At 48.5% G+C, this 141,732-nt stretch overlaps 1 protein-coding gene and 1 pseudogene across 1 annotated transcript; both read left to right on the forward strand.

The window, feature by feature from the left end:
* The first annotated feature begins 11,650 nt into the window (after nucleotides 1-11,650).
* On the forward strand, nucleotides 11,651-93,975 carry LOC147413155 (axonemal central pair apparatus protein HYDIN-like). Its single transcript, XM_086480599.1, has 18 exons — nucleotides 11,651-11,761; nucleotides 14,360-14,389; nucleotides 32,144-32,383; nucleotides 32,922-32,983; nucleotides 34,239-34,282; nucleotides 34,420-34,470; nucleotides 46,076-46,212; nucleotides 47,589-47,700; nucleotides 75,900-76,135; nucleotides 77,007-77,107; nucleotides 78,381-78,516; nucleotides 79,002-79,166; nucleotides 79,861-80,013; nucleotides 85,979-86,217; nucleotides 88,575-88,830; nucleotides 90,703-90,846; nucleotides 92,569-92,712; nucleotides 93,568-93,975. The coding sequence occupies exons 1-18, from the start codon at nucleotides 11,651-11,653 to the stop codon at nucleotides 93,973-93,975; spliced, it is 2,769 nt and encodes a 922-aa protein (XP_086336725.1).
* A 46,985-nt stretch (nucleotides 93,976-140,960) lies between these two features.
* The window catches only part of LOC147413156 (syncytin-A-like), a 1,177-nt pseudogene continuing 405 nt past the window's right edge, over nucleotides 140,961-141,732 (forward strand).

Below are 141,732 nucleotides of genomic sequence, written 5' to 3' on the forward strand. Positions count from 1 at the left end.
TGGGGTCGTCGGGGGCGTTGGGGTGTACATCTGGATGTGACGGTTTACCTGGCGTTGGGGTCGTCGAGGGCGTTGGGGTGTACATCTGGATGTGACGGTTTACCGGGTGTTGGGGTCGTCGAGGGCGTTGGGGTGTACATCTGGATGTGATGGTTTACCTGGCGTTGGGGTCGTCGAGGGCGTTGGGGTCGTCGAGGGCGTTGGGGTCGTCGAGGGCGTTGGGGCGTACATCTGGATGTGCCGGTTTACCGGGCGTTGGGGTCGTCGAGGGCGTTGGGGCGTACATGTGGATGTGCCGGTTTACCGGGCGTTGGGGTCGTCGAGGGCGTTGGGGCGTACATGTGGATGTGACGGTTTACCGGGCGTTGGGGTCGTCGAGGGCGTTGGGGCGTACATGTGGATGTGACGGTTTACCGGGCGTTGGGGTCGTCGAGGGCGTTGGGGTCGTCGAGGGCGTTGGGGCGTACATCTGGATGTGCCGGTTTACCGGGCGTTGGGGTCGTCGAGGGCGTTGGGGCGTACATGTGGATGTGACGGTTTACCTGGCTTTGGGGTCGTCGAGGGCTTTGGCGTCGTCGAGGGCTTTGGCGTCGTCGAGGGCTTTGGCGTGTACATCTGGATGTGACGGTTTACCTGGCTTTGGGGTCGTCGAGGGCTTTGGGGTCGTCGAGGGCTTTGGGGTCGTCCAGGGCTTTGGGGTGTACATCTGGATGTGACGGTTTACCTGGCTTTGGCGTCGTCGAGGGCTTTGGGGTCGTCGAGGGCTTTGGGGTGTACATCTGGATGTGACGGTTTACCTGGCTTTAGCGTCGTCGAGGGCTTTGGCGTCGTCGAGGGCTTTGGCGTGTACATCTGGATGTGACGGTTTACCGGGCGTTGGGGTCGTCGAGGGCGTTGGGGTCGTCGAGGGCGTTGGGGTCGTCGAGGGCGTTGGGGTCGTCGAGGGCGTTGGGGCGTACATGTGGATGTGACGGTTTACCGGGCGTTGGGGTCGTCGAGGGCGTTGGGGTCGTCGAGGTCTTTGGGGCGTACATCTGGATGTGACGGTTTACCTGGCTTTGGGGTCGTCGAGGGCTTTGGGGTCGTCGAGGGCTTTGGGGTCGTCGAGGGCGTTGGGGTCGTCGAGGGCGTTGGGGTCGTCGAGGGCGTTGGGGTCGTCGAGGTCTTTGGGGCGTACATCTGGATGTGACGGTTTACCTGGCTTTGGGGTCGTCGAGGGCTTTGGGGTCGTCGAGGGCTTTGGGGTCGTCGAGGGCTTTGGCGTCGTCGAGGGCTTTGGCGTCGTCGAGGGCTTTGGCGTCGTCGAGGGCTTTGGCGTGTACATCTGGATGTGACGGTTTACCTGGCGTTGGGGTCGTCGAGGGCGTTGGGGTGTACATCTGGATGTGACGGTTTACCTGGCGTTGGGGTCGTCGAGGGCGTTGGGGTGTACATCTGGATGTGATGGTTTACCTGGCGTTGGGTTCGTAGAGGGCTTTGGGGTCGTAGAGGGCTTTGGGGTCGTAGATCGTTTTGGCGTCTATGTGTGAATGTCACGGTTTACCTGGCTTTACGGTCTACATCTGCATATTACTCTTTACCTCGCTTTAGGGCCTTCCCTCGCTTTGGGGTCTACATCTTGATGTTAGGGTCTGCATCGGTTTAATGTTTCCATATGGATGTTGGGGTTTGCCTCGGTTTAGGGGTTTGCCTCGGTTTAGGGGTTCCACCTGGGTGTTATGGTTTACGTTGGTTTAGGGTTCCACATCGGTTTAGGGTTTACATCTGGATGTTAGGGTTTCACACCGGTTTAGGGTTTACATGTGGATGTTACGGTTCACCTTGGTTTCGGGTTTCACCTCGGTTTTGCGTTTACATCTGGATGTTACGGTTTACGTCGGTTTAGGGGTTTACGTTGGTTTAGGGGTTACACCTGGATATTACCGTTTGCATCGGTTTAGGGGTTTGCATCGGTTTAGGAGTTACATCTGGATGTTCCCTTTTACATCGGTTTAGGGATTCACGTCGGTTTAGGGGTTCACGTCGGTTTAGGGGTTACATCTGGATGTTCCCTTTTACCTCGGTTTAGGGGTTTACCTCGGTTTAGGGGTTTACATCTGGATGTTACGGTTTAGATCGGTTTAGGGTTTACATCTGGATGTTACGGTTCACATCGGCTTAGGGGTTCACATCGGCTTAGGCTTTACGTTTAGATGTTAGAATTTACATCGGCTTAGGCTTTACGTTTAGATGTTAGCGTTTACGTCCAGATGTTATTGTCTACCTTACTTTAGGCTCTACATTGCTTTAGGCTTTTTATCTAGATGTTGGGGTTTGCATCCCCTTAGGTTTTTCATTGCCTTGGATTTTAGATCTAGATTGTAGGTTTCATGTCATTTTTCTGTATATGTTGCCAGTCCGATGCTCCTGAGCACTGGCACAACGCCCATGTGTCACCAGGAGCAGGCTGATGCGCTCTTCAGTTCAGCTTGAAAAGACATCCCTTGCAGCCTGGTGGTCCAGAAAGGAGCAGCGGGGGGTTATGTCATTTCACGTTTGGGTTCTGTTTAGAGTTTAGGTTTGGATTTTAACTTCCTATTTCAGGGTGAGCTTTTCGGTTCATGTTCTAGCCCACGTTGAGGGTTTGGGTTTGCACCTGAGCTGCCTGTTTCAGAGTGAGATTTTTGGTTTCACTTTTAGTTTCAAATTTAGAGTTTGGGTTTGCATCAGACCTTCCTGTTTCAGGTGATGTGCAGAAAACGCACTCCCCAATCTGTGAGACTGTAAAGTAGGTATGTGTATTCAGCGCTGGGCAGCACGGGGAGCAGCCCCACCAAAATCGTGCGCGCCCCAACGCGGCAACTTGTCTCTGATTTAAACGGTCAGATGCTACATATACCCAAGGTTTCCCAATACACCTATACATAGGCATAACCTGTCCCTGCTTTGTATTAAAATTAGTTCCAAAAGGTCGTTTCCATAAACTCCTCCTAACTGCGCTTGCGCAGTGCCTCCTTGTGGTGGTCGTCGGGGGGGGGGGGGGGGGGGCAGGTAGGGGGGTCGTGGAGATGAAGGCTGATGGCTCCTCTTCGTCACCGCTAGTAACCCCTTGTTCTTGCGCAGACTCAGTTGCTCCTTGGCTCTTGCTCAAACCGTAGGGTTGGTTTCAGTAGGTCCTTGAGGCATCCCCTAGGTTCTTATCAGGAACTATCCTTGTGTGGAGCCATAAATCTTCGTGATTCTGTGAGTTTATCAGGAATTGTCTTTTGTAAGGGGCCACAACATTCCTTGCTTCAACTAGTTTGTACAATAGTCAGCAAAATATTAAGCGGTATCCATTAGCCTAATTCTTTGGGTTACACAGTATTCTAGATCATCATTAAGCAATAATATTTTCACCAAGATTTCCTTAGCCCCTTCCCTCACAGGAGGAGTTTTTTGGTTCGGGTTTTAGCTTCAAATTTAGAGTTTGGGTTTGCATCTGACCTGCCTGTTTCAGGGTCAGCTTTTTGCTTCGGCTTTTAGCTTCAAATTTAAAGTTCAGGTTTGTGTCTGATCTGCGTGTTTCAGGGTGAGCTTTTTGTTTCAGGCTTTAGCTCACCTTTAGACTTGGGGTTTGCATCTGAGATGCCAGTTTCAGGGTGAGCTTTTTAGTTCTGGTTTTTATTTCACTTTTAGAGTTGGAGTTTGCATCTGACCTACCTGTCTCAGTGACCTTTCTGGTTTGGGCTTTAGCTCACCTTTAGGCTTGGGGTTTGCATCTGAGCTGCCTGTTTCGGGGTGGGCTTTTTGGTTCGGCTTTTATCTCAGAAGAAGCAAACAGGTTTGGGTTCAGCCTGATGCTGAGTCAGCTGAGTGCACCGCAGCTGGCAGGGTGGCAGTAGGCCTGTGTCCCTGGTTTACAGGCTGAAAATTCCCAGCTTCCTTAACCTCAACTGTTGATTAGGGCTCCTCGAGAAGCCTCAGGTCAACTGTGAGGCAGGGAACTGGATTTTTTCTCTCTGATCAAATTCACATTCAGCCATTCCTGCCCTTGCCCAGATTATTTGAGATGCTCTTTTTCTTCATACATGCCTCGTCTGCTGCGGGAGTTGAGATCAGCACTTGGAGCTTCAAGGCATCTTCAGGTGTCTGAGTCAACCTGCAGGAGGTTAAAATCAGTCACCTGGAGTTGGTCCCGTCTGTGTTCACTCCTGGAGTCTTGGGCAGAGGCTGTTGCCCCTGAGCTGGGAACAGTGAACAGCTTGTGGTGGATCACCTGAAGTTTCCCAGTTCCCAGCTGGTTTTATGAAGGTGAATCATCCCCAGCAGGGACAGGATCCCTCTGCTGTTGTGTGTGGAATCACAGGGTGCAGTGAGAGCTCTCAGCTGCATCCAGACAGGAGAGCTGATAAGCAAGGCCTGTGTTTGCAGGTCAGGTTTTTAGCTGATGGCACACAGTAGCTGTTGAGTTTAATAGTCACATTTAGACCCCATCCAGGGAGTTCTGCGAAGCCTGGAAACCAAAGGATGTTCTTTCACATTTTCGTGAATGCTTTTTTTAACAGTGCAAGGCACGCAGCAGCTTCCGTTCCTGATAGGAGTTGAAATACCTAAACGTACTCTAAGGGCATTAAAGGATCGTTGATCATAGAGTTTACACCAGTCTGAATGTAGATATGATTCTCGTTTTCCACATGTGGAGCAAATGCATCCCCTGTTGCTCACGTTCTTTCCAGCCGATGCAGAACTCACAGGAATGAACCATTTTCCAGCCAAGAGTGGCCTGGATATTTCTGTGACGGTGTTTGTTTTCTCTCACTGTGATTTCCTTCCACCAGGCGTATGCCTGGGGCCTGAGGGACAAATACTGGTGCGATAAATATCCTTTGAAATGCTGGTTAGACCTGCCCAGTTCCAGTTTTAAGAAAACCCAACAAACCAAATCCCAGGCATTTCTGTTTGCTTTTGCATTTATTAACCACTCTGCATCAATTTTCTTCAAAACTGTAGCCATTTTCCAAATGCTGCGAATCTTTTACAGTCTCCGGCTTCTAAATCATCCATATGTTGTTCTGTCATGTATCTGGGTGCCCCGGATGACTTTAGGGTCTCATTTTCACAGACTGCAGCTGTATGCCAAATCCCTTCTTGTTTCTGGGTACGTTAAAGAAATCCATGAGCTTGTTGCCCCTTTGCAGCTACTGCAAACACTTCTTTCCTTTGTACTGTCCTTGTTTTTCTCTGCCAGCTGGATCACAGGAAAGCAAAAGAGACACGGCAAGAAGGTGCTTCAGCTTCCCCTAGATCTTTTTCTGTGGTCGTAGAACTGTTTAAAAGGTGCAGTACCCAGCTACAGATGACTCTGCTGATTGGAGTTCTGTGAAGAAAGGAGCAGCTGAAAGAGCTCCCTTTGTCCTGGCACTCCTGTTTCACAGCCAGGTGAATGGAGCCGGAATAAAATTCCCAAGGCTGACATGGGTGCTGTGTTCCTTTACCGCAGGAGAAGGGACGTCCCTGGGGCAGCACCATTTAACCGCAGTGAGGACAGGCCCTCCGGCTCACCGCTGTGCCTGGTGCCTGAGGGCAGCTGCAGAGGGACGGGACAGGACTGATTTTGTGACACTTCTGTTGTGGGAAAAGTAGAGAAACTTCCTTTTATTGTTTTTCCTCTAGGATAGTTCATTTGCCTTTTTAGGCCTGGAATTTTTCCTCTGTGTTTAAGAGGATAAGAGCAAAGTCCCTTTGGCCACCGTGTCTTTAAACGCCAGTAGCGCAGAGCTGTTCTTGTCATGGCAGACGTTTTTATGGAAGACTCCTAGATCTATTTCTGTTATTATTGCTGTATATTTGAGACATATATTGGAAGTTTAGGTGCAAACGGTTCAAAATGTTTGTCTTGCGTTTCTAAAGAACGTCTTGCAGAAGCAGAATGAACTCATCTGTCCAGCTTCTCAGCATGTGAGACCTTGGTTCCAAGTGAACTGCCCTGGATAATGCTCGCTCCATGTTTTGCAAAATTCTGTTCTAATTCCTTGGCCTGAGGTCTGTCAGGAAGACTTGCTGATCTGGAATTTGGAGACTGCTGAAAGACATAGTTGCGGTGGCTCCTGTCTGCCCAGTGATGCTTTTTCTTCGTAGTATATTTGTGTACGCAGCTTACATGTCTGTGTAGAAAATGAGATTCCAAATGTTTCTGTTTATCCAAGGAATAAGCTGATGGATCTACTTTTTTTTTTCATCTGGTTACCATTTTTATCTAGAACAGGGCAAAAATCTGGACTAGGTTTGTTTTAAGGAAGCTGTACTTTAGGGAGCAGTGAGCACTGCAGGGATGCATTTTATGTAATCATCCTTTGAAATAATACAGCTGGCCCGAATTCACTCTTTAAAATAGCCAGTAAAGTTGGTGTCGATGCATGGAGAAACAAAATGTGCTTTTGCTGATGGAGTTCATACTGAGTCAGCCACTGCAATCAGCTGTCAAGGCAAGATCATGTTGATGTTGGAGTAGCTGTGGCTGCATCAGGTGTTTTTTTTTGTAGGTATAGAAAAATCATCTCTAACCCTCTGCCAGGGAAGAAACTGGCACCGAAGACTGGACCTTAAAAAATGGGCTCTCTGTGAGCAGTTCTGGGTAAGAAAGAAACAGGTGGAGTCTCGTGTTTCTGTTCTCTCTAGGTGACGTATCTGGTAGCGACCAACGCGACACCGGAGCTGCAGAACCCCGAGCAACTGTGCACTGAGTTTCAGGCCTTTTTGAGCTGCTGCCTGGAGGTGGACGTGGGCAGGCGAGGGTCTGCCCAGGACCTTCTGCAGGTAAAACGCGAAGCGGCTGCAGGTGAAAGAGCTGCGCTGTGTCCTGGTTTTGTCATCAGCTGAACTCGAAGGCATCAGATGGAGCCCCCTCATACAGCCTGGTCTGTACTTGCAGGCCGGTAACGGGCTTTGGCACCGAATGGAAGAGGCCTCAACAGCCCTTCCTGACACCAAACCGGTGCTCAGTCAAGGCGCTTACGTGCTGTTTGTTATCACCTGATACAAACTACCGGTCGCTGGGCAGGGCGGGACCTGCACCTCTGAGCACACTGACGTATCTGGTGCCCACGTGGAGGGGACAGCAGAAGTGACCCTGGACTGCTCTTCCGGACCCACCTGGGTATAGCCCGCGGGCATCTGGAGAACCAGCGTGCCTGTGAGGTCAGACATAGTGCATTTGGCTCCCGAGGAAAGGCACAAAAGATTTCAGCCACGTATTTCAGCCATTAACTTTGAAGTGCACTGCAGTTAGACAGGTCGCTGTCCTCAGAGGCTCACCATCTGCTCCAGCCTTGCAGGCTCTTTCACCAGTGGGTTCCTGAAGCCACACTTGAGAAGACAGGCCTTGTTTTCCTAGATTTCTTAACCCAGAAAGCAAACAGGGTATATAACTCTCCCTCTCATCTCAAAGACAGAGAAAGGTGTTTTGAAATGTATTCACACAAGAGCTCTATCCTAGAGGCACGACAGGTGAGGTACTAGAGACACGACACCTCCCAAAACAGGTCCATCCACCCTTCTCCACTTCGGCTTCTTCCCTGCGCACGGAGAACGAGGAAACACAAGAGTGTGCAGACTCGGTAACTCAATGGCACCAGGGGTACGCTGAGGGGGCCTGGTGGGGCGTGGGGTCTGGCAGGTCTCTGAGGTGACAGAGCCCTGCCCTGCTGTGCTGTGCCCCGCCAGCTGTGGGCAACACTCCGGCAGCGGCGGCGGCAGCAGCAGCAGCCGGTAGCAGCATGGTGCGAGCGTGTGGGGCCCGGGTCCTTACCCGCCTCCTTCTCCTCCTCCTGGTGGTCCTGCAAGCCCGCAGGCTGCTCCAAGACGAGCACAGGGAGCAGGTAGGCAGGCAGAGGGCCAGCACCCAGCCCCGAGGAGTGCAGTGTGGCATCCAGTGCGCCTCAGTGGGGCGGCGGCGGGGCCAAGGCTAAGGCTGGGTCTGGGAGAGCAGCTGGGCCGGGCCGGGCAAGCCAGGCAGGCACCACGGTGCAGGCAGAGGGGGCAGACACCCTGCGGGGAGCTGTAGAGGGGCTGTGGCTGCTTTGGGGGCATTTTCTGGTGGGAGCGGCCGTGCAGGGTAAGAAACCCAGCACTAAGTCCCTGTGGGGACACCCGGCTCTGTGCCACAGTGCCCTGCCCCAGGGCAGCCTGCCCCCGCTGTGTGCCAGGGCGAGTGAGCGCGTGGCACCACGGGAGCCAGACAACAGCCCACGGCAGCGTTTCTCCCCGGGCTGGCTGCAGTCGTGCCCAGGGCCATGGCTCTGCCACTCCCTGGCTGGATCCCAGCTGTCAGCCTTGTGGCCACCCCAGAGGGGCACGCTCAGGAGAGGTCTGCTTGGGAAAACAGGAGCATTTCTGCTCCAGTCCTGCAGTCCTGCTCCCCTCGGATGAACCACAGGTCCCCAGCCTGCAGGAACAGGCAGGGGTAGCGCTGCTGCCGCCTGGAACAGCCTGTTGTCGCTTTTTCCTCCGGTTCCCAGGGGTGGGCTTCCTCTGTGTGCATGGAAACTTCTCTGAGCTCTGCTGGATTGCAGGCAATGGCCTTGGCCTGGCTTATCAAGCTTCTCAGCTAGAGCCTGATTAGGAGCCTTGGGAGTTCCAGGGAGCTGACAGCTCCACACCACTGCAGGCAGCCGGTAACTATCTGCAAGAGGCACCTGAGCAGAAGGCGAGAGGAGTGCTCTGGAGCAGTCCTGTGTCTGAGCTGCGTTCGCTGGCATTCAGACCTGAAGCAGCACATTGAAATGTTTCACAGGAGCTGCTCTGTCCTGTGTTCATTCACGGACACGGTTGCAGGCGAGGGCTGTCCAGCTTCCCGGCTGGGTTCCAGGGCTGGCCTGCAGAGAGGTCGCGCGGGTGCGTCATGGCCTTGTCCTTAAACCTTCTGGAGCTGCCAGCTCAAAGCCCAAAGTCAGCCAGGCGCCTCTGCGGGGGTGAGAACGCAGCCCTGCGCGCCTGTGCTGTGTCATGATGTGGCCCCTTTCTGTGTTCTGCTGTTCAGTTATGGCCCCGTGGGTCAGAACACATGACGGTAACTTCTTGTGGGTGTTTGGTTGCAGATGCGGCCACCGGGAGGGCTTTTCCAACTCCTCGGCTGGATCCCAGGCTGATTCCTAGCTGGCATCCCAGGGGTGAGTAGTCCAGCTTTGCTGACTTTACAGAGTAAGAACTCATTTTCAGTATTTTATTCGCGTGACATTTACCTTCATACTTTCTGTTAATGTTGTTAAAGAGGGAAGTAGAAAGCTAGAATAGGGAGCTATTCCCAAAAAACCTCCCAAGTTCCAAAGGAAATCCCGACAGCCTTGGAGAAAGCAGCACCCGGTCAGTGTATTTCCCTCTGGTAACCGTCCGACTTTGGAAGCTGAGGTTCAGATCCATGCGTGGACGTGCTGTAGCCTGCAGAGCAGGAAGGGATCAGTCAGAGCCTCGCTGCAGCGACGCTCAATTTCATGCCTTGCGTGGGCTGGTGAGGCACAGAGATGGCCCAGCACAGCGTCTGCTACCAGTTGTGGTTCCAGCTGAGTCCCAGGGGCAGCTGCTGCGCCAGTTGCACTGGTCAGAGGTGCTTTGTGCAGATGCTGGTATCCAGATGTCGGGAACCAGATGGTTTGGCCATCACAATGATGTCATCGATGTATTGCAGGTGTTGTGGAGCTTCACCTGTTGCAGTGTAGTCTGAATCAGTCCATGGCAAATGGTGGGACTGTGTTTCCACCCCTGGGGCAGTCAATTCCAGGGGTACTGGACACCCCTTCAAGTGAAAGCAGACGGTGCCCTGCACTCTGCTGCCAAAGGGATTGAGAAAAATGCATGAACGATACCAGTTGTGGCGTACCCCTTGGCTGCCTTTGACTCCAGTTGGGATTGAAGTTCTAGCGTGGCTGGCACGGCAGCACTCAGGGGTGGCGTGACTTCATTCAGGCCACCGTAGTCTACTGTTAGTCTCCACTCTCCATTAGATTTTCACACTGGCCACGTGGGGCTGTTAAAGGGTGAGCGAGTTGTGCCGATCACCCCTTGACTCTCCGGTTGACGAATCAGCTCATGGGTGGGAATCGGAGAGTCTCGGTCGGTGCAATATTGCCGCCGATGTACTGTTGTGGTAGCGATTGGCACCTGTTATTCTTCAGCCTTCAGCAGCCCCACCACAGAAGGGTCCTCTGAGAGACCGGGCAAGGTGGACAACTATTCAACATCCTCCGTCTCCAAGGTAGCTATACCAAAGGCCCACAGGTACCCTCTTGGGTTCTTGAAATACCCCCTCCTGAGGTAGTCTGTGCCAAGGATGCATGGAGCCTCTGGGCCAGTCACAATGGGGTGTTTATGCCAGTCATTCCCAGTTAGACTCAGGTCAGCTTCCAGTACAGTTAGCTGTTGGGATGCGCCTGTCACTCCAGAAAGACGAAAGGGTTCTGCCCCTCTATAGCTCGATGGCATTAGGGTACAGTGTGCACCAGCGTCTCCTGGAGCCTTAGACTCCTGTGGGTCTGACGTTCCAGGTCATCGGGCCCACGCAGTCCAGTAAAGCCGGTTGTCCCTTTCCTCCCCCTGGCTGGAGGCAGGGCCCCTCTAATCCTCATCAGAGTCGCTCCTTGTGAAAATTACTCAGAAGGTCCAGAGACCTTCTCTTCCCCTTGAGGGCACTGACCAGTGCTGAGAAGGGCTCGGTAGGCATGGGCCAGGCCCCAGCATATTGCAGTGATTTGTGTCTCTCTGGAATTGCCAGGGTGACAGCATACCTTTTCCAAGTATTTTACTAGTTTTTCAGGATTCTGTATTTGTTCAGGGGTGAAATTCCAAAACAGTGGGGGTGACCACTGTCCCAGGCACTTGCCCGTACTCTCCCACACACCCTGCCACTCATAATTATCCATCCTCAGGGCAGATCTCTGGGTGGTGTTCTTAGCAAAAGTTTGTTTAACCGTGAACGATACCCTGGGACACATTCAGGAGATAGAGCAAGAACATGCTGGCTTGGGCATCCCAGGGATATTTGGAATTCTCAAAAGCTGCTATAATGAGCCTGAATGTGGAAGGAGAGGTGGAAGAGTGGGAGAAAGTGACCTCCTTTGTCCCTTCTGTGGGCTGGGTGCGATGAGTAACAAATGCCGTGAGAAGGTGCCTGGGGGCTGGGCATGACAGCAATGCCACATACAAATACCAGCTTAACCTCGTGACCAGTGATGCAGTGGCCAGGGATGCAATCAGACCCTAAGTCGACATCAGCCGGTGCAGCAAGATGCTAGTCCTGATCCCCCTCCCAGAGGTCCCGACCATCAGCGCAGGGAGCACACAGTGCCTGTACGAGTTGACACAGCACCGCCGCGTGAGCAGCCGAACCAGCGTGACCAGCGGTGATTTAACTGCTGTCACAGAGGGGTGTGACAGACCTTTCAACGCGCTCTGGCCAGATCTGCCGTTGTCTCAACCCCTCGTGCCCCATGTTGGGCACCAAAAAGGACCGTCGTGGTTTGGGCCCGGCTGGGAGCAGGCACCACGCGGCCGCTCAGTCACCCCTCGCCCTGTGGCGGGGTGGGGAGGAGAATGGGGAGAAAAGGGTGAAACCCCACGGGTTGAGATAAGAACAGTTTTAATGGAACAGCACGAAGAGAGAAGAAACAACGGTAACAACAGCAATACTAATGAGGTAATGAGTGACGTGGGACGCAACGGCTCACCGCCCGGATCTTGTCAGGGCTGCGTGTACTTGAAGGGTTCAGACCTCTGGTGTCTTGCCCTGACAGCTGGACTGAAGAAGCGGGTGAGGCTGCGGGAATTATCTGTGGGCACTAGATGACTCCTTCAGCCTGCTGGTAGGTAAAGGTGAGGAAAGCTGTGGAAGTGAAGAGCTGGTGTGGGAAGGAGAGGGCTGTTCTTGGTCTGTACTGAATGAGAGGCACCAAAATACATGGTTGATGTGTCTCGCAACTGAAGGAAGTGTTAACGTGGTTTGTAGTTTGAGTTGAAGAAGCTACAGGGGAATATACCTCTGCAGATCACAAGTTGGTGAGGTTTGTTAATATGTCCTTTGAAAGCATTTGCAAAACAAAGGTCTAGACCTCCCTAAGGTCAGGGTGGATTTACTGAGGCAATGAACATGTGAAGAAGCTAATTTTACAGGTTGTCCTGATGGGTGACTAGATTGCAAATGATGCCTGGTTTTATGTCAAGCTCTGCTGTTAGAACTCTTCTTTTGCGAGCTTACAAAGCAAGAAGACTCACAAAAGACCCCACCCAAATCAGCAGCAACATAACACTATCTTTGCCACTGCTTTGCGTCTTGGAGGTGGATGGATGGATGAATCTTGTTAGGCTGGAAAAAATTTCAACAGACTCTGTTGAAATTAAGGCCCAGGCAGAATTTCCACAAACTCCCTACAGATTTCCCTGCGTACTCAGAGGGTCCACTCACCCTGAGATGCTCGGGAGTAAATAGTCTTCCTGTTGTTTAGAGACAGCGTAAATGATGCTTCAGTTTCATAAACATGTGTTTGCCAGTGTCTGTACTAAGCATGTGGTCACTTTATCAAGGTAATTAAACAATGAGATGGTCCCGCTGTTGCTCCATGTGTTTCTCTGACATCCATTTTTATTTCTGAGATGTAATAATGAATCCTTAGTTGCCATTAAATGTGACCACTTCCTGGTGCAAAGTATGTGCTGGGTAAAATGGCGGTGCCCGAGGCTGATGGTATTTCTTTTTCATAATTGTTTTCATCAGCCAAGAATCCCATAGAGATTTGGCCCTCAACTGTGGCTTGACCTGTGAAGATTTTATGGTACTCTTGGAAGCATTCAAACATTACAGCTTCAGTGTTCACAGTGAGCATAGTGCTAGTCCTGGTTTTGAACTTAGTATACATTAAGAGTGTCTATCTTTTAAGTAAGGGTCAGGTGTATCAGCCTTTCTGCTTCTATCATGTTGTGGCCCAGAGAAGTTGTGAGTGCCCTCCGTGGCAGTGTTCAAGACCAGGTTGGACAGGACTTTGAGCAGCCTGGTCTAGTGGAAGGTGCCCCTGCCCATGGCAGTGGGGTTGGAACTAGATGATCTTTAAGGTCCTTCCAACCCAAACCATTTTATGTTTGGAAGTTTTCTTCAGCTGTAGTTTTGCTTTTTCTCTCTTAGATACTTAAGACCTGTTGATAGGTGCAAAACCCCTTCTGAGTTAGCTCCCAAAAATGCAATTCTGGATTAAGTTGAGTCTTTGCAAACCAGGACTAGAATTTTCTTGACCCAAACCTATGTCCCTGAAGAGGAAGGAAAAGACTGAAAATGTAGCTGAAGGCACACTTGGACAAAAATTATCAAAGATCACAGAGCACTGCACATCTATACATTCACAGCAAGTTTATGTAATCTGTGTGTAAAACTTGGTACCATGATATAGTTTTAATGTTGTGTTCTTGAGATGAAACAGCAAGAGCAACTAGGATTAATTTTTGCCTTTTAAAACCCAGCTTTGTTCTAGCACTCTTGTAAGTCTGTTTTTAAATATGTCTTTGTGGACTTGTAATCATACTTAGAGTATCTTTATTTCCTTAAGTTAAATGCAGTGCCTCCCATTTTGAGACAAAATGGGACTGGAGAGGGGTTGTTGAGAAGGCAGCCTCTCTGTGAGAGTCCCTGCTTGCACAGGGCCAATTCGAGCCACTGAAAAAACCCCACATAACACAGGCATCCAAGAGCAGTGGTTGCTTACTGATGTGTCCCTCTTTTTAATGAAGCTGGACAAGGAGGCTTTTTCAGCTTTGTGGGTTTTTGTCCCCATGCATGCGACTTAGGTTTTTAAACATTCCTCTGCACTTAGGAGTTTTGTCATCTTTTGCTCTGAAGGAAAGCAGAAACCACTGGATTCCAAGAATTTGCAACATGCTAATGGAATAATCATACCGTGTAACTTTCCGTGTCTGTGTGCCTGAGATGAACATAGAATATAATTTGGAGGTGTGAAAGGCTGCTTCCCCAAGTACCATGCAGCGAGCTAGAAAGCTGTCTGACCTGACAGTGTGGTGGAGGTGATTCTCTTTCCATTCCCCGGGGGGCTTTTCAGCCTTGCAAGTGTATTCCATGGCCTGAGGAGGATCGTTAAGAGGATCAGCGTTGGGGACCCATTTCCTCAGTCATCTGCAGGGCACCTGAAGAAATGGCTCATCCAATAGTGCTTTAACGTTCTTGGCCCTAACTTGTAACTGCGGGGTGCCAAATGTTCGCTTTTGCAATACACTTTGTTACACTTTGTGAAGAGAGGGATTCCTTTTCCCCAGTTGATTCAACCTCAGATTGAACACACACTCCCTTTGAAAATCCAGTTCCTCCGATCTCCTTTTTTGCTGTTTAAATTTCCGTGTTTCCTTTCAGATCCTAAGAAAGAGCAAGTCCCGCTTGCAGGTTGGTGGGGTTTATTTATGGGTTTCCTGTGTGTGTATGTTTGGGGTTTTTTGTTTGGTTGGCTTTTTGTTTGGGTGGTTGTTGTTGTTGTCATTTACTGTCTCTGTCTTACCTAGAGCAGTTTGCCTGTCTTCAGCATTCCATGCAGCCCTGTAAGATGCAGGGGTTTTTGTTTGTTTGCTTTCCTCTAGCAAACCATGTGGCTTCCACGGTACCAAAGAAAACCAAATTGGAGTGGCTTGAGTTTGTTCTTGGTGAGAACCCCTTTAATAAACTCCAGTGATCAACTTCTCTTTATGGTATGAATCCAGCCTTCTTACATGATTTTTGTCTGTCCCATCTTATCTTGCAAGCAGGAATCATCAGGATTCAAATATTTCATTGGTCAAAAGGGGGGGGGGGGGCGGCGAAATTACGGCGTTAATCCCACTCAATCTGCATATTGCGGTCACTAGAGGTCAGACTTGTACTTCACTGGATAAAGTAGTAACTGCAAGCTAGTAATTAGAGCTGAAGAAGCAGAAATAGTTGCTAAATGAAAACAAGCATTTTTGATGCTTTTTTGAAATAAAGCAAATGGAAACATTACCATTTTCATTTTACTTAAAGATGCTTCATTGTGGATTTCATTGTTGCTGTGTTTTCTGAATTGCTTCACTGCTCTGAAATTTGCTTGCTCTCGTTTATTTGAAATAACATTGACAGGATTGGTGGGCAAGCTTGATTCCCTTCCATCTCCCACTTTGTATGCACATTGCCTCATAGAAACTGTGTGTTTGCATATGTTCTGTGCTCAAAGTCTACTGAGTCCACTGTATTTTCCATTCAGTGAACTAACAAAAGAATATTGAGATAGAAATGAGTTGCCTGATATTTGAGGCCAAAATCACCGTTATTGCACTACATCTCTGTAATTCTTTTCCCAGTGTGAAGCTTGAAGACTGTTCTGCCATGCAGGTGGGAAGCATTTTGCACTGGTATGAAGAGTTGACATGCACCAACAGAGGTATGACACTGGAAATACCTTACAATTAATGGCTTTAGTCATTTTCTTTTAAATGACATTGAGATTAATGCAAAGCAACCCTCTCTGTCTTAGAATTTCATGCCTACTTACTTGTCTTGGCTGTGCTTTCCCCTTTAAATCCCCCAAATGCAGGTATGTTAATGAAATACAGTAACGGAATTGATTTGCTCAACATTGTCTTGTGGATCATAAACATAACTCTGTTTTATTGCTTGTTATCTCAGATTTCAAAACCAGCGAGAGAACATCTGGGATGTCCCTACATTGTAGTAAAAGGCTCATTTAGTAGTGGTGTTAGCAGTTTGATTAGTTGATAGAGACATTAAGTGTGCTGAGGCCTAGCATAAGAGTGCTGGGGGGGTGTGGATTATCAGCTATTTGTAATAAAATTCACAAGAGTTTATAAAAATAGCCTTCAAAGAGGTGTTGCTATTAACAGCTCCTCTTTTCTTGGGTTTCATGCTATCTAATGACTGATTTAAAGATTCAGCTCTTCAAATTATGTTCATTTAAATTCTTGATTTTAAAATTCTTGACTTTAATTAAAGTAACTGCCCGATGGTTCTATTATTTGAAACCCAAAAAATAACTTGCAAGTCCTTGAAGCTTCAGAGTTAGACGCCAAACTGTGGAGTTCATAATGACTGTTATTTGAAACCATACAATTGTTGACTCAGTCCTGGAATCTCCTCTGGTCTTAAGAAGTTCTCTCTGTAAGATTCTGTCTTCTACCTACCCTATAAATAGTGCAAGTATCTCGATAGATGAACAACACCGAAAGGGCCTTTCTTTATCTTTCTTTTTCCCTGAGCTCCCTCTGTATTGGTGCCTCTTCATTGCCAGCTGTTCTGGGGTGAAGGCTCGTAAACATCCCCCTGTGCAGGCCCTGGGCAAAGAGCAGTGAACTCGGTTATGCACAGCCGTACCCCTCCATTTGGCAAAGACCTGTTGGGAGATGCAATGTTCAGCAGAGCCGAAGTGAAGGCCATGTATGCTGCTTACACATGAGATTTAAAATGCAGTAGGATTTCCTCCTTTTCGTACAAAGAACTCTTTCAACATCCTCTGTTTTCTGCCTTTGTTTCTTAGCTGAATCGTTCCTGCAGCTCGGGTGGTTGGACACTAAATTGGTGTGGCTCTTCGATAAGGGCTAAGGTGTGAGATGAGTAACAGTTAAGAAGAATATATGCAAACAGAAGATATTTTCTCACCTCCTCTCACTTAGGAGCATGTTACCAGCTGCCTGTAACAACAGCAGGTACAGCACACTCAGATCAAAATTATGATACGTGAAGGTGATACTGGACTGCAGCGCTGTGCTTGGCTGAGCAGAGCTGCCGCAGCAGCCTTCAGGAGGTGTTTGCTGGAGAGGTTGATTGCTGCAAGACATATCATGAAGACACCTTCCTTTGAATAAACACTTGAGAAGTCACAAAGGCTTTTGAAGACTAGTTGACACTTGTATTTCAAGTTGTCTTTTCTGGGTCTCCTTGTCTCTCTTTCTAGCTCGGCCCCCCTGCCTTCCCTTTTTGCTCTGCTTTGTGGTTCCTGGGCTGCTCAGCTCTTGCTTTTCTGATGGTTGTGTTCACTCGCCTTGCTCTGACTGCCCTCTCTCTAGCCACAAGAAGCTGGATGTACGCTTCTCTCCTCCTTATTGAAGACTTTGCTTTAATGTTTTTGCTTAATTTTTTTTTTCTAGTTTCATGAATATTTCTAAGGAATGATGAAACTTGGGTGAATCAGGGCTGAAAATAAAAGAACAGTGTCTTACCCATTTAATGCACTATTAAGAAATGATGTTCAGGAAAACAAGCAATATCGCTACATTCAGGTATTCTGATATTATCAGATGATTAACTTTCATTTGCACTAAACATTTCATGCTCTAGGTTAACATTTTTTCAGTGCAAAATGTGTTGGACTATGGATTGTGCTGATGATCTACAGCTGCTTGCAATGGAGGCCTTTTTGAGAACGCTTGGAGAACTAAAGAGAACTGGCTAAGTGGAATTAAAATTGGCCTTATTCTGGTGGACAGTTATCTGTTTATAGTGCCCAGAAGCTTTTCATTGAACAGCGATATATTGTATATGTAGTACTAAATAAATATCAGGTACTGCAGCAAGATTACAGAGCTATTTTAGGCTGGGGAGGACATTAAAATGAACAGATTTGGAATTTGATGTACACACCTTCAGGACCTGTCTTCCCAAGCTTCAGGCGTGCGTGCACAGGTGTCTTCCTGGTCTCAGTAAGTTCATGGCCACTGTGCAGGTCCTTGTTTGATGGTTCCTGTGTTCCCACACGGGTAACCAGGAGCTCTTGCTGTTCTCTCTCAGCAGTTGTTGCGTAGCAGTAGCAGCACGTACAGCAATGCTGTGGCTCTGCTGTGCCCACTCTACAGACAAGCATGTGCACTGTCAACCACCTCTTTCCTCTGCAGAACAGTTCCTCACTTGTGGGAGCAGGTCCCATATAATGGCTTGGAAGAGCTTGGCAAGGCAAAGAGGCTGGTCCCCAGTAGTTCAGAGTGGTCTGAAAGGGCCCAGGAGCACACCTAAGGGAGGAGATAACCGCTGTGTTTTCAACTCTCTTTTCACAGCCAAGTTTCCAGACTTGTGCAAGCTGTGTAAACGTCCAAGTGAAAGCAACTTCTGCTCATATGGAAACACTATGCCTTATGCCAAGCTTTGTCGTAATGAGAAATTCAGTTGCATGACTTTATTTGAGGGCATAAGCTGAATTAACCTATGAAAGTTAGGTTTTTCCTTTTGAAATGCGTTATCAGTTGGGTATCGCCAGATCAGCCCTTTCAGCGCTCACCCTGTTCCACCCAAAGGGAAAGCTGTGTAGAAAGAAGGAGGAAAATTTCTTTTGAAACTCAGGATAAACCCATTCTCTTCTCAGCCCTATCTCCCCCTCTCTCTCCATCTAGCATGGAGCAGGTGGCAGAAACCTGTCCTAATCCTGGTGGATGCATGGGCATGTCAGGTGTTCAGATGAGATGCCTCTATGTTATTTTCTCCCCCCTGTCCGGCCCTGCCCCCCCCCCCCCCCCCAGCCTCTTAGAATTAAAGTCTCTTAGGATTTAGGAGGCAAGACTTGGGATCCATCAGGAGGTGATAGTGAAAAGCACTTCCCATACTTGTATCACCCTCTGATTTTCAGACAAAGTCCATGTGGATAAGCCCCTGACAAGTTGGAAGGGGATTGCATTTTCTGTTTGTGTGATTCTGAACTATAGCCAGGATCATAACATCTAATGTGATTAGCTGGGATAGTTCTCAGCTCTCTAGCACCTTTAGGAGCCTTTTCCAATTTGGAAGCTGGTTACTGTTTTGTGTAGCTTTGTGTATCAGATACTCTTTAAGCTGTGAGGTCCTTAGGCAAAGGGTTATGTTGCTGGAGTGTTTGGAATACTTTGGTATCGTACAGCTCCTGAAAAAGCTTTTTACTAGGGGATGAAGTTTGTTGCATCAGTGGCTCTGAGTGAGCTGGTAAATGAAAGCGAAGCTGGTTGCTGTGAGCTGTAGGGATACACAGGCAGGTTTGCTTGCAGTTCCCACTTGCTTGACAGCACTTCTTAAACTTGGTCCCTTCAAAAGGACATTTGAAGTGTTGGCAGGTCCTAAGCAAACGGGGAATCAGCATCCTGACGAGCACTGGGAGCGGCCATTCTGTTTTCATTTACTTGGGTCTCTGTGGCGCTTCTGTTTTCCACGGAGACGGTGGCCTCCTGGGTCCTGGGGGTTCCTGAGCCCATGTCCTCAGGCTCGGGCGGGCACCTCCAGCCTGCAGCTCTTCCAGACTGTAACATCTTCACCAGGAATAATCTCTGTGCTAGAGGTTAGGTGAACACTTCAAAATCTTGAAGTATTTCATCTCTAGCATTGGTTTGAGCAGCAGTTGCCATTTATCAAGGAGTCCTGGTAGGAAGAAGGTGGGTAGATTTTACTGCTGTCAAGCCAGAGGTAATAGTTTATAGAGCTCCGGGGGTGCAAGTTGTTTATTGATAACATGGGGCAGATCGTCTACGTACTGTGAATCGGTGTAGTCAGCTGAAGAAAGGGCCTTGCTGAGGTTGTGACCTGTGACTTAAATTTGACTAAATTTGACTAAAATTTGAATTGGTCCATAATGGCATTGGTCTCTGCTATTGAATTTCAACCCTGTTACATTACTGAGGTGCTCAGCATCATGCTTGTGATATTCTGGTGCTCCTCTAAGTGATGGCTTAGTGTCATCAGCAGATCTCACTGCCTGACTTCTCTTTCTGTCTGGGTCATCAACTAAAATTATTTAATCACATGATGAATTCCATTGTTACTGCTTTCTCCTCATTTGTTAGATCCTCTCCTGTCAGCACAACTATGGCATAAAAGTTCTGGCTTCTATGCATGTTCCTTTCAGGGGCTAACATCACTGAAGTTACTTTTACACATGAGATGTATGTATAAACAACCTCTTCACAAAAATACACAAAATCTATGTACAATGTTTTTGGGTGAAAGAAAGAACCTGCCTGGGAATGAGTGAGTGGGTGGTAGCCTGCTCCGTAAGCAACATTCAAATCTCCGATTGTTTGACTTGCATAAGCCAAAAATGTGCTTGACCTGGCTTTGCTGTAGGCTGAAGTGCTGTACAGCTCAGCTACTCAAATTGCAGTAACTTAGTCCTGTTTCTAAGCTCATAAATCTGTTTAACCTAAATCGAAGTAGTCAATTATTTGCCTTGTAAGGCTTCAGCTTTGTGGTTTCTTTCATCTGAAATCAGTCTGGGTTTTGTGACACACTGGCAGCCACATATGTCATGGATGTAAATTCCAACATTAGAATCATAGAATCACTCAGGTTGGAAAAGACCTTTGAGATCGAGTCCAACCATCAACCCTACTGTACCAAGGACACCCCTAAACCATCAACCACTAAGCACCACATCTAAATGACCTTTAAACACATTGAGGGATGGTGACTCCACCACCTCCCTGGGGAGCCTATTCCAGTGCCTGACACCCTTTCAGTGAAAAATTTTTTCCTAATGTCAAGCCTAAACCTACCCTGGTGCAGCTTGAGCCCGTTCCCTCTTGTCCTGTCATTAATTACCTGTGAGAAGAGACCAGCACCTGCCCCTCTACAATGTCCTCTCAGGCAGTTGTAGAGAGCAGTAAGGTCTCCCCTCAGCCTCCTTTGCTTAAGACTAAACAGCCCCAGTTCCCTCAGCCGCTCTCCATAAGACTTGTTCTCTAGGCCCTTCACCAGCTTTGTGCCCTTCTCTGCGCTCTCTCCAGCACCTCAATGACCTTCTTGTATTGAGGTGCCCAGAACTGGACACAGTACTTGAGGTGTGGCCTCACCAGTGCTGAGTAGACAGGGACAATCACCTCCCTACTCTTGCTGGCCGCACTATTCCTAATACAAGCCAGGATGCTGTTGGCTTTTTTGGCCACCTGGGCACACTGCTGACTCATATTCAGCTGCCTGTCAACCACTATCAACATTCAGTACAGCTTTATTCCCCTGACATCCTCTGAGCTTTGTGGTGTTGAGGAAGCAGCCTAAGGTAACTGAGAATCAACAGCTCTGAGACTGAAATAAGAATTGGAGGCAGCTGAGTTGGTTTGGATTTACTAATGTGAGCTCCTGTGTAAAGAAGGGCTTGTTCTTGTATATGTAGTGTAACTTCCATGGCCTAAACAAGCAGGAAATTTTAGAAGCCTGCAGAGTTGAATTTCTGTAACAGCCTGTGAAAAGTTACACGACAGAGGTGATCTGGGGAAAGAAAAATGTCAAATATCAAACACTCACTGAGGAATGTAACTGGCTTCTAATTTGGTGTAGGGCTTACGTACAGCGCGTCTTGTCACCGAGCTCTAGCAGGCTGCAGCATAAATGGACTTGCATGTCTTTGTGACACATGGGATTCAGGATTTGATGTGCTTTGCATGTTTCACGCCATGTCTGCCTGGCATGCAGTGCAGGTCTGATGCCTGTTTGGGCACGCTGCATTGCATGTGCAGGTTTAGCCATTTTTCCGGCTACCTAGTCAGCTCCATTCCTTATTCTTGGCGAATAAGAGGCTATTTGAGGTAGGAGACAGAAAACTTGAACTAATTGTTCCCATTATGAGAGTGATATGATAAATCACCAACTTGAGCTGAGTATCAAAGTTTTGGGCCTGTGTGAGATCACCAGTTGGGTTAGTGTAAAACACAAACCTCCTGACATGGCACTGTGGATTTTTGGCTTTATCTGATGTGAGGAATGCTTAGAATACGCTTTATTACGGACTTTAACGTGTCAGAATTTTCTCATTGTAAGAAGTGATTAAGGTGTACTGAAAAAGCTCTAAATCATGAACTGACATTTGTGCCTTGTTTTGTTTCTATAGACAAGATGGATATGATTTTTTTTCTCTTTTTCTTTTAATTCTTTAGTCCTGAAATCAGCTGTCTTATGGCTCAGATTCAGTCCATCTGAATGCTTAAACTTAGGCATCTACTTACCATTGCAGGAGCCAGAGTCGCATAATAAAATAACAGTAATGATAGAAATAACAAGCTTTTTAAAATTTAAGAAGGGGGAAAGTTATTTTTAAATGCCAAATTGAAATAAAAGTGAAAATAGCCGCTAGATGACACTTGAAACTTGTGTAATGAGATGGTACATCTGTTTTCAGAATCATTACAAATTTTGATAGACCCAAAAGGATTTTAAGTGGATCTGCATAGTTCTGCGAGATGGTGGTGTTTCCAAAAACAGAGTCAAAGTTCCTTCAGCTGTATCTCCTTCTTCTGTGATCAAATTAAACCACTGCACTAAGGAATCTAGTCCGCATTAAAAGCTCATTCCTGATGCTTAAAATGCTGCCTTCAGAAAAAAGAGAAATACAGGTATTACTGATCTATGTGGACAATGTTTCAGGGTCTGTATGTGAGTGCTTCCTCGGTTCTGGACCCCTGTTTTCATTGTCATGCAACTATTCAGTCTGTCAAAATTTCTCCCCTACTTTAACCTGCTAAAAGTCAGTGGGTTTTGGGTTGTGCTGCTGCTGTGCTCTGTACTGCTCTGCAGACAAGCACTCGTCCCCTGTCTGAGAGGTGGAGGCATTTCACAGCCTGCTCTGTGTTCTGGAGGAGAAGTGTGCTATTGAGAAACGGCTCTGGGGGGAAGCCCTGCAAAGCACTGACTCTGCCTCCTCTGCATTTGGGATTTCGGACGTTTGTTCTGCTCACCCTCCCGGGGTTCTTGGCACTCTCTCCTGTTGTGGCAGCAGACGTAGGAGCAAAAAGAACTGCTGCTTTGGAGCAAAAGGACGACAAAGCTTTCTGGCTGGGTGGGTCCTGCCTCCTTCACCTAGGAGCAGGGCCAGGTTTAGGAGCGCAGGTGTCCCAGTGTATCCATCCCCGGGGTGACTGACCTCATGGGGGGGGCTTGGCGCTGCTCTCCGGTGCCCATCTCCTTGGCGTCAGCGCTGCACAGAGCACGCAGCGAGGGCACCTCCTGCCTGCTCTCCAGGAGCTCCAGGCAAAGGAAAGCACTGGGCTGATCTGGGTGGATTTTCCCAGGGGATGTGCGTGGCTGCGGGCAGACCTGCTGTGGCCGTTGGTTGGCGCCTGGGGAGGTTAGTGCCTGGTGTCCGGAAAGGCAGCTCTCACTCCAAGAAGTGGCTGTCTTCTGTGCTTTATGACCCGGAATTTTGGCTGGAGGGGTGTGTCACTGGAGTCTCGTTAACGTTTCAGTGCAGTAAGTGTAGCTGTGGCCTGTGACTTGCCGGGTTTCTTGTTCCTGCCTCTGCAGCTGCTGAAGGCTGCAATGAGCCCTGCAATAGCAGGTGGCCTGTTTTGCCTAAGACATGAGTCTTCAGCCAACTGCTTTTTTTCAAGTGACTATGGAAGAAAGCCACACAATCTGAAAAAAAAAAGTCAATGCAAAAGGGTTCTGGCTGGCTACTTCAGACTCTTTAGTTGGCGTCCTTCTGTGGTGAGCAGTGTTCCCCTCAGCTGCACCAGTGAGCCGCTCTGCAGACAGTTGCAGGCCATCATTTGGGCAGGTTGGCTGGTGGTTTATTTCCACGGTGCATGCTGCTTGTGGTTGGGGTTTTGTTTTAAGTTTAGTTTTAAAAGGGTGAGCCTTCGGTGTAAGCTTCCCTTTGCCTCCCTGCCTGCCCCACCCTTGCCTGCTCCCCCTGGGCTGGCACCTGGAACCCCCAGGGCTGGGTTCCAAAGCCACTTTAGAAGTAAGCACCTCCAACCCCTTCCCCTGCTGCCCAGGCTTGGCCCCTGCTCTGTGTCCTCCCTCTCCTCCAACCCTGAGCTCACGGGGAGCCTGCTTCGAGTAAGCCTCGAGCACCTCGTTGGCTTTCCTCTGGGCCTGCGAAGGTCTCCAGTGAGGGCATGGCTCAGCAGAGCTGCTGAACGCCAGCCTGGCTTCTCCTCTTCCCTGTCATTTCCCTCTTCCCAAAACACTGGGTGGGGGCTCGATATGGCTGAAGAGGTGACCCAGGGGTGCAGGAGCCCCAAAGCAGCCAACGTGCCCAGCCCCTCACTCGGGGGCTGGGGACAGCAGGAGCAGTGCCTGGCTGGCCGATGGGACCTGTCCCCCCGCACCCCAGCAGCTGCATCAGCTGGCGCCCAGCCGTGCCCCTCGCTGTGCCCGGGAGCACTGCCAGCCTGGGGGGCAGCCAGCCGGTGGGGTGCCCTGCCCTGGGCTGCCCTGCAGCCCTTGCCTGCCTGCTCCTCCCTGCCTGCCTGCCTGGGGCCAGCACCCCAGCTGCTCCCTTTTGGCCCCGCTGTATCCAGTGCGGGCACCAGTGCCGTGATGCGGTTACTGGCCATTTCATCGCAGCCCCGGCACGGGTCACCTTTGGCACTGGGTAGCGGCCGCATTTCTGCTGCGTCCTCCTCCTTTTCCCCGACCCATCGCCCACGGCGTGCCAATCCCTCCTGCTCCCACACTGCTGTGCCATTTGGGCAGGCTTGTTTCCCTTGCCACCTCCTTCCCTTCCGCACTTAATGCTCACCTACTGCGGAGCTGCTGGGCTGGGGGACGTGTACCGTGTTGGAGTGGCGTCGGTGTTTTGTTTTGGTGTGGAAGCGATGTGTTTCTGCCAAGCAGCAGCTGCATTGCCCGGGCAGAGCGAGCGTTTCCTGCAGGGTGGGTGGCTTGCCATTTCATCCGCGAGAGGTTCCTTAAAGCTTGGTTCAAAATAGAGCCAAACCTGCTGTGCCCAGCCTCAGCAACTCCATTGGGAAAGTGCTGGGTACTTTGTTATTTTTACAAAATGAATAATTAGTGTTTGAGGTCCTGACTTTTTTCAGGGATTAGGTGTATTTAGGATAAAGCATAGTAGAAAATAAAGGCTTAACCATATCCTAAACCATATCTCACTTTATAAAGGTTATTTTTGTAGGTCTAGGGGCCGACTCCCACAAGCCTGGGAGCTGGTACCTTCCAGCACTGACAAGTTTAAGATAAATGTACTGATTTGTTTTACCTAATAAGTGGCTGTTGGCATTCAGCCTGGGGAACGACCATTCAAATGGAGGGAAAAAGACAGCAAACAGCAGCATAATGAAAGACTTCAGAGAACTGGGGCGGTGGTTGTATTTATAAAGATTGTCCGAAGTCCTGTCCTACTTGTGTTCAGGACATTTTGAGTCCTTTTAAAAAATACTTTTTTAGTTACATATTTGCAATGTCATGCACCACTTAGTTTTCTTAATGAGATGATTTTTTTCTATGTTCAGCCTATGGAGTAGGGACAATGACCCACGATGACCTGGCGCTGGGTGACCCCTGGCAGACACTTCCCTTCTGCTGCTCCTGTGCCGCTGCCTGTAAGCGAGTGCTCCCACGGGCTCGGCCTCCAGTTTCCTTCCCCTCAGCAGAGCCACCCACTTGTGCTCTGCATTAAGGATGTGGAAAATAAGGCTAATTGCTGATGTCTTTTTTTGTATTCAAAGCCCGTTATTTTGTCTCTCTCAAGCTAAACAATGAGCTTTCACAGAGCTTTTCCTTTATTTTTCTTTGCCCTATTTCTTCATTCTTTTTTTTTTCCTTTGCCCTTTTTTCACTCTTTTTGCTTCCCTCGTCTTTCCCTGACTTTTTACTGTTTTCTCTTTCCTTTCTTTTCTTTTTTTATTTTTTTGAGTGTATTTTCTAGATTACAGCTGCCAAGTAGTTTGCCCTACTGACAACAAGCACTTGCTGGCAGCCTGATGATGGTACACTCTTACCTTGGTTTTCCGGTACCATACCTAATGTGGCACTCACAAATTTGGGTTAAATGCGGAATTCAGGTCCAGTCATCTGTGTTTGTTCTCTGACAGGGGTGTAAGGAAGACCCGATAATCGAGATCTATGCTAAGTTTTGTCTTTTTAATTTCCTGATCGGTGTGCTCATGCACTGTAACGATAGGATCCGGTTCCTAAGTGTGTCTTTTGAGGGCAATTTTGTAGCAGGCAGGATTTGCCTGTCTCCCACTTATTTCAATGAGGACATTCCTGAAGGCTGAAGAAATCCCTACAAGGTAAAATATTGTTTTATTGTATTTCTTCATGTTGTCTTCTGTAAAAGAAGAGAACTAGAAAGAAAAACAAAAAAGAAATCTTTGTTTAAAATTAGCTATCATTAAAAGACTTTGCAGTAGATTACGTATCTTCTCCTGACTTTTCAAGCTTTATTTTTTATATTATGGTTAAGTCTGATGGAAAGGTTCATGTTCATTTAGTACAGTTGCCTGAAATGGTGACACGAGCACACCTGGGCAGAGTATTCCTTGCACAGAATAAGCAAGCTTTTTCTATGCGTTGAATGGATGAGGTGTTCTTGTTCGGTTCTTGTGCCATCCTGTGCACTCGCTGTCTGTGTGGTTTCCATTTTAAAAGCAGATTTGGAGAGAGCCAGCACTTGAAACGCCCTTTAGATTATTAGGTACGAAAGATTCACTTAAAAAAAAATAATTTAAAAAGTGCTGTTGACATCCTCTTGATCTTGGGGCTTGATTTTATATGTTAGAGAACAAAACAAGTAACTCAGATCTGAGTTTTAAGTCAGTTTAAAAAAATTTCTGAAGATGGAAGAGTATGTCGTTAAAAATTAAGTGAGACCTGTTGCTGTGTTGCCAAGAATTTCATGGCGTGACAGTCTGTCCCAAACCTCTGCTAGCAAACAGGGCTCCACTGAGTCTCAGCACATCCTCCATTAAACCATCACATCGCTGAAAATTAGAAAGCTCGCTCATGTTTTTCGGCTGTGCAACAATAAAGAATATATTCACTGACTAGTCAGTAATTAGCGTCAACCAGTTCTTGTTCTTCATTATAGAAATATTCTGGTCCAGTTATTCCAGAGTGAAAAGAAATTTATTTTAAAAAAAAAAAAGTTGTTGCATGATGTAGGTGTATTTTACTGCCAGCAATCTCCTTTTGCATTTATTTGAAAGTTCAAATACCTCTTCAGCCCACTAGACCTGTGAGAACATGAACTCATGTCCCAGTCGCCTGCTTCTTTGTTGGAACAGCTCAGGTCTCTGCCTCGGTCACCCCCAGTACACCAAGCCATTAGTGCCATAGTTTGGTCCCCTTTTCTCTCTTTGGTATTTGTTTTTACAAGGTAGTAGAGAATTAGATCGTGTAAAACGGAGCAGAAGGTGTGGGAAATCCACTTGAAACTTTCCCTTTGTTCCTTTGTACCAGTTATCTGCATGGAGTCAGCTGAGGGCCCAGCTGGACTCCAGGAAATGGGGTTTTAAGGTAACAGGAAACCAGAAATTCATTTCCACTGTCCTCATGGAGGTGAGATGAGCGTTGCTGAAGTTCAGACATTCTTCCACAGAGAACCTTCCCACAGGGAAGTCAAAACCACCGTAGTCAAAATTCACATCTCCAGGGTTCTGCTTCTGCAGGTCTTGGATTTCTTTCTAGCCTGTATCACTGTGTGCCTTACAGCGCCTGGTTGCTTTTGAAGAGCTTTGTAAGGATTTCTGTGTCTGTAGACGTAGTTTGGGCAATGCCTGGTGAGTGCAGCTGGTTCAGCACAACCACTAGCAGCATTCTTGGTGACAGGTCAACTGTGGGGTGAGCTTGTCCCAAAACGAGGACCGCAGAAGTCAGTCTGCTGTCTGTTATCAGGTTTTGTAAATAACAGAGGATGATAGGAGGAAAACAAAACTTAATGTTCATGAAGGTAATCAAACACTTGTTTTTAATGAACACTCAAAGAAAAAGAAGACCTGCATACAGTTGTCTCATTGAAATAGAAACATATGCTGTAAAAAACCTGAACAATTATTCTTCTCCCCTGCTCCACCCCACCATCCAGCTCTTTTCTTAAGGAATCTATTTTTTTCTCTCTGAAGCCCTATTAGGTATACGTATTTCTGAGTCATCCAATAAAACTGTCATTCTTTGGTTAATGTTTCAAGGACTAGAAAGGAAATAATACAGCCAGCACACACACACACACACACAAAAAAAGAAATGGAATTGTTAATTTTTTTTACTGGTGTAATATCTCTCTTCTATTTGATCTGTATCTGCACCAAAGGGAGGTGTAGAACATCACCCTGAAGGTATCTCTTGCTGTCAGTGGATCATGAATGTCAGCCTTGACAAGCATCCTCTGGTGATGTTATAAAGCATCTATGGCTTCCTGTAAGCAAAGCTGTCCGTACTTTTGTCTTGTCTTGTTGGAGTATTCCTACTTTTTCCATAGCATCTCTCGCTTGTCATCCTTACGCTGAGAAATGTCTTGTAAAATCTCATTAGCTTGTTTTAATTGTCTGCCCTCCTGCTAACTTTTAAAAGCCATTGCGTCTGCCTTAAAAGATACATGGTATTTTTACTTGTACTTTAGAAGAAAAGACTTTTTTTGTGATATGGTTCATAAATTCCAGTTATTGCAGACTTTGCACTGTGGGTGTCGTGTATCCTTGTCTACATTGAGCCTGTACCCGGGGCTAAGCTGTAACAGTTACTCTGTCACCTGGTGAACCCTCACCAGCCAGGGAGGGGAATTGGGGAAAAGGAGAGCAGACCTGGGGTAGAAGTGCAGCAGATTTAGTGAAAACACCACCAATACCACCAGAGACGTGCTTAGCCAAGGGAATATGCAGCTGTCCCCATTGGCCAGAGGGCAGTCCTGAGGAGAAGCCAGAGGAACCCCACAGGAGCTCCCTCTCCTCAGCAAACCTTCCCCCTTTAGAATGACCATGCCATCATGGTGTGGGCTACCCCTGGAGCTAACTCAGGTCGGCTGCCCTGGAACTGCCTAGCGTGGCTGGGCTGTGATTCTGTCCCAGCCAAACCGGGACAAGCTTCTATACTTTTAAGCCCCAAATCCTGCAAAGACTCTGACTTTCCAGGGAACTATTTAACGGCCAAGCTTAAACCCATGCTTCGGTTCTGGTACAGTCCAGGTCCAGCTCTCTTTCCAAAAGCCTGCTGCTAGGGATGCTTGCCAGCACTCAGGGATCCCTGAGAGGGAGAGCAGGAGTCGGTATTTTGGCTTGCTTCTGTCTGCCAGCTTCCCATCTCCCGTACAAAACAAGCAACTAACATGGTACTGATGATGTGTTGAGGGGAAAAAAAATCGGGTAAATAAATAGAATCTGAAAAGTCCTCTAAATGGATTCCACTGATGTTTTGCCATTCAAAAAGTAAATAATGCCAGTAAAACTTGTGCTGTCATATAATCATATGTGCATTCACGTGACCATGGAGTGCCTTGTCTAAGTAGTTACGCTGTGTCTTGCCAAAATCTTCCATACAAAAAAAATGAATGAAAGTGTCCATGTTAGCTGTGTTTTGCATTTGATTGGATTTATTTTCTTTTGATGGGACAGCTTCTCTCTCTCATAATTATATTAATAGTATGTGAATATATCAACAATTATGACAGAAGTGCCCATGAAGTGTGGTAGCAATATGGTAGATGAAGCAATCCAAAGGAAAACAAGTTCATCACACTATGTCAGCATCCCTTTTTTAAGAGGAAAAGTCCTATGCGATGTACTAGAGAATTAGAACATTTTTCATTATGCCAATCCTACATTTGACTGAGAGAGGCATCAGCAACAAGTGAATCCCAAAAAAGTCTCTGAAATGCAGGTCAAAACTTAGGAGAACTTGAATAAGCAAAAATGGGGGGGAAAAGATTTGGAAACACAGATTTATTAAAATACAGGGGCTGAAATATTTTACCTGTTCATGCTATGAACGACCCCCTATTTTATAGGAGAGAAGAGAGGGCACAGAGGATAGATTATGTAGCTCGACATACTTAAGGGGCTGGGGGCTTCCAGGCCATGCTGCAAAGGTAAAGTTTGAAGTCAGTCTGTGGCCTCAGTCCTTCCATCAGTGGGGCTAAATCCTGAGGATTTTTGTGGTTGATGATTGCAGAGATTCACTCCAAAGTTGAAGCAAAGAGCGACCGTGTGTCTTCCTGTAGTAAGTGGTGCCTGTGTAACAGCCAGGATCTGACTTACTCTGTGTCTCGGATCTCCTAAATGTGTGTTCAGCCTAGAGGATGATGACCCATCTTGCTCAAAAGCCTCTTTAGAGTAGAACTGCTGCTTCAGGGTGATGACTCGGGTTAAATGGTTCACAATTTAAGAAAACAACCTTCTGAACACCACTTGAATTCTTGGAGCTGAGCATACATTTTTATTTCCGCACTAATGTGCAGTAAGCTTTGGTTCATTTATTTTAGGGGAGAGAGCGGCTTTGCAATGGCATCCGCCAGCTCTCTCAACACTTGTGGGTGCATCCCCTCAGGGCCCATGGATTTGTGGGTGTCTAGTTTACCTAGAAGATCCCTAACCCAATCCTTCTCGACCAAGGGGTAGTCTTCCTTTCTTCTGACTTCTTTCCCTAGTGCCAGGGTCAGGGACTCCTGAGGGTCAGCTTTAGTAGTAAAGACTGAGGCAAAGGCAACACTTAACAACTCCACCTTCTCCATATCCTCTGTCACCAGGGCACCCACCTCATTCAGCAATGGGCCCACAGTTTCCTTCGTCTTTCTTTTACTGCCAGTGTGTTTGAAGAAGCCCTTCTTGTTGTTTTTGACATCCTTGGCTAGCTTTAATTCCAAGTGGGCCTTAGCTTTCCTGGTTGCATCCCTGCGTTCTCTGGCAGTGTTTCTATATCCCTCCCAAGTGACTAGCCCCTTTTTCCACCTGCTGTACATTTCTTTCTTCCCTTTGAGTTTTACTAGAAGCTCCTTGCCCATCCAAGCAGGCCTCCTGCCTCCTTTGCTCCACTTCTTCCTCATAGGAATGCACCCATCTTGAGCTTGGAGGAAGTGCTGCTTGAATAGCAACCAGCTCTCTTGGGCCCCTCTGCTTTCTAGAGCCCCAGCCCACGGGATTCCTCCAGGTAGGTTTTTGAGGAGGCTGAAGTTGGCTCTCCAAGTCCAGGGTTGCCATCCTACTTAGTGCCCTGCTTCTCCCATGCAGGACCCTGAACTCCACCATCTCGTGGTCACTACAGCAAGGGTGCCCCCAACCTTCACATCTCCAACCAATCCTTCTTTGTTTGTCAGTATGAGGTCAAGCAGCGCCCCTCTCCTCATTGGTTCCTCCACCACCTGTGTCAGAAAGTGTCCTCAGTGCTCTGTAGGAACCTCTTGGACTGTGGCTGCTTGGCTGGGTTGCTTTTCCAGCAAATGTCAGGGTAGTTGAAGTCCCCCATGAGACCCAGAGCCTGTGATTGTGAGGCCACTTTCAGCTGGCTGTAGAAGGCCTCATTGACTTCCTCCTCCTGGTCAGGTGGCCTGTAGTAAACACCCACAATAGTGTCACCCACATTAGCCTGCCCCTTAAGTCTCACCCGTAAGCTCTCAACTTGTCCCTCCCCTAGGCAAAGCTCGATACATTCCAGATCCTTTTTCACAGAGGGCAACTCCCCCACCTCGCCTGGCTGGCCTGTCTTTCCTGAAGAGCCCGTAGCCATCCATGACAGTGTTCCCGTCATTGAGCTGTCCCACCGTGTCTCCGTTGGTGCTATGAGATCACGGCCCTGCAGCCGCACACAGATCTCTAACTCCTCCTGTTTGCTCCCCGTGCTGTGTGCATTGGTGTACAGGCATTTTGGGGAGGTAACTGAGCACGCAGGTTTCCCTGGAGGGACGGAGGAGGATCTACCATAGCTAGACATGCCCTGGAGGGAGCTGGCCTTCTGGTTTTCTTCTGGAGAGGCAGCTGTGGGACACTTGTTGTTGCTCTGCTTCGCCTGGTCTATTCCCCAGTCAAATGAAACGGCAGGGGCATTGCCACCCTGGACCCCATGCCTGGGCACATTCAGTTTGAAGCCCTCCTTACCAAGCTGGCTGGCCTTTTACCAAAGATACCCTTGCCTCTGCCAGACAGGTGAACTCCATCCCTCCCCAATAGGTTAATGTCAAAGGATGCCCCACTGTCATACACCCCAAAGCCCTCACAACGGCACCAGCCGCACAACCAAGAGTTGATGTGCATTATCTGTTGATTTGCGGCTGCCTCTTTCCCCCTAACTGGTAAAATGCAGGAAAAGGTAACTCGGGCACCTGAATTTTGCACTGTTGACCCCAGGACTTTGTAGTCTTCTTTGATTCCACACAGGTTGTGACTTGTTAGGTCATTCATGCCCACATGAAAGAGGAACAGTGGGTAGCAGTCCATGCTCTTGACAAGCTGTGCTACCTTCTCAGCTCCGTCTCGGATCTCACCCCTTCCCTTTTGTTGTTGCTAGGTGTCACTCCTTGGCGCAGATGGTTTAGAGCGGGATGCTGATGGAACCGAAGAGAAGTCCTCAGAGCAACGAGCTCGCCGACCAGTGAATGCGTTTTTCTTGTTCTGCAAACACCATCGCGCTCTCGTGCATAAAGACCACCCTTGGCTCAATAGCCGTGATGCAACCAAGGTCCTGGCGGGTCGGTGGGCTGTTGTAGAGACAGAAGAAGAGCAGAAATACACTAACATGGCCAAGGAGGTGTGTTCTGCCGGGATGTAAAGGGAGTTCATTACCTATTTGCCTGTTTTCTGTTTCTCTGTGTATTCAATGTTTTCTGTGAGGTCTTCCTCTTCCCTGAGTTCCTCAGCTTCCCCAGTGGGATTCTGGTGCCCAGAGCAGCTGCTGTTCTTGCTTTGAATCACGTGGTCCTTCGGACCAGAATGAAAAGAAATTGGTCTGTGTACACAAACTAACCTGGCTCTAGTAGTCATTGGCACAAATCTACGTATTTTGTGGTAGATATCACCTGGTAATCCCTGCGGTACGAGCATTAACAGGGGGACAGTGCATGGGCAGGGGCCACTGAACACAGTAACATACAGTTCAGTGTCAGCTGACCAGTGATCCTTCGCTCAGGCTGTGCATTTGCTATTGGTAATACAGGTTGCTGTTATAATACAGGTGGACAAAAGAAAAAGCGTAGTCAACAAATGTAGTTGCTTTTTACTTTTGATGCTAAAGAATTTAAAAATTCTTAGTGTTTCATGAAGTACTCTCCCTATGTATTGTTCCCCAGTTTCCGACAGAGCAGCGTTTCGTGAGGCAGAGTCCGGTGTCTGAATCAGAGAGCAACCCATCGTCAGAGTCCTTTAACTGGGAGCAAGGAAAAGAGATTTATCCCCATATTTCACAAAGTATCTTTAGGTCAACTTCAAATTTAAATGAGGTCTTTTAAGAAATAGCTTGCTTGGTAAGCTGGCCCCAGGAAGGCTGCAGATCTCAATAGCAGAGTGAGGGGGACACAGCCAGGCACTCAGGCTGATAACATCACCCCAGAACAGATCCCTGTAGTTACCCACGTGATGTAGGTTGTGGGTAACCACTGAACTCGATCTTAGGAAAAATGATGGAGGGCCAGTCAGAAGGAAGGACATCTCTCATTTGTCCAGCAACGGTGGAGCGCTACAAGAAGCACAGAGAGCTGTGAAATGATGGAGAAACCATTCTCTGTACCTGTACCTGTCACCCGAAGTTGTCTGTTACTGTTAACACACGGGTACAAGGTTTGGCGGTTCAGTACTTTGTGTGAGCATGGAAGAGCCCACAGGGAAATTGAAGTGTTCTGCATGGCAGGTCATTTTTGAAGCGGGGTCTGGAATGCCTCTGTAGTTCCCTGTCTGTGACAGTGTAGAAATACCTGAGTATCAGCTTTGTCCAGCTGTTCCTGGTTTGTTCTGCATTCCCACTCACAAATTGGTGAAGCTTCCTGAAAGGTGTGGGAAAAGGGCAGTTAGGAGATCCATCACTATTTTTCTTAGCCTTTTGTCTTGAATGAAGGAAACTCATTCATTAACAAGGAAAATAATTGCAGGAGTTCTGCATGGAGTGACAGATTTGAAACTATTAATGATACTGCTGTAGAAATCATTGCTCCCGTAGCGATTTATTTCTTTTTCTTGTCATGAAGAACAAATTGCATACTCACAGTCAAAGCAAAACAATAAATCTAAGTAGTTTGCATCATTACAACTGGTTCCAAGAATGTGTAGAAGAGAGATAGCATATAATTTTTATTCTTTAAACACCTGCCCTGGAGAGCTCGTGCTGTGCCTGTAGAACTCAGTGTTGGCTTCTGTTGGTGGTTTCCTTAGCAGCAGGCTGTCTATTTGTATCCTGCAGACTCCCTTGATCAACTTAACTTTTAAAGTTCCACGATCTAGGATATAAGCCCATTAGCTGAGAGGATTTATCAAGTGGAACCACAAGCGTTCCTGCCGTTCGTTAGCGTTTCCCTTCACCGAGGGGAAAATGAAATCTGGCCACTCATAAACGTGCTCCAGCGTTTTTAGTTACTCCCATAACAGGGGTAGTGTTCTTCTGTTAACTCTCACAGGCCTTACTGGGAATATCCAGCTGCCTTGGAAAATCGCCAGCCAGGTTACGGTTGCTCAAGCCCCGTTTCCCTTGCGAGAAAGCCCGTTGTTTTTAAACACGGCCGTGCGTCAGCAAGACCCCGGCAGTGGGGATTGTTCCTGCAGGGAGCAGCCTGATGAATCCCGGCTGCTGCTGCTCAGTGACGGAGCTGGACGGGTCTGCCCATGAGTGCTCGGCCAGCGGTTCCGCAGGTACAGGCAGCCCAACTGGGAGCTCCTGTCCTTGCTGTGCTGCTGCTTTGGCAGCCGCCTGCGGTAGGAGGGGACAAGTGTTGCCCTCCCGCAGTTTGCTCCCTCCCCTTTGGGGAGGTCGGTTAATGTTCAGCCCTGGCTTTGCAGAGCAAATCCATTCATACAGCAGCTCACGTGAACTGCTCCTGTTGGGAACCGATGGAAAGCTGATCGCTGCCTTGTCTGGTGAATGGCAGGCGTTCCGGTTCTCCTGTGATGGACAGCCTGTCAGCTCGTCGGATTTCTCCGTGGAACAGTTTGGTTACTCGAAGCAGCAAGGCTGATACAAAGAGCTCACACACCTCATTGCTAGCGGTTCTGTGCTTTCCACTCTGCAGGCTGGAAACGTGATTCCTGCGTGGGCTGTGGCTTTAACGAGGGGAGGCAAAGCTGCTTCACTGTGTATTTCCCTCCCATCTCTTCCCTTACCCCCTCCTCTTCCCTTCCCTCCACCAGGCTATTTTTGTGGCCTACTGAGCTCCCAAACCGAACTGGGGGAAAGGGGCGAGGTGAGAAGTGTTGCAGTCCTCAGGCTGCAGATTAAAGACACGGGCCCTATTCAGAAAAGGCGGGGGGTGTGGGGGGGTCAGCGAGCCCTGCAGGGTTTTGTTGTTTACAGCCGTTCCTGTAAATCCAGGCTTTCACACGGCGGGTTCACTTGGCGCTGAGCTGCTTGGCCACTGAATAGTTTTCCCCCTTGCTACAGCCTGCAGGCAGCAAGTGCCGGCTGGCAGGTTCAGATGGAAATGGAAGCAAGCGACGCACGTGCGATGGTGATCCTGCCGCAAGGCGTGTGGGGTGTTGGGCTGGGAACCACTGCAGGGACTCCATCAGAGGGCCAGGTTCCCGGAGCTGTTTCTGTGTGGGACACCCAAGGGGTTTTCTTCCTTCTGCGCGTGTTTCTGTGCAGGCACACGCGTGAAACGTAGGTGCTTCTCTGTGCCGTGGTGGGGCCTGGCGGCAGCTGGTGGGTGGGAACATGTGCAAGCCCAGGAGAACTTCCTGCAGCTGCCCTGCCGTGTGCTTCAGGGTAAAACAGCTCTTCTGGTCCTTTGCTGCCATCGAGAGCTGCTGAGTGCCCGGGAAGGTGGTGGGTGTCGGGTTCCTCCTCCCTGGGGTCAGCACTGGTCCTTGCTGGGTGGCCTCCCACAGCAGCCAGTGCTGTACACCCCTGTCAGCCGTCAGGCAGACATCTACAGCAAGATCAGCAAGATACTTGGAAAACATCACTGTTGCATTTTGTGAACGAAATAGGTCCCCATCCTTTCCCTACTCCCCAAACTGTTGAGAATCCAGAGCTTTTCCCCCACCCTGCTACGTGTAGCCTGGCTTTGTTTGTTTTGGTGCCTGCTACCAAGAATATAGCAAACAAGTGAGATGTGTGCGGTGTGCTCTGGGCCAAAGAAAGTTTTAAATGGTCCCAGTTTATTGTATGCAGCCATGCAGCACGGTACATTTGGAAGGAACGCTGGGATCATGTATCAGAAATTACTGAAAACAAAATGATACTGGTAGTGGTTTACATTTGGTGCCTGGTTTGGGAAAGCGTATACTCAACTATTCTAAAATACAGATCTCCTAGAGAACAATGAGTGCAAGTTAGGGAGCATCATGCTGCATTTATTGCTAAATGTATGTTTTAATTGCATTCAAACTAGAAAGTAAACCAAGATTGTACCTGCAAAATTACTCAAATGGTGTCTGTTTCCCAGAGTGAGTGTACAAGCACTGGAGAGCAGCTTGCAGGACCAGAACTTCAGCCTGCTCTGGGTGATAGAGCCTCAGGAGAGGGAAGAGAAAACCCACTTTTTTAAATACAGCTCTACTGACCTTATTATTTCTTCCTATTAAATTGTGTTGTCAGTGAGACTCTCGGCATGTGATTGAACTGTTAAAAATCAAGATATTTAAGGATTATTTACTGTATTAAATCCTCTTACAAGGGGTGCGCTCTGTTGCCCTGTGAATAGTATAGTGCCATGACTGGCGTAACGGGTCCTTTTCCTTTTCTTTTCTAGCACAAGGATGAATTTATGAAGGCAAATCCCGGGTACAAGTGGTGCCCAACAACAAACCAACCTGTGAAAACCAAGACATCCGCTGTTAGAAACAGGAAAAAGCTGCGGGCCTTGGCATCATACTCTGCAAAAGATTTACCAAGCCAGAGGGAAGTGACAGAAAGTGAAGAAATGCCCCAGTTTAACTTGGGGATGGCGGGTGAGATTTCCACCCATGTTACTCAGACGCAGTGTCCTTGTTTTGTTGGAGGGTGGGTGCGGCATTGAAACGGAACTGTGACACCGCTTTGCCTTACTGCACATGGGACTGCCGTGCAAATACCTTTCCTGTCCCTAATTAAGCTGCCAGGCTCTAGTTAAACCTCTGCATAACAACTTTCTAAAATTTTCCTTCGTGCATGATTGCTGTCGGGTGTCGAGTCCAGATCTATGGCGGCATATCATAACCCACACTGCCTTTGGGGTCCAGATTTGGTTGATTTTTAATCCCAGCTTATCTGTTAGAGATGTTCATTTTCTCATCAAAAAGGGAAATGCTGGTTGTGTGCATTCTGTTTCACTGTCACAGAGCGGTGTTCTGTCGTTAGGAATTTGCGTTTACGAAAAGAGCTTATGGGTGTCTGTGAAGTTGGAGGTGTTGACATTCTTGTGGATGAATGTACAGGTGGAGCTAACCTTTATTTAACCTGTATTTAAATCAAGAGAAGTGTAATTTAATTTCACTTACAATATGCTTTTTTCCCCATTATACCTTGAAGGGGCAGATTCAAACCTTTGAAACATTTAAAAATAATAATAATCTGTGAATAAGTGTAGGTGAAGTGCCTGAACTGGTGAAAGGCAGATCATCTCTCACTGATACCCACAAATAGAACTGTTCAACCGTGACCTGGAAATACAGAGACATTAATGTTAAATACTGTCAGCTTAAGAACATAACAGTCAAGGTAGAATATCATTTTTCCCCCACCATCCTTTTTTCTTTTTTTTTCCTTTTTGTGCTTTAAAGTTTCTAATTTTATAAATACTGATGTATTTGAAACATTGACATATCCTGCCTGGTTTATGACAGCTTATGTGGCAGATAGGACTTTTCTGCTTAGAGAGGTCATGGGCTGGAGGGTGGAAAATGCTTTTCTGGAACAGGTGTAAAAGGATAAAAAGGCTTGTAAGCCTTTTTGCTAGTATAGTGGTTGTGAAAATGCCAGTCATGAAATTCCTTCTGGCTATGAAGGAACTGGGAAATGTGATCAAAATAATGTTTTTCATGATACCTAGTTATGATATATGGGAGACCCATTCTAAAAATCGCAGTCCCCTTCATCAGGCCTGCTTTTGCTCTCAGAGAGTAACATCTATGGTCCTTAAGGTTTATTGGCGTAACACAAAGAACAAGGAATAGGTCCTGATCCGCCGGTCTGCCGTTCCCCACTGCTCCTGCTGGGCTATCCCAGTGTAGAGTTTCTGAGTACAGAGAGGTCTTGAATCAAAGTAGAGGACAGAGAACGTCAGAATTAATTAGAAACTAATCTTCTCCATTGTTTTATCTACAGAGCCATTCACTTCTGAAGACAGCCCTTTTGTGCTACATGTGATTTAATTGATTGATTGATTGATTGACTGATTTACTGCAGGCTGAGTCAGTGAGCGTAGTAATTGCCACGGTCTCACCCCAGCCCTAATGCCAATGAGTGCTGGCTACTGCTTAGGGATAACAACAGCTCCTGAAGTCACAGCAGCTCCTGACAGAGATGTTGGCACATCCAAATCACGACCAGCCTGCCACGCCAAAGGGATGAGCGTTTTGTCAGCTGTGTGCCAGTTCATGCTGAATCTGGTTTGTGGTGTTCTGCTCCCCTCAGCTTCCTGTGATAGTGCAACTCAACGCTGACTCTTCTATCCAGCACAACCTCTTTTAAAACCCAGGCTGTATACCAGCTGATGAGCTAAAAGGTAGCTGAACTACCTCAGAAACACTTTCACCTTTGACATGTCACTGGCTGTCTTGCACCTTCAAGGCATGTAGCTTCCTTAGGACAGGGATTATATGATTCCAGAATAATTCCAGGAAATTTGTTTTACTTGTTGGTAACTGTTCATCCTGTCTTGATTGCTTTTTGCATATTGCATTTCATTTTGTAAAATGGAATAGAGAGAGAGTAAGATCTTGCTTTCTTTTTTTAAAATCCCCCAGAGGCCAGATCTCTCCTCTATTTTGGCATTCCAACAGGAACCACTCCACCTTTAAGTTTCTCATGCTGACTTATCATTGTGTCAAGAACCTGAAGTGTGGCACCAGCACCGGGCTTCTGACCTGCAGACCTGCTGGTGGTGTCCTTGCTCGTCCGGCCCAGGAGTTGTAACTGAGCAGGTTTTCCTCATGACATGGCTCACCTGTGATGTGTTGGGGCAGAAGGCAAAGCCCATTGCTGTTTGCAGGGGGGTGTTACCGGTGCAGCATCTGCCCTCGCAGCTGCAGAGCTAAGTGGGCAACAGCTTTCCCATATGAATGTGCAAGATTCCCAGTGCTTTCACATTTCTGCATCAGGAGAAAACCTTCTGGGCCAAAAAGCTTTCTAGTGAGGCAAAGAGTGGAAAAAACACACTTCCTAGAATAGCCAATATCCTGAGAGAGATGCAGTTTTTGTTTGTAGAGAGAAGCTTCATTCTGCTCCCAGGAGGAAGTTAGTTGAAACTGGTACCTGCTGGCCTTCTTTCTGCATAGTTCTTCCTCGGTTCTTTCTTTCCTCCGATGGAAAACCTGCCGTGATGGACAAGCCATCCTGCTGAGTTTCTAACCAGACCAACACTAACAGAGTATGTCATTCCCAAACAGTGAGATGCTTCCAAGCTTCATCAGTAGGAAAAGCTGTTGAGAAAGTTACGAATCATTTACCATTCTGCCACTCAAGTTCTTGACTATTTTCTCACTACTGTTGCTTTAACTGTGAATTGCTTTAAAACAGCACTTAAAGCTTGTAATTTTTCATACCAGTAAGTTCTTGGTGCCATAAGAGAAACGTTGTGCTGAGACGGCCCTACAAACAGGTGGCAATGTTGGTATGTATGCGTTTTGTCTTCTCTTAGATGAAGTTACTGTGTCATTTGAAACCTTAGTGGAAGGATGTTTGGTTCTCTCAGGATCAGACATCTAAGTGCCAGCCCTCTGCTACAGCTGCAGCAGAAGTATTCAAGTTGCTTACGCACCAAAATAAACTTTCCCTTCCCACTTAGCTGTCATTTTTTTCTCCCTTCCTCTTAATTTTTACATTTAAATTAACAGTTTAAGTGTTTGCTTACTTGGGGAGACCCCCAGTGCTATGTTTGTCCTGTTACAATAAGCTACTTCCTTGAAGGGCAGAGACCCCCAAGAAAACATTTAGAAGGGGGAAAGAATTTTAGAGCCGTAAGCTGGATGTGCTTCAGCTGGCCAGAACTGAGGAGGGGGGAGGAGACCTGCAGGTTGCTGAAGGGAAGCACTTGAGAGCAGCTGGGAGACACCAGTGTGCTGTGGGGATAAGAAAGTGCTGCCCTGCAGTGTGTCAGGGCAAGTGTTTCAGGAGCCCTCGAGAAGAGTTATTGCCCCTGAACAGCACCCAGCTGGGCTGATGTGGTTTCCCTGCTGACCCTTCACATACCAGCAAGACGAACTCCCCCTGGAAAAACTGGAGAGGAGAGCTGCAGGGATCGCTGGGACATGGGGGGTGGACCTGTGTGATGACACCAGGAGTTCTTGATTTGCTTAGGCTAGAAAAGCAAGTGGAAGAAGAGTGGGGTGAGTGCTGTAAATGCAGACGAGGGAAATAACGCTTTAGGGAGAACAGTTACTAAGCTGAAAGGTATGGGCACCAGAAAAAACGTGTACCGCCTGGCCCTGAGTGAATTTAAGCTGAAAACTACAAGAAGACTCATAATGGTTAGAAGATTTGTGTTCTGCAACGGCCTTCCAATGGGAATAAAGAAAGGAGAAAGCAACCAGCCAACCCCTTCTTGCTTAATACGGAGTTCAGTAAGTCTATGATGAGCCTGGAGGTCTCTTCCAATCTCTCCTTCCTCTGAAAGAACTCCCTCTTCAGGCATTGTCTTTCAAGATACGTGTTCCCTTTTCACTTTTTCGTTGCTCGGATGTCCCTTGTTTGAAGGACCGAACTGTTTGCTGATCAAGTATTTTGATGGCAAAAAGTGCTCTGCTGACAGGATCACTTCACTTGTGGATCGTGCTTCGGGACTTGCTGAGCCTTCCCATTTTCTGTCTCTATTTCTTCCATCACTGCTTGTTACTAGATCCTACTCTTCTAACAGTGCCTTGTCTCTTTGTAGACACGTAATACCTTTTGTTCCCTTTTTTATTTAAAAGTAAAAGGTTTAAAAAGCCAAACCAAACCAACAAAAACCTGCACACCTTCTACCTGTTCATCACAGCAGCGGTTTGAAGCCAGATGCTCTTTAGGCTGTGTTCTTAAGAGGATGAGCCACTCTTCTGTCCTTGAGACAATGGATGAGCTTGGGTTCCTCACATGGCCTTCCTCTGCTGCTGTTCACCGCTGCTCTAAGAGGGTATGGAAGAACCTACCCGGTGTCTGTGAGCGTGAGGTGCTGTCTGAGGGAGCCCTTTTGGCAGCATCTCTGGTATTGAATTAAACAGCACCAGCGAGTGCTCCCGTGAACTGGACCTTGATCATCTGCAGTGCTAAATCATTTGGAGGTTAACAGTTACAGGTTTGGCCAATGTCATTTAAAAAGCTCAACAAATTCCCTGGCACCACTGACGAGTGGGAAGGGGCCTGGGGATTTCCCAGGGGGCATTTTCAGCGCAGCTACTCTGCACCTAAATTTTGCACAACAAAATGCCACCAAAAGGACAAGAGTAACACCTTCAGGAATGTCAGGCATCACGAGTTGCAGTACTGAAGGGGTACACAAGTTCCTTCTGAGCCCACATTGTCTGGGTGCCTTTTCTAAAGATGAGAAAAAATGTTCTGCCTTCCTCCCAGGAAAAAGAAGCTCAGGAAAAGGCAAGTCCTCAAATCGTGAAGAAAAGTGGCCTTTTCCACGAAGTGGACCGAGTGGGAACAAAAACCAGGAAAAGCCATTCGGATTTAGTCGAGTTGCGGATTAACACTGTCCGAAGCTTTAGTTAGGTCAGTGTGGTAACTGAAGCGTGAGCTCTCTTCATTGCAGCCCAGTGAACTGCATCCAACACTCAAATAATCACAGTTAGTCAGAATTCCTGAAAATTACCGACCCCACTGGGCTGAGCCATGTTCTGGGTACCTGCTGCTTGTGTACCAAAGTAGTTCCTTTGAGATCTTTCCTGGGTTACACTATCATAAACAGATTTAAATGACATTATTTACTCCCTTTAAAAAAAGGTGCAATATTTACCCACTCAAGAGGTGGTGAAGAGGGTTACTTATATTTTGAGAGCACTTTGCAAGCAGCATTTAACGTTCTGTGTAGGTGTTCAGTCATCCTAAACAGAATTAGACTAGAAAGAATGATCTCTCTGCCCGCTTGGAGAGATTGCATATGGAGGAAGATTAAACAATTTTCTAATATTGACAAATAATTGTGATAAATATCTAATTTTTCCATTGTAGAGACAAGATGTTTAAACTGTTCGCATTCACTGTGAATAAATTCAATATATTGGAAGAATAATTAATGATTACAAATGCATTAAAACTTAGCAAGGCTCCACAGAATTACTTTTCCATTATCTAACTTCTCCGGGATGTTAAGTGAATAAAAGCAGAGACATGTTTTTGTTTGTTGGTTTTGGGGTGTTGTTCCCCGCCCTCCCCCCCAACTAGGGCTGTATGCTTTAGTGTGGTATATTTTGGAGTAAATGGTGCCAGAACAAATACAAAGCTAATTCCCACCCCAAAGCATCAGGTTTTAGAATATCCCCAGAAGATTGAATCATTTGACATTTTTCTTCTCGTTTGAATTGTCGTTGTTTTCTTTCTGGTGTAAGGACTTTTCTGTGAGGTTTCTTTACTGGATTTATTGTCCTTTTTTGTTTGTTTCCCTCGCAGAACAGACACATTTCCTGTATGAATCTGTGCAGCGAACAGAGCTGAAGTCACCAGTCTGACATTGATTTTTTTCCCTAATTTTAATGTATGCAGCTGATGTAATCCATGTGTACTGACTGAGGAAGGCAGAGGCTGCAGTGTACGTTCTCATCACAAAGCTGGATTAACATATACTAGTTTGGTGCTTAGAGTGTGTTTGCTCTGCTTCTTTCCCAGACTCATCCCAGAAGGGTTTGGGCTGGAAGGGGCCTCCAAGGCCACCCAGTGCCACCCGCTGCCCTGGGCAGGGACACCTCCCATTAGCCCAGTCGCTCCCAGCCCCGTCCAGCCTGGCCTGGAGCCCTGCCAGGCAGGGGCAGCCCCAGCCGCTCCGGGCAGCCTGTGCCAGCGCCTCGCCGCCCTCCCGGGAAGAGTTTCCTCCCCGTATCTCACGGGAGGGAAGCGCCCCGCAGCCCCCGGCCCCGCCGCTGTCCCGCAGGGCAAACGCCCCCGCAGCGGCCCCGGCCCCGCGCCCGGCGCCCCGCTCCGGTCGGAGCCGTTTCTGCCCGCGCTGCCGGTGCCGCCGGGTGCGCGGCCGCGCTGTTCCTTCGGCTCGGGGCCGGCGCCGTCGGGCCCCAGGGGGCCGCGGGAAGGGGCTGCCAGGGCGGGCGGCGGTGCCGCCGCGGGGGAACCCCCAGAGCGCCCGGCCCGGCCCCGGCCCGCCCGTGGCTTGGCCGAGCTGGGCTCTGCCCACGGGGCGGGGGGAGAGAGCCCGGGAAGGGGCAGTGTCCTCCTTCCCTCTCACGCCGCTTTCGCCGCTCCTGCTCCTTCCCCCGGCCCCTCCTTGCCCTCCTCCGGGGGGGCCAGAGCGGCAGGATCCGGGTGACAGGGCCAGAGCCCCTTCCCGGAGGGGCCCGGGTGGCGAGCGGAGCGGAGCGGGGCGGGGAGGTCGGGGCGAGGGGGCGGGGAGCCGCGGGGCCGCCGGCTGCGGTGCGGGGGAGAGGGGGCCGACTGCTCCCCCCTCCCACAGGGAAACCAGTGCCGGGGATACGGGGCGAGGAGGGGAGAGGGGGAGCGCCGCTCTCCCGGGCTCCGCCGCTGCAGTGGCCCCCGCGAAAATCAAGTCCCGGAGCTGTCTGGGGATCGGGCGCGCAGCAGCCCACCCACCCTCCGCGGCCCGGCCCGGCCCCCGGCCGTTGCCCCTCGAGACATTTCCCGGGCTGGCCCGGGATAATCGACGGTGGGGCCGGGACGAGGGGTCGAGCGGGCGGGGAAGCGCCGCTGCCGCTAAAGCTCGTCACAGCGGAGCGCCGGGTCGGCACGACAGCGCCGGCGAAGCGCTGCCAGCGGGAGGGGAGAGCTTCGGCCGGCAAGTCGCGGCCGGACGGGATCGGGCCCCTCGCCGGTCCCGGCGAGGCCAGCGGCCGCCCGGCAGCAGTCGCCTCTCGCTCGGGGGCACCCGCGCCCGTCCCCGCCGCGCCCCCTGCAGAGCTCCGCCTTTTACGGCGGCGCCGGGGGGGGCAAAGAAAAGAGGGGGCTGCGGGGGGTGCAGGGGCGAGAGCCCCCCCGCCCCGGGCACGGCGGGACCGAGGCACGGCGGGAGCATCCCCGGCACCGGGCAGCCCCGGCGGCGGGTGTCCGTCCGCCCCGCAAACGCCCGGGGAGGGCAGGGTGGGCAGCAGCGAGCCCCGCCGGCGCTGCCCCGGGATGGGGAGGCGGGGACGGGCGGGTCCCCCCGCGGGAGCTCGGCCGCCGCCGGCCCCGCCGCCCCCCTCCCTCCCCCCGAGCGGCGGGGACAGCCCGGCCGCCCGCCCAGAGCTCGGCTCTCCCGGGGGGCTCCGGGCCGCCCCTGGCAGCGGGGCCGAAGGAGCAGCGGGGCCCCGGGCGGGCTCAGGGAGAGCATCGCTCCGCTCCGCACCCGGCCCCCGGCCCGGCCCCGAGGAGCGGCGCCGAGCGCGGCTTCCCCCGCCTCGGCCGGAGGACTCGGGTCTCACCGCACCTCGCAAGGGGCAGCGGGATCCGCCGCCGGAGCCCGGGCGCGGTGCCGGCCTTGCCCGGGACAGCGAGCCGGGAACGGCCGTGGGAGCCGGGTCCCGCCACCGGCAGCCAGAGGAGCCGCGGGGGAGAGCGGGAGGCCGGGCCGGGAGGGCGCGGGCTGCGCAGGGGGAGAGAGCGCAGCGGCTGCCGCCCGCCGGGGCTCCTGCCGGCCCGCCGGGAAAGGAGCCCCGGAGCCCGGACAGCGCGCTGGGTGCGCCTGACGTCACCCCGCCGGGCTGTTCGCCCTTTTTTCCCCTCAATCTGGCCAAGCTCAGCAGCAGCTCGTACACAGGAGTTACCCTTTTCCTCCAGCTGTCGAACAGTCGAATAATGCTTTGTTGTTACCTTTGTCGTTGAACTACGAATTCCCGTGGATCAACGGCCAGAAAGTCAGAAGAATTGGTGATTCGGGACTTCAGTACCCCTGGGGAAAAAGGGAAAAGGCCGGTGGTTCAGTCCGGATCTTCCCTGTCTGATTCGTTACTATTATTCTATCTGGTGATGTGGATGGACGGAGAGACTCACTCCGAGCCCAAACGAGCTGGTTTATAAACACCACCGCCTGAAGGGCTCCGGTTATACTTTGTCAAAACGACAAAACGGTGGAGACGTGCGGGGACAACGCGACGGCGGGACCGCAGGAAAGGTCCTGTAAGAGCATGACCGGCTTGTTAATCGATTAATGTTTATTGAGTGTAAATATTTGGTAAAGTTTTTAGGAAAACAGGCGATTCTAAATGATTAGACCAGTCAGCAGGGCTTTTGAATAACGCATCCCATTAAATACATCTAAATATCTCTGTAGCGATTACTTTATTCGCAGGGCATCCCCCGCACCTTTCTCTCCCGTTCATTTGTTCTTCCGCCGCCGGCAGCTGGTTTCTTCTTGGCGCGTTCGCCTGAATATCAGGATCCCCAAATACGTGTTTCTCCCTGTACTTATAAACCGAACGTTTACAGAAAATGCTCTTTCAGCCTTGAAATCGGAGCGGTAATCACTTGGAAATTTCGAGTCGGAAGCGAAACTATAAAACTAAGGGGAAACCGAACTGAGCGCGTATACTTTTTGCTGGTTGGTGACTTCTGGTTTGTACACAGCATTTAATTTAGACAGGTTTGATTACAGACATATTTTTCCCAATAAAAGCCTTTTCTTTCTGTTTGAAATTCCCCCCCCCCCCCCCCCCCAGTGCATGATTTTCACGTTTCCTTATTTCCACCGGAAAAAAAGGCGATTATTTCCCATCGCTTTCCCCCATCCATCCTCAATCTCGCTACAAAAAGAACGGATATTATTATCACTAATGACGCACCCGAAAGGCGCCTGCGGGGCGCGGGGTGCCGGGGAGCCCGCTCCGCTCCGTCCCCGGCCGCGCTCCCGCTCGGTGGGGGCCGAGGGACGGCCGAGCTCAGGGGACACGCCGAGGGGGCAGGGCCGAGGGCTCGCACCCCGAGGCGCGAATCCTTTTAACGGCAACGATTGACGTGAATCAGCGAGAGACCGGGCCTTCTCCTCGCCCGGCTCCGACCTGGCAGCTCGGCATCGGCCGGCGCCCCCCAAATCCTCTCCCGGTGCCTGCGCCCAGCGGAGACCAGCCGGGAGCCGGGACCCCCGCAGCGCCCGGGGGACAGTGCCGCGTCCCAGCGCCCGCCCCGGCGGCAGCGCTCAGCCCCGGCCCCGCCGTCACCGCCGCGCCCCTCCCCCGGGACGGCGCGGCTCGGCAGTGACCGACTCCGGCCGGAGCGGCTGCCACCTCCCCCCAAACCGCGCTCGGCCCCTCACAGACACCCCGCTCTCTGCCCGCAAACCGCCCGCGCCAGCGCGCCCCGCGGAGGCGTGCGGAGAGCGGAGCGCTCACGGCAGCTGCTCCCGCCGGCCCCTCCCGCGGACGCGGGGCTCGGAGGGTCCCGCTGCCGTCCCCGCCTCCCGCCCCCGCCGCTCCCGGAGCCGGTCCGCCCGCGGCAGAGGCGAGCCCGGCCGGCGGCTGGGGGCGCCGGGCGGGACGTACCGGGCGCCGGGCGAGTCCCCGCCGGCTGCGGCTCCGCTGGGAGCGCGGGGGCGGGCGGGGCAGGGCAGGAGGGAGGAGACCGGCAGGGCGGGGGCTGGGCTGTGGGGGCTGGAAACGCCCCCGACCAGACCGAGGCGCCGCAGGAGCGTTCCACAGCCACGACCCCCTGTCACTCCTCCGGCCGTTCGGCACCCGAGGCCCGTGCTCAGCCTCCGGCCCGGCAAGTCTCCCCCCAGGGAGCGGGGACGGTCCCGCAGCTCCACCGCGGCGGGCGGCAGAAACCAGCGCCCCGCGCTCGGCACGGAGCCGCCGTCCTGCCCGGCACCGGAGCGCCCCGGGGCAGCACAGACAGCTACCGCGGCCCTCGCTCCGCACCCTGGAACGCAACAGCTCCGCTATTTCAGTCAGAACTGCTGACAGTGAGGGAGAGTTCAAATCCCTGACAGACAGAGGTGCCTCTCTCAAATCGTCCTTCGCCGGCACAGCCCGGATCACGCACGGGCAGACCAGGCGCCAGCAGGGGCTCCCCGGGGGCCCGCTCTGTCCCGGGAACCGCGCTGCGCACCCCTCTCGCTCAGACGGACACGACCAGCGGCAGCACCGCGGGGGCCGGGGCGTCTCTGCGCGTTCGCCGCGGGGAAAGGAGGTTCGTCAGCGCCTGGGCTCTGCCCCAGCCGATGCTGAACCAGACCCGACGGGACCTCCTGGGCTGCAGCATCTCCCCCCGCAGCCAGGAGCAGGCGAGGCGCAGCGGCTCCCGGCCGGGCTCTCACGCAGAGGGTCGCGGCGAGCGGCTGCAGCCTCCCCCTGCCCCGCGGGGAGGAACTTGCCCAACTTTCGCTGTATCGCAGCCCGGGGCTTCTCCCAAAGCGCCCCCACCCTCCTTCTGCCCTCGCAGTCATAACCCCTCCGTTAGCCTTCCCTGCACTTTGAACAGCAAAACCAACAGCCCGCGCCTCTTCCACACCTAATCCCCTGCCGGCCTTTCCTCTGGGCAGGAACAGCAGCCGTCGGCACAGTTGCCGTTTAACCGCCGCCGGGAGCTCAGCCCCACACAGCCGCTGCTCACTTCCCCCTGGTGTGACGGCGGAGAGAATCGGAGGGGTAAAAGTGAGAGAACTCGTGGGTGGAGATAAAGGCCGTTTAAGAGGCAAAGCAAAAGCTGCGCACACAGGCAAAGCGAGACAAGGGCTCCAGTCACCCCTTCCCATCGGCAGGCAGGCGTGCAGCCCCCTCCAGGAGAGCCGGGCTCCACCACGCCTTACGGGTACTTGGGCAGACAAACGCCACCGCTCCCAACGTGTCCCCCTTCCTTCTTCCCCCAGCTCTTTACTGCCGAGCATGACGTCACACGGTACGGCACAGTCCTTCGGTCAGCTGGGGCCCGCTGTCCCGGCTCTGTCCCCTCCCAAATTCTTCCGCACGGCCGGCCTGCTCGCTGCTGGGGCAGTGGGAGAAGCAGAAAAGACCCGGACGCTGTGCAAGCACTGCTCAGCGGGAATGAAAACTTCCCGGGATTATCGGCTCTGATGCCAGCACAAAGCCATCGTCCTTTGGTCATCAAAGAAAAAAAAAAAAAAAAAAAGAAAAGAAAAAGAAAAAAGCGCGGGACAAGCTGTTTTTTCCCCCACAAGGCTTCCAGGCGGGGAGAGCAGGACGGGCTGACCCAAGCTCCAGCCCGGCCATGTCGGAGCCGCCTCACTCCTCGCCACGGCCCGTCCCGACCCTGACGCGAAGCCACCGGAGCCCCAGGGCGCACCCCTGGGGGTCCTGGCTCGGGAGAGAGCGGGGCCGAGCCGGAACGGCTCCCAGACCGCCTGGCCCGCACGGACGGGGCAGCCCCGCGGAAACCTCTACCGCGCCCTTCGCTCCACACCCGCAGCGAAACCGCTCGCCACCCGGGGGGCCCCTCCCCTCCCCGCACCCGGGCCGGGCCGGGCGGCTCCCGCACGGTCGCTGCCGCCGCCTGCCGCCCCCCCCGCCGCTACCCGAGGCCCAAAGACGCCCCTGCCCCGGCCCCGCCGCGGGCACTGCGACCCCGCCTGCCCCGGTCCCCGGCGCTCCCGCTCGGCCGACGGCTCCTCCTGCCCCGCGGGCACCGGCACCCGCGGCCCGGCCAGCCCCGCGCGGGTCCGCGCTGCGCCTGCGCCGCCCCGCGCCCCGGGCAGCGGAGTCCGGCACCGCCCGCCCGCCGGGAGCCCCGCGACGCCGCCGGGGCCGGGGCCGCCGCTCCCCAGCAGCCCCTAGCGAGCAGCCGGTGGCTCCGCCGCTCTCCGCCGCCCAGACCGGCCGCCAGCCCAGGCCCGGGCCGGCCCCGCTCTCCCCAGCGGCGGCCCCCGCCGCGGCAGCGCCGCCCCGCCCCCGCCGGCCCTCCTCCAGAGCCATCAGCACCGCTGGCACCGCCCGTGACGTCAGCTGTAAATTCCAGACCCGACTGCCGAGCTGCAGGCATTCCAGTCACAGCCTTGTCAGGCTCATAAGCCTTCACGGGCTGTTGCACCGCCGTCCTCGGCTCCAAGATCCCTCCCAGCACTCCCGCCAGCACACCCTTTCTTCTTGAAGGCTGCCACAAAGGGAACCAAGGAAAAAATCACGTTCAAAAGCCCAACCTAAAGAGTGAGGAGTAAAAGCAAAACCCAGAACTGTTAAGATAATCGCCGTTCAGAGGACAAATTAATGTGCAAGGTGCCTCAGGCACCAATGATTTGGCTCTTCCCACAACTACCACGAGCAACTCCGAATGCAGGCAAAGCTCTCAAGGGCAGGGTAAACAGCTTGTTGTTCTTTGTTCTCATCAGCCCCACTCACCCCCTGGTTAGATACCCTTGTTAACTGAAACGGGACTTCAAGACTTACTTGTTCATTCTCAAAATGTTAAATGCTAAAGGAACACTGTTTAAAAATTCTGCAAATATTCTTTACTTGAAGTTTGTGGTTTACGTTAAATAGGTGTATGCTGGTGATTGGCTAATTATTTGAAAGAGTTCCAGGCCATATTTATTACTTCCTTACCAAGCAGCCAGCAGACACCTCATATAAAATGAGAACAACAGAAAGCAGGTCAGGGAGTTTCATCTCCCGAACCAGGGGACTTTTTCTGGGAAGACATTCTGCTCTACAGGCAGAGGAAGAATGACGTGTTACACACAGATAATTACTGTTTGATCCCCAAACTGCACAAGTAAAACACAGTTGAATTATTGATGAAATGAGCCTTCAGTGTACATGAAAGCATAAAGTGTAAATATTTCCTGAACTGCCAGAAGTTCAGCCATCTGACAAATACCAAAAAACATGGGGAAATGGGAGACTGAACCTCCCCCCCTTCTGTCTGCTCGTAATGCAGCAAAAGAGAAACCACAAGATCAAGTTGATCTCCAGCTGCTCGGCCGACAGGAAGGGAAAGTGCCTGTCAGAGAGCCCTGATATCATCACCTTGACAAAAGCTCCTCCACTGGGTGACACTGGGGTATCATCTCTAATCTGGTACAGTCAGTCAAGAAGGGCTCTGAGAGATGCACGGCCAGATTGGAATGCATCCTGTCTGATAAAGAGGAAAATGAAATATGACGACAATTCTTTCATTTACAGCCCGAGCAAGGAAACCCACCAACTCACATTAAATGCTGGTAACACTACCAAGGATACAGTCACAATTATAATCTCAGCTATAAACAAACATACTGTCATTCAAAATTTCTTAGCTACGTACAATTACAAATAACACGTTATAATGACCCATGAGATTTCCAATCAACAGAATCGCTGTTAAGCTCCATAAGAGAGGCCACACAGAGTAACTCATTGTATCTTTCCATTTCGCATAGTTAAGACCAGAATGAACTACAACTGTTAAAAGAGAACAACAATCATTTATTAACATACAGCCGAATAATACCAGTCCAGTTTGGAAAACAGGGAGTACATTTATGTGACATTCTAAGTTATTCTGAAGCAATAGGAAAAACCGGCCTCACCACAAGAATGGGACAGCCCTACACACATGGACATACAGAGCTGATTTTTTTCTTTTTTAACAGAACAGTCTAATTCTCGGTTTAATTAAAAATACCTATTGATGTGCATAGGTATGTGTGTGTGCATGCACACACCCACAGGGTAGATTTTTATCATCTCTATTGTGTAGCAGAAAATGGTGCTATTCACACCTGCCCCTGGTTTCCAATGAAACCCAAGGGTTCTCAGTACCTTCGAAAAGATTAAAGTTTGTGAGAAAAGATGAACCACTTACTTCCCTAAGCTTTCAACCTGTCCCAGGCAGGCTGAAAACCAGTAGCTGTGCGCTATCCCAGCGGAAGGCTCTAGCGGCTGGAAGGCTCACATGAGAACAGCACTGCCGCAGGAGCGGGATTCTGGCTCCGGTACTGAGGGAGCACGTTGCAGGGCTTTCCCTTGAGCTCGCTGCTGGATGCTGGGTGTCCCAGGAACACAATTCGTTGGCTTTGCAATACGCAGCACCACGGACTCCACACGATACTGCACAACAGGTTGGATACAGTCACTGTAATTTCAGAAATGCAGAGTAAACACGGCTGTATCCAACTGTGCGAGTACACACTCACATTTCCTGAACTTAAAGCACGGACAACCAGTTTTCCAAAATAAACAGCCACGCTCTTGCTTTTAAGGTACATTTTCTATCACATACAGTGGAACTTTTCCATGTGTTTCCTCATCATTTAGCCCTAATAACTGAAAATCAAGTACTTCTAATTTTTACCTATGGAAAAATAAACACCCAACAGGCTGCAACAACATGTGCGGATGGCCATGCTGCAGTCAGGGAACAAGCGTTTACTAAACTGTAGTTTTGTTGGACTTGCAGAACACTGAAGAAAACACAGTATAACATGCAGCTGGTGAGCATTTTCCCGGTCATCATTCCAGGAAAGAGGCACTGCATTATGATTTCAACATCTGGGAAAACAGAGAAATGACACGGGAGCTGTGTCAGCTGGTAATTGTGCCTCCAAGCTTTTAACCGTGAGGAGTAACTAGAACGTGCTTTGCAGCAAGAGAACTAAGGGAAGAATCCAAGTTAGCCCAGTTCAAAAGTCTGCTGCTTTGCTCTGGGTATCGTGCTTTCTGCCTGAGGATGCCACAAGTAGTACAGGAAGCATAAAACCCCAAAAGTTTAAGAACTGTCACCTTGTTCGAGACATCACAAAATGTTGCATGTGGAGGTAGCAACATGAGAAAAACCAGTCCTATTTATTTATTACTCAATGCTTTAGTAAGGCTTTAAAAGCACTGATAGCCAGGTATTCACTGTGTCCATTCACAATAAAAAACAAAATAGCTGAAAATTACACACATGGGTGGCAAAGGACTGAAAATCCCAAAATATCAAAGAACAGCCCCATGTAATCCTGATTCTGTTCTTTGTAAGCAACTCAATCACGGCTCAAAAGCCCTCTGCCTGACGCACTACACATTCAAGTATTGTACTGAACGGCTTCGGTCTAATTTCTTTAACTCTGACGTTATCAATGAACTCAGAGAACCAACAGCTTTAACCAGACCCTGCTACCTCACAAACAGGTTGGGGTTTGAAAGTGTAGCTCTGCAGCAGCATGAGCTGCTGCTGCTGCCTTGCACTAAGTTGTGTCCAGTGCTGAGCTCAGGTGTGTGATGAGGTGCTCAGGGACTGGATCTGGCAAGAGCGAGGGGTTTGGGTTGGTTTTGTTTTCTTTTTTCTAGTGTTCAGCAAGTTCTTCAGTCATCTGACTAATAATCCCTAGGTCTATGACCATCTCCCTCTTAGATTTGTTTCGTCTACTATGGAATATTCAAGATAGCTTAATAAAATAAAAGAAAAAAAACACCTTTAAAAAAGGTCTTGTAAAACTTTCAACACTGAGGAAGAGCTGAAAACTTGGTTTTAGTTTTGATTCCATTAATTTCTACTACGTGGAAATGACTCAGGTATTCCTTCTTGTCATTGAAGACAACAGAATGAGTTAAAAAATTTCAACAAAACAAGGAACAAAATCTGAAATACAAACTAGTTGGATAAACCTCTTTTAATGCAGGTTTATTAAATGCAGTTCTTCTGTCACAGAACAGATTGACAGAACAGTCGAGGTTGGAAGGAGCTTCTGGAGACCATCTAGTCCAACCTCCCTGCTCAGAGCCTATGACCTCGTCTAGTCTTTCAGTTGGCTTTGGATTTTTTTAATTTGACTCCAGTTTCTACACAAAGGTATGTTTCACAAATTCATTTTCACAAACGTATGATTTTTGTGTATAGGAACTGATGTGTTTTGCTAACCCGTTGGAGCACGGGTGGAAGGAGCCATCCCCCGTGCTGCCCGGCACCGTAATACAGAATCCCTGCTTAATAACACTGAGTTGTCAGTGAGTTTTCTTTGAGTCAGTTACAGCACTGCTTCAGCAAATGCTTCCCAGGCTCTGGAGGTGAAGTGGCCTCACGAAAAACTCAGTTTGGGTAAACATCAAGATTTTAACTACACAGAGCCAAATTAAGCTTCAAAACACACATTTAAAGAGATACACAGACGCACAAGTCAGCAGAGCGTGTGATTCTGTGATTTTTCTGAACACAAATGGCACTAAACACATGACTAAAACTTTCTTAAAACATACACTTAAACCAAAAAATGGCCCAAGTTTCAGATGTTCAAATGCCTACAACTTCTACAGCCTAAACTTAAGAACATAATAGGTGTAGAACAAGGCTTGGATTTTCCAAATTTGCCAGAAGTAGGGAGGTACTGAGAAGCTACTATAAGCTGTCTTAAAACAAGAATTTTCACCATAGTGAAAAAAACCCCACTGAAACGCAAAATCCAAACCAGTTTGGGTTTTTGTATGGGGTTTTTTTGGTTGGTTGGTTGGTTTTGGTTGTGGTTTTTGGGTTTGGTTCATTTGTTGGCTGCATTTTTAAATGACAATCAAGTTGAGGACATCAATACCAAGTACAAAAAAACCCCGCAAACCACTCCCTCTCCCCACTCCCTCTCCCGTAAGTAGAAGTAGGATGAGTTGCCTCCCCTTGTTGTCCCACAAATCCAACTCTTCTGCAATCCTTTCCTTCCTATATCTAAAGTACAAAACGAGCTCGATCTTGTTTAAAAAGCAGTGACCATCAAGACAGAACACAAAGGCTTACAGCACCGTCAAGACTCAATGGTTGAAACCGTTTCCTCAGTTGCAAGTCGTGCCATCCCCTTACCACTATGTACCTCACAGAAACAGTACTTTCCCCTTCTCTCACAGAGGAAAATAAATTCTAGATTGGAAGGTAAAAAAGAACGGGGGGCGGGGGGGGTGTTTGAAGCGGGTAAGCAGAAGCCTCAGCTCTGACCACGGAGGCGAACATGAGGTTTATCACTCACGACGCTGCTCCTGGATCCCACGCTGCCACCGGGAAGGCGAACTCACCCGGGAAAGTCGAGTTTCAGATTGATTTCTGCCCGAGGGAAGGAACCGCAGGGAGATCCTGCCTACGTCAGCTCCCCAGCCACATCCCCCACGGCGCCACACGAGCCTCCCCAGCTCGCGCGCTCCGTTTTGAGATGAAAAACAGCTAAAAAGGAGCTACAAGGCGCTGGCCCAAGGGCACCTCCTACCTGCCAGCTCTGCAGCCTCGTCAGAGGGGGGGGTCAGGCCCCAAGCCCCGGCGGTGGCCGATGACCCTGTGCCCGATCGCGGCTTTGTCTCGGAGCCGCGCGTGCCTCCCGCCCGCCGCCCCGCGAGCGCGTTCATCGCCGCAGCGGGGACCGAAGGCGGAAGCAACCGGCGGGACGCTCGCAGCCCCGGGACCGTTGTCCCGCAGGCGCCGGCACGGCGGGAGACGCGGCCCGGACGCGCCCGCCCTCCCCCGGGCAGCGGAGGGGCCGCCCCGGCCCCGACCCCCACCCCCCCCCGCCCCGGGCCGCCCTCCCCGCGCCGCGCCGGCGCCTGCGCTCTTGCGCCGCTCGCACTTGCGGTGAGAGCCCGGGGGAAGAGGCGCTGCCGGGGCCGCCTCGCCGTCCGGCGGCGGGGCCGGCGCTGCGGCTGCCGCGACACCAGCCCCGGCCCGGGCCGAGGGAGCTGCAGCCCCGCGGCCGGGAGGCCTCTCCCGGCGGGAGCGCCGCTGCGGGGCCCCGGAGGGGAGCGAGGTAACGCGGCGTCCGCCCGCGGGGCCTCCGGTCCCGCTCTCTGCGTCCCTGCCGCCGGGCCCGCTCCCCTTCCCTGGCCGCCCCGTGCCTTCGGAGAGCCGCCTGCCGGGGACGGCCGCGGCGGGGTGGAGGTGAGAGGGTTTCATCTCGGCGCTGCCGGGGGGGGAGGCAGGGAGGCAGGGAGAGAGGGAGGGAGGGAGGGAAGTGCTTGACGGCCCTTGCCGTAACTGCAGACCGTGGGGGCTGGGAGCTGAACTGGGAAGCCGCAGCTTTCGGGACTTGTCACCTTGGCCGTGACGCCGTACTCGAGGTCACCTCGCCGGGAAGCGAGGGAGGGCAGAGCTGAATCGTTGGGCTCGGAGATGCGGTTGTGTTTAACTGGAGCAAAATGACAATCAATGCCCCTGGTTGTGCTTTCTTACAGCACACAGTGGGTTTTCCTTAGGAGAACCCTCGCTGTTGAAAGCTGTGGGAACGGAGCCGATGGTTTTGCATTCAGGTGGCCTCTTAAGTGGCAAATAAGTATGTTCCATGGGAAGATAATGTTCTAGCTTTTGGCTTTGTAGGTGAGGTAAAAATTTCAGCTGTTGAGCTGCAGCAGGCACAGTTCTCTGTAGCTTCAGTAATGCCAGTGTCAGTAACCCTTGCTGCTTGTCGGTGTGGGTTTTGAGGGGAGATGGTATTTTACTTGGTATGAAGGACTCAACACTGTTTTACTGTCTGCAGTCCCAATTTGATGCTGTGTTGACCATTCGCAGTGTGTTCAGAAGCGTTCTTAGCCTCACCTTCCTTCAGAGAAGTCCTCTCTGATGTCTCTGGTGTACCTACTGTTCTACGGTTTCCCAAACCTCAACCCAAATAAAAAGGCAGTACCTAGGAATCGCTCCCTTTTGGGTGGAGTTTCTAAACAGTTTTGTGTAGGTGCCTCCAGCAAAGAAGATAAAAATAGCCATTTCAGTTTCTAGGTGCTTTGCCTGAAGTTTCTGCAAAGCTTTAAGCTCGCTCACATCAATCAGTGAGGCTTTAGAATTATCTCTTGTTTTATTTTGTTTTGTGGTTTTGTTTGGATTTTTTTAAACACAACTTTTCCTGTGTCCCTTGAAACAACTCTCCTGGTAGAGGTGGAGGGGGAAGGACTGGGAAAAGTCATGGCTCAGGGGTGACGTAGCCAGGCACGCTGCTGGATGCAAACTCTAACGGACTGAGGCCCGTGGACTGCAATTAGACAGCCCAAACTGCTACAGCCCCCAAAGGTGTTCCTGGTGCTTCTGAGTGTGGCTGTGCTCGAGGCAGGAGTGTTCGGCCTTCCTGTGAACCGCCAGTTGAGCCCTGTGTTTGAGGGTGCTGTAACACTGGGTAGTATGATGACTTGGGGAACTTTTCTGCCCAGTTAGAATCCCACAACTTTGCAAAGGCAGTAACTTTTGTAATTACGTCTTTTTTTACGAGGTGCTTGGTGGACGAGGAGAAGCTGAGCCTGGAAAGCTGTGGCTGAGCAACCCCGAGGCGATACTTACGGACTGGTCCCACGTGTGGGATTGGAGAGACGGGAGCAGGTCAGTTAACAAACACCTTCATCTCGGGGGGACATGAAACAAGCTTTTTTGGCAATGAAGGGGTATAGAAATGGCTAGCTTCATCTAGCTAGAGACAGGCTGATTCAAAGTGTGAAAGTCTCCTCGAAAACAAAGAACCCTGAAGTAGTGGAGAACTTGCTGTGCTTCAGAAGGTTTGGTTAAAATTTAGGCACTCACGAATAAGAACCTCTAAATACCTGTAGCCTGTGCACGTAAATACAACGTAGGCAGAGAAGTTTCTTGGAAAAGCTTTAGACCTCTACCGTGCTTTACCAGTTCAGCAGTGTCAGCAACTGGGGATTTTAAAAGCTCTGATTCTCAGATCAGAGTTCACGGTACAGGTTTCTGGGTGTGCGCTGTGTGTTTTATTCTGGCAGAAGAACAGGCCTGTATGCTGTGACCCCTGGGGTACCTTGTGGGTGTAGCTATCAGTACACCTTCAAGGTGAAGAGTGTGTGTATGTCCAGAGAACCCAGTTATTTCCAGGCCCACCCACTTTCCTGGAGGATGGTGAGGACTGTGCAAGGACTGAGCTGTGAACGGAAGGAGTTTGCCATCAGCTGAAGTAAAGGTCTGCGGGGTTGTTTTGTGATTAGGAAAGATAATTGGCTGCTGGTCTTCCAGTTCCTTGAGCCCCTTGCTTCTGTGAGGAAAAAGGGCAGCTGTCTGGTACAAGACCAGTTGTGCTGGTGGGTTGCTGGGGAGGTGTTCAAACCAGGGCTCGCTTGCCAAGGGCAACGTCAGGTGGTGAAGAGGGAGACCCCTGGGTCCGAGTTGCCGGGGCCAGGAGCAGCAGTCGGTCTCTGCCCAGACTTCTGGAATGCCGTGGGGACAGGTTTGCTCGTGCCAGGCTGGGGTCTGTTAGATACAGCCTACGCTCAGCCACGGGGAGTGGAATTTCGGGGTGGGATTACTGTGCAGCACAGGGGGGCACAAATTCCTGTGTTTTCATCTCCCCCTTTAGCGTAAGACTTAAGTTTTTACATGGTGCTGACTCAGCAGCCTATTTCAGCAGCTTAGAATTAGGAAAGGTTGTTTCACAATTAAAGCCACTGAATTTCGTGCTGCTAGTCAGAAGCTGGAGATGTGAAGTAATTCGAATTCAGATGTTTCATGTGGCTGTAAATGATTCCTGGGTTGTCACCTGGGGAGTCAGTCTGTGCGCGCGGGGGTGAAGGCGGCACAGCAGGAGGTGTGTTCCTGCGGGGCGGGTGGCGAAGGGGTGAGTGTGCGAGGGGAAACCTCTGGGCGTAGTCACAAGGGAGACTTGTGCAGGACTTGCAAAGTGGGGGTTTTATGGTGGTCCTACGCTAGCGTGGTACAAACTGCCTACAACGGCGGGCACTGGTGCTGCGCTGCAGAAGGGAACGTCCTAACCCCTGGCCCGTGTTGCCCCCGAGACTTCCTCATGTCACATCCCACTTCTTCGTTGCCCCTTCTCCATGGGCTCAGGGTTACAGTCTTCCCGTGTCTCAAGTGTGTTTCTGACCGTCAGAACAAATTTCTAATGGGTTTAATATTTAGGAAAATGAATGTAATACTTATTGTAGTTTACTCATGCATTAATTACTGAGTTGGAAAAAAAGCCGTGTTCTTTGAGATGTGAGCCGTGTTCAGCATCCTTGTTGTGATCCATTTTATACTCACGTTGTGTAATGCTGACCTTGGGGATGAAGGTATTTCTGCGTGTTTTATTGACTTACATCTTGAAAGTGAGGTGTTGATATGTACGTTAGATGTTAGGCAGGACAAAAACATAATAGAAAAGCACAGTAATGGTATCTTTCCCTCTCACCCAGTTATTATAGTAGAGCAAGTTTTTTTGTTGGGGTTTTTGTTGTTGTTGGGTTGGGTTTTTTTGTATTTAGAATGGTCTGTCTGTTCCCTGTTTAGACACAGAGGCATGTGAGATGTTAAAGCTGTTGTGACCTGATGCATCTACAGCTCCAAATTAAGTAGATGAGTGGGTTAATTGATACAATATTGAAACAGAGGAACCTATTTTATTGTAGTTCTGATTTTGCATACATACGAGATATGATGTAATAATATTTATGCAATGCATGAGTAACTATTCATTATTAAAAACTGTAGAGCCTGATGTTGTCTGGCAGTTTCTTACATTGAGGTAAAATGAAGCTGGTTTTATAAATACTTGGTATCAACTATTTTGACTTTTAGGCTGTTTGAATTAGCTTTGTAGTACTGAGGCTTAATCATCTTTACTGTTAGGTGTAAATAGCAGCAGGAAAACCAACCCAGTTCTGCTGCGAGTATTATCTGTTCCTCTGTTTCCTACCACAGAAGTGGGTTTTTTACCCTCAGATTAATGTTCAGGTTGGAAGGGACCTCTAGAGATCATTTAGTTAGTCCAAGCGCCCTGCTCCCATCAGGGTCACCTAGACCAGCTCCAGGGATGGAAACGCCACAGCCTGTCTGGGTAAGTTCCAGTGTTTGACCACCCTCACAGAAAAACAAAACAAACAGCAAGAGGGGGGAAAAAAAAAGAAAGAAAGATACCAAACCCACCCAAAACTTCCTTTTTAAGTTTCTTGTGTTTCCAGTTGTGCCTGTTGCCTCTTGTCCGTTCACTGGGCACCACTTGGGTGAGTCAGACCCACTCTTTTTTACTGCTTCCCATCAGGTTTTTATACGCATCGATAAGATTCTTTCCCGCCGCCCCCAGTCCTTCTTGAGGCTACAAAATCCTGGCTCACACAGCCTTCCCTTGTATGTCTGATGCTCCAAGCCCTTCATCGGGCTCCAGTATGTCCGTGTTTGCCTTGTACTGGGGAGCCTAGACCTGGGCCCAGCACTCCAGATGTGTCTCACCAGTGCTGAGCAGAGGGAAAGGGTCACGTCCCTCGACCTGCTGGTGCTCTTCCTAATGCAGCCCGGGACACTGTTGGCCGCCTTTGTGGCCGAGGCGCGTTGCTGGCTGCTTCACCCAGGACCCCGGGTCCTGTTCTGCAGAGCTGCTTTCCAGACAGTCTGCCTCCAGCCCGCAGTGAGGGACGGGGTTATTCCTCCCCGCGTGAGGACTTTGCATTTCCCCTTGTAGGGCTTCAGGAGATTCCTCTCTGCCCGTTTCTCCGGCCTGCCGAGGTCCTGCTGAATGTCAGCACAACCCTCTGGTGTGTAAGGCACTCCTCCAAATGTTATCATCTGCAGACCTGCTGAGGGTACACCTGTTCACTGTCCAGGCCGTTAATGAAGGTGTTCAGCAATATTTGCCTCAGTGTTGACCTCTGGAGCACCACTAGTGACTGGCCTCTGTGTTGCATTACCGCAAGGCTGCTTCTCCTCACTTCAGTTTCATTTCTCTCTCCGCTGCATAACAGCCAAATCTGGTTTAGAGCTCTCCAGGGTGTGTTTTGTTGTTACCTCTTCCTTTTTTTAACATGCCGTCCTCTGGGGTGAACGTGTACGCGCTGCATTTCATTTCTGATTACAGCAAGGCTTGTTTTGTAGCTTTTAGAAAACTTTTATGTAGATATCTTGGGTATGGTATGACTAAAGTAATAGTGACAAATCCTGGGTCTGTATTTTCTGATTTTTGATGGTATGTATTACCTGAACAGAAAACACAGGAATGATCTAAAATAACTGAATATAAGTCGTCATTTGACTAAGAAGGTGTTCTGTACCAGAAATACAGTTTTAAATTGTCCCATGTTTTCTTTACTTCAGAAGAGTGGCATATGTTGTGCATAAAGTAATTTAACTTGCCATGGTAATTCAGGTCATTCTTTATTATGTTCTTTTTTAATGGATGGTTCTTAAGGAATTTGTGCATTCACATGTATGTTTGTGAACCTGCAATGCCCGTGCAGAGATGGATTTAGTACCTTTACAGTCTAGATTTCTGTTTTGAGTCTGGTGCTTGAAACACCTCCAAAACCCACCAACAAAACCACCCACCATAGGATAGGTGGGAAGAACAGACTAAAGCTCTGCTAAGCATTTAGAGGTTGTGCCAGCATGTCAGGTTTTGGTGAGCTTGTGTTCTTATGCCAGCAGTTGGAAACCTAATCAAGGAAATACATAGTCGTTTTTAACCACGGCTATATTAAAGATGAAAGACTTAAGAACAGAAACCAGTTGTTTTAGACAGTGTAATGGTGGATAGTCCTCACTCCAAAAGAATTCTGTTCTCTATAAAAGGAGGAGTTAAAAGGTGTAGGAAGAGTGATATATTACGAAAACAGATGGCATGGCAATATTGTTAGTCGTCATTTTGAAGTGAGATTTTGTAGGAGGGATTGCCCGAGTGGACAAACAGGAGGAGGGGAGGATGTGTTGAAAGGAAGGCTGGGAGCGGAAAGGGAGATGCAGAGCATGTGAGGTGAGGTGGGGGGGAGGGTGGGGGTGGCTGGAGGAAGAGAGCGCTGAGAGCCAGGGCTGCAGAAAATGCTGACGTGGGAGTTGCAACAACAGGGACCAGTGATCCAAGGTGCTCCCTTTTGGTTTCGCTTGCTTTGGTTCACGGGGCTGACTCATCCCCTGGAATTTCTTATCTCCAGACTTGTGGCTGGAAGTAGGTGAAGTGTTAGGTGAGGTTGATTGCTCTGTGCAGTGGGAGAGGAGAGAAGGAGAACAAAGTCCCCCTGGCTGAGAAGTGTCCAAGAGGTGTTGAACATAGTGAGCACTGTGCAGTTTGTGAGCACATTTTGTGTTGCCTGCTTTCGTGAAAATTTGGGTGGTTATATTTAGGTTAAGGGATGTGAAAATGTAAATAAAATGGATTCCAAATATCTAGTGTTCATCTTCCCCGTGTATCAGCAGAAATAAACTAAAACCAGCCAGACTTCAAGCCTGACTGCAGGGTGATGCGTGCACAAGAAAATACTTTTGCTGGCAGAGAAAGCTTGGTGGAGCTGCCTAATCTAGGTGCCTATGTGGCAGATTTAAAAAACAGAACAAAACACAAACACAGTGAGAAACAGGTCACTTCTTCAACTGATCATCTCTTCTTTAGGCTCAGGGGGCTTTCTGTAGCCTGTTTGTTTGTCATGTTCTTCAGTTGCTTCCATAAATACCTTACTTGTTTTGTGGGAGCTTGAGTTGTTGAAAGAAAACCTTAGCAACATCTGATTCTTTCCAAGATAGCCTTCGGCTTTTTCAGAATGTCATTCTCTTGTGGAAACCACTAGCAATGCGATATTTTAATTTTATTAATAATCTGGTTTCTGTCAATAGTCATCTGTCTCGTAGTAAACCATTTAATTTCACTGGATGTTTGAATTCTGTAGTTTCTAAAGGTTGAGCGGTTTCATTTTTTTACTTGTAGTACCCTCGTGACCAGGGACTTGGTATTTTGATAGCAGAACATTGACGGCGAGAGGCCGAAGCTTATACATTTGACAATAAAGTTGTGGAGATAAAATGGTGATGGAAAAGTAACAGTAGATCAGAGTGGCGTTGGCCAAAGACCCTTTAGTAAGAAGTTGGTTTAGGAGAAACCTTGGCGACTAAGATTGCAGCGTAATGCTTTTATTATCTGAAGATAGATAATTTGGTGTAGAAGGGTCAGGAGAAGCACAAGTAATGCTTCAAACTGAGTAGGGCAAAACTTTGGCCGTTTTTACAGCTGCTTTGCAGCAGCCATCAGTTGAAACTGGAAGCTTGGTCATGCAGTTGAATCTGCACCTTCCTCGAAGGTGGATGGCTGAGTTTTCAAATCCAGTAGCTTGCATTATTTTTCTTTTATGTTTTGTTAATAATCCTAGATGTTTCGTGGTGTGCAATAGTGAACAGGAGTTTCCTAGTGCGAGGGTTTGATGCGGCAGCCGTCACACGGCGTAAATGTTGCTTTCTGAAGCCGTCTGATTTCATTGGGCTTGTTTGGACAAAGGCACGGTGTGGCTATTTGTGAGTGCCTTTAGACTAGAAAGTCACTTAGAATTGTGGGGCAGGGGGAAGCAGAGGGGAAAGCCTGATGCGATTTATTTGCTGAGCTGAGGAGGGCTGGGGGGTGTTTTGGTTCGGGTTTTTTCTTCGGGAGGTCGACTCAGTGTGTTGTCCTCAAATGACTGAGTTCTTTGTTAGCCCTAATGGAGGTTTGAGCTGTTCTGGAGCTGAAAGTAGTTTACTGTTTCAGAGTATTTTGTGAGCTGCCTGTGGATGCTGCGATGAGTAACTAAAGAAGGGCAGGGGATTTTCTACCAGTTGTGTGTCCTGAAATGCTGCACACACTGAAGCTCTGCAGAGGAATTCTGCTGTTTCAGCTCCTCAAACCAGGGTACTGCTAGCACTAGAGGTAGTGTATTCATGTGAGGATTATGTTCTGGAGTTGTCTGTGTTAACAGAGACCTTGATCCCTGGCTATTGACCAGTAGCAGCCACAATAACAGGATGAATGTGTCCAAAATGTCACATTTAAATATTTTTGTTAGCTTGCCGTTGTTGTAGGAAATCATGTATTAGATCTATCTTTTTGTTTTAAGACAGTTTCTTAATAGTTGAGACATGATTAAAATTTCAAGGGGCAATCCTTCCGTTGGGTGCAAGGAAGTTTGTCAGGAGATGATCTGCCTGGTCTGGCTCCATAACATCGAGAACGTGGTTTTTCAAAAGTATAGAATGATCACAATTCCTATAAAATCAGTGTATGTCTGGCTGCCTCCAGGAGTTCCACCCTTAATCCTTTTTTCCTAGAAATACGCTACAAATGTTTTTAGTTAGAAACAAAAATTGGAGCCCTGCATTTTTCTAATGCATAATTGTCAAGGAGAGTTACTTATTTGTAGGAGAGAAGCAGCAGAACCCACGGTCTCATTTGTGAGTCGTGTATGGGCTTAAGTTTTTAGTTCTTCAGGATGGTAACTTTTAAGTGATTGCTGTTGTTCATGCAGTCATAACTTCAGGGTTTTGTCTCCCCCACAACTCCCCAGTTCATGTCCTGAACAGAGTTTTGTACCTCAAGACCTGAAAACCTCCTAATAGCAAGAGTCATCAAAAGGCTTGCCGTGTCAAACCACTGCCCTTTTAAGCAATATCTCTGTTGTTGGGTGCTTTTACTGGAGTTATTTGAGATTGGATTAAACTCTCGCCAGAGGATGATTCCTTCGCGTTGGCCTTTCCAGACTGTGTTCAGATTGAAAGCTGAGAATTGTGTGCAGAACCTTTGCAAAGGCTCTTGATTTTTTTCTTGCTTTTAATTCTACTCCTGCAAAGAAATTGTTTTCAGTGTTTATCGCACATACAGACTGCCTGACTGCATTTGTGTCTGAGTGCCACGTATGCAGTTAGCAAATGATTTTAAAAAATTTAAAATATTTGAGCAATTCTTAATTTGGTATTTTAGATGTGGAATATAGAGCGAGGGATTGGATGACCTGTACAGGGTCGCGAGGGGTTTGAAGGGGGGTTCGTCCTCCTTTTCTTGCCTTTAGGTGCCTTAATCACAAGACCATCATTTAAGATAACAGTGTGCAGCAGTGCTTCTAAGAAACCCTCACCAGATCTGTGCCTTTGTGCTGTAACGCCGTGTGCAGATTTGTACAGCTAAACTGATGGGCAATAGACTGGAAACAGGCGCTGTAGAATTGCATTGAAAAGTCATCAAACCAAAGGTGTTATTAAAAGGTTGTATTTTGAGGGGAGCCAAAGATGTCTGTGTTCATCAGTTTCAGCTTGATTTCATTAAAGTTTATGCTTTTTTCATCATGTGTTAAGAACAACTTTGAGTATTCTGTACTGGTAAATGATTTCCAAGACTCACAGCATAGCATTTTGGTTTTTGAAGACTAAGGTTTTGACTGTGCTGTGTCTTGTAATGGTTTTGAACCGTATTCAGATACAAGTCTGCATACGTGCTGGTGCACTTCCACTTTCTGCAAGAACTGTTGGAAGGAGAGTCCCTGACACAGCTTAGCTCACACAGTTCCTTTCTTTTTTTTAAAAAAAAAAAAAAGCCAAACAAAGCCAAGCCAAACCCTGGACAGGGAAACTTGGCAGACAGTCATACTGGAAAATAATAAACAGGCCTCTGCCAGGAGTGTTTGAAGTTGTTACGTTTGTCTGGTCGGGACTCGTAGCTGCTTAGAAATCTCTGAATAGCAACAGAGCAGGCAGAGGAACAATTTTTCTACAGGCACAGGGTTGAAATGATTCTTATTTGGAAGTCTGCCTTTGTCATCAAAGAGCTAGAAATATAGTGGGTTTTTCTCTTAAAGGTGGTTTTTGTTTTGTTTTGTTTTCTGAAGAAATGAATATGAAGTTTGCTGGAGCATTCATTTTATAAGAGGACAGTGCAGAAACACCCCGGTGACACTGCTGAATGAGTTTCTGACCAAAGCCACGACAAAATAAATAGCCTGACCTGTGGTTTTAGATCTCAAGGTCTTCTGGTGGTTTCGATGGCAATTCTTTTCTGCTTTTCCTAGAAATAAAGGAATTCTTTGTCTCTTAAAGGGCTAGAGCCCCAGGGATTTGAATGGCCAGCTTCTCTGTAGAGTTGCACAAGCCTTAGTCTTACTTTCCATCAATAGGAGGTTTTCAGGTGGTTGTCCCAGCCCCAGCCATCGCTATTAATACTATGCTGTGGCGGTCACCTGTGTGAGAAGTTCCTGTTGGTTTGTGCTTTGCTCTCAATGCACTTTGTGTTTATTTTACTTTTGATATACTCAAGTTAATTGGCCAGGACTTGCAATAATCAGTCAAGTGTTGGCCTTAACTATGCAAAATACTTTTAAAGCACAGATTTTTATTCCTGGTTACAGTCTGTTTATTTCAGTTGTCCCAAGTGTTGGAATGACCACTGGAAGAGTAAGTGTTGACTGAAGAGCAGTCTGATGGTTAGGGTGTGAGAGTTCAGATTTTGGTTTTTCCATCAATTTCTACTGAGGCTTTGGAAAATGCTTCTAATAACGATAAAAATGTCAAATGAAGTAAAGTCCTAATTTATAATTTGGCACAGTGCTGCACTGGTAATCTGATCTAAATGATTTGAATCTACTTTATAGCATTTTCCCTTCTTGGTCTAATTACAAATGAAAAATAGATCCTTTTCTTCATCGTCCTGAACTTTGCTCTCAACACTTCCAGGTTCTTTTGTTCTGGATGCCTGAACAAGTTTGTGTGTGTCAGTTCTTTCTTAAACTCATTGTTAGTAACCTCATCGTTATTGTTCAAAGGACTGAATGAAACCTTTCTGTCAAAAGGACCGGGAGCCAGGACAGCAAAATAATAAAATTGTCTAGAACAAAAGTGATGCCATTAGTACTGGAAATAAGATGCAAATACTTCCAAATCTGAAACACGAGAACGGGAATAGTTGTGTTCTGTGATACTGGTGTTCAGAGAGTTTTCCAGTCTCAAACTAGAGCCTCTAGTTAAGTAGTACTCTGACTGCTTTACAAAACTGAGTGCGTCCTGACAACCTTTTTATTTTGAGTGAGAGACAGTTGCAACTTTATAGTTCAACAGCCCCAAAACATTTTACTAGTTAGTGATCTTTGTGGACTGTGAGTTCACTGCAGCGATAACTCTCCAACCGACCTCAGGGACAAAAAACTTGGAGGTATGATTTGTCAGTGTACTTCTGAACTTGTACAACTTCTTGATCTGTCTCCTGACACTGGATGATTAGCATGAAGTTGTTGCACGGCTTCAGAAAGACAGCCTGTCTTTTCAGTTCTTGGAAATGTCAGTGATAGTTTCTGAGGAAGACTTAAGTGCTCTTTTGAGGTGTGTCTTCACTAAGCAATGAGCAGTAGGGCTGTTGCAAAGTGTATCACACCGTTGACGTTAACACCCTGCGTGCTTTCGGATCTGGTCACGTCCAGTGACTTTAGGAAAAGTCATAGCTTGGCGTTCAAGTGCATTCCTTACTCAAGCTTGTCATGACGGGGCACGTAAGCTGACATAATGTGCCGGTAAAAGCTCTTAGAGCATCTCACTACAAAAAGTAGAATATACCACTAGAGGCACATGGCTGAACAAAACCAGTGTGGAAGGTGCAGAATCACTGAATGGTGTTTTACAAGGTTCACCTGGGTCTTCAGATTTGGCTGTTAATCTTTGGAGTTCTCCATAGGGTAACCAGCTGCAAGGGTATCTAAACACACGGGTATAAAGCAAAGTCTGTTTTGAAAGAGATCGAGACAATCACTTCTCTGACAATGAACAGGAAAATATATTCAGTAGCTTCTAGTCCTCTCTTTTTTTCTTTTAGGGCTAGCTTCTACTATGCCAGTAGCTGTAGCATGGGAAAACAATGGTTTGGGCAGATTACCATGTGTGTATTCTGCCATCAGCGGAAAAAAAAAGACCTAATTAATGCTTATTTCTGTAAGCCCTTGGGTAAAAAGCAATAAAACCACTACAGAAAACCAACTAGTAGGGAATAAACTGGCTTCAAGTGTTTACTTTGTAATAGCTTCATCAAAAGTTATATTCATATGCATAAAATGCATAAAACTACCTCTCATGGCTAATCTATAGTGTTATCCCCAAGTTTTACCTGTTACTGTGATAAGGAGACTTTGTCCTGTTCACTTACAAAGTGTAGAGTGTCCTGGGAGTTAAACGGATTGTATTTTGTTTAGTTTTATCCCCTCTCCATTGCACCTTCCTTTGGCAACTATTTAGTCCAGAAAGTCTCCAGTGTGCTTTATGGGTTTTGGTTTTTTCCAGATCTGTACTACCCCGGCTTTTGTACAGAAACCCTTAGTCCCCATGGACCTTTGAGTAACGCAGTGAGATGTCTGTGTTTTGTTTGGATGTTGTTATTTCAGGTGTCAGGTTGTACTGAGGAGCTTAATGAAGTCCTCTGGGTATCTTAAATGTGGGAAGTCCTCTGTTCTTTATTAAAGCTCTGTTATTAAATATGGAGCCTTTAAACAGATAACAGATAAAAAGCGAGGACTTACTTTGATCCGACTAAATGATGATGATGGTGGTTATTATTTTTTTTCTCAGTGCATTGGAAATGCAAGTTCTCTTCCATTCTTTAAGCAGTCCTGTTGCTTTTGATGATCCATTCCACTCAAAGGCTTAATACAGTAAGATTTGAAATATTTGTAGTGAACTTGTGTAGCTATTTGATTCCTTTTTCTGAACATGGTGATCAGTAGCCATAAATTTTCATAACCTGAATCAATGAAGTTCTGTTGGTGGAACTTTGTGTGCAGATTTGTGTAATACATGCTGTTCCTTGCCATCTTCAATTTAAGCAGGATTTTGTGTAAAGCCAAACTTCTTAGAGTAATAGCAGCAATCCCAGGGGACATAAAAGAAAGTATCTTGGGAACAGAGGTAGACCTGTGTTTTTGATTTTGTTTTCAAATGAGAACCAGTTCTGTAGTTGTAGTTGCCAGGAAACATTCAACACCAAAACCAAGTCAATCCACTAACACACTGTCTGCTTGAGCTGTGAGAGAGCTTAAAACAATAGCTCTGAGGTATGAACTGACCCATTCTTAAAACTGTGCCAGTAGTGATCATAGAATGATGGAATCATTAGGCTGGAGTAGACCTCTAAGATCATCAAGTCCAACCGTTGACCTAACACCACCATGCGCACTAAACCATGTCTAGAAGCACTACATCAACACGTTTTTTGAACACCTCCAAGGCTGGTGACTCCACCACTTCCCTCGGCAGCCTGTCCCAATGCTGGATAACCCTTTCGGTAAAGAAATTTATCCTGATGTCCAATCTAAACCTCCCTGGCGCAACAGAGAAGAATCATTTTGGTTGGAAAAGACCTTTAAGATCATCAGGTCCAACCGTTATCCTAACACTACCAAGCCCGCCACTAAACCAGGACCCTGAGCACCACATGGGTACGTCCTTGAACACCTCCAGGGATGGTGACTCCACCACCTCCCTGGGCAGCCTGTTCTTATGTCTGACCACTCTTTCAGTAAAGAAAATTTTCCTCATGTCCAATCTAAACCTCCCCTGGCACAACTTGAGGCCATTTCCTCTTGTCCTATGGCTTGTCACTTGGGACAAGAGACCGACCCCACCTCACTCCAGCCTCCTTTCAGGCAGTTGCAGAGAGCAGTAAGGTCTCCCCTCAGCCTCCTCTTCTCCAGACTAAACCACCCCAGCTCCCTCAGCTGCTCCCCATCAGACCTGCTCTCCAGAGCCCTCACCAGCTTCGCTGCCCTTCTCTGGACACGCTCCAGCACCTCCGTGTCTGTCTTGTCCTGAGGGGCCCAAAACCGCACCCAGCATTCGAGGGGCGGCCTCACCAGTGCCCAGTACAGGGGCACGATCACCTCCCTGCTCCTGCTGGCCACACCATGGCTGACACAGGCCAGGATGCTGTTGGCCGCCTTGCCCACCTGGGCACACTGCCGGCTCACGTTCAGCCGCCTGTCGACCAGCACCCCCAGGTCCCTCTCTGCCGGGCAGCTTCCCAGCCACTCCTCCCCAGCCTGTAGCGCTGCTGGGGGTTGTTGTGGCCGAAGTGCAGGACCCGGCACTTGACCTTGTTGCAACTTGTGGAACTGGCCTTGGCCCAGCAATCCAGCCTGTCCAGATCCCTCTGTAGAGCTTCCCTGCCCTCCAGCAGATCGACGCTCCCACCCAGCGTGGTGTCATCTGCAAGCTCCCTGCGGGAGCACTCGATCCCCTCATCCAGCTCATCCATCAAGACGTGACACCAGAGCGGTCCCAATGCTGAGCCCTGGGGGACACCCCTTGTGACCGGCCGCCAGCTGGATTGAACTCCCTTCACCACCACTCTCTGTGCTTGGCCATCCAGCCAGTTTTTAGCCCAGCTTGGAGTGATGATCGGAAATGTCCGAGTACTTTAGTGTGTCACTGTTCATTGAGATAGAAAGTAGGACCATATCTATATACATCTTGCATTCTGAAAAATGTAGAGCCCAGACAGGCTGATAGAGTCAATAAAATGAGTAAAAGAACAGGTGTAGGTGGATATTAAACTAAACAGCTGCAAAGTCTTAGGTTTGGAATTGCTTTTTCTGAAGTAAGTATTGTAAAACTTTAGACTCACTGCTGTAATTATTGTCAATTCAGGATGCTTCAGTTGCAGGGCGTACACATGTTAATTGGTGATGTTTAATAATATTTATTGCCTTGAAGAAAAACTACCTTCACTTACCTTTTCTTTTGCTTCTTTGTTGTTGGGCTTAAGGTTAACTGGGATTGGATGGCTTGAACACTTGTCAGAATACCTTTGGGTAGAAACTGGAGTCAAATAAAAAAATCCGAAGCCAACTGAAAGACTAGACGAGGTCATAGGCTTTGAGCAGGGAGGTTGGACTAGATGGTCTCCAGAAGTTCCTTCCAACCTCGACTGTTCTGTCAATCTGTTCTGTGACAGAAGAACTGCATTTAATAAACCTGCCTTAACATAGGTTTATCCCAGTAATTTGTATTTCAGACTTTGTTCCTTGTTTTGTTGAAATTTTTTAATTAATTCTGTTTGTGATAAGTAGAGACACGGACAATTTAAAGTGTCAAAATCCAATGCGAATTTTATTATATTAGCAAGCGAACAAGAGCAAAGGCAGCGCTGGGCGGCCGGGGAGTCTGCGCTCCGCCAACGGCTCGCGCCTTCCCGCCTCGTGTAAGCACATTATATACAGTCTCATTTCCTGCATTCGCGATGTCGCAATCAGGTCGATACTCTGCGCATGTTCCTTCTGTTGCTGGGGGGTCTTTCTCTGCCTCCTGGTGGTCGTAAGGATGAAGGCTGAAGGTCTTCCTTGTTGCCCTGTGGGTGAACTTATGCAAGAATGTGATTACTCAACCCCCTCAGCTACGGGTCTTGTTTACTTTGCCGAATGTCCTTCGGTTGGGCTATCAAGCCTTGGGGGCACATAAATCTTCCATCCGTACCTTCCCATACAGGTTTAATGAACAAAACACAATATGCTACCTATTACAATCCCCCCTTTGTCTTTTGTCCATTATTTTGTTCATTGAACCGTTGTAGCTCTTGAGCACTCAAAATAAGGGTTTCTGCCAAATCGGGCTCATCGGATACCGATTCGTACTTCGCTCGAACAAGCATCAGGTGAGCGGCTTCTAAACGGTTCTTAACTATCGCGATAACTTTATTAAAAATACAAGGTCCAAATGCAAGCGTTAAAGTGAGCAGTATTAATGGTCCCGCCAATGTTGACAATAAAGTAGTAAGCCAAGGAGAATGGTTACACCATGATTCGTACCAACTTTGTTGGGATTCTCGCTCTCTCCTTCGTTGTTCCAACCCCTTTCTTAGCTCTGCCATTGTGTCCCGTACTATTCCGGTATGATCTGCATACACACAGCACTCTTCCTTTAAAGCTGCACACAATCCCCCTTGCTGCAAGAATAATAAATCCAAGCCGGGTCTATTCTGAAGCACCACTTCTGATAGTGATCTTAGTGATTTTTCCAATGCGTCTATCGATTTTTCTATTCTGCTCAAATCCTCATCCACTGCTACTCTAAGTGACTTAAATTCAGCTTGTTGATTAATAGAGAGGTCATCCCTGTGGTCGCTCCGGTTCCTCCAATTGTAAGGAGGGCGGCTATGGTCAGAGCTGTAAACGGTTCCCTCCTAGCAAGATGGTGCTCGGGGGTGGTTTGATAATTGTAGACAAACTCATTTGAGTGATATACAATTTTTGGAATTATTGCTACTTGTATGCAATAATCTTTGCTTTTATTAACATTTCAGAGGCTCAAGCAAGGTGTTACTCCGATGCTTGAGCACACCCATTTTGTGTTTGCCGCTGGTATTAACCAATCCGCAGGAGCTTCCTTTGTGAGTGAAATACTTACATTACACAAATGTTGTTTTGTGGGTGGAATTGTCCCAACGCACCGTCCTTTTCCCGTTACTTGTTCCAAGGTGAGACCTTGGACCTGATCCTTTCCTTTTTCTCCATAAACATTGTGCAGGGTTTGTCCCATTTACCTGCCTAGCCTTGGATGTAATTCCTACAGCCTCGTAAAAGGGCGGTTTAATGCTATAACATAGCCAGCAGGAGCTGGTTATTTGCGGGTTAGTCTTATTTAGTATTCGGTAGCTAGCTTGCATCACTTTCCATAGGGTATTTCCTTCTAAGTTTTCTTCTTCTGAGATAGTTATACCAGAGTGAGTATTATTACCAGTAAACTGGGTATCATTGCTAGTTTCAGTATCATTCGCGGGTCCCAGAGTTTGTTCATGTGTTAGCACGGGATTTGGTCCAATTGGTTCCAGATCATTTGGAATGGTCTCTTTTTTTATTAGTATCAGTCCTCCTCTATCAGTTCCTGGTTCCCAATAACGCATTCCCCAAGTTTTTCCCACAAACCATGTAGGGTTCTGGTCTTGAGAAATATTCATGTATACAAACTGGCAATTTCCAGACAATAGTATACCACCAGAACTATCACGCTGAGGGGGTGCACATCCCACTGGTCCCCATGTTACTGTAATAAACTTGTCATTCCCTCCCCCGGGAGCCCAGTCCGATGCTATGGTTTCACAACCCCAGTATGTGCAATAATAATGTCCTGGTGAATTACAATAGGTCCTTCCTGGATTTGAACTAGGGCAAAAATAAAACCCTTTCAGGTTTAAGCATGGTTGTATTGGCACGAGTTGGCACAATGTGGGAGTAAAACTGGGAGGTCCAGAGACTATTTTTGTCTGTACTACAGCTTGGTCTTCCCATCTAAACAGGGTCCATTTAAAAGGTTCGTGCGCGTACGGCTCACAAACAGGGATGCATAATACTACCCAGATTGCCCCTATAAATACGTATCGGGAAAAGTGGTGGTTTTTGTAATATACCAATTGCTTATTCCTACCCCGATTTGATACCCGTCCCTGATTTTTGTCGTTTGCACTCCAGGGCTTCGCCTTTTCGCTACCATCCTTGAGGCAGGATCTCAAGCACTGCTTTACGGTCCCAATCGTTGGGTTCATTCCTCCATAGTCTTTTACTCCTCTGCCTCGCTCGTCGACTCGGTTGCTTCGAGCCACGAGGGGTACCGTCTTCTCGGCAGCAGAGGAATTCTTCAGGAGGACTCGTGCTTACTTTAGCCACTTGCCTCAGGATGTATGAACTCCAGTTGGTATCTTTAACTTGGGGTGCGTTGCACTTCACCCCTTTCAGGAACTTCCGGCACTGCCCTCTTACTATTTCAGCGACAAAAGGAATTGGTTCATTCGAATGGTAACAATAATTTTTGGGCCGAATTCCTTTAGCAAATATCTCCCACCATTCCTCTGATTCAAGAATAATCTCTCCCTGTGATTCTTTTAATTTTAATGCCAATTCTGTGAGTTCCCTTTCCCACTCCCAGCAGATCCGGCAGACACTCTTTGGGGTCTTCCGTTTCGGCAATGGGCCCACCACCGTTCCCGACACACCTTACACACAAAGCACACGAATGGGTAACAGTTAATATACCACACTTGATTTCAGCATCTACATGCCCATCTTCAGTCAGAATTGGATTCTCACTATATTCAATTTTAAAGGTGTTCATTCAGGTCCTTTGAAATTTTATTTTTAGGTCCCCGGGTACACTGGTCACTTGCCACTGTTGATTCTTTACGGGTCCTTTGATTCGGCTGGCGTGAGTCCACCCTCTTTCAGCTGTTCGTATGGAGGTTTCTGTAGTAAGTAAAACAGGATATCCCACTATGGGGTTAGTAAGGTCTCTTTACTTTCAGGTCCCAGCTGGCTGAGTAAAATATACGGATTTGCCACAACTGGGAACCTTGCAAGTGTTCTTTTGTTAATTTCCCGTAGGTCATGGACTAATCTATAGGACCGATCAGTTTTCTTTACGGGTAAGATGGGTGTATTGAAGGGAGACATGCATGGTTCCAGTAGCCTTGGTTTAATTAATCTTTCAATCTCTGGTTTCAACCCCATCCTGCCTTCTTGTGAGATTGGGTATTGTTTTATTTTTATTGGAATTTCCGGATCCTTGATAGTTACAGTGAAGGGTGGGATATCTAATTTGCCCACTGTCTCCGGAGTGTACCAAACCTCGGGGTTAATTTTTACTTCATCCTCACTCCTAAGGGGACATAATTTTACTTGCAACTCATTATTTTTAACTTCCAAATTAATGCCCAGTGTGATGATCATATCTCGTCCCAATAGGTTATAATCTGCTTCTGGGACCAACAATAGGGATCCCACCCCAAATTTAGATTCCATTTCAAAAAGAACGTCTTTTATTACTGGAACCCCGAAAGGCTCTCCTTTTGCTCCAATGACTTGCATTGTCTCCGGGGACAAGTGACATCCCCGGGGTAATTCTTGTACTGTGGACCTTTCGGCCCCGGAGTCCACAAGGAACTCGATTTCCTGTTGCTGGGGACTTACTTTAATTTTTATCAAGGGCTCGGTCTTACGTCTAGCCCCCAGCAAATAGAGCCCCTGACACCCCTAATCCTCCTTGAATATTTTCTCATCCTGCAGCCGCTTTCTGCATTCCCTTCTCATATGACCCTTCCTCCCACAATAATAACACCCTACGTCCTTTCTCCTTGTTCCTTCCACCCCGGGTCTTGGGTCCGTTTTGTGAGTCGATCTAATCCCACCTCCACGTTGTCCTTCCCGAGCCACTGCTACCATCACCTTTGCCTGCTTCTTAAACCTCTCGTCTTTCCTTCTGACAAACACCTTCTGTGCCTCCCTCAACAGCCTGTCCAAACCTCTGTTCTGCCAATCATCTATCTTCTCAATTTTTCTTTTACTATCTTCCCATGCGTTTGCTACAAATTGCATTTTCAGCAGGGCCTGCCCCTCCTGAGTGTCTACATTCAGACTGGAATGCATTTGGAGACTCTTTCGTAGTCTCTCTAACCATTTAGTGGGCGACTCATCTGCTTCTTGATATTCCTTGAAAGCTTTATTAATTCTTCCTCTCTATTCTTCCTCCCTCGGTAGCCACCCCCCTTTTCTTTTAAAGGGTATAAATTTACCCTAGTGTCGGCCACCATCCACAGACTGGCATATTCACTTTCTTCCAAATTAAATGGTTCCTTTGAGTTAACATAAATGTTTAGCGCCTGACATATCCAATCCTCAAATGATCCAAAACCAGGCCAATACAGATGGTCTCCTTGAATCTGTTTTCCGCCCCAGACCTCTATGCAATAATGGATCATTTTTACCTTATCCTTTCCCTGCCTAGAGGGAAAGTTATCCCAGTGTTTCAACATCAGCCCTAGGGGACTATCGGGCGGTATTTGGGGCAATTTCACATGGGGCCCCTCTCCCATGGGCTCAAAGGGCTTGCTTTTCCTTTGTCCCATCTTCTGAGGCACTCACACACACACACCAACCGCTCCCCTCGTTTGGGGCTCGCTCCCTCGCGGGCTACGAGAAACGCACTACTAGAGGGTCCGCACTCACTTCGCCCTGGCAGGACGTCTCATACACCGTGCCCCAGGATACCCAACCCAAACCGAACGGATTCCCGGCCTATACTCACGCGTCCTGCGTCTTCGTTCGGAGCTTCGTGCACAAAGATTACAGGGTTACCGGTTCTCCTTTGCTCAGTGTTCAATTTAGGTTCGTCGGTCGAGACAGAAGCGACCTGAGGGCTGCAGGGGCCGCCGGATGGCGGGGCGCCTCCCCAATGCAGCTGCAGGCCACAATCTAGTCGTGATCCGAGTCACGGCACCAAATTGTGATAGGTAGAGACACGGACAATTTAAAGTGTCAAAATCCAATGCGAATTTTATTATATTAGCAAGCGAACAAGAGCAAAGGCAGCGCTGGGCGGCCGGGGAGTCTGCGCTCCGCCAACGGCTCGCGCCTTCCCGCCTCGTGTAAGCACATTATATACAGTCTCATTTCCTGCATTCGCGATGTCGCAATCAGGTCGATACTCTGCGCATGTTCCTTCTGTTGCTGGGGGGTCTTTCTCTGCCTCCTGGTGATCGTAAGGATGAAGGCTGAAGGTCTTCCTCGTTGCCCTGTGGGTGGACTTATGCAAGAATGTGATTACTCAACCCCCTCAGCTGCGGGTCCTGTTTACTTTGCCGGATGTCCTTCGGTTGGGCTATCAAGCCTTGCGGGCACAGAAATCTTCCATCCATACCTTCCCATACAGGTTTAATGAACAAAGCACAATATGCTACCTATTACACCAGGAGGTGCCTTAAGGATCCTGCCTAGAGAAGCTGCCTCAGATTGCTTTGCATCATGCTGTAGTTCCCAATTTCATCTTTCCTTTCTCTTACTGTAGCTTCTCCTCGATGACAATACACTCCTTTTATACGTTGAAAACTGTGGGAGGAATGTTTGTGGAGTTAATAGGGAATGTTATGGGTTGAATTTTCAGAAGAAATAGTCTGTCTGGGTGCAGACTCCTACATGAGAAATAACTAGTGCTAGTTTTGGCGAGAGTGCTCCTCACAGTCAGAGAGAGAAAAACTGGTGTTCAACGTCGCTAAGAGAGGGCATTTCCAATGAAGCAATCCGTGATCAGCGTAAAAGGGAACTTAAGTGACGACCAGTTCCTCGCTTAGCTTCTCCATCAGCTGTAATTCAGATCCAAAAGAGCTGAACTCCAAGTGCAGTTTGATCATAACAGAATATTGACACCAGGAATCATGGGATAACTGGCGGATAAATTCATATTTGTGTTATTTTCCCAGGTTTTCCTTGTACCTTGTCATGTCGCCTCACTAACACGTCCTCGGTACCCGTGACCTTCAACCTTCGCATTCCTGGGGATGGCTCAGGAGAGCCCAGTGTCAGCAGTTTTGTTCAAGTGGTGGACAACACTCGGTCATCCTGGAGAAGAGGAGCCCAAAGTCACGTCAAGCCGACGGAATTTACCATAACGCCCTGCAGAGGGACCCTCCGTTCCCAGGGACACCTGGATATCCAGGTAGGGGAAGAGTCCGGCCGTACGTGCTTCAGCAGGTGGAGCTGAAGCTTCATGGGTGTATGGGAGGGCTTTGGTGATGCTGGCTTGGAGCATAACACGCGTGATATCCCTGCAGTAGCGTTGGGCTTTTGTTAGCTGGGTTACTGTGGGGCTTTTCTGAAGGAGAAACGTTTTGTTTCCAAAATCATAAGCTGAAGACCGTGCACCCTGTGATCAAGTACAGAAGCCATTCATGTGTTTGAGAGCTGCTTGGAGCAATTTCTTTGATTTAGAGTGGGCAGAGGAAGGATGAGGACAGAAGGTGGCTGTTAAAAAAAAGAGATGTCATTGTATAAAGCAGTTTGCTTTTCTTCCCGGTCTTATTTCTCCTCTCCTGTTGTGCAGAATGAGTTGTGTTCACTGCGGCGATCTCCAACGGGGACTACAAAAGCTCTGGCAGCCATGAGTGGCACATTTTCTGTGTTTTCCTGCTGTTTGTGGACTTTTGCTGGGCCCCATTTTGCCCTCTGCTTCCCGCTGTAAAGCTGAACTCATTCTGTTGAAGTCAACAGATTTCCTCTGGTTTTTTGCTGTTGGAGTTGAGATTAAAAACTCATCCCTTGATTTTAATACGGTGGTGGGTAGAGCGTTAGTCTAACTGTGCTTTAATTTGGCTTGCATGTGTCCTGCTAACTGCAAGGTGTATTTAACACAGAAGATGTTGTCAGAAGCCTTTTGTTCCTCCCAGAGGCAGTGTTCTACCCGTGGGCCAGCAGCAGAATTAAGGCAAAATTGTCCCTTTCCTTACCATGGAACGAGAACCGGAGGGCACCACCCTTGGATAATGGCTTTTGGGAGTCATGAAGTGTTTGATGCTCTTCTCTTCCACCAGGTCACCCTGTGTTCCAACACCGTGAGGAGCTACGAGCTGGCACTGGTGGTGGACGTGGATGGTGTGGGCAAGGAAGTGTCGGCGCTGCTCCTCACAGCCAGGTATCAGCGCTTTCCTTGCAGCTCCTCGTCTCTCCTTGTGCATCCATCACCAGCACGTTGCCTCGCACCTGGTTTGTTGGCTCCAGCTCCAAATGAGAAGTGTTGCTCAATGAGCGAGTTCTGCCCAGCTGGGTACGAGAACAGCAGGGCTTTGAAAGCAGCCCGTGTGGAGAAGCACCTGTGCTCAGCGGACAGGCACGGCCCTGAGCCTTTTTTGAGAGGGAACAGTAATTATACTCATTATTGGCCTTGGTTTTGGTGCTTGAGGTGTAACAAATTTCCAAAGGGCCACCTCTCCTCCCTGCAAGTGGTGGGCTTGTGCTGGGCTGCGACCGAAATACAACATTTGTTTGGGACGCAGCGAGCAGCCTGCTGAAAGTTGGTGTCTGGTTCGGTTGGTGAAGACACATGCAAATGGGAAAGGAGCTTATGGCAGGACTGGTGAGGGAAAAATAAAGGCAAGATCTTATGAAGGGGAAAGCAGTCCTTGATGTGGAAGGTGAGTGAGCTCAGGTTTCTTTTGAGCATCAATGTTCTCAGACTTCAGCCAGAAGTTGTTCTTGTTGCAGCCAGACTCAGTCCTGTTGGGCTGCAGTGGGTGTCAGTTTAATGACAAGAGGGGTGCAGTTCCCGGGTGCTGTTCCCTCGCCCAGGCAGAGTCATCCAGTCAGCGCCTGGGCTGCAGTTTTGTAGAACAAGAGCAAGTGGGCACAGACAGCGCACGGACCCGTGGGGGCGAAGGGCCAAGGTAGCTGTAGGAGCTGGGAGAGGATGATCACCCGCTGCATGAGGCAGGTGGTGGCCTGTGCCCTCCATCGCTGGGGCAAATGGCTGAGTTTTCAGGCAGGGCAACAGTGGTGTGGGAGAGGAGGGAGTCTTTTTACTGGAGTCTTGTGTCCTTGAGTCTTGGCGAGGCCTGGTCCTCGGTGGGAAGGCTTCTCCAGAGGTCGTGCCTTGCTGGGACCCTTGGGAGGGTCCTTGCAAGCCTCCTAGGGCAGAGGAGGGGCAGAGCTGGTGGGACAGCTGTGGGACAGGGCACCGTGCTCTGCCTGGGCCCTTGGCAGCCTCTGTGATGCTGAGTCTCAGGGTTTGCCCCTCCTTTACAAGAGGTTGTTGAGTAAAACGAAGTCAAAGGTGATTTATCACTGTAGGGGTATTAAAGGTCTATTTGACAGTGACAAATGTGTTAGGCTCCGTTTCACGCTATCTGGGGAGTGAACATTCTACATTCTCTCAGTGTGCCCAATTCCCTTTCGGCCATCTCTTTGCCTAGATGCGTGGTGCCTCTGCTGCGAGCGCTCATCCCCGTCGTGCCGTTTGAACAGTGCCTACTGAAAGTCCCTTGCCAGCAGACGCTGACCCTTGTGAACGACAGCGATCTTCCAGGCTGCTACAGGGTTCTTCCTCAGGTTTGGCATCGCGTCCGCCTCCTGCCCTCAAAGGTTATCAAGGGGTTTATTAAGGAAAAAAAGTGGTTTGGATAAGACCTTGCTAGTTTATATTCAAACCTAAAGGTTTGCTGAGAACAGGAACCTACCTGAGTATAATCTTTAGGAAGCAGTTAAATAGGAGCCTACCTGAATATAAACTTCAGGAAGCAGTTGATATTCTGGTCTTTGGGATGCTTTCATGCAGGAGAACTTAGAGGGTTGTGAAAAGCTGCTGCAAGGAGGCTGCCAGCACAGGAGTGGGTGGTTGTGGATGCAGCAGCTTTTGAACGCCCTGAGGGTGCTAAGCCCATGCAAGTCTTGCATGTTGTGTTGGGCTGTGCCTTTCTGCGTTTCTCCTAGGGATTTTTAAAAATGTGTGTGAGTTGCCAATGTGGTAGATGTTAAGGAGTCTAAAGTTTCCTCAGAAGTCCCTCTGAAGTTGCATTTGCTTCTGTCCCTTGCAGAAACGCAAGGAGGACGCTGCTGTGCGGTACTGCAGCCCTGTGCCGTGTGGGATCATCCAGCCTCACAGCTCGGTGGAGGTCCCGTTCACACTGGAAGCCCAGGTGATGGGGAAGCAGGACACCATCGCTCGTATCGCGGTGTTTGGGAGTGAAGGATCCCCACTGGTGAGTGCGAGGGGAAAAGTGTGCCTTTGTGTGACTCATCTTGGTGGGGCATGAAGTGCAGAGGGCTTCTTCCAGGGAAAACAAGAACTTGATATGGCTGGTGTGGGTGAGAGGAGGAGGGATTCATGGCGTAAGCAACAGCTAATGCCTAGAGAAGAGGAAGGATGGTGTCCTCTTCGGTGGTGATCTAAGTGTCCGACACAGCATGTAATGGTGGATATGGGAGATGCCATAAGAAGCCCAGTGTGAAACCCAGCACAGTCCCTGGGTCTCGTACTCTGCTGTGTCATTAGATGAAGAGCGACTGCTGCTTCGTTGGGGCTTTTGTTCAGGAGCACCCAGGGACCTCCCCGAACGCCGCTAAAGCAAGCGCTGTGTAAGAAACCATGCTGAGGGGATGTTTTGTGCAAGGCTGGATTTGAGCTTTCCTGAAGGTAACAGTGTGGGAGAGATGTGAAGAAGGCAGCGTGGGGAACAGGGTTTCTTTATCCTCTGGTAACGGGAGCTTGTGACTTTCAGATGGGATCACTCCAGTTTCCACACTTGCTCCAGGCCTTCTGTTTCAGTCTTACAACACTGAAAACTCCAAACAGATGTAGTTATCCCCAGCCTAGGAGTACCCTTAGAGCTGTCTAGTCTTTTTAAACGTTTGCTGTTGTTTTTTTTTATCTTTCCTACCTGCTTCTTGGAGCAGAAAATCCATCTAGTGAGCATTGGAGAAGGACCGGTTGTCTACATGCATCCGAGTAAGATAAATTTCGGCAGTATCCAAGTTCTACAAGATGCTTCTCGAACTCTCCGCCTCTCCAATCAGACTGTCATCCCTGCGTCCTTCCGGGCAGAGATGGTAAGTAGCTGTGGGGCTGTTTTCCAATGAAAATGACTGGTCTGTAGCAGCCTGTGACTTGATTTTTACATGCAACATTTCCATATTGCTGTCTGAGAGAGAAGGCAAGCTATTCCGTCGCAATGCGGCACGAGGAGCCTGGCTCTGGGGCAGTTTTAGCTGGGGCACCCCTCAGTTAAGTAGAGTTTGTGTAGATTTTTGAGCAGAAAAGAGTCTGGATCATTTTTACAAGTTCTCCCTTTATTTTGTGGAAGGTATTTAGCTGTGAGAGTCGTGGGGTTTGGAGCTCTGAGCTCAAGAGAACCCTGTGCCCCTTTGCTCCAGAAAGAGCACAGATTTCCCTACGGTTTGCCTCTTGCATCTGCATTCACTTTGTGTCAAACTGCTGTTAATGGTAGAAACGAGGGTGTGAGGTCTGTCCTCAAACTGCTCCTGGCGAGGCGAGTTTCACACCTACTGGGGATCAAACCAGCTGGGTTGTTGCAGAAAAATACACTTTCGAGGTTGTGTACTTTCAGCCTGCGGACTCCGTCGTGTGGCAGAGCCTCTCTGGAGACCGGCTGCAGAAAAAGGCTGTTTAATTCCTGGAGGCTGCCTCGTGTGCCAAGCTGCCTAGCAGAAAGAGCTTGGGTTGCTCCCCTGGCAGGGAGAGCAAGGCTGCTGCAGCCAGGAACGGCTCGTGTGCTGAGGCTGGGTGGGATGTGCTCCCTGCTGTGAGGGGCTTGCAAACAGGGCTCGGGAGAGATTTGTTCTCCATGCTAGGTGGGTTGGACTTGTGGAGCTGGTAAACTCAGCCCTGGCACGGCAGGCTTGGCTGTGTCTGTGGATAAAGCATCAGGCAGTGTGTGAGAGTCCGGGCTCAGCCTCCTGGGCTAAGGAGGAAGGGGCTGAATTTCCCTCTTGCTGCTTTTCCAGCTGTTTGGGGGATAAATGTAATCTCCAAGTGGGGGATTCCCAGGGCAGCTTTCTTTGACTCCACAATGAAAATGCACTTTCCATCTCTGCAGAGAGCAGGCCACCTCGGATGGGTGGTGCTGGTGTATAAATGCTGAGTTTTGCATGCTTGTACCAGGCACTGACAGGCAGAGCTGTTGAGGTACTTCTGTCCTGGGGTGATGCCTTCCCTCCCTCCCCTGGGCAGCTTGCAGTGTACCCGGGGGGGCTGGCAGGAGTAGATGTGCCTCTCCATTGCCTCAGGGCCCTATTGTATGGGACTGAGCAATAAATCCTGTCCTACTTCACTGCAAGCTCCGCCAATATTGTGCCTAATCGACAAGCAGAACAATAATAGGAGTGGTTCGGGGATGGTTTCTCTCCCTGCAGTAAGATGGGCTCTGCTGCTCCATAGTCCCCGCTGCTGACTCCCCAGGGTTGAGTTACCTCCTGGTGAGCATCTCCGCTTCTCAGGACAGCTGCTGCTGTCATGGAGATGTTCAAGCAGGCAGGTCCCGAGAAGCTGCTCGATCAGTTGTTTCAACGAGGGCTCTTCAGACGCCTCAACACGGTGATGCTGAGCCTTCCGGGCGGGAGCAGCACTGTGGAGGTGAGGTGTGCTCCAGCTGCTCCCCTGCCCTCAGCAGCTGCCTGCTTTGGTGCTGTTTTGGTGCCTCAGTTGAAGTTTTGCCCTTTTGCTGCTGCCTTAGGCTGCCTGGCAGATTATTGATGGAAAGAAGAGAGGACTGGATAATTTTAGAACTCAAATTTGAGATGCAGTGGGGTGTCAGGGTGACTTGCACACGTACATCCGAGAGCAGAACTGGCTCCGGCTGCCCCTTAGCCTAGCTGGTGGGTGGCTTGGGCATCCTTCATTCACTTGTGCCCCTGCACCCAAGTCTTGTGCTCTCTAAGATGCCAAAGCCTCTGCTTTGATTTCCTGCTTGGAGATCCCTGCAGGATGGTGAGGTGGGATTTCCCCAGCTCCCGTTTGATGGCTCATCTGGAAACTGTGGCTGTTTGCAGTCAGGCTTAGAGATCACGGTCCCCACTTGAAAGATAGAGCTGTTGACTGAAATTTTCACAGTGGTGTTGGATCAGCAATGTTACAGCACACTGACTGGCAGCTTGACAAACTGAGTGAGATTAAATGAAGGGGCAGCAACAGGGCAAGTAAAGGGCTGGTGTCTTGTCCAAAGGCAAATGCTGGAATGCAGATGGCCACGCTGCCACCTCGGTGATAACTGTCATGTGCAAATTGCTGTTCCTGTCAAGTCAAGCTTTCTTCTTGCTTTATGGGAGAAAAGAGCATTATCTGAGCAAGCAGAGATGGTTTTGGTGGATAACTTCAGTTTGGGATAGCGACATGGGATTACCTGGAGTACCCCTCGTGCACAGGCTTTCCCATCCCCCTGTCCTCTCTGTTGGACGAGTTGCAGGGAGCAGCACTGAGCATCTCTGCCACCAGAAGGAAATAAGTAAGGAACCTCCAAAGCTGTGTGCTGAGATGGGGCTTTTTGGGTTTGAAGAGGAGTTTGAAGGACTTGATACCTGAGGCCTGTGTTGGCTTATCCCTGCTTGCCAGGGTGTCTGCGGGTCTGCGACCCTTGGGACCAGTGTGTCATCCCATGTCATCCTCTGAATCCTGTGTCTGATGTGCTTGTCCTTGTCAGGTTGCTTTCCCAGCTGCCAGGCAGCCCCATTAGAGAATCGTCTGGATCCAGCAAGGGGAGGATTTGGTTTTTTCTTGGGTAGAAAAGTCTGGAGGAGTAGGTCAACATGAAGGAGCTGTTCATGCCCTTTCAAAATTGCTGTATTTCAGTAATCAAAGAAATTGTTATTCTGCTTGTCTAGGGCAACTGAACTTGTCGTACTGTGCTGCACCCACTGGCCAGCTGAACTGAAGAAGGGTGGAAGTCTTGAAGGCAATTAGGCTCCTGCAAGCAAGAGTGACTCCGCTAAGTGCTTTTCCCAGGGGAAAAGCAGGAGGAGTTTGGTTATTAACCGTTGTGCTTGGCCACAGCCGGCCAAGCTGTGTCCTGGCTGGAGAACCCCAACGTGCAGAGTGGTGGCACTGGTCTCCCCAGCCCAATGGGGAGAGCAGGTGGGATCTGGAGCTATGGACAGGGGACGCAAATGGAGACAAGCCTCGTCCCCTCACTCGGCGGTCTCTTAGCTGAACCAAGCGTGACAAATTAGGCTCCACTGTCAGTGGCAGCGAGTGCCACACTTCAATTTTTGTCTTTTCTGCTGGCTTTAGAGGCCATGTCTCTTGATTTCAGTAGAACATCCCCTTGCTGGTGCTCTGGGGCAGAGGCTAAACCAAAGTGGTGCCTGTGCTTTTGCCAGGGAGATGCTGGTGCTGAGGTGCCAGGAGGAGGCTGGTTGTTGGTGGGAGCATCTAGCCAGCCTCAGGCTCTGATCTCCACCTCCTCCTGGGGCTTAGGGTACTTTTGGGCTGTCTTCTGTCACTGGCAGCCTGTGTGGTAAAGAGTAGCTTTGAAAGGAAGAACACGAGGTCCCCCACCTTGGGCCTGCTGGGACAGCTGGGACAAGGCTCTGTGCACAGCTGAGGTAGGAGAGGGCTTTATTTCCCCTTCGTGTGCAACCTCTGCGAGGAGCGATGGGTCAGCCTGACGAGGTGTGAATGCTGTCTTGCTAGAGCTGGGCCTTGGTACAGCACAGCTGCATTTTTGATATTGAGTTCTGCTTCCTCGTTCGCTTGCGCAAGGCCAGAATGACCGGATCCCTTTAATGAACTGGGCTGCAGTATCGTCAGGAGAACGGAGTGCGGTGGCTCCTCAGTCATCCCTCAGGGCAGCCATCCAGCCATCTCTCAGATGCACGCTGGTTATAACCAAATGTTGGCAGCTCTTCTTCACACTGGAAATCTGGCCTGGGAGAAGCTAATGATCTCAGCATTGAACTTCTTGATTGAGTGATTGATCCCAACGCTTGCCTAGAACTCAGGGACTCTGATGTCCAGTAGTGCAAGCCCCTACAGGGGCAAAAATAGCCACCGTCTTTGTCTATCCAGTGCCTACAGCTATTGCATCATTTTCCAGAGCATTCAAGGCTAAGCAAGTAGCAGGGATGTTATCAGAAGTTAGAGCGTGGTCTTCAAAGTGGAGGAATTTTTTTAGTGTGACCCTGAGAGATTTCTTGTCTCTGGGACACAGCCTGGATGGGTGTAGGCAGAAGCTGACCTAGAAACCCGAGTGAATCTAGCCCGGCAGAGCCTTTTGTCCTGTCAGGTCTCCTGTTCAGCGATGCCCTGTGCTGCCCCTTGGACCCACACCAAATGCTACCTGAAAGAATGAGGACATGATGCAAATGGTGCTCCTCCGGAGCGGGCTGTTGGCCTGGCAGGGCCTGCTGGGTCTGCGCTGGGCCACTCTGGGAGGTTCAGAGTCTGGCTCCATCGAGACAGCCTGTCATTATTCCTCAGTAATAGCTTCTTGGGTACAACTTACTGCCCAGCTTGTGGCCAAGCTTTGATAAATGAGCTTTGTCAGAGAGCAGACTTGCCGCTTCACCTCTGGAGCAGAGCTGCCAGGTCTCCTTTTCAAGCGAGCTACCCTGTGCCCGCCTGAATCAGAGGAAGAGTTGTACATTGATGTCAGTGAGAACCTCCCGCCCAGCGGCTCGGTAGGAACGTGTTGGCTGGGTGGCCCTGGGCCGATGGCAGCGCAGTGGCTGCCTCCGAGGCCTGGCGATCAGCTACGGGCGGGATGCAGCGACAGCAGAAGAGGGTTGGTGGGATCCTGTGTGGTCAGTGAGTGTTCACCCTGTGCCAACTGCCTTCCTCCATCCCATTCTTACCTAAGACTTTCTTTTGCAGCTCTAGAGGACAAATTAAACGGAGCTGAGTTTATTAGTTTGGCCAGCGCCTGAATCCTTTTGATGCCTTTGGCGTGCTCCATCCTGGGATGCAGGCGTGCAGGCCTGACCTGCTCTCCGTGCTGGGCACAGCCAGCCTAAGGAGATGCCGTAGCTCAGGCACCTACACACACTGCGGGGACCCTGAGTGCTCACCAGGTTGTTGCTTCCCTGGCCTCCAGCTCGTCTTACCCTTGTTAGCAGAGGTCGTTCTGAGGGGGTTATTTAAAATGCTTCCCGTGACGTTGGAGTGCTGCTTGGTTTTCTGATGCTTCTCTCCCCCGGGCTGGCTGGTGGCCTGTTAAAGCTCAGTGCTGCCAGCCTGACAGATGGAAACTCGAGCGGACTTCACCTGGATCTAGCCTTGCTTGGCTTGTGTCAGGCCTCCAAGCACAGCGTTGGTTTCTAGTAAAAAAAAAAAAAAAAAAGGAAAAACCCCTTCTGTTACAATACTGCAGAGTTGTGGGTGAGTAGTGCCTGTCGTCCCAAACCCAGCACTGAACTGTGGGGTGCAGGTACCACCAACACAGTGATGGACACTTGGAAGGCGTACATCTACACCCCAGTGTGTTTCGTGCTGGACAAGGAGCGTTACATGCAGCTTCTCTTCTGCGAGCAAGCTTGCTCCCTGTGACTGTGGTTTTAGATGGTCTGGGGGTCCAGCACCCTTATTGCCCCATTTACAGAGGGAGGTGCAAGAGAAACCAGAGGAGGAGAGGGCTTGGGAAGCTGGGGTCATGTCCACAGAACATGTCTTGCAGTTTTCTTTGTGCTTATGGCTTTACTGCCCTGCTGTAACCACTTAGAGCTGAATTTTCCAAATGCGGCCACTGTTGTCGGGAAGCCAGGAGAGAGAAAGCAGCTTCTCTTGGCCCACTCTCCAAAAGAGAGACTGGAGGGGGAATAACTTTCTTGGAGGATGAGCATCCCTTGGCTTGGGCAAAACTGGGTCAGCGAAGTGAGTCTGTTAAAGGAGGGTAAAGTAGAGGTTGTATAAGCTCCTGCATAGCTGCTGTTTCCAGACACCGTAGCTTAGATTTAGGGAAATTAAGCCGTTGTGGTTTTTACCTTCGAATCTTTAGTCTTTCCTTTTCCTGCCCTCCCCCAGGCTTCCTGGGTTCCATCCTAAGTTAGTGTTTGCCCTGTCTTACAGTCTGGCAAATACTCGTGCTGGAGGATTGAGCCCAGTAAAGGAGTGATCCCCCCCGAGGCCGAGGTGTCTGTGGCTGTCATAGGAAACTTGGGCAACACTGAGAAGTTCGAGGACGAGGTGAACGTGTACATCGAGAACAGCTGTACCTACGTCATCCCTGTCCGGGCTGTTGGCATCGGCACCACGATCGTCACCGACGAACGATTTGCTCCGGAGCTCAACTTGGGACCTCACTTCAGGTAGGGTATCTCTCAGCTCCCACTCCTCCCGTGGGCTCAGCAAGGAGGAGTTTGGCTGTGGTCCTTCAGGCTGGTTCTTTAGTGCTCAAGGTCCTGGCTCTGTTTCACTGAAGCCCCAGGGATTCCTTTAGAGACATTTTATGGCCACTTGAAAGTTCTTAGATACCCTCAAAAGCCATCCAAATGGAAAGCAGTTGCTCAATTGTCACTGAATTGTTTTCAGTTATAAACCATTTATTTTCTCACTCTACCAAACAAAAATTTGGAGGAAAACAGCAGGTCCCAGAAGCCTCCGGCTGGAAAATGCTACATTACAAGTATAAACCTCTTTCCCTTTGCAATAGCATTGCTTGCTTTTCCGTTCGCTATGCAGTATCGTCTCGCCACAACAGCAAACCTTGGCGGTAGCTTGTTAGCAACCCCTCAGCTAAATGAATGGTGCTGTTTTGTTTCCCTTCTGCCCAGCAGTCCTGGAGGAGCAGCAGAATTTCTTTGCCCTGCATTATGCTTCAGTTCACTCCTCTTTCCCAGCTCCCCTGCCAGGCTGCTCTTTATCAGACGTAGTCGCTCTTCCCTCCTTTCTCCTGCTGGCTTTCCTGGCCGTCTGCTCCGCAGCAGCAGCCCGAGGCACGGGCAGGCGAGGCGGCTGCAGGAGCAGCTCTGAAAGGGAGAGGGGGAGAAGCCCGCTGAGGTTGGGTGGGATAAATTGGGAGTGTTAATTGAAAGAGCTTAGCTCGAAGGAGGGGATTCCCTGCTCTTAATGCCTGTGTCTGAAGGTGGGCACGTTCTTATAAATGAGAGAAAAATAAGGCTTTTCAAAGTGCTGTTTGCCTTGTGTTGGAGACCTGTTGGGATGAGAAGAATGGTCTTGTCAGTGTCTGTTCCTTTCCCTGGCTGCAAAGAGGGTCCACAGTGCTCTGATACTGAAATTTTGGGGTAGAAAGGGGAGGTTAATCCTACCTTAAGCATTTAGGATAGATTTGGGGCGGGGGGGATAAATGTGCACCCACAAGCCATCCACATAAGCAGGGACGTTGCAGGGAGGGTGGTGCTTGTGCTCTGTGCAGCCACAAATTGGCTACACAACAGAGGGGACAATGTCAATGGGATCGGTGCCATTGTCTTCTGCCACCCTTCATGTCTTCGCCTGCATACTTGGTTTGGAGCTGTTGCCATCGCTGTTGGCTGTGGAGCTGCCACTGGGTGAGCTGAGATGGGACCCAGGTAACACCTCGGACGAGTTGGGCTTTCCCAGAGCCACCAATTCTGCATCTACCCAAAGCTTCTCCAAGCTTTTAGCTGTTGCTGCCCGCAACATAAACCATTTCATACTGAGCTGGTGCACATCATTTTCACCAGTCTGTTTCAAGGATAAGTTTGTTCTATGCTGTCACTTCTGTGTTTGTATTTAGCTGCTTGTGGCAGACATGCGTTTTGTCAGCCACATATTCCGTACCTTTCGAAAAAAAACAGTCACTGTTGCAGGAACATTTCCTGGCCATGCTCAGATTTATGGAAGGTAAAAGAATTGCTCCAGACTAGCCTGCAGTTAGTGTTTCTCTACCTTAAGGAATCAATTTCCATTGAATATCCATTTTGGCTTACATCGGCTCCAGTTATTCATCCCTTGTTGTCACTCCATTCCCCCTCAGCAGCTAGACCCGGTCCTGCTGCTGTGTTCGTGTTGGGGAAGCTTCTGTTGATCGTGTGTTCTCACAGTGCGTTTGTCTTCCTAAAACACAAAAACAGCTGCACCGTTCAGGCAAAGGGTGCTGTGTTGGGGGCGATGAGAGCTGGGTGCTCCCTAAGGGGTGGGGGGATGAGGGGGCTAACATGGGTGCCAGGGCAGGGGCCTCACCAGCGAGGCCAGTGGTGCCCAGATCACCAGATGAGTCCATACACCCTGCAGCTTCCCAATAGCATCTTCAGAGGAAGCCACCTGAGGCAGCAGCTCCCCAGGGGAAGGTGAGATGGCAGTGAAGCTGTTGCTCCATCTCCTTGCAGCCAGGACAAGGCCAGCTGAGCATCCGATGCAGTGAGAGCTGCAGGAAGCACCTTGGAGAAATGCTCTGATAATTGAGCAGCAAAGGCTGGTGATGCTCTGTCCACAGCAACTGAGGTGGTGATCTTGAGGAAGCTTTTTCTTGCTGTATGCAGAGACACCAGCTGCTGGATGGTGATAAACTTAGGGGCAGCCAAGGTCTGACGTTTGCTGAAGCTTTGATCTGGGTCAGCCTTTTCGGAGGTGGTTTTATTGCTGAGTGTGCCGTCAGAGAACGCTGTCGGGGCGCTGCAGCGGGGCGACCGCTGGGAGACAGCAGCTCCCGTGACGTTTTCCATCTCTGCTTCTCTCCTAGCCTGGATCCCTGCCGTTACCGCTTCAAGGTAACGAACAAAGGGCGACGCACCCACCTGCTCTACTGGACAACGGAAGGTTTTGCCCCGTTTCGGCAGCGTGATCGCCCCCCTGCCAGCAGTAAGGCCAAGGGCAGCAGCTCCTCCCAGAGGCCCCAGCCTGCCTGCCCTGTGTTTAAGCTTCGACCGCTGAGGGCAGAGCTGAGGCTGGGCAAGAGTGTGGAGATGATGCTGGAAGGCTCCTCCAGCACTCCCCAGGTGAGGTCCCCCACGAGGGCTGTCCCTTCCCCGTCAGATCACCTCCCCTGGGACTTCTTCTGCAGCCCCTTGACATTTGCCTGCGAAAATGAGCAGGTGCTTTCAAGAAACTGTTTTAAGGCCACAAGTTACCGTGGCAGCCCCAGTGGCTTTCCTTGCTGGCCACTGTCAGTTGCTAAGGCTTTTTCGTGTTGCCATAGCTACCATAAACCCAATTTGCTGATACCAAAATATAGGCCGAAGGAAGTGTTGCTGCTTCAGGGGCAAATGGGGGGTTACAAGGTGTCGTGTGCTGAGGCAGGAAGGGAGGGCAGAGAAAATAAGTTCACTGAGATGATGAATACAGGCAGAAAGTAAATGAAAAACTGCCAAGTAATGTGACTGGGGGAGCAGTGAGTAAAAGCACCTGCGAAGGGAGGGAGTGTCTGGGAGCAGCATCATTTTTCCTCTGTAGACAAACATGGGCAGAGGGCTTGTCTAGCGCTGAGTCCTGGAGGAGAAAAACGAACACAGGGTGTCAGCTCTCGTGATCGGAGTGACGTTCGTCCACGTGGGAAACTGTTCCCAGGGATCATTATAACTGAGAGTTTGACTTTGGTCAATATTTCCGTAAGAGCCTGCCCCAGTGTCCCAAGGGCAGTCGGGTCTTGCAGCACCCTCGGGTGGCAGCTCAGGGGGGAACATTTCAGCAGGGTCCCTGGATGCCCTTCTTCCCAGGGGAAACCCAGCTCTGCGCAGAAGCTGCCAGCTGACCCTGGTGTGCGTTCCCTGGCTTCAGGACCGCTGGGCACAGGTGTTTTAAGCAAATGCAGAATAAATCTGCGTTAAGCTCCTGCTGATTCTGGTGTTTTGAAAGGTGTCTTAAAGGGTTCCCTCAGCAGTAGCTTGAGGCAGACTTGATTACTCCCCTGGGTGCCTGCAGCGGGACTGTCCCTGTGCAGTTCTGAGCCCAGAGGTTTTGCTGAAGAGGGGAAAAAGGTTCCAGAAAGAAACTAGTGATGAGGGCACTGGTGAGGGTGTCTTGCCTGGAAGGCCAAAAGGGGATCTGTGAGCTCAGCTGTGGCTACCTGGCTCCTGCAGTCAAAGCCAACACCATGGGAGCAGGCTTTCCACCTTCCTGAGGTCTTGAGAACTTAATACTCTTCAGGTTGGCCAGAAGCCCAGCCCCCTGCATTGCACGTGATGATTTTCAAGTCTGTAGGCTCTGAGGAGGAGTTGGGTTGTGGTGTTGTACCAGAGGGAAGAGTGAGAAATGAAGGGAGGAATTTTGAGGCAGTGAAACCATGCGAACTCAGGAAAAAGTCTTGAAGCATGCCACTTAAGCAGAGGGTTTTCACGTGAAGTGCAAGGCATGTCTTTCCTGGGGAGATTTCTTTTAAAACCAGCTCTAGGAGGGCACAGCTCATCCTAGGAATGAGCGATCCCTTTACCTAAAGGCTGGCTGGCTATTTGATTTATTTTTTTTTCCCAAGGATGCTTTCCACTTGGCTTCCAAGGAGCGTTTGCTGCCGTTGGCCCTTCTATCACTTCTTTCTCTTAATATAGTTCCATACTTTTTTCTAACTAGTTCCTACAGCTTTCTGTAAGCCTTATGCTTGGCAACAGGACAAACCAAACCAATAATCCTTTGGGGCAGGGGTTATTACAGCTGTAGGCAGCACGTGACTCGCGAGTGCCGTTTGTGGCTGTTGGGGTGTAGCATTGCGGGCCTTTGGGGTCAGAATAAACAGGACGCGGCACGGAGAGAAAAGGGGGCGATCGAGGAGACCAGGGACTGTAACTGTGTGGCAGGAGCACGGCCCGTGGTTGGGTGGCCAGCAAATGCAGGGTGTTTTCTGGACCCTCTGGGTGACATGTGACTCTTGCATGCAGGTGGTGAAGGAGCGGCTGCTGTGTCACGCCGTCGTGGGGAGCGAGGCAGGGAAGGCACAGATAATGCAAGTGGATGTCACGTGTGAGTTTGTTGCTCCCGTTCTGCAACTGTCCTCCAGAGAAATCACTTTCCGGATGGAGAAGGTAAGTCTCTGGGTTGCATCCTGGCATTCAGTAGCGTGGCTGAGGACTGGAAGCCGGTGGGGTGTGTGTGCTGGTGTTCAAAGGAGGGAGTTAAGCAGCTTCTCCAAGTCCGCGGGGCTTTGGCTGTTGGTCTGAGATCATCCTTTTGCTCCTCTGGGGTCAGGGACAGTCTCAGTAGCTCTATTCTGCCCTTCTTGATGTGGAAACAGAATTGAGCTGCTGAGCCAAGGGCACGGGGTGAGATGGTGTGTGGGGACCCAGGAGAACAGCGTGGGCTTTGCACAGCTACCTCGAATGCTGGGGCTGCAGGTGGGAGAGCAGATCGCTGCAGCTGAGAGATGCTCAACCCCCTCCTGCCCTTTCTGAGGTGCTTTGTAAAGTAAGTGAGGTTGTTTTCAGAGATGGGACTGGTTTTTTTGACTTCACCAAAGTAAAACTGAGATGACAGCTGCTCAGGGATCGTGGGGGGGATCAGGGCCACTTCTAGAGAGCCACCAGTTTCTGTACTCAGTATAAAAGGGAGGTTTTTGAGGATCCTCGGAGGCATGGTGATGTCTTAACACCGATCCTGTAGGGAAGCTGAGACAGACTGAGATTCCTGTCAACGCCTCAGTCTGATGAGGAAAAACTGTCATCTCTTGTCCCTCTTTGCCTTCTCTGCTGTTGGTATGGATGCTAGCTCTGCGTTTCCCCAAGCCTTACTTTCTTCAAAGGACCTGCAGATGTCCTCAGCTGCAGTGATGATGACACCAATGCAAAGCAGATGCCCTTTGTTCTTCTGATCCTGACTCCTGCATCATCTTTTCCTCTCCCATGAGGTGTCAAAAAAGAGAAGATATTTCATTATTTAGTTTCTGTGTTTTCAGGTCTGTCCTCTGGTTCCCAGGCTTCCAGAGAAGCACAAATTCCTGTGAGCAGGCAGTTCAGATTTTAGTTAGAAGCTTTTCAGCCCCCCCGATGTCTGCCTGTGGTCTGCTTGATGCCACGCGCTCCGATTTTTCAAGTGCTATGACACTGCAGCTGTTTGATATCAGGACATCCAGAACTGGTTTCCCAAACACAGTTTAGTTTATATAAACCGTGCAGGAAGCCCAGAGCAATGCATAAACAGGAAGAAATAGCTTAGGCTGAGGTAGCTTTGAGGCTACAGACACCTTGTCGCTGTAGCAGGGGCAGCAGGAGACACGTTGCGAGCGGACTGTTGAGGTTTCTAGCTGGCTGTATGTGCCTTGAAGTGTTCAAAGCCAACCTTGGGCTACTGCAGGCTCTCTGCTACGGGCCAAATCCTGCTTGCTTTTCTCCTCTGACTGGCATCACTGCTTTTATGAGGCTACTGGAACCGATAAGGTTGTAAGAAATGACTGTCTGTGAGTGAAGATCATCTTGTGCCTTTCTGCCCAAGAGAGCATACGAAACTGGAGACAAAGGGTCTGGGTTCACTTTCTGGTTTTGATCTTGTTCAGGCAGCTGCCGCCTCTCAGGGTCCTGTTCCCTCATCCGTACCCAAGACTGTTTCCCTGTCCCCTGGGGGATGCTGTGGTTTCTGAACATGAAAAACATCCGATATACTTAGAGAAGAACTTTCTTGAAGGGTAGAAACTAATAAAAATAGTAAATAGAGATGTATGCACTTTGGGGGTTGAAAAATTTGAAATGCATTGGAAGGGGAAGGAGATCCATGGGCACTTCAGGTTATTTTTTCCTTGTCTTCTGTTTCTGTAGCAACCCAGTGATTTCCTGACTCTTCAGTACAAGCCTCTCTCTTTAAAAAACGTCTGCTCCCTGCCAGTCAGCATTGTCCTGGCCTTAGGGCAACCCTTCTTAATCTGCGATGTGGACCAGCAGCCCCTCCCTGCAGACGTTCAGGTGAGCAGCCACAGACCTTCCTGCTGGGGGCGGGTTGCAGAGGGAGGAAGGTGGTGGTGCGTTTGTGTGGGGAGGTCCTCTAGCAGACAAATTTATTCCTTAGAGTCAGCAGTAGACTGGCCTGAACTAAATCAGGTTTGAAATGAGCCAGCGAAGGAAACAGAATATACCTGACTTGGGAAGAGACGTCCTGGCTCTGAGACACGAGGAGAAGGGAAGAGACAGCGAGGTCTGGGCAAGGCATGTAGTAAAGGTGTCTGCTGGAAACCATCCCAGCTCTGCAGCAGCCGTCTCAGATAACCTCCAGAGCAGCTTGCTCTCCAAGGGCAGCCCTGCTTTCCAGGAGGCTGAGGACGCTTCTCCAGCTGCTGCCTGGCGCCTGCCCCGTGGTTGGTAGAAGCTGTTGGACATGGACTCTGCTAAACACGGGTTGTTGTAGGCATGGCCGCCACTTCTGTGCCGTGCCAGTGAGTAGCCTCTGCAAGGGCAAGGCAGCGACGCTGTGTCACTTGTGCTGTGAGGTGAAGGAGTTCCTCTAGAGGCCGGGCAAAAGGCCCTGGCGTGCCAGAGCGCTGATCTGGTTGTGTATTTAGTGTGTAGCTTCTGTGGGTCCAGAATTCAGGAGAACAATATTTATTTCCCTCTTGTATTGGCGCAGAGCACAGTGACGTGAGCCTGAGAGAGTCTCAGACCAGAGTCTCGTGGTGCTTGCAGTCAGGCGCACTCTGGGAAGAAAATGAGGGATGAACTGAGAAGCCTGAGCTGGGGGTCACCCTTTGAACATTGGCATGTTTTGTGCTATCAGACCCTGAGACTTCATCACCCTGGTGATTAATACTCTTCATCTCCTTGCAGCCCATCAAGCTGGAGATAGGGGAGGAACTTCATCTCTCTATCAGGTTTAACCCTGCTTATGAAGAAGACTTGAGTAGCCGGGTAGTAGAGAAGGTTCTGAAGATCAAATTCCTTGAGCATCCTCATGAGGAGCTGGTCACCGTTCGGGGAGAAGTCTGCTTCCCGAATCTCCGTATCCAGACCACGGCCCTGGACTTTGGCTGCATCTTGAATGACACTGAAGATGTGCGTTACGTCGAGATGACCAACTGCAGCCCGCTTCTCGTCCGGTACCGCTGGTTGTTCCTGACAGACGGCCACGTGAGCCAGATGAGGTACGTGCACCTTTGCCCTCTCCTTGAAGCTCTTCTCCTTCCCGATCTCGTGTTTGTAACTTGCAAAGCCCAAGGCTGTTTGCCTGCGGTGTGACACATCACCTTCAGCTCTCCCTTGAGGAAATAACACCTACGGGCTGTGGTCAGGCTAGGTGCTCAGGGGAGAGGTGATCTCCACGGGTGTGACTCTCAGAAGGAGACAACGTTCTCCAGCCAAGCTGGGACTGTGAAACACTGCCAACACTTCTCACGTAGCCCATAACCCAGAGTCCTGCTCAGTCTCTGGAGCTACAAAGCTGTGCTTAGGCACTTGGACATGCAGATGTAGAACATGACCTCGTGTCCTTCCCTACCAACCCTGTGTGTTGTCACCTCATGCTAAGAGCCTACACAGGCACTGCCACCAGAATGATGTGCTGCTGTCCCAGTCTCGTGCTGCTGCTTTGCTGTAGCCTCTGTGCTGGTTCCCTGGGAAGGAAAGCTGGTGTGGAAAGCTGCTTTCTCAGACCTTTGTGGCCTGAGGCAAACACCACCTCGGTGAAGTGAGTTTTTGTCTGTCGAACTGCACACCACGTTCACAAAGCTGCTACTTAGTGTTTGACAGCGAAAGGGCAGGTTCTGCTGCGGCTGTAGGTACAGCTGTAGATGTTGGTGGGAGCACTTGTCTGAACATTCCTGGGAATCCCCAGGGCCATCCAGAGCTGCTCTGTGGTTTCCAAGCCCAAGAGCAATCTGGCAGTCGTGCTGGGGCACATCTATAAACACATTTCTAGCAGTTCCTCCCACTGTGGCCTCTCTCCATAGTACGAAAGTCTAGTCTGGGCAGTTTTAATTACAGTAGCAAATGGTTTTTCCATAATGCCCCAGGAAACCCAGCAAAGTTAACTATTGTGCATTGAGGTGCTGCTATTACAAATAACAGAGATCATCAATAAAGAGTTTTGTTTAGGGAATTGGGATTTGGCTCAGAGGAGACGACCTGTTGGGAGCTGGAGATTAGCTGTGGCTACGAGGAGGGCTTGGGGGAGAAGACCTGGGGTAGCCCATGCACAGCTGGGTCTTACCAAGTAACAAGCAGGCTTTAGTGTGGCCCTTGATGCATGGCACCTTCAAGAACAGCCCCTGAAATGCAGAGGAAGGTCTGCAAAAGCAGGTGGAGGGAGATGGGCAGGGAAGGAGGAGCAGGGCTGTAAGCTCTGTTTGGAGGCTGCTGTCATCTCCTGGTAAATTAGATGAGGGTTTAATTCCAAACTAAAGGGAAAATCTAACAATGCATATAATTGTAATAACAGAGAAACAAGGACATTACAGCGAAGCCTGTGTGGAATTCATTTCCTCTGGGGAAAATTCCACTTGTTTTCCAGCTGCCTGTTTACTTTACTCTTATTTCTTTGTTTGGAACCAATTCAGGTTTTTGGAACCGTGAATGCCGAATCAGTTTTCAGTTTTTAATTACCCAGCTCCACCTAAATTGGCTTTGCTGGACCTGAGCCTGCAGGTGCTCGTTCTTCCAGCGGAGGCTGAGTCACCTGACTCTGCTGCAGAGAGTAGCAGTTGAGGGTCCTGAGCACCTGGCAGGAGAGGAGCCTCTGCTCCAGAGGGTTTGGCAGAGCCCCTTTGCTGGCTCGTTAGCGCTGTGCATGTTACGAGAGCTCCCTCTTCTGCTCTGCCTGTTAATTAAGCAGTAATGTACTCCCGGTCCCTCACCGGGGCCAAGCCTTGTTCTTGTGTGCAGCTGCAGGAAGGACAACTCAGGTGGGACTTCTCAGGTTAGGAAGAGCAGGGCCTCTAATCCAGATAGGAAAACCAGCCTTAAATAATTAGCTCCAAAGCTAAAGAGAAATATTGATTTGGGAGCACGTCATTGAAGGCACCAGCTTCCCAGCTGGGAATGAAGCAGCCAGGTTGCTGTAAAACATCTGCCTTGTTTGACTGTGGGGGGAACACTTGCAAATAGGCACGGTGCCAGGCAGGCACGGTTGGAGTGTGTCCATCCATGTGCTTGAGGAATACAAACAGAGTTACTGTGAGTGCCTGCTGTGATTTACACCAGGGAATGTAACCTGAGTCACCTGGGAATGTTTGAAAATGTGAAACCATTTACTTTTTACTGACAGATGTTGGTCAGACTATGAACAGCTTGTTTTAGGAAGGAACAGAGCTGGGTTTGGACTGCTTTGCTTGAATCATTTGCCACGTTGGTCCCCAAATGGTTTGTCTTTAGAAACTGCTGGGGAGGGAATCACACCATCGGCAAGTGCCACGTGGGCTATAACCTTATTTCAGCAGAGCTGCTGCCCTTTTAGCTCGAGGTGCAGTTAGAGGTGCTGTTCTGCAACCAGGGAATACCTGCAGCCCAGCAGGGAGCTGAATCTTGTCATCATGTATGGGTTAAAAATGACCAGAGCTTCCTTCCCCAAAGCGCTGATCGCTGCTGCTTTGGTGCTCATCAGGGGTCAACGGGCTGTTGAACTGTGAGTCTCTGCCTGGAGCTGCTCGATGTGTCTTTCCACGTTGCCTTGTGTGTGCGAGGGTGTCCCGTGCGGGGCTCTGTGGGCACCCCTGGGCGGTGCTGGGCTCTGTCGGGGTTGGGGCGCAGTGGGCTGCGGGCTCCATCCCTGCTCCTGCCAGACGGTGCTTGGAGAGAGCCACGGGGATCACCGCTGGGGGTGCACCGAAGGTGGGGACAGCTGACCCCGCATGACCCAAGGGGTTCCAGGCCGTTTGGTGGTAAAACTAGGGGGGAGGTTGGCAGGGGGCTGCTGCTTGGGGACTGGCCGGGCATCGGTCAGTTGGTGCTGAGCAGTTGTTTCCATCTGTATCGCTTGTCTGTCTTGGGCTTTATTTTTCTCTGTTTTTTTTTTCTTCTTTTCCTTACGAGTTATTATTGTTGCTGTCATTATTTCTTTTTAATTATTAAACTGTTTTTATCTTAACCCATGAGTTTTCTCACTTTTGCCCTTCTGATTCCTGCCTCCACCCTACCTGGGTGAGGGGCAGTGAGTGAGCGGTTGTGTGGTGCTTAGTTGCCGGCTGGGGTTAAACCCCAACACCAGGTTACTCGCAAGCCCTGCCTGGTTCACGCTTTAGGCTCTCCATGTTATTCCCACCATCCCGACAGCCCAGCCTTGTTCTTCATCGCTGCTTTATCGTGCCTTCTGTGCCCTAAGAGCAGTACTCGTGCCGTGCAAGCATACCTGTCTGCCAGCCTCTGGGAAGGTAACTCTGCCAAAGACAAAGAGCAGAACAGCCATGGCACAGTCTGCTGCAATTCTGCCCCTCGAGGCACCCGGCAGCCTCTTTCTCTCGCCTCTGGCTCTGCCCAGCTGGGCAGGGCAGTGTGGCTGTTGCAGAAACTGCTACACCCTGTGACTCCTTCTCAGGCTGTAGCTTTGCCCTGCGTACGGGCTGCCGAGGCCATCGACTGCCCGGGGGCCAGACAGCCTGGGGAGCTTTACCCCAAGCCATTCCCTTCCCCTTTGGGCAGCAGCGGTTCTGCTGCTGCTACAGGCAGCCGCCTTCTCCAGGGCAAGGGGCTGGGAGCACAGGCTGCTGCAGAGACGTCAGACCGAGACGCTGGTCCCTGGGCACCTGGTGCAGGGGACGCTGAGGTCCGTTCTGCACTGCCCAGGGCTCTGCACGAGAAGAAGGTGTCTGTCACCAGCAGCCACGTGTCACTGTGCCCAGCGACTTGGCAGGTGTCCTGCTGCTTCGAGAAGAAGCGTATTTCTCGCCTCGTAGTCTTGATGCTGAAACGGTTAGGGGTTCAACTTAGAAAAGTCTTTTGACATCAGAGCAAGATGACAGATTTTTACCAGTGGTAGGATTATGAGAGTGTCTTTACAAAAATATAGTACCATTTACCCGGGCTGGTACAAGATACCACAGACCTAAACAATGAATAGATAAGGAGGAGAGTGTTTTTGCAAGTACATGGCACTGTTTATCCAGAGGAGCCATGTGTTTATGAAGTAATCAGCAGGCCTCCTAAAACAAAAGGTGCCATATATCTCAGCAATTAGTGAATCTCAACGGAAACCAAGAACCAGACTACAAAGCTCTGTTAGATAAGACAACTTGCAAGAGACAATCAGGAGAACTCACCAGACTACAAAGCTCTGTTAGATAAAACAACTTGCAAGAGAAAAATCATTAAAAAAAAAAAAATTTCCTCAAAAATTTCAAGGGAAGTTGGAACTTTTCAACTTTAGGAAACAGTGCGCAGGCTTAATAGACTTATTAATATTATCTTCTCCACCCAGGAGATGCATAATGACATGATAATGAAACATACGATGCATGATGCAAAGGGGGGGTACACGTTAAGGGGTAAAAATGTAGTATATGTAGTAGGCGGGTCGGGAAGTCTGTGCCTTCCTAGTACCTTAGCCAATGGGGAACGGGAGAGGGTCCTATGTGGCCGGGAAATTAGGATAGAAAGGGGGCTTCGACCCCAGCAACTTTGAGAGAGCCCACGGGATCTGCCCAGTGGACTCTCCCTTTATTCGAATAAAGTTTATTTTACAGGACTCCTCTGTCTCCTTTGTGAACACTGACCGCTGGTGCAAGGATTTTTCCGCACACCGGCGCTGTGTTTCAGCTGTGTTGCTTGCTGAAAACGGCTTGCAGGCCAGGGGATACTCAGAGGGGTCTGAAATAAAGAAACTGAGCGTTGAAGCGATTGTTTTAAGGAGGTGCATCAGGCAGCCAAGGGAAGCGAGCTGCTCACCCGACACATGGGCAGGGCAGCCCGTCCAGCCCACCAAGCATTGCGTGTTGCAGGCAGCAAAGTGCAACTGCGACGCTTGCTGGCAGGAGGGGCAAGGAGAGCAGGGGCACAGAGCTGACAGGAAGCCTCCAGGGCTCTGCGGGCACCAGCTGAGGACACCTCATCTACCAGCCGCCTCTTTCCCTTCCCTGCTTCACGGCTCATCCCTTTGCCCCCCGGTGGGGTGAGTGCCGTGGCGCAGTGTCCCCTGTGCGAGTGCAGCCTCGTGTGCGCGCAGGGCGGCAGAGCAGAGCACAGGCGGCGCAGAGGCGAGGGAAGGCGCAGCCGCCCCCACAGAGCCCGAGGGTCACCGGCGTCTCGCCCCGCGGCGGGTCAGCCCCTCGCGTCTGGCCGGCCTGGGGGCGCTGGTTCCTGCTCAACACCGCGGCCCCCCTCCCAGAAAGCAGCCCCTCCTCTCCCGCCTTCAGCACGCCGCCGGGGCTGCCTTCCCCCCCCAGCGTGTGCTGAGCCGCTGCTCTCCCTCCCCCAGCCCCGATGCCGCCTGCAGACCGACACAGCGACCCCCGGGGCTCGCTCCGGGGGGAACAAACCCGTGTGAGGGGTTCCCTGCGCGGCTGCTCCTCCCCAGGGAGCGGGGCGGGGGCACGGGCAGGAGCGAGCCTCAGGTCTCCCAGCGGCCGAAGGCGAAGGGCCGGAGCGCTCCGGCCCCGCGGGGCCGTGCGGGGCAGGGCCGGGACCGCCGCTGCCCGGGCTGCGAGCGGGGCCGGGACTCGGCGGCTCCGGCGGGGCTGAGGCAGCGGCCGTTCCCGCCCGGCCGGGCGCTCGGATGGGGTCATTCATCACGGAGAAAGAGTCATTAAGGAGAAAGAGTCATTAAGGCGACGCTGCCGCCCGGACACCAAAGCGCCGACGGCCGCGGCTGCGGCGCGGCCGTTGCGCATGCGCCGTGGCAGCGCTGTGCCGCGGGGCGGTCCCTCGCGCTCGCCGCCCCCTCCCGCTCGGGCCGCGCCGCTGCCGCGTGGCCGAAGCGCGGTCCTGCAGCCCCGCGGTCGCGCGCCGGCTCTGGCCCCTGCGGCGCGCCGTCGGGACCGGCGCATGCGCGGTGCGCAGAGGCAGCGTGGGCGAAGCGGCGGGCGTGGGTCCCGGCGGCGGCGGCGGCGGCGGCGGCAGGTGAGGGCCGAGGCCAGCGGTGAGGCGAGCGAGCCCCTTCGGCGGGCGCGGGGGTGTGTGCTGCCCGCGGGGCGCCCGGCGCTGGCGGCACGGGAAGCGCCGACCCCCCGGTGCGGCGGGCTGCCGGTCCGCGGGAGGCGAGCCGGGCCAGGGCAGCCCCGGGGAGCTGCCGAGAGCGGGGAGGAGGGGAAGGAGGCGGGCGCAGCCCCCGGGCGCCAGAGCCGCCCCTGAGCCTCCCCGGCCCCGCTCGCCCCGAGCAGCTGCCCCCAGCGCCGGCACCTCCCCCGCAGCCTGTGCCGTAGCCCCAGGCCGCCCCCGGCCCCGTCGTGCCGGCGGCAAGAGGGACGTGGACAGTGTCTCCAGAAGCCCCTGACGTTCTCTCGTTCCGGGTTCCTGTCCCTGTGTTTTCATTCTTCCCCATCTGTCCCACAGCCCGTTCTTGCCTTCGCTGGTCTCTGCCTGGCTCCCTGTCCCTGGTCTTTAATTGCTCTGTCTCCCCCCTTGAGCTCATCGAGGCTTTCTGATCTTTCTGAGTCTCTCTCTGCCCCCCTTACTGGGCCCTTTCTTAAATCCTCCCTCTCTGCCCTGTGGCCCGTCCCTGTTGCCAGTCTGCACTGGTAAGGAAAACTCCTCTGCACACAGTGAGATCAGTAGAGACATCCTTTATTAACGATGCGCCCCGGGGATGTGGGATCCTTCCCCAAGATGTCCGCCTGCACATTGCAGTCAACAGAGATTTATACATTAAATTCATCCATATTCAGTCTATACAATGCATATTCAGCATCGTCCTCTTGATTGGTTCTTCTTCTCTCGCTTCTGATGCAAATGAGCATGCAGCCTCTGTCGTAGTCTTCCATTGTTCCCTTGTGAGTAGGGGGTATAATTTGGGTAGGTGGTCCGTGAGTCGGAGGTCTCGACCACTCCTCAAATGGACCGTGTGTGGTCAAGGAACATGTCCTTGGCTCGCAGGCGCTTGGCTCATAACTGCTTTGGTCACAATTCAAAGATTATACACAATGGGCGCCATAATAAATCCTGTCCAGCAGACATCTTGGACAATAACACATTATCCTTGTTTTTAACCTCTAATAGATTATTGGTTAATAAATACCTTAGGTCTGGGACTTTGCAGGGATATGCTAGCACCCTTGGCAATACAGATTTTAGTTTATATTTGATCATTTATTCCATTTCAGACTTATTTTCCCGAAATAATCATTAGTTTCTCCTACTAATATCCACTGATTAGAATTCTTGATATTCAAATCAAGATGGGAAAAGTGAGGGGATTTCCAGGCAGTATCACTGGTGCATGGCAGGTTTCCAGTTTCTCTGGTTTTTAAACTGTAACCACCTGGTGAGGTTTCTGTGGTTATGAGCCTCAAAACACACACACACACTTGTAACATCCTAAATTTGGTGATTTCTGCGTATCTCTGCCTTGCTATGTGTGTGTTCAGCTGACAGAGCAGGAAGTAGAACAGACAGCAGTGCTTCACAGTTAGCACTGCCGCTGCAGGGAGCTCTGGGTGGCTTTGGGAGACCAGCCCTTACCATTCCTGTCACCAGGACTGAGGCTGGGATGTGCCCTTTCTGCGTTACCGCTCCAACGATCACCTTCAGTTTTGCCAGGAAGGCAGCACAAAGAGATGCAGCACAACATACCAAACAATCAAACTCTTCCTCCTGACTGGTTACCAGAGGCAGCTCAGCAGGAATCACCGACATGCTGACCCTTCCCCTTCTCTCTGGCACGAGTCTGGAGGCCTGTGTCTGCCTGTGCTTCTTACTGCAAAGGTCCCCGGACACGCAAGGGTCCCCATGGGCTGGGTGCAACCAGCTTTTTGAGAGCAAGGTGCGAAGGCTCGTCCTGGGAGTCTGTTGGATAACCCAGCCCGGACTATGGCTCCTGCTGCCAGTTAAAGATCTGGCAGTGGCACTTCCTAGTCTGTTACCAACTCTGCGTTGTCTTAGTTTTGAGAGCCCTGGTGGTTCTTCCCCCTTAGCGCTCAGCTCTTCTGACAGGTGTGGGACCAGGGGCTTCTCTGGTGGCACCCCTGTACAGAGCAGTGGGCTAGTGTTTGCCCTGGCCGTGATGACTGGCCCTCTTGGCGCTGTTGGATTGCAGGAGACCATGAAGAAGCGGTAGGTACCTTAGTACGTTTGCAGGACCAAAGATAAAGGCTGCTAAAAAAGGTGGCTTTTATTTCCGTGGGGTTATTGGTCCATCGCACGTCTCTGGCACTTGTGTGTGCGAGGCGGAAAACCTCAGTGCCTTTCTGCTGTACAGTGGCTTTCCCCTTTGGGACAAAGCAGCTGGCCTTTTGGGCTCAGATGGCAGTTCAGCAGATGGCTGCTTAAAAACAAAACCCATGCAAAACAGGAGACTTTCTTCTTTTGAAGGAGCCGAGGACTTCGAAGGCGTGTGCTGAGGTCAGCTTCCAGAACAAGGGCTGCAGGATGATCACAACACACACTATCTCTTGGAGCCTGTGCTGTAGCTGAGGACAAACGTGTGTGTCTGGTAAGTTTAAAGGCAGGTAAAGGCTTATGTGACCCAGAGGTGGGGAATCTCCACCCTGGGAGATATTTAACGGTGCTGGATGCATCCCTGCACAGTCTGCTTTAACTTTGAAATTATCCATTTTGTGAGGAGGGGTTGGACCAGAGTTATCCAAAGTCTTTTCCGCCTAAATTTTTCCATGGGTCTGTGCTTGCTCCCACTGATGACCTGTGTGGTCTGCTTTATGAGGAGTGAGAGGAAGAGAAAAAAGCGTTCTAAACCACGTAGAAACGTAGCAATATTCCTGTCTGCTGCAAGCTCTGGCAGGGAGCGGATGCTAGCTGCCTTTTTCTCTCCTAGATGAAGTTATTTTCCTGGAAAGACAGCTGCTGGTGGTGTGAAGTTGCCAGATGGACCTGTGTGTAGGCTTGGGGCAAGGGGGAATGTCAAGGGGGGAATTTGGGAAGGCAGGGAGCCCCTGCTGGCAGCAGCCCCTGCCCTGCCAGGGGACTGAGCAGGGCTTTGGGAGGGATGTGCTGAGGAGTTCCTTGTGTTGCTTCTCCCTTGCAGAGCAGCTGTTTCAGGCTCACCTGGATTACCCCCATAACGAGAGAGGGGTTTGTGCTGGGCGTACATCCCCAGGAGAGGTTGCGCTTGGTGTCTGACCTTTGTTTTCGTTCCATGCCGGGTGTTTCTAGGCCTTGAAATTTTGCTGTGGGCTCAAATGGACAGTTAAGGCAAGGAGGACAAGCACAGGCTTAGTTCCCAGGGAGAGAGGGTGTGTGGGAGAGTTGTGCTCTCTCGTGGCTTTTGTGGGAGACAAACAGGCTCCTAGTTAAAAAGGTGGGAGCAGCAGCCGGGGAGGGTTAAAAGAAGGTATCTGCTTTGAGGCTGTGTTACAGAGGAATTGTAGATCTTTGTCTCTTGGTCAGACATTCAGCTGATGGATGCCTCTAGAAGGTCCTGGTGCCTGGGCATAATTTGACTTGCCCTGTTCTGTTTTTCTTTAGAGAGAGAGAGGATGCTGAGGGCTGAAGGCACCAGGTGGATGCTCGGTGCCCTTCAGTTTCCCGCTTCGAGGTTTTGAGGTGGGTGACCAAGGCAGGAGGCAGGCAGCTGTAACCTGACTGCAGATGTGGTGGGCATCTACGCCCACAGCACATGTGGAGTGTGACACCTTGCGTCTTCTGTGGGACAGGACCCTGCTTGTAGGCAGATGCTGGAGAAAAGCTGATGTATAATAAACTTAGACCTTAATTTTCCTGTGCAGTGTCATTGCCGTTCCAGCCACAAAGCTGAGCTGCTTTTCCCCCCGTCTTTCAGAGCTGCTGCAGGCGCGTGTTTTAGCTCTGTTGCTCTAGCCAGGGCGCTGTCAGGAGATGGGTAAGGTAAGGTTTGTCAGGAATGTTTTTTGTTCCCATCAAGTCAGTCTGGTAAAAGATACCATTTTCTACCAAGCAAGCTTATTCTATGTTGCTAAAAATGTTGGGCTGCTCAGGCATTAGAGAGAGGCTGATTACAGAGAGGGAGGACAGATCAGCCTCTCCATATATTCACAGCACGGTGGTGAATGTGAGCTCTTTGCTAGTCCCTGTGACTTTGCGTTTTCCCAATCAGTATTGCTGGACTTGCCTCGCAGGTAGGAAAGTTGAGTCCCTGTGAGATCAAACGTGTTGCCTGGTCCCTGGCAGAGCTGTACTAGATGAGTGCAAATTGGTGACCTTCAGTGTTCTCCTTAGTTTATGTTATGTGCTACCTCTGGCATGAGAGGGGGGATTTTTCCTGCCTATGGGAAAGAGAGAAAGGTTTTGGGTTGGGTAAGGAAATGGGGAAGGCTTCTCTGTGGCCTGGGTGCCCTGGGAGTCCCTGTGCTGCTTGGTAAGGGAAAGTTGCAGGGCTGTCTCTGGAGGAGCCCAAGGGGGATGCTCTGGGGACAGGAATGAAGCAAACCCCTTGAAAGGAAGGGTGGTGGATAGAAGTACCTTCTCTTATGGTCTTGGGTACAGGACCTCAGCTGGGTCTGCTGAGGCTTCCTAGCACGCGTGACTGCCTGAACTACAGGCTGAGAGACAGGAGTGTGAGATTCCTGCAGGCCCTGCTGGGGATCCCGGGTTGTGTGCTGGGACTCTGCTCCTGGCTTTGCTGGTGCCTGGGGGCAGAGGCATGCTGGAATGGCCTCAGGGACCACGGCGGTTCCAGCCAGCACCCCACTCCTCACTGTTTGCAGGGACAGGAGGGTTCCCAGACATGACACAGTCCTCATGTGTTGTCTTTCCTGATTGCAGGTGAATTTCTTCCTGATAAAAGGAGCTCTTACTCACCGAGATTTCATCTGCTCCTGCTGTTTGTTGCCTGCCTGAAATCTTCCTTGTCTCCTGCTGGCCTTGTTGTCCTTCCAAGAGCAGCCAGTCGTGCTCCTGCTGCAGCGGGGAGAGGGATGGAGTCAGATGGGGTCAGTGGTTGGCAGCTGTCAGCTTCTTTTCATGTTTCCATCGGTTCCCTCTCTTCCCTTTTAATGGGATCGGGTGCCAGAGTGCACTAGGAAGATTTTTTTAATGTGAGAGGAAGTCACAAATGGGTTACTCGGGCTCTTGCTTTCATCCTTGGCAGAGAGAGCTTGCTCAGATCAAACCTGCACCCGCTGGAGCTGCTCCTGTAACAGACCTGGTAAGGGGAAACAAGAACTCTGCAGTGAGGCTGGCAGCTCTGCATCGGGTGGGTCTGTCCTGCAAGTCCGAGCCTTGAAACTCAGAGGTGCTTGTGCTGATGGTCACAGAGATGCAAACCTGGCTGTTCCTGGGCCCACTGGGGTGCCCGTCTTTTAATGTTCTTATCCTCATCTTTGTTTTTTCCATGTGGCTACTGTCTTGTCTTCTGCAATCCCAGCTGTTTTAAATGACATCAGCGACTTGACAGGTTCATTTTTTCGGCCTTTGGTGCTCTCTGCACAGACCTGTTGGCTTTTCTGATCCACCATGCTTAATTTCCTGAGTGGCTCCACTCCTGCTTTGTGTTTGGAAGGATTTTCCCCTCTGCTTTTGAGTCCATATATTTATTCCAAAGCTGGGCTTTCATGAGTGTGACGGTTTCTCTCAAGGACAATCTGCAGGAGATGCTTGGGGCTGGTTTTGTTGCTGGCTCTTTGATTCCTGGTAGTTCTTGGGACATGTGAAGGATGGGAATAAGTTCAAAGGCAGAACCCGAGGAACTCATTTAACAGTTCAGCTTGGACAATCTCGATGTGGAAAATGAAAACCTGCCCCTCTCACCTCACTGCCAAAATGTGATGTGCTGGGGGTCGGCATGGAGGCCTGGATCGCGTAAAAGCTGTAGAGTCTGGTGGTACCTGCATGGCAGAGAGCAGAGGCTCTTTTAAGGGATGCAGTAGGTGCCCTGTTTAAAAACCAGAAAGCCCTGGCTCAGGTTCCAGCCCAGGACAGCCTCTGCGTAGCTACTCTTTGACAAAACTCCCAGTCTTTTTGGCAAAAGACTTGGACACAAATGCAGCCCAATACTTGCCTAAGCAAAAGGGGATCCAGCAGTGTCTCCTTGAGCAACTCGGGAATCGCTTCAGGATTTTGCTTGAGTTCAAACTCAGCCACTGTGGCTGTTGCATGGTTGGATTTGGCCTGTGAAGGCAACTGCCCAGAGCAGGTAAAGCCACGTTCAGCTTTGACATTTTTTGTCTTAGTGCCTGCTTCGGGTTGTCACTTCTTGCACAGCAGGGCTGGTGCCTGCAGGCTGTCCCAGCACCTCTCAGCACAGCCCTGTGTGCTGCAGGGAGCTGCCCCAGCTGGCCTGGCAGTGGCAAGGAGACCAGCTTGTCCCTTTGGTGCTTCCCAAGTGATAAATAAAACCAGCTACTCCTTTCCCAGCACTGCTGCTGAACACCCTGCGGTGCTTCGTAGCTGCTGGGATTGTGCCAGGGGCTCCTGTGGGCTCGTGTTGGAACCCGTGTCATGGGCTGGGTTTGTCCCTTCCCTGTGTCCCATTGAGAACCATTGTTTTTTCTAATCTTCCTCTGCCAGGCTTCAAATGACAGACCCAGATGTTGGTGTTTGGAAGTCCCCTGCAGGAGAGGGGATGAGAGCTGAACCTCCATCCAAAATCTACCCGTCTTCCTGTGGCATTGTCTCCTGGCAATCACAGCCTCAGTTACTGCCTTGCTAACCTCCATGTCAGAGATTCCCCTAGAACTGTGATTAACTTCTGGAGGCTTATAAATTTTCTTCTGTATTTACACAAAGACAGCTGGATTAAATGGTTTCATAGTATTAAGGAAAAAGAAAACCTAGGAGGTGTTACACTTGCTGGGGCCAAGGACTTTGCTTTGTTTTAAAAGGCAGTGGGGAAACCCCAGTTTACGCTTTTTGGATTTCATGGCTGCACAGTTAATGTCAGGGTCTCCAGAATGTGGGCATTTGAAATATTGTCTTGATTTAGAAAAGGAGTAGCGAAGCAGTTCAGGATTTGGAAGTGAGCTATAAAATAAGCAAAAAGTGAGGAAATAAAATTGGTTCCTGACATGGGAATAAAAAGGGAGAAAGCAAACGCAGGGCTGTTTGTTGAGGTCTATGGTATCCAAAACTGTCAGTGTTCCCCCCTGCAATATGGGATTGCATTGCTCAGAGGAAGGCAGGGGAAACATGGTTAAATGAGCCAACTTTATTTTCCTTCTTTCTCAGAAGAAAACCAATACGAACCCTGCTTGGATTAAAGAGGACTATGGGCTGCCTATTGTGACGTCATGATTGTGACTTCATGAAGTTGCAGCTGGGTGAGTGATCTCGCCGCAGTCGCTCGGTAGGAAACGTTCTGATAGCAGCTCAAGTGATTGGAGTGTTGCTGTCAGTCCCTTCTTTAACCGAGCGCTGGGTTAAACTGGGAGTAGTGAATGCTCCCATCTGCTCGTGTAAGCTGCCTGTGCCAGCGCTTCCCTCCTCTCCCTGGATCCTGACTGCAGCCCTTGTCTCTGCCTTTGCTGCAGCTCCGTGTCCTGTGCAAGACCCAGTGAGTCCAGTTACTGTGTGGGTTTGATCTGGTGAGTGCAGCAATGATGACAGGAAAGATGTTTGTGATGGGCTTGTTTCAATGCCCCCGGGGGCTCTGGTTCTGGTGTTCAGAAGGAGACAGTGCCTGTGCTGTCAGGTCTCACCTCAGAGCCTGCAGCAGGGCTTCTGAGGACGCTGGCTGATAGTGCTCTGTGTCCTTCTAGCACTGCAGCAAAGGAGGGGTTAATAATGCAACGTGCCTGCCTGCTGCCCTGGGCTGTATGCTCCTTGGGGTCTGCAGGGGGATGGGAGCTGGGTAAACTGCCTTTCCCAGGGGAAGGGGGAGGGATTTTCAGCCCCGAAGAGCAGCTCCCTACATGAACTAGCAGTACCTGTGCCTCTGAAGAGAGCAGGGCCAACAGCCTGGGTTGGTCAGACCCTGCTCGGGTGGAGAAGGGTGGCTTGTCTGAAGTGCTGCGGTGGCTGGCTGGCTTCTGCCTGAGCTGTGTGCAAGTGTGGTCCCCTCTGCGCTTCCTGGGGCCTGGCCGCAGGCTGTGCTGCTTGGAATGTGTCCTTGGAGTCAGAAGTGCAGGCAGCCAGGTGAGAGCGGGTGTGATGGGGCGTGATGGCTCCGAGCTGGGCTTGATGGTGACCGTTGGATGTGGTGAAGGAAACCAGAGGGGGGCTCTTGGGGCAGAGAGGGTGTTGGCGAGGGAACTTGTTGGTCCCTGAGGAGGGTGCGGGGGTGGGTATGCACAGCCCCAGGAATGGAGAGGGGGCAGTGATGTGAACCCTGTACCTCCCCTGAGCCCATGGTCCTGAGCATGTGTGACGGTGTGAAATTCAGCTTCTGGGCTCACTTTTGGAAAGTGTGGGTCTCCCCTGGGGCGGTGGCTGACGCTTCCTTTTGTGGCTGGCTTGCAAGCTGCCTTGGGACTGATCAGCCCTGTCCTGAGGAAGAAGCCTGGAAGAGGCTTGGTCTTCTCTCCACTTCCCTGTCTCAGCTACACCTGTGTAGCTGGGCAGCAAGGTCTGTGAGAGGGACGGTCTGTCTTAGGACTTTTCCATCTCCAAGCAGGGTGAAGCCCAGCACTGGGTCAGAAAGTGGCGGCTGCAGTCCTCTGCATCCTGCAGGGTGTCCTGAACAGGGTGAGCCTTGCCCGAAGGCTTGCTCTTGCCCGGGAACACAATGCCGCCCTCCCAAGTGAAGTGCGTTAGTGACTGTGGGTCTTCTCAGGTCTGGTTATTTAGGCAGGAGCCTTTTTGTTGGAGAGGACTTGTGGGGAAGATGAACAGAGGACATGTTCTTTTAGATCATTAGGTCACATTTTGCAGTCCCATGGCATTTGCCCAAGGGTTGGAGGTGTCCTGGACTGATTCTTAGTGAAATGCTGGTGATGCTCACTGCGAAGCAGGAATTAATCTCCAGATAATCTCATTTGGAAGTGCTCTTGTTTGCCATCTTAGGCAACTTCATTTTTCCCCTGTGGTGGAAACTGCTGGCTGTTTTCCTCCTTGCAGCAGCATCTCTGGCCTTGAAATGAACATGAGGGATCTGAGCAAACCTCAGCAAGCACTGACTTCTCTTTAGTGTCAGACCCTGCACAAGAGCCCTGGGCAGAGGCAGTCCGGTGGAATCCATCTGGGTGAGCAGAGCAGAGGTGGCTGGAGCTGAGAGGCCATCGGGAGCTCCTCAGTGAGGGCAGGAGGGGGAGTCTGGGCTCAGGGAAGAGGTTAGAGCTGTGTCTGCTGGGCTGTGCTGATCAGGGTTTATTTATTGCAGTGCTTCCCTGAGAATGACAAGGTCGGTTGTGCTGGTTTGTGCATCGGTGTCAGCCTGTGCTGGGAGCCCTGCCAGGGGCAGGCTGGGAGGTGGGGGGTGCCAGCAAAGCAGGTGAGCTGGTTGAACGGGGCTCCAGGTTATGGCAAAGTGTGCAGGAGAGGAAAGCAGACAGTCCGTTTGAGGGCAGCGCTGGCACCTGTGGGTTGTGTGTGACTCGATTTTTAGGTTCCATGGACATAGTGGGTGTTTCCCGGCGGTGTGCGGGTCTTTCCTGACCAGTCCAGGGTGCTGGCTTGCTTTCTGGGAGCTGGGAGACCCCCTGCGGGTTCTGCCGGGAGTTTCTCCGCCGCTGCTCGGTGTCGGGCTGCCCGGGCAGGGCTGTGGCTGGGCTGCAGCCGCAGGGTGTGTTGGAGGCAGTGTCCTCGCTGGGCGCTTCCCCCGCGCTGCTGGGAGTGCTGGGAGGGGAGGCCCTGCTGGGCGGGCGTCCGCAGTGCCCGTGCCCTGACAGCTGGGGGGGGCAGCTGGTTGGGGGGCCCGGGGCAGCCCCGAGGGGGCAGGAGCTCCCTGCTGAGGCTGTCGGGGGCCGTTGGGCAGCCTGGGCTCCGCCGGCAGCCCCTGCTCCTCTGCGGGCCGGAGCAGCCCTGTCCCCCGTTGCCATGGCAGTGTTTGGGCCGGCCCTGTTGCCGTGGGAACGGGGGCAGCGGCCTGGCTGGCTGCAGGGCCCAGTGTGAGTGTGCCCGGGCGGACTGGGAAAGGAGGGGGGCACTGGGGAGACCCAGAGTAAATAAAAAAGGAGTTGCAAAGTTGCAAAGCCAGGATAGCAGAGAGCAGATGCTGGGGGAGGCAGCTGGGAAAGGGAAAGTAGTAATAGTAAACTGTAAATGCTTAAGGCGGGAGCCACAGTTGTAAATTACAGTGTGTAGAAGTGGGGAAGCTCCATCAGACCCTTGGGAGGGGAGCTTGGTCCATCTCGCTGTCAGCTGACAGCTGATGTTCATGAAAAGAAATATCAGGAAGGTATAACACCAGGCTCCTATTAATTTTCTCAGCTATGGTAGAGCTTTTGTATTACAGTGCAGGATGACAGTACCTAAGTGATAAAATACAGAAGGACTGGAATATAAAGGTAAGATGGCAGGTGGGACTTCCTGGGTAGCAAGAGTTGATTTAGAAAGCCCTCAGCCACTTAGCAGTGGGCTGGAGGGGCAAGAGATTAGTCCTGGAAATTCTGCTTTTCCATTCCTGGCTTCCTTGAGATGCTCTTTCTATGATGATTGTAGCTAAGGAGGTGATTTCTAGGCAAGAAATGTGATCTTGCTACTTAAGCCTGAACAGGGCAAAATGATTTACCTGAAGAAAATTGTTCAAATAGCACCCTGGTTCTCAGGTTTAACAGATCTCCTGTCTTAGTCTTCCAGCAAAGTGTACTAGAAAGGCAAATTAACCAATTACTCCAGAGAGAGATGGTTTGTCTTTGCAGAAGGAAGAAGAAAGAGGGTTTATGGTGTACACTGAGGCAAGATTCAGCCACCAGTCTGTGCTCCTACAGAAAAGCTGAGTAGAGTGTACTGTGGTGCAGAGTGTGCTGATATATGCCCAGCCTTTAAGTTCGCAGGGCCATCGGTTGCTATCAGAGCAGCTCTAAGGCTGGTGCTGCTGCTTGAGCCCAAGAGACGTGGGATCCCTTGAAATGAGGGCACTGGCACGTGGCATAGTGCCAGCCACAGGATCTGTGTAGACACAAAGCTGTGCCTTTACATGGAATTCCCTTTTTTAATTAATGTCTGTTAAGAAATTTGCTGTATATTCTTAATTTCCTGTCTTTTTCAGCCCAGTGTCCTCAGAGAGCTGCTCAGTTGTATTTTACAGAAGGAAGCTGTTGGACATGTGCACAAAGGGGTTGGGACACTTTAGGGCCATATCCAAGTGCTCGTATCAGCTTCTTCCCCGGCTGCCAGCCCAGTGACAGTTATTGCTGCACTGGTGGGTGCACGGTCACACCCGTAGTTCCCTGGCCTGCTCCTGTCCCTCCCGGCTGTTCACAGCCACCAAATAGCCCCTGGGGTTCAGGAAGCAATGCTGGGCGCTACACATTGTGTAGTGGCTCCTCCCAGAGAAGCACGAATTACGTGTCCTGAGGTGGTGTGTGGCCACTGGGCAAGATGGAGGCAGTTTTTTTGGCAGGAGGGCCAAGAGCCGGGAGGCAGCAGCTCTGTGATACTCGGCAGGATTTAACTATGTACCTGGTCTAAGAGCAGGTCTGGGGAGGTAGAAGGGCTTTTAATGCGTTGTAAAATTGCTGTGTAGCTTGCAGGGGTGGTAGAGACTTTAGCTGAGCTGTAGATACTGGAGTAAGGGGAGCCTTGGGGAGGAGGCTGAAGCTTGGATGTCCTTGGTGATCTTCAGCTTGGCACCCTGCTCTGCTACGTCTGGGTTTCTGCGACATGTCAGGAATTTCTGCCCCAGCCCTGGGCGTATTTCTTCATTGCTTTTCTAGGTGGTGTTAGCTGTTGTGTCCTGGCCCAGCTGGTTCCTCTGCCCAGGCTCAGGGCATTCATGCTCTGAACCGAAACATGAGGTGCCAGAGCTGTCTGTGCCCTGAGCCTGGAGCAGAGGGGGAATTCTAGTCCTTAATTTCTGGGGGGCGGTGGAGGACTGTCTGAGGTGGGGAAGATGGAGATCTCTCCCCACCAGACAGGGGTGCTGGGCTGGAGGCGTGCTGTGTTGTGGGTGCTGTTTTGTCCTGCCTCTGCAGGGAGATGGGGCTGACTTGGTAGTTCTGCTCCTTTCCTTCTAATGTGGGAGGCTGATCCCTGGAGGCTCTAGGGCAGTGGGGCTGTGGGAGAGCCTTACTCCAGGGCTAGAGGGTAGGGGAAGCTGTAAGACTGGGATGGGGGGCGTGAAGGTTGGAAACCCTCTGGAAATAAGCATTGTGGGCATGATGAACAGGATGAATTTCAAGGGAAGTGAAATTGCAGTTAGAAAATTGGAACAAATAATCCAGTTATTCTCAAGACCCAGTAATAAAACGCTGAAATCCAGATTAATTAGATTTGTCTCTTGAAAAAGAGTTACTTCCAGCTTTAAATCCTAGCTCTTGCTGCAGCAGGTCCTAGTGTCCGTAGGACAGTGCTGTGCTCTTGTTTCTTGCAAGAACTAAAGGAAACGGCAACCTTGTTGTTCCCTGAAACTCTAAAGGCTCAGTACCACAACCACGTGCAATGCTGTAGCTGTTTTGGGAGGAAAGGAGTGAAGTTACTGCTTTGAGTGCAGGCTGTGGGTGAAACTTGAGGGGAAAGGAATGGTCAACTTTGTGTAGATGATGTCTTGCTGTACACAGCAAGTCCGCACAAAAAATGATGAGGAATGAATGGAAGCAGGAGGGAATGTGATCTGTGATTTTACTCAATGTCAGGATCTAAAAAAATTCTAGAGTAGAGCTGGGATTGAGAGCACTGGTCTGTCAAGTCCCAGAAAAGTGGGCAAATCCATCTGTTCCCTGGTGCAGTTAGCCAGAAGGGGAGGGGAAATGATTTCTCGTCCAAAGTAGTGCTTAGTAAATGCTGAACATGTTTATATCTTTGATTTTTGTTGGTGCTTGAGACCTGCTTTCTGGGGTTGTCTTCTTGCCCTTTCTTGCACCCCCACTTTGTGTGACACGACAAAGGGAGGTGGTCTGCAGGCTGGTGATTGGAAGAAGAGTGGCCCTTGGACCTGTTACCCCATGCTACTTGTAGGATAAGGATGCTGGAGAACTGCCATTAGGATAAAGCCTGAAGTGGCCCTGCTTTCACGTGTGTTGCATTTCTATTCGAGCTAATTGCTCAGGTTCCTTCAATGGTTTCATGCTGCTGGTACAGGCTCTGTAATGCCTGTAGGGAGCCTTGAGTTTGGGTGTTAATAAGTGAAAATTAGGGCCCTTGTTCTCCGTGGAGCAATGGTCTTGGGCACTGTGGTAATTTCATGCCTGGAAGGAGCCATATTTGCTGGATAATTTTTGTAACTTTAAAGAACCAAATTAGCCTTGAGAAACTGTAGTTCTTCATCAGAGTATTGAACTCGATGCTCCATTAGTGAGAAACATCCCCAGGGTTCTTGCACAAAGGGTGGACATTTGGGTTTGCAAAGCAGGAAAAGATGGTCTGATTTTGTTAGTGCTCGAGGCAGCAGCAGTTGCTGGGGTTAAGGTTGTTCACAATAGTCTGAGCACTTAGTAGGGTCAGGCAGAAAGTCAGGTCAGCTGCTCTTGCAAAGTGAAGCAGCTGAGTGACACCTTGCTTCTGTTCCCACCCAAAGAGTAGTAGAGGACAGTTATGATATTAGAGATTTGGATAATCATTCTAGTAAATGGAGTTCCAAAAGTAATGCAAGTGTGGGGAGAAGTGCCAGCAGGCCCTGGGGTGTGTGTGTGGCTTGTGGGACTGCACGCACAGCAGCAGGCTGTTTTGGCTCGGAATGTTTCTTCTGGGGTTTGACTTGTATGAATTTTAACTCTGCCACTTCATATGGTCTGATCCTGAAGCAGGGTGGGGAGGCCTGAACGTTCTGCGCTTGTGAAGGATGCCCCAGCCTGGAGACACAGGCGTGTCCTTTGGGTCTGCCGTGAAGGGGACTCTGGATTGTCAAAGTCCCTTTGTTGCTTCTTCCAGGTGAGCTGAGACATGGCTGCTGCTAGGCTCCGTCGCTCCATGGGGTCCTCCAGAACGGCCAATGGATTCCAGAGCAAAGTGGTAGCACCTCGCAATCCGAAGCTGGTCAGAGAGGCAGAGGAGCCTTTAACTGTAAGTACCTGCTGAGGCCAGGTAGGAGCTGGTTAAGGCTGGAAACTGCCCGTGTTTCCCTCCTCTGCTGGCCCCCCCTGTTGTCGAGCAGCATTGCGAAGCCAGACACGCCCTCCCCATCTCTTTGCTGCCGTGCTGCTGTTGGAGGTGGCTGCCATGGTGCAGTGGGGGATGGACTGTGTGCTGCTTGAGGGAAAGTCCAGAGTCTTGCCTGGATGTGCCGCCGGAGCAGAGTTAAACGGATGTACTGGGCATTGCACTGGAACGGCTGAAGCACGAGCGTGTCCTTCTCTCCATCCTCTTGGCGTGGGCAGTGGTATTTTCTGTTGGGCAGGCGCACTTGCCAGTGCTGCTCTGAGCATAGCTGCCGTCCAGGCAGCTGGGCACGTGGTGGGCTGCTCCAACTCTGCCTGAAGACTTGACAGCTGCTGCTCCCAGATAGAACAGGCTGCAAACCAGTTGTTTGTATCTTGTGTTCTTTGTGGAGCCCCGATCCAGCCCTGCAAAGAGCAGCGGAGTCAGGGCAATTCCTCCTTCCCTTCCACAAATGTCCCCTTTGCTGACTGGATCTCACTTGACTGGAGATGACCTAGTGCTGAGGCTCTGTCCAGGCGGTATCTCTGTATACTTTTGTGGAGGGGTCTGTGAGGCCGGAACAGAGATAGAGCAAGTGCTAATTAAAAAGAGAGAACTAAAACTCGGACCCATTCCTTTCCCCCTCTGTCTTGGCACAACACTGCTGTTCTGCTTTCCTCTGAGTCACCCAGCAGAGACGTCTCCATACGAGTGTTGGCGTTGTGCAAGGGTGGAGTTGGGGGATTTCTGACAACTCCTCCCCACTCTTTTCAAAGGTTGTTGGCTCGATCCAGCAAAACTAAAGAGGAAACAAATGCCCGAAGAGCAGAAATCCCCCAAAATGTCACACCAAATGATGAAGAAGCTAATGGGACAGAGCCACTTGGTTACGGCATGTGTATTCTGCTCTATATCATTCATTTACTGATGTTAAATATTTCAGCAGGTGACTTAGGGTTCTTCCAGGACTATGCGAGTGGCTGTGATCCCAAATTATTCATCAGTGGCACTTGACAAGAAAAGCCTTCCTGAACAAAGGCATTTCTGTACATCTTGCTGGTGTTTTGCATTTCAGCTGACTCCCTCTGCCTTCCTGAAGGAGATGTCTCTCACCACCAAGCAGAGACTGGCCAGCACTCGGGAGATGAGGCGGCCCCGGATTATCCAGCTTCTAGAGAGAAGTGAAACCTCTCATCCAAAGGTAGCCTTTTCCTGCCCTTTTCCTTGCTGTTTGATGTGACATGTGAAGAGGAGGCGTGCTTGTGACAGCCTTGCCTCCAGCTTACCTGAATAGCTCAGTGACTAGGTCCTGCTGTCCTTTCAAACTGCTGGTGGTAGTGGAGTTCCTTCTGCTGGGGGAAAGGTAAAACATTTTTCCCCGGTGAGAGGTTGAAGTCCTGATCTGCACTAAGCCGATGTAAATACCCTCTGCTGAAGCTGGTGGGTTTTGCTGGAGTTTAGCTGATGTTGCTGACAGCACGATCCTGGGGGAAGGCTGGGGCAGGACACGAGGGCATGAGCTTGCCATGGTCCATCCTGCTGAAATAGCCGCCTCTTGCTTTGGTGTAGTCACTGTCAAATGCTTGGGGTCACAGGACTCCCTGGGTGGTGGCAGCATTGGCCTTCGCAGGCTGAGGGCCTATGGTGATTACTCAAGATTTAACAAAACCAGTTGCATTAGTGCTTTGGGTTGGAACAACGTGTGGGACCCGTACAGGGTGTTGGATTTTGCAGGCTGCCAGTTATAGCGGGGAATTGCCCTGGGCAGAGCGGAGTGGAGGTGCTTTATCTGGGTCCACGTTTACTTTGATGTATGTTTAAAGCTGCTTTTCTTGCAGAACTGCTCAGTGTAACACAGTCCAAGTGGGTAGGTCACCGAGGTAGGCTGTTGAGTGGAAAATTGCCAGCAAGAGACCTGTAAGCAATTGGTTCAGGATTGCCCTGGTCAGCACGGGAGGTTGGGAGGGCATCAGATGAGGGCGGGCACAAATAAGTGGCGGTGTGCTGCAGCTGCTGGCTTCAGTGTGACAGTGACTTCTGTGGAGAGGCAGGAGACCTGCCTGTGTCTTTCGAGGGGGAACAGTGCAGCTGAGGGGAGACAAAGCAGGGAGGATTTTTCTCAAAGTAACGCCTCTGCTCTGTAAGCATTTGCTGATTGTGTATATTTTCAGCATGCTTCCGCGGTGGTGTTAAATAAAGCAGCAATAAGAGAATACAATAGCACATCTGTTTAAAGCTCATGGAAACAGGAGATACCAAGTCCAGTCTTACTCAGGTTGGCCAGTAATGCTGAGAAAAGAGCTGAACCCTATCAGCATCCAGCATTCACCTCACTTGTCTTTCCTAGTGAGTGTGTTACTTTTTTTTTGGCCTTACCTCCTCTGGTACTGTTCTCTTCTTCCTGGTTTCCAATATCCAAAAAGATATTGGGGATGTGTGGGACTCGGTCTCTCTGTCTCAAAGATTACCCCCAAATTGTCTCCCATGGAGTCTCCTGTAAATTCTTGGGTTTCACTTGCTCCATGAGTGCTCATGGCTCTGGCAGCAAGTGCTCTGGAGCTGTGTGGCCACATTAGCGCAGAGCTCTGCTGGAGGTAAGTGCTGCCTTCCAATTTGGAGATGGAAACCTGGCGAAACCCCTACCAAAAGAGCTTCTTGGCTTGAGCCTGCTCAACGTGGTCCAGAAACCTGATCAGCTGAGAACACAGGTGGGTGAGCTGCCGCTTCCCTGGTGTGAGCTGGGCAGACATAGTCACCCAGAGCCTATACTTCCCTGGAGATCAAGGTAGTGTAGGATTCTTCTTCATGAATCTTTCTGCCAGCAACTGAACTCTCACTGCTCTGTCTTGCATCTCCAGTTCTCAGCAGTTGACCCGGAACAGAGCTCATTTCAGCCGTTCCCATCAGAGGTGGTATTCCAGAGCTACGTCCCCCGTGAGGTCTACGAAGTGCCCCTGGTTCTGAGGAACAAGGACAAGGTAAGTGCTGGGAGGCGGAGGTCTAGCACTGTGTTGGAAGAGGAGAGCAGTGCAGTTCCCGTGGTGTACGGCATAGCAAGGTACCTGCTGCAGCACAGCGCATCCAGAATGGAATGTCTCCCACCTGTATTTTGCAAGATGGTGGAAATCTTCCCGTAGTGGGGATTCTCCGTCTGATTTTGGCCAGGCGTTGGTGGTATCTTAGCCAAAGGAGCTTTTCTAGTCAGCATCCTTCCCCTTGAAAGCCCTGGATTGATGGGGTGTTGAGGGCTGTACGGTTCTACCTGCTCTTGTGCTTTACCTCACGTGTGCACCACGTGCTGGTGGCTCCTTGGTTAATCTCGGTGTCTGGCAGGACATCTCTGCCTCTCCCAGCCTGTTGAGCTGCCTCTGTGCAGCTTCCTGTGAAAGCACAGGGGCTGAGTCTTCTCAGCTTCCTGATGGAAAGAGTTCTAGTTAGTGGCATTAGCACTCCAGGAAAGGTGTTTTGAAAGAGCAGTGGGGAAAGACTGATTCAGCAGCAGTGGTGGGAGGCCTTTAGGTGCCACTTGAGGTTCCTGCTAAGCTTAATTCAGTTCTGCTCAGGTTGTTCTAAGCCAACGTGGCTCTCTGCTTTCGCTTTGGAGAGCCACAGCCCATCCAGAGTAATGTGCTCTTGAAGGTCTGCACCTTAAAATGATTAGTTTTGTCAAGTAGAGATTTCCCAAGAAAGCTGAGAAGGGAAAAGTTGAAAAATGTCAGCAAATTTGTTCCTCTGTAAATAGGAAAACAGAGACCTTTAGAATTTCAGCAGGGGAAGCATTTCCTCAAGTGGGGCCTGCGCCAAGAGCAACTGGTGGGAAAAGACAGGAGGGAGGAAAGGAGCTGAGTTAAAAAGTGCTCTGGGAGAAAACATTGTGTGCGCAATTCAACTTTACATCTAGAATTTGGGCTTTACATCTAGATTTATGGTTTTAGCTCTAGATGTTGGGCTTTACCTCTAGATTTTGGGCTATACCTCTAGAAGTTGAGGTTTACATCTAGATATTTGGCTTTAACTGTAGATGTCGGGCTTTAACTCTAGATTTTGGAATTCAACTCTAGATATTAGGCTTTACCTGTAGATTGTAGGCTTTCCTGCTAGATGTTGGGCTTCAACTCTAGACATTGAGCTTTACATCTAGATTTTGGGATTTACCTCTAGATGTTGGGCTTTACCTCTAGATTTTAGGCTGTAACGTTAGATTTTGGGTTTTAATACTAGATTTTTGGCTTTTTCTCTTGATGTTGGGCTTTACCTCTAGACTTTGGGCTTTATCTCTAGATGTTGGGGTTTACCTCTAGATATTGACCTTTACCTCTAGAAGTTGAGTTTTACATCTAGATATTTGGCTTTAACTGAAGATGTCGGGCTTTAAATCTAGACTTTGGAATTCACCTCTAGATGTTAACCTTTACCTCTAGATGATGGGCTTTACCTCTAGACGTTGGGCTTTCAATCTAGACATTGGGCTTTACATCTAGATTTTGGGCTTTACCTCTAGATTTTGGGCTTTAGATCTAGAAGTTGGGCTTTACCTTTAGATTTTGGGTTTTAAATCTAGATGTTTGGCTTTTCCTCTAGAAGTTGGGCTTTACCTCTAGAAGTCGGGTTTTAACTCTAGACGTTGGGCTTTACCTCTAGATGTAGAGTTTTTCATCGAGAAATTTGGATTTAACTGTAGATGTCGGGATTTAAATCTAGACTTTGGAATTCACCTCTAGATGTTCAGGTTTACCTCTGGCTATTGGGATTTACCTCTAGGTATTGGTTTTTACATCTAGATGTTTAGCTTTAACTGTAGGTGTCGGACTTAACTCTACATTTTGGAATTCACCTCTAGATGTTGGGCTTTACCTCTAGATGTTGGGCTTTGCCTCTACATGTTGGGCTTTACCTCTAGATGTTGGGCTTTACCTCTAGATGTTGGGCTTTACCTCTAGATGTTGGGCTTTACCTCTAGATGTTGGGCTTTACCTCTAGATTTTGGGTTTTACATCTAGATGTTTGGCTTTAGGTGTAGATGTTGGTTTTACCTCTAGGTGTTGGGCTTTACATCTAGATTTTGGGATTTACCTCTAGATTATGGGCTTTATATCTAGATTTTGGTTTTTAAATCTAGACATTTGGCTTTACCTCTAGATGTCAGGCTTTAACTCTAGATTTTGGACTTCCCATCTAGATGTTAGTATTTACCTGTAGATGATGCGCTTTACCTCTAGATGTTGGGCTTTACATCTAGACTTTGGGCTTTGCCTCTAGATATTGGGCTTTAGCTCTAGAAATTTGGTTTTAAAACTAGATGTTTGACTTTAACTGTAGATGTAGGGCTTTATCTCTAGATTTTGGAATTCACCTCTAGATGTTAGGCTTTACCTCTAGATATTGGGCTTTAGATCTAGAAGTTGGGCTTTACATCTAGATTTTAGGCTTTACCTCTAGATTTTGGGCTTTACCGCTCGATTTTGGGTTTTCATACTAGATTTTTGGATTTACATCTTGATGTTGGGCTTTACCTCTAGACGTTGGGCTTTACCTCTAGATATGTGGCTTTACCTCTAGATATTAGGCTTTACCTCTAGATGTAGGGTTTTACTTCTAGATGTTTGGTTTTAATTGTAGATGTCGGGCTATAACCCTAGATATTTGAATTAAGATCTAGATGTTGAGATTTACCTCTGGATGTTGGGTTTACCTCTAGATGTTAGGCTTTAACTCTAGATTTTGTGGTTTACATCGAGTTATTTGGCTTTACCTCTAGAAGTTGGGCTTTATATCTAGATGTATTGCTTCTTCTGTAGATATCGGGCTTTAACACTAGATTTTGGAATTCACCTCTAGATGTTAGGCTTTACCTCTAGATGTTAGGCTTTACCTCTCGATGTTAGGCTTTACCTCTCGATGTTTGGCTTCAGATCTAGAAATTGGGCTTTTCATCTAGATTTTGGGATTTACCTCTAGATGTTGGGCTTTAGCTCTAGATTTTGGGTTTTAAATCTGGATTTTTGGCCTTGCCTCTAGAAGCTGGGCTTTACCTCCAGACATTGGGCTTTACCTCTAGATGTTGGCTTTTAACCTCTAGATCTTGGGCTTTACCTCTAGATGGTAGGGTTTACATCTAGATCTTTGGCTATAATTCTAGATGTCGGGCTTTAACTCTAGATTTTGGAATTTACCTCTAGATGTTGGGCTTTACCTCTAGATGTTGGGCTTTACCTCTAGATGTTGGGCTTTACCTCTAGATGTTCGGCGTTACCTCTAGATGTTGGGTTTTACATCTAGATGTTTGGCTTTAATTCTAGATGTCGGGCTTTAACTCTAGATTTTGGAATTCACCTCTAGATGGTAAGCTTTACCTCTAGATGTTTGGCTTTACCTCTAGTTTTTGGTCTTTATCTCTACATTTTGGAATTCACCTCTAGATGTTAGGCTTTACCTCTAGATGTTAGGCTTTACCTCTCGATGTTTGGCTTCAGATCTAGAAATTGGGCTTTTCATCTAGATTTTGGGATTTACCTCTAGATGTTGGGCTTTAGCTCTAGATTTTGGGTTTTAAATCTGGATTTTTGGCCTTGCCTCTAGAAGCTGGGCTTTACCTCCAGACATTGGGCTTTACCTCTAGATGTTGGCTTTTAACCTCTAGATCTTGGGCTTTACCTCTAGATGGTAGGGTTTACATCTAGATCTTTGGCTATAATTCTAGATGTCGGGCTTTAACTCTAGATTTTGGAATTTACCTCTAGATGTTGGGCTTTACCTCTAGATGTTGGGCTTTACCTCTAGATGTTGGGCTTTACCTCTAGATGTTCGGCGTTACCTCTAGATGTTGGGTTTTACATCTAGATGTTTGGCTTTAATTCTAGATGTCGGGCTTTAACTCTAGATTTTGGAATTCACCTCTAGATGGTAAGCTTTACCTCTAGATGTTTGGCTTTACCTCTAGTTTTTGGTCTTTATTTCTACATTTTGGAATTCACCTCTAGATGTTAGGCTTTACTCTAGATATGAGGCTTTACCACTAGATGTGCGTTTTACAGCTAGATGTTTGGCTTTAACTGTAGATGTCGGGCTTTAACTCTAGATTTTGAAATTCACCTCTAGATGTTAGGCTTTACCTCTAGATGATGGGCTTTACCTCTAGATGTTGGTCTTTACCTCTAGATTTTGAAATTCACATCTAGGTGTTTTGCTTTACCTCTAGATGCTGGATTTTATATCTAGATGTTTGGCTTTGCCTCTAGATATCGGGCCTTAACTCTAGATTTTGGAATTCACCTCTAGATGTTAGGCTTTACCTCTAGATGTTGGTCTTTACCTCTAGATTTTGAAATTCACATCTAGGTGTTTTGCTTTACCTCTAGATGCTTGGCTTTAACTGTAGATGTCGGGCTTTAACACTAGATTTTGGAATTCACCTCTAGATATTAGGCTTTACCTCTAGAATTTGGGCTTTAGGTCTAGATGTTGGGCTTTACCTCTAGATGTTGGGCTTTACCTCTAGATGTTTGACTTTACCTCTATAAGTTGGACTTTACATGTAGATATTGGGCTTTACGACTAGATGTTGGGCTTTAACTCTGGATTTTGGAATTAATCTCTGGATGTTAGGCTTTACCTCCAGATGTTGGGCTTTACATCTAGATGTTGGGCTTTAGGTCTAGAAGTTGGGCTTTACATCCAGGTTTTGGGATTTACCTCTAGATTTGGGGCTTTACCTCTAGATTTTGGATTTCAAATCTAGATTTTTGGCTTTACCTCTAGAAGGTGGGCTTTACATCTAGATGTATTGCTTCTTCTGTAGATATCGGGCTTTAACACTAGATTTTGGAATTCACCTCTAGATGTTAGGCTTTACCTCTAGATGTTAGGCTTTACCTCTCGATGTTTGGCTTCAGATCTAGAAATTGGGCTTTTCATCTAGATTTTGGGATTTACCTCTAGATGTTGGGCTTTAGCTCTAGATTTTGGGTTTTAAATCTGGATTTTTGGCCTTGCCTCTAGAAGCTGGGCTTTACCTCCAGACATTGGGCTTTACCTCTAGATGTTGGCTTTTAACCTCTAGATCTTGGGCTTTACCTCTAGATGGTAGGGTTTACATCTAGATCTTTGGCTATAATTCTAGATGTCGGGCTTTAACTCTGGATTTTGAAATTCACCTCTAGATGTTAGGCTTTACCTCTAGATGATGGGCTTTACCTCTAGATGTTGGTCTTTACCTCTAGATTTTGAAATTCACATCTAGGTGTTTTGCTTTACCTCTAGATGCTGGGTTTTATATCTAGATGTTTGGCTTTAATTCTAGATGTCGGGCTTTAACTCTAGGTTTTGGAATTCACCTCTAGATGTTAGGCTTTACCTCTAGATGATGGGCTTTACCTCTAGATGTTGGGTTTTAAATCTAGACGATTTGATTTACATCTAGATTTTGGTCTTTACCTCTAGATGTTGGTCTTTACGTCTAGATTTTGAAATTCACATCTAGGTGTTTTGCTTTACCTCTAGATGCTTGGCTTTAACTGTAGATGTCGGGCTTTAACACTAGATTTTGGAATTCACCTCTAGATATTAGGCTTTACCTCTAGAAGTTGGGCTTTAGGTCTAGATGTTGGGCTTTAGGTCTAGATGTTGGGCTTTACCTCTAGATTTTGGGGTTTACCTCTAGATGTTTGACTTTACCTCTATAAGTTGGGCTTTACATGTAGGTATTGGGCTTTACGACTAGATGTTGGGCTTTAACTCTGGATTTTGGAATTAATCTCTAGATGTTCGGCTTTACCTCCAGATGTTGGGCTTTACATCTAGATGTTGGGCTTTAGGTCTAGAAGTTGGGCTTTACATCCAGGTTTTGGGATTTACCTCTAGATTTGGGGCTTTACCTCTAGATTTTGGATTTCAAATCTAGATTTTTGGCTTTACCTCTAGAAGGTGGGCTTTACATCTAGATGTATTGCTTCTTCTGTAGATATCGGGCTTTAACACTAGATTTTGGAATTCACCTCTAGATGTTAGGCTTTACCTCTAGATGTTAGGCTTTACCTCTCGATGTTTGGCTTCAGATCTAGAAATTGGGCTTTTCATCTAGATTTTGGGATTTACCTCTAGATGTTGGGCTTTAGCTCTAGATTTTAGGTTTTAAATCTGGATTTTTGGCCTTGCCTCTAGAAGCTGGGCTTTACCTCCAGACATTGGGCTTTACCTCTAGATGTTGGCTTTTAACCTCTAGATCTTGGGCTTTACCTCTAGATGGTAGGGTTTACATCTAGATCTTTGGCTATAATTCTAGATGTCGGGCTTTAACTCTAGATTTTGGAATTCACCTCTAGATGGTAAGCTTTACCTCTAGATGTTTGGCTTTACCTCTAGTTTTTGGTCTTTATCTCTACATTTTGGAATTCACCTCTAGATGTTAGGCTTTACTCTAGATATGAGGCTTTACCACTAGATGTGCGTTTTACAGCTAGATGTTTGGCTTTAACTGTAGATGTCGGGCTTTAACTCTAGATTTTGAAATTCACCTCTAGATATTAGGCTTTACCTCTAGATGATGGGCTTTACCTCTAGATATTGAAATTCACATCTACGTGTTTTGCTTTACCTCTAGATGCTGGGTTTTATATCTAGATGTTTGGCTTTGCCTCTAGATATCGGGCCTTAACTCTAGATTTTGGAATTCACCTCTAGATGTTAGGCTTTACCTCTAGATGTTGGTCTTTACCTCTAGATTTTGAAATTCACATCTAGGTGTTTTGCTTTACCTCTAGATGCTTGGCTTTAACTGTAGATGTCGGGCTTTAACACTAGATTTTGGAATTCACCTCTAGATATTAGGCTTTACCTCTAGAATTTGGGCTTTAGGTCTAGATGTTGGGCTTTACCTCTAGATGTTGGGCTTTACCTCTAGATGTTTGACTTTACCTCTATAAGTTGGACTTTACATGTAGATATTGGGCTTTACGACTAGATGTTGGGCTTTAACTCTGGATTTTGGAATTAATCTCTGGATGTTAGGCTTTACCTCCAGATGTTGGGCTTTACATCTAGATGTTGGGCTTTAGGTCTAGAAGTTGGGCTTTACATCCAGGTTTTGGGATTTACCTCTAGATTTGGGGCTTTACCTCTAGATTTTGGATTTCAAATCTAGATTTTTGGCTTTACCTCTAGAAGGTGGGCTTTACATCTAGATGTATTGCTTCTTCTGTAGATATCGGGCTTTAACACTAGATTTTGGAATTCACCTCTAGATGTTAGGCTTTACCTCTAGATGTTAGGCTTTACCTCTAGATGTTAGGCTTTACCTCTAGATGTTTGGCTTCAGATCTAGAAATTGGGCTTTTCATCTAGATTTTGGGATTTACCTCTAGATGTTGGGCTTTAGCTCTAGATTTTAGGTTTTAAATCTGGATTTTTGGCCTTGCCTCTAGAAGCTGGGCTTTACCTCCAGACATTGGGCTTTACCTCTAGATGTTGGCTTTTAACCTCTAGATCTTGGGCTTTACCTCTAGATGGTAGGGTTTACATCTAGATCTTTGGCTATAATTCTAGATGTCGGGCTTTAACTCTAGATTTTGAAATTCACCTCTAGATGTTAGGCTTTACCTCTAGATGATGTGCTTTACATCTAGATGTTGGGCTTTAGGTCTAGAAGTTTGGCTTTACATCCAGGTTTTGGGATTTACCTCTAGATTTGGGGCTTTACCTCTAGATTTTGGATTTCAAATCTAGATTTTTGGCTTTACCTCTAGAAGGTGGGCTTTACATCTAGATGTATTGCTTCTTCTGTAGATATCGGGCTTTAACACTAGATTTTGGAATTCACCTCTAGATGTTAGGCTTTACCTCTAGATGTTAGGCTTTACCTCTCGATGTTTGGCTTCAGATCTAGAAATTGGGCTTTTCATCTAGATTTTGGGATTTACCTCTAGATGTTGGGCTTTAGCTCTAGATTTTGGGTTTTAAATCTGGATTTTTGGCCTTGCCTCTAGAAGCTGGGCTTTACCTCCAGACATTGGGCTTTACCTCTAGATGTTGGCTTTTAACCTCTAGATCTTGGGCTTTACCTCTAGATGGTAGGGTTTACATCTAGATCTTTGGCTATAATTCTAGATGTCGGGCTTTAACTCTAGATTTTGAAATTCACCTCTAGATGTTAGGCTTTACCTCTAGATGATGGGCTTTACCTCTAGATGTTGGTCTTTACCTCTAGATTTTGAAATTCACATCTAGGTGTTTTGCTTTACCTCTAGATGCTGGGTTTTATATCTAGATGTTTGGCTTTACCTCTAGATATCGGGCCTTAACTCTAGATTTTGGAATTCACCTCTAGATGTTAGGCTTTACCTCTAGATGATGGGCTTTACCTCTAGATGTTGGGTTTTAAATCTAGACGATTTGATTTACATCTAGATTTTGGTCTTTACCTCTAGATGTTGGTCTTTACCTCTAGATTTTGAAATTCACATCTAGGTGTTTTGCTTTACCTCTAGATGCTTGGCTTTAACTGTAGATGTCGGGCTTTAACACTAGATTTTGGAATTCACCTCTAGATATTAGGCTTTACCTCTAGAATTTGGGCTTTAGGTCTAGATGTTGGGCTTTACCTCTAGATTTTGGGGTTTACCTCTAGATGTTTGACTTTACCTCTATAACTTGGACTTTACATGTAGATATTGGGCTTTACGACTAGATGTAGGGCTTTAACTCTGGATTTTGGAATTAATCTCTAGATGTTCGGCTTTACCTCTCGATATTGGGCTTTACCTCTAGATGTTGGGTTTTACATCTAGATGTTTGTCTTTAATTCTAGATGTCGGGCTTTAACTCTAGATTTTGGAATTCACCTCTAGATGGTAAGCTTTACCTCTAGATGTTTGGCTTTACCTCTAGTTTTTGGTCTTTATCTCTACATTTTGGAATTCACCTCTAGATGTTAGGCTTTACTCTAGATATGAGGCTTTACCACTAGATGTGCGTTTTACAGCTAGATGTTTGGCTTTAACTGTAGATGTCAGGGTTTAACTCTAGATTTTGAAATTCACCTCTAGATGTTAGGCTTTACCTCTGTATATTTGACTTTACCTCCACATGTTGGGCTTCAGCTCTAGACGTTGGGCTTCAGCTCTAGACGTTGGGCTTCAGCTCTAGACGTTGGGCTTTACCTCTAGATGTTGGGCTTTACCTCTAGATGTTGGGCTTTAACTCTATAAGTTGGACTTTACCTGTAGACATTGGGCTTTAAGACTAGATGTTGGGCTTTACCTCTAGATGTAGGGCTTTACCTCCTGATGTTGGGCTTCAAATCTAGATTACCGGCTTTACCTCTAGATGTTGGGCTATATTTTTCGATTTTTCGATTTAAAACTAGAGTTTTGTCTTTACCTCTAGATGTTGGTCTTTACCTCTAGATTTTGAAATTCACATCTAGGTGTTTTGCTTTACCTCTAGATGCTTGGCTTTAACTGTAGATGTCGGGCTTTAACACTAGATTTTGGAATTCACCTCTAGATATTAGGCTTTACCTCTAGAAGTTGGGCTTTAGGTCTAGATGTTGGGCTTTAGGTCTAGATGTTGGGCTTTACCTCTAGATTTTGGGGTTTACCTCTAGATGTTTGACTTTACCTCTATAAGTTGGACTTTACATGTAGATATTGGGCTTTACGACTAGATGTTGGGCTTTAACTCTGGATTTTGGAATTAATCTCTGGATGTTAGGCTTTACCTCCAGATGTTGGGCTTTACATCTAGATGTTGGGCTTTAGGTCTAGAAGTTGGGCTTTACATCCAGGTTTTGGGATTTACCTCTAGATTTGGGGCTTTACCTCTAGATTTTGGATTTCAAATCTAGATTTTTGGCTTTACCTCGTGAAGGTGGGCTTTACATCTAGAGGTATTGCTTCTTCTGTAGATATCGGGCTTTAACACTAGATTTTGGAATTCACCTCTAGATGTTAGGCTTTACCTCTAGATGTTAGGCTTTACCTCTAGATGTTAGGCTTTACCTCTCGATGTTTGGCTTCAGATCTAGAAATTGGGCTTTTCATCTAGATTTTGGGATTTACCTCTAGATGTTGGGCTTTAGCTCTAGATTTTGGGTTTTAAATCTGGATTTTTGGCCTTGCCTCTAGAAGCTGGGCTTTACCTCCAGACATTGGGCTTTACCTCTAGATGTTGGCTTTTAACCTCTAGATCTTGGGCTTTACCTCTAGATGGTAGGGTTTACATCTAGATCTTTGGCTATAATTCTAGATGTCGGGCTTTAACTCTAGATTTTGGAATTCACCTCTAGATGGTAAGCTTTACCTCTAGATGTTGGGCTTTACCTCTAGATGTTGGGCTTTACCTCTAGATGTTCGGCTTTACCTCTAGATGTTGGGTTTTACATCTAGATGTTTGGCTTTAATTCTAGATGTCGGGCTTTAACTCTAGATTTTGGAATTCACCTCTAGATGGTAAGCTTTACCTCTAGATGTTTGGCTTTACCTCTAGTTTTTGGTCTTTATCTCTACATTTTGGAATTCACCTCTAGATGTTAGGCTTTAACCTAGATATGAGGCTTTACCACTAGATGTGCGTTTTACAGCTAGATGTTTGGCTTTAACTGTAGATTACGGGCTTTAACTCTAGATTTTGAAATTCACCTCTAGATGATAGGCTTTACCTCTAGATGATGGGCTTTACCTCTAGATGTTGGTCTTTACCTCTAGATTTTGAAATTCACATCTAGGTGTTTTGCTTTACCTCTAGATGCTGGGTTTTATATCTGGATGTTTGGCTTTACCTCTAGATATCGGGCCTTAACTCTAGATTTTGGAATTCACCTCTAGATGTTAGGCTTTACCTCTAGATGTTGGTCTTTACCTCTAGATTTTGGAATTCACATCTAGGTGTTTTGCTTTACCTCTAGATGCTTGGCTTTAACTGTAGATGTCGGGCTTTAACACTAGATTTTGGAATTCACCTCTAGATATTAGGCTTTACCTCTAGAATTTGGGCTTTAGGTCTAGATGTTGGGCTTTACCTCTAGATTTTGGGGTTTACCTCTAGATGTTTGACTTTACCTCTATAAGTTGGACTTTACATGTAGATATTGGGCTTTACGACTAGATGTTGGGCTTTAACTCTGGATTTTGGAATTAATCTCTAGATGTTCGGCTTTACCTCCAGATGTTGGGCTTTACATCTAGATGTTGGGCTTTAGGTCTAGAAGTTAGGCTTTACATCCAGGTTTTGGGATTTACCTCTAGATTTGGGGCTTTACCTCTAGATTTTGGATTTCAAATCTAGATTTTTGGCTTTACCTCTAGAAGGTGGGCTTTACATCTAGATGTATTGCTTCTTCTGTAGATATCGGGCTTTAACACTAGATTTTGGAATTCACCTCTAGATGTTAGGCTTTACCTCTAGATGTTAGGCTTTACCTCTCGATGTTTGGCTTTACCTCTCGATGTTTGGCTTCAGATCTAGAAATTGGGCTTTTCATCTAGATTTTGGGATTTACCTCTAGATGTTGGGCTTTAGCTCTAGATTTTGGGTTTTAAATCTGGATTTTTGGCCTTGCCTCTAGAAGCTGGGCTTTACCTCCAGACATTGGGCTTTACCTCTAGATGTTGGCTTTTAACCTCTAGATCTTGGGCTTTACCTCTAGATGGTAGGGTTTACATCTAGATCTTTGGCTATAATTCTAGATGTCGGGCTTTAACTCTAGATTTTGGAATTCACCTCTAGATGGTAAGCTTTACCTCTAGATGTTTGGCTTTACCTCTAGTTTTTGGTCTTTATCTCTACATTTTGGAATTCACCTCTAGATGTTAGGCTTTACTCTAGATATGAGGCTTTGCCACTAGATGTGCGTTTTACAGCTAGATGTTTGGCTTTAACTGTAGATGTCGGGCTTTAACTCTAGATTTTGAAATTCACCTCTAGATGTTAGGCTTTACCTCTAGATGATGGGCTTTACCTCTAGATGTTGGTCTTTACCTCTAGATTTTGAAATTCACATCTAGGTGTTTTGCTTTACCTCTAGATGCTGGGTTTTATATCTAGATGTTTGGCTTTACCTCTAGATATCGGGCCTTAACTCTAGATTTTGGAATTCACCTCTAGATGTTAGGCTTTACCTCTAGATGTTGGTCTTTACCTCTAGATTTTGAAATTCACATCTAGGTGTTTTGCTTTACCTCTAGATGCTTGGCTTTAACTGTAGATGTCGGGCTTTAACACTAGATTTTGGAATTCACCTCTAGATATTAGGCTTTACCTCTAGAATTTGGGCTTTAGGTCTAGATGTTGGGCTTTACCTCTAGATGTTGGGCTTTACCTCTAGATGTTTGACTTTACCTCTATAAGTTGGACTTTACATGTAGATATTGGGCTTTACGACTAGATGTTGGGCTTTAACTCTGGATTTTGGAATTAATCTCTGGATGTTAGGCTTTACCTCCAGATGTTGGGCTTTACATCTAGATGTTGGGCTTTAGGTCTAGAAGTTGGGCTTTACATCCAGGTTTTGGGATTTACCTCTAGATTTGGGGCTTTACCTCTAGATTTTGGATTTCAAATCTAGATTTTTGGCTTTACCTCTAGAAGGTGGGCTTTACATCTAGATGTATTGCTTCTTCTGTAGGTATCGGGCTTTAACACTAGATTTTGGAATTCACCTCTAGATGTTAGGCTTTACCTCTAGATGATGGGCTTTACCTCTAGATGTTGGGTTTTAAATCTAGACGATTTGATTTACATCTAGATTTTGGTCTTTACCTCTAGATGTTGGTCTTTACCTCTAGATTTTGAAATTCACATCTAGGTGTTTTGCTTTACCTCTAGATGCTTGGCTTTAACTGTAGATGTCGGGCTTTAACACTAGATTTTGGAATTCACCTCTAGATATTAGGCTTTACCTCTAGAATTTGGGCTTTAGGTCTAGATGTTGGGCTTTACCTCTAGATTTTGGGGTTTACCTCTAGATGTTTGACTTTACCTCTATAAGTTGGGCTTTACATGTAGATATTGGGCTTTACGACTAGATGTTGGGCTTTAACTCTGGATTTTGGAATTAATCTCTAGATGTTCGGCTTTACCTCCAGATGTTGGGCTTTACATCTAGATGTTGGGCTTTACATCTAGATGTTGGGCTTTAGGTCTAGAAGTTGGGCTTTACATCCAGGTTTTGGGATTTACCTCTAGATTTGGGGCTTTACCTCTAGATTTTGGATTTCAAATCTAGATTTTTGGCTTTACCTCTAGAAGGTGGGCTTTACATCTAGATGTATTGCTTCTTCTGTAGATATCGGGCTTTAACACTAGATTTTGGAATTCACCTCTAGATGTTAGGCTTTACCTCTAGATGTTAGGCTTTACCTCTCGATGTTTGGCTTCAGATCTAGAAATTGGGCTTTTCATCTAGATTTTGGGATTTACCTCTAGATGTTGGGCTTTAGCTCTAGATTTTGGGTTTTAAATCTGGATTTTTGGCCTTGCCTCTAGAAGTTGGGCTTTACCTCCAGACATTGGGCTTTACCTCTAGATGTTGGCTTTTAACCTCTAGATCTTGGGCTTTACCTCTAGATGGTAGGGTTTACATCTAGATCTTTGGCTATAATTCTAGATGTCGGGCTTTAACTCTAGATTTTGGAATTCACCTCTAGATGGTAAGCTTTACCTCTAGATGTTTGGCTTTACCTCTAGTTTTTGGTCTTTATCTCTACATTTTGGAATTCACCTCTAGATGTTAGGCTTTACTCTAGATATGAGGCTTTACCACTAGATGTGCGTTTTACAGCTAGATGTTTGGCTTTAACTGTAGATGTCGGGCTTTAACTCTAGATTTTGAAATTCACCTCTAGATATTAGGCTTTACCTCTAGATGATGGGCTTTACCTCTAGATATTGAAATTCACATCTACGTGTTTTGCTTTACCTCTAGATGCTGGGTTTTATATCTAGATGTTTGGCTTTGCCTCTAGATATCGGGCCTTAACTCTAGATTTTGGAATTCACCTCTAGATGTTGGGCTTTACCTCTAGATGTTGGGCTTTAACTCTATAAGTTGGACTTTACCTGTAGACATTGGGCTTTAAGACTAGATGTTGGGCTTTACCTCTAGATGTTGGGCTTTACCTCTAGATGATGGGCTTTACCTCTAGATGTTGGGTTTTAAATCTAGACGATTTGATTTACATCTAGATTTTGGTCTTTACCTCTAGATGTTGGTCTTTACCTCTAGATTTTGAAATTCACATCTAGGTGTTTTGCTTTACCTCTAGATGCTTGGCTTTAACTGTAGATGTCGGGCTTTAACACTAGATTTTGAAATTCACCTCTAGATATTAGGCTTTACCTCTAGAATTTGGGCTTTAGGTCTAGATGTTGGGCTTTACCTCTAGATGTTGGGCTTTACCTCTAGATGTTTGACTTTACCTCTATAAGTTGGACTTTACATGTAGATATTGGGCTTTACGACTAGATGTTGGGCTTTAACTCTGGATTTTGGAATTAATCTCTGGATGTTAGGCTTTACCTCTCGATATTGGGCTTTACCTCTAGATGTTGGGTTTTACATCTAGATGTTTGGCTTTAATTCTAGATGTCGGGCTTTAACTCTAGATTTTGGAATTCACCTCTAGATGGTAAGCTTTACCTCTAGATGTTTGGCTTTACCTCTAGTTTTTGGTCTTTATCTCTACATTTTGGAATTCACCTCTAGATGTTAGGCTTTACTCTAGATATGAGGCTTTACCACTAGATGTGCGTTTTACAGCTAGATGTTTGGCTTTAACTGTAGATGTCAGGGTTTAACTCTAGATTTTGAAATTCACCTCTAGATGTTAGGCTTTACCTCTGTATATTTGACTTTACCTCCACATGTTGGGCTTCAGCTCTAGACGTTGGGCTTCAGCTCTAGACGTTGGGCTTCAGCTCTAGACCTTGGGCTTTACCTCTAGATGTTGGGCTTTACCTCTAGATGTTGGGCTTTACCTCTAGATGTTGGGCTTTAACTCTATAAGTTGAACTTTACCTGTAGACATTGGGCTTTAAGACTAGATGTTGGGCTTTACCTCTAGATGTTGGGCTTTACCTCTAGACTTTGGGCTTTACCTCCTGATGTTGGGCTTCAAATCTAGATTACCGGCTTTACCTCTAGATGTTGGGCTATATTTTTCGATTTTTCGATTTAAAACTAGAGTTTTGTCTTTACCTCTAGATGTTGGTCTTTACCTCTAGATTTTGAAATTCACATCTAGGTGTTTTGCTTTACCTCTAGATGCTTGGCTTTAACTGTAGATGTCGGGCTTTAACACTAGATTTTGGAATTCACCTCTAGATATTAGGCTTTACCTCTAGAATTTGGGCTTTAGGTCTAGATGTTGGGCTTTAGGTCTAGATGTTGGGCTTTACCTCTAGATTTTGGGGTTTACCTCTAGATGTTTGACTTTACCTCTATAAGTTGGACTTTACATGTAGATATTGGGCTTTACGACTAGATGTTGGGCTTTAACTCTGGATTTTGGAATTAATCTCTGGATGTTAGGCTTTACCTCCAGATGTTGGGCTTTACATCTAGATGTTGGGCTTTAGGTCTAGAAGTTGGGCTTTACATCCAGGTTTTGGGATTTACCTCTAGATTTGGGGCTTTACCTCTAGATTTTGGATTTCAAATCTAGATTTTTGGCTTTACCTCTAGAAGGTGGGCTTTACATCTAGATGTATTGCTTCTTCTGTAGATATCGGGCTTTAACACTAGATTTTGGAATTCACCTCTAGATGTTAGGCTTTACCTCTAGATGTTAGGCTTTACCTCTAGATGTTTGGTTTCAGATCTAGAAATTGGGCTTTTCATCTAGATTTTGGGATTTACCTCTAGATGTTGGGCTTTAGCTCTAGATTTTGGGTTTTAAATCTGGATTTTTGGCCTTGCCTCTAGAAGCTGGGCTTTACCTCCAGACATTGGGCTTTACCTCTAGATGTTGGCTTTTAACCTCTAGATCTTGGGCTTTACCTCTAGATGGTAGGGTTTACATCTAGATCTTTGGCTATAATTCTAGATGTCGGGCTTTAACTCTAGATTTTGGAATTCACCTCTAGATGTTAGGCTTTACTCTAGATATGAGGCTTTACCACTAGATGTGCGTTTTACAGTTAGATGTTTGGCTTTAACTGTAGATGTCGGGCTTTAACTCTAGATTTTGAAATTCACCTCTAGATGTTAGGCTTTACCTCTAGATGATGGGCTTTACCTCTAGATGTTGGTCTTTACCTCTAGATTTTGAAATTCACATCTAGGTGTTTTGCTTTACCTCTAGATGCTGGGTTTTATATCTAGATGTTTGGCTTTACCTCTAGATATCGGGCCTTAACTCTAGATTTTGGAATTCACCTCTAGATGTTAGGCTTTACCTCTAGATGTTGGTCTTTACCTCTAGATTTTGAAATTCACATCTAGGTGTTTTGCTTTACCTCTAGATGCTTGGCTTTAACTGTAGATGTCGGGCTTTAACACTAGATTTTGGAATTCACCTCTAGATATTAGGCTTTACCTCTAGAATTTGGGCTTTAGGTCTAGATGTTGGGCTTTACCTCTAGATTTCGGGGTTTACCTCTAGATGTTTGACTTTACCTCTATAAGTTGGACTTTACATGTAGATATTGGGCTTTACGACTAGATGTTGGGCTTTAACTCTGGATTTTGGAATTAATCTCTGGATGTTAGGCTTTACCTCCAGATGTTGGGCTTTACATCTAGATGTTGGGCTTTAGGTCTAGAAGTTGGGCTTTACATCCAGGTTTTGGGATTTACCTCTAGATTTGGGGCTTTACCTCTAGATTTTGGATTTCAAATCTAGATTTTTGGCTTTACCTCTAGAAGGTGGGCTTTACATCTAGATGTATTGCTTCTTCTGTAGATATCGGGCTTTAACACTAGATTTTGGAATTCACCTCTAGATGTTAGGCTTTACCTCTAGATGTTAGGCTTTACCTCTCGATGTTTGGCTTCAGATCTAGAAATTGGGCTTTTCATCTAGATTTTGGGATTTACCTCTAGATGTTGGGCTTTAGCTCTAGATTTTGGGTTTTAAATCTGGATTTTTGGCCTTGCCTCTAGAAGCTGGGCTTTACCTCCAGACATTGGGCTTTACCTCTAGATGTTGGCTTTTAACCTCTAGATCTTGGGCTTTACCTCTAGATGGTAGGGTTTACATCTAGATCTTTGGCTATAATTCTAGATGTCGGGCTTTAACTCTAGATTTTGGAATTCACCTCTAGATGGTAAGCTTTACCTCTAGATGTTTGGCTTTACCTCTAGTTTTTGGTCTTTATCTCTACATTTTGGAATTCACCTCTAGATGTTAGGCTTTACTCTAGATATGAGGCTTTACCACTAGATGTGCGTTTTACAGCTAGATGTTTGGCTTTAACTGTAGATGTCGGGCTTTAACTCTAGATTTTGAAATTCACCTCTAGATATTAGGCTTTACCTCTAGATGATGGGCTTTACCTCTAGATATTGAAATTCACATCTACGTGTTTTGCTTTACCTCTAGATGCTGGGTTTTATATCTAGATGTTTGGCTTTGCCTCTAGATATCGGGCCTTAACTCTAGATTTTGGAATTCACCTCTAGATGTTGGGCTTTACCTCTAGATGTTGGGCTTTAACTCTATAAGTTGGACTTTACCTGTAGACATTGGGCTTTAAGACTAGATGTTGGGCTTTACCTCTAGATGTTGGGCTTTACCTCTAGATTTTGAAATTCACATCTAGGTGTTTTGCTTTACCTCTAGATGCTTGGCTTTGACTGTAGATGTCGGGCTTTAACACTAGATTTTGGAATTCACCTCTAGATATTAGGCTTTACCTCTAGAATTTGGGCTTTAGGTCTAGATGTTGGGCTTTACCTCTAGATTTTGGGGTTTACCTCTAGATGTTTGACTTTACCTCTATAAGTTGGGCTTTACATGTAGATATTGGGCTTTACGACTAGATGTTGGGCTTTAACTCTGGATTTTGGAATTAATCTCTAGATGTTAGGCTTTACCTCCAGATGTTGGGCTTTACATCTAGATGTTGGGCTTTAGGTCTAGAAGTTGGGCTTTACATCCAGGTTTTGGGATTTACCTCTAGATTTGGGGCTTTACCTCTAGATTTTGGATTTCAAATCTAGATTTTTGGCTTTACCTCTAGAAGGTGGGCTTTACATCTAGATGTATTGCTTCTTCTGTAGATATCGGGCTTTAACACTAGATTTTGGAATTCACCTCTAGATGTTAGGCTTTACCTCTAGATGTTAGGCTTTACCTCTCGATGTTTGGCTTTACCTCTTGATGTTTGGCTTCAGATCTAGAAATTGGGCTTTTCATCTAGATTTTGGGATTTACCTCTAGATGTTGGGCTTTAGCTCTAGATTTTGGGTTTTAAATCTGGATTTTTGGCCTTGCCTCTAGAAGCTGGGCTTTACCTCCAGACATTGGGCTTTACCTCTAGATGTTGGCTTTTAACCTCTAGATCTTGGGCTTTACCTCTAGATGGTAGGGTTTACATCTAGATCTTTGGCTATAATTCTAGATGTCGGGCTTTAACTCTAGATTTTGGAATTCACCTCTAGATGTTAGGCTTTACTCTAGATATGAGGCTTTACCACTAGATGTGCGTTTTACAGTTAGATGTTTGGCTTTAACTGTAGATGTCGGGCTTTAACTCTAGATTTTGAAATTCACCTCTAGATGTTAGGCTTTACCTCTAGATGATGGGCTTTACCTCTAGATGTTGGTCTTTACCTCTAGATTTTGAAATTCACATCTAGGTGTTTTGCTTTACCTCTAGATGCTGGGTTTTATATCTAGATGTTTGGCTTTACCTCTAGATATCGGGCCTTAACTCTAGATTTTGGAATTCACCTCTAGATGTTAGGCTTTACCTCTAGATGTTGGTCTTTACCTCTAGATTTTGAAATTCACATCTAGGTGTTTTGCTTTACCTCTAGATGCTTGGCTTTAACTGTAGATGTCGGGCTTTAACACTAGATTTTGGAATTCACCTCTAGATATTAGGCTTTACCTCTAGAAGTTGGGCTTTAGGTCTAGATGTTGGGCTTTAGGTCTAGATGTTGGGCTTTAGGTCTAGATGTTGGGCTTTACCTCTAGATTTTGGGGTTTACCTCTAGATGTTTGACTTTACCTCTATAAGTTGGGCTTTACATGTAGATATTGGGCTTTACGACTAGATGTTGGGCTTTAACTCTGGATTTTGGAATTAATCTCTAGATGTTCGGCTTTACCTCCAGATGTTGGGCTTTACATCTAGATGTTGGGCTTTAGGTCTAGAAGTTGGGCTTTACATCCAGGTTTTGGGATTTACCTCTAGATTTGGGGCTTTACCTCTAGATTTTGGATTTCAAATCTAGATTTTTGGCTTTACCTCTAGAAGGTGGGCTTTACATCTAGATGTATTGCTTCTTCTGTAGATATCGGGCTTTAACACTAGATTTTGGAATTCACCTCTAGATGTTAGGCTTTACCTCTAGATGTTAGGCTTTACCTCTCGATGTTTGGCTTCAGATCTAGAAATTGGGCTTTTCATCTAGATTTTGGGATTTACCTCTAGATGTTGGGCTTTAGCTCTAGATTTTGGGTTTTAAATCTGGATTTTTGGCCTTGCCTCTAGAAGCAAGGCTTTACCTCCAGACGTTGGTCTTTACCTCTAGATGTTGGCTTTTAACCTCTAGATCTTGGGCTCTACCTCTAGATGTTGGGTTTTACATCTAGATGTTTGGCTTTAATTCCGGATATCGGGCTTTAACTCTAGAATTTGGAATTCACCTCTAGATGTTTGTCTTTACCTCTAGATGTTTGTCTTTACCTCTAGATGTTGGGCTTTACCTCTAGATATTTGGCTTTACCTCTAGATGTTGGGCTTTAACTCTAGATTTTGGGCTTTACTTCTAGATGTTGGGCTTTACCTCTAGATGTTGGACTTTAGAAATTGGGCTTTACCTCTAGATGTTGGGCTTTACATGGCTTGGGCTTTATCTCTAGGTGTTTGGCTTTACTTCTGCATCTTGAGCTTTACCTCTAGATGTTTTGCTTTATCTCTACATGTTGGGCTTTACCTCTAGAAGTTGGACTTTACATCCAGATGTTGGAGTTTACCTCTGTGTGTTGGGCTTTACCTCTAGATGTTGAATTTACCTCTAGATGATAGGATTTATGTCGCTTTGGCTTTACCTCTAAATGTTGTGCTTTACATCGCTTGGGCTTTAAGTCTATATGTTTGGCTTCACATTTAGATGTTCGACTTTACCTCTAGATGTTTGCTTTACATCCAGATTTTGGTCTTTACCCCTAGATGTGGGGCTTTACCTCTAGAAGTTGGGTTTTACATAGCTTGGGCTTTACCTCTAAACGTTGTGCTTTACCTCTAGATTTTGTGCTTTAAGGCCAGATATTGGGTTTTACCTCTAGATTTTGGCTTTACATCACTTTGGCTTTACCTCTAGATATTTGGCTTTACCTCTAGATATTTGGCTTTACCTCTAGATATTTGGCTTTACCTCTAGATATTTGGCTTTTCCTCTAGATGTTGGTCTTTACCTTTAGAAGTTGGGCTTTACATCCAGATGTTGGGCTTTACCTCTAGATGTTGGGCTTTACCTCTAGATATTTGATTTACATCCAGATGTTAGGCTTTACCTCTAGATGTTGGGTATTGCCTCTGGATGTTGGGCTTTTTTGGGAGGACATTTATGAAATAAGGGACATGTGAACAATCCAGCCCTTTTAGAGAATCTGAGCTGGGACGTACTGGAACTGCTGAAAGCGTAAACAACTTCTGGTGCAGGGGGCATGAACATCTTGCAGGTGCAGAAGTAGAGACAGCCGCCATTAATGACGCAGTTTTAATTTCTTGAAGAAGATGGGTGTGAACATTTTTGAACGTGGCTTGAACATGACTCGCACTGTGGCCAATCAGGTTGGACTATGGGCCGTTATTTGCGATGAAGCCAATCAGTATTTATTGGGTGTGGTCGAGGGTTATAAATTGCACTGGAAACACGGAAATTAAGGTTCACTTGTTAGATCACATTGATCGTGTCAGTGTCCTCACGCAGCTCCCGCAAGTGGTGCCCGAACAGGGACCCTCAGATTCCTCAGAACAAAGTTGCAAGACTTGGAGAGGAAGAGGGTGGAAGGCCAACCGAAAGAGATCCGCTGCCTGGGTGGAGTAATTAAAAAAAAAAAAAGAAAAGGAAAGAAAAATAAAAGAGTAACAGCGATCTGCCCAGTCGCTAAGCAGTGACTCACATAGTTGCCAGGAAGGAGGAGAGAAAAAGAAGGTGCGCACCTCGTCATGAAACGATTACGGAATCTCACCCTGATCAGGTGAGCGGTCGGGGAGACAGATGGGGTTGGACAAGCAACAGGAGGCTGTCCTAAATCTGCTCCAGCACATACTCTCAGTGAGAGGACTGAATCCTCGGCTCTTAAAGTGCTGTTATTATGGGCATGGAATAGAAGTTTAATCCCTTCTGTGGGAGTTGCTTTTGAACTCGCTATGTGGGAGGCCATAGGTAAAGAGTTATGGGAAGATATAAGCTCGGGAGGAGCGAGAGCAAAAGAAGCAGGCAAGTACGCCACGTTATGGAAATTGCTTATGGAGATGTTACGTAGTATGAAAGCTGAAAGGGCTGCTGCAGCTTCTGCCTTTGCTGCCTTTACCCCCTCCTCTGGCGATTCTTCACCAACAACTACTACTTCTATTTTTTCTACGCGAATTTCTGTTCCTGTTCCACCTCCCTTGACCCCTGCTAATCAGACGCAGACCGCGAGTTCGGGGGCTGGTGGGGCCTCCGCGGGGACTGCACCCTCGGAGGAGGAGGTGCGCCATAATGGCGGCGACGCAATCGCAGTAAGAAGGGACTCGGAAGAGAACACGGAAAAACTACAAGGGGGCTTGGGCAAAGAAAAGGGGGAAGCACGTGAACCAGCAGACCCACCCAAATCCCACCCCTATCCTGAAGACACAGCAACCCGCCCAACATCCCACCCTTATCACGACGTCACAACGACCCTCCCAGAATCCCGCCCTTATCGCAACGTCACAGTGACCCACCTAGAATCCCGCCCTTATCCCGACATCACAACGACCCGCCCAGAATCCCGCCCTTATCCCACCGTCACAACGGCCTGCCTACAGGAAGACTCTCTTTCTCCGGGGATCATGTCGAAACAAAAGTAGAAAAAGGAACTGCTTGATGAAGTCCTACAGCAACTCATAAACAAACTATCGGCACTCAATACAGCAGCGGACAGCAACAAGAAGAATCCAGAAAACGCTGCGACTCATAATCCTTTTGCTGTACCGTCATCACTACCAGTGCCTTTGTCGCAAATGCCTGTGCCAACTACTTCATTGTCAAATACGCTATTAAGTGAACAAGAAGCAGGACGAAGATGGAAAGGAGTAATTCGTGATGCCCTAATTGAAGGAAATTTTCTTCCTTCTGCCTTTCCTATCGTTACAGATCAGGCAGGAGGTAGAAAATGGGAACCGTTTGATTGGAAAATCCTTGAAAAAGCACGTTTAGCAGTATCACAATATGGGCTTCAATCTAGTTATACTCAACAATTATTACAATCTATTTTTACAGCAGATGTTTTGTTACCACTTGATTCACAACAGATTGCTAATTCTTTTGTCCCCTTCTCAACAGCTTATGTTCTCCAAGGCCTGGCAACAACTCTGTGACTAGGAGGCTGCACGACCAAGGCAGCAAGGGGATCCATTGTATGGGGTACAAGCACAAATGCTAACAGGCCAAAGTCCTTTTGCGAGCGTGGCTTTACAACAAGGTTTTATAGGAGAGGTATTACAATTGTCACAGCAGTTAGCTTACCAAGCAATGATTTCAGTCAGGGAACCAGGAAAGATATGTTCCTTTGCCAACATTCAGCAGGGTCCACAAGAAAGTTTTCCTTCTTTTATTGATCGTTTAGATCAGGTTATTAAAAGTCATCCAGATTTGGCTGAGGGAATGAAGGAAAAGGTTTTTAAAGTGTTTGCCTTTGAGAATGCTAATGATACAACAAAAAAAGCTTTAAGTACCCTACCCAGAGATGCACAAGTAGCTGATATGCTTAAAGTTATAGAACGCACCAATGGTACCGCGTCCTTACTTGCTGCTGCTGTATACAGTGCGGTTCAGCCCCTCATAGATAGAAAGGAGGGAGGCAAGCAAAAGAGATGTTTCAATTGCAGGACAATGGGTCACTTTATCAGCCAAGGTAAACTCATTTCAGTCCCTCTGTAAATCAAACTTCCGCAGTTACACGGCGTACCAAATTCTAATCGCACTGTAGGTTTGTGCTTGCCAGGCAGGTTTAAAAAGTGCTTAATTTTTCAGTCATTGCAATAGGGTCAAAGCAGGTCCTTAGTTTAAAACTATTTTTTAAACTGTCTTATGATCTGTATGTGTCTGGTCAAAAAGAAAGCTTCATAATGCTGTTTTTATCCATGATGTTAGCTGGCTGTAAAATATGAGACATTTTATCTAAAACAGGCAAAGAAATTCAGGATTCATTTACAAGTTGCCTATAAAGTTGTGTAATTTGAAAAGCAGTATTCATTATGAAAGAGCTCTCAAGTTCCTTGTAAAGATAATCTAATTAAAAAAAAAAATACAAAAAAGGGGGATCTGCATAAAAGATATAAAAGCCTTTGACAGATTTCTTGAAGTGCAATGGAGAATGGAGAATACCTGCTTGATAACACATAGTTGTTATTGAGTTTTCTCAGATTCAGTTGACAACCCAGAGGCGACAATCTCTGTCCGGCTGCAGGAGCCAATGAGGACCGGGACTCCCTAGGCGCGCCCCGGGACCTTTTCTCGGAGGGGCTCCCTGACTCATCTGGCTCGCTGCAGGGGCAGACACGGTCCATCTACGGAAAAAGGTATTCTTGCTGGTCTGGTTCTGTAATTTGCTAAATGTTCACACTGTGCACCGATTGGCATTGATGTCAACATGTATTTTCACCACTTGCACTGATATTTAACTACGTGAATGGGGTTAGTCTGCTTGGTGTTGTGGTTGGTATTGTAGTAATCATGTTTGCAGGTGTCTTCTTGTGTCTTTTGTGTGAATGGTGTAAAGGAGCTCCTTGTGTGATAGCGTAGAAACTGGTTATCAATATTTGAATGTGTGAGTGAGTGAGACGCAGTGTTATTGTCATCATTATATAGAAGATATTTTGTTAACCGCACTTTGCTGCTTTTCACAAAAAAAAAAAAAAAAAAAAAAGGGGGAGCAATGGGACAACAAAAGAGCTACCGCCCAATATGTTCTTGATTTGCGGCGACCGCGCATTAGCTCCAAGTCATAGGCAGTGGTTGAATATCTTGAATATCTCGTTCCTGTCCCAAAAGCGAAGGCGACGGGCCGCAGCCGGCCTGACGGAGATGTGTGATGATAATGTGGAATTGTGGTCTGCCACTGCTCGAGTGCTTGCATCATTTTTCGCGCCCGGCGTAGCTGCAGCACAAGCACTCAAGCAAATAGAGAAATTAGCTTGCTGGTCAGAAAAGCAGTCTAATATAACTACACAAATCCTAGAACAGGTGCTATTAGATCAAAATAGCTTAAGACGTGCGGTCTTGCAGAACCGTGCAGCTATTGATTTCTTGCTTCTAGCACAACGTCATGGGTGTGAAGATGTCCAAGGGATGTGTTGCTTCAACCTGAGCGATCGTGGAGAATTGATTCATCAGCAGTTGCGGTGGCTGAAGGAGCACAGCCAAAAGATTCAGAAGGATACGAATTTGTTCGACTTATGGCT

The sequence above is a fragment of the Leptosomus discolor genome, unplaced genomic scaffold (genome assembly GCF_034619465.1).
Source record: "Leptosomus discolor isolate bLepDis1 unplaced genomic scaffold, bLepDis1.hap2 HAP2_SCAFFOLD_63, whole genome shotgun sequence".
In the NCBI taxonomy this organism is placed as follows: Eukaryota; Metazoa; Chordata; class Aves; order Leptosomiformes; family Leptosomidae; genus Leptosomus; species Leptosomus discolor.

What these genes read in the sequence shown, in the direction of transcription:
- LOC147413155 (XM_086480599.1), top strand. Translation starts at nt 11,651, where the DNA reads ATGAGTGACGTGGGACGCAACGGCTCACCGCCCGGATCTTGTCAGGGC. An exon ending in ACACTAACATGGCCAAGGAG is followed by an intron (nt 32,384 to 32,921) that starts GTGTGTTCTGCC and finishes ATTGTTCCCCAG; the next exon opens with TTTCCGACAGAGCAGCGTTT. An exon ending in GGAGTGAAGGATCCCCACTG is followed by an intron (nt 79,167 to 79,860) that starts GTGAGTGCGAGG and finishes TTCTTGGAGCAG; the next exon opens with AAAATCCATCTAGTGAGCAT.